Source organism: Trifolium pratense, linkage group LG1 (assembly GCF_020283565.1).
Source record: "Trifolium pratense cultivar HEN17-A07 linkage group LG1, ARS_RC_1.1, whole genome shotgun sequence".
NCBI lineage: Eukaryota > Viridiplantae > Streptophyta > Magnoliopsida > Fabales > Fabaceae > Trifolium > Trifolium pratense.
Window position 1 is genome coordinate 5,032,511 of NC_060059.1, and position 106,215 is coordinate 5,138,725.

Consider the following 106,215-nt stretch of genomic DNA (forward strand, 5'->3'; position numbering starts at 1 on the left):
TATTGTGATGTGAAGCTGACAGAACACTGCCCAATGTGAACTTATCTGGCTTTAAAGACGAACTCCTAAACATATTAGAAAATGTCTCTAGAGCTTTGATGGAATTCCACGAGACATCAATCATTTGATCAAAGAGGGCAAGAGCAACTTCAAGTCGACCAAACTACATATGCATTGAAATCATAATATTCCAAGTTGATTTATCTCTTAGCCTCATACGATCAAAAACAACCTTCGCCATTAAAGAATCACCAAACTTTGCATACATGTTAAACAATGAATTGGCAACAGGAACAACGCCAGATAACCCGAGTTTTACAATGAAGGAATGAACCTTCTTACCAATATCCAAATTCCCAGTTGCAACACAAGAGCCAAGGACATTAGTAAACGTGTACTGAGTCGGCAAAATTCCAAAAGAAATCATTTTTTGAAACGTATGAATGGCAGTATTAAAAAGACCCATTTGGTTGAGGAATTTCATCAAACAGACGGCGTGCAGTTTCTATGTTGCCCCCTTTAGCATAGGAACAGAGAAGGGTGTTCCAAGAGAATGTGGTTCTGTTAGGCATTTCAGCGAACAGACGGTGAGCATCGGTGGATGAAGTGGTTCTTGAATAGTAATTGAGAAGGTTGTTCATCTAGTAGACGCTGAGGTGAAGACCATGTTTGATGACTCGAGCGTGAATGAATCTTCCGGTAAAGGAGTCTCTGGATTTGATTGAGGATTGAAGAAGATAGACGTATGTGTCGGAATGAAAGTGGGGTTTTGGAGTCTCCATTAACACTGATACAATGTGTTGCATTGGTGGCAGTGATGTTGTATTCCTTTGAAGCTTTCAGTGACATTAAATGTTCTTTAGTATTGTCAGTTTGAAAGAAGAAGAGAAAACAAACATTTATGTTGTTGTTGTTGTTGCAATTTCAAATAAGTATCTGTTCCTTTCAACAACGAAGGAGCATATGATTTCATAGAGAAATGTTATTTTAACACACAAGTTGTCGACAAATATTCAACAAAGGGTATAATTGTCATTTCAACTGTAAATAGAGGGATACAAATTATATTTTCTCGTCTTCCCTATCCTTTATTTTTGGGGTTGTTCTGGGCCGAGCATCGAGCTCGAGCATCAGAAGGTGTCGAACATAAACGATCCGAGCAAGACTCCAACGGTCTGATACTCTTGCGTATTGTAACGGCCGTAAACCGGAATGATGAGCATTTACTGCACATCAAGGCCTCCAAGCCGTTTTCCGGCAGCCACTTGATGGCCATTAATGCCATCAAGGGCCTTAGCCCAGCGCTGGGGGCTATATATATGCATCTCCGCTTCATTTGCAAGGTACGCATTTTTATAGCTAAGAAAACCTCTAAAACACAAACTGACTTGAGCGTCGGAGTGCCTGCAGGTACACAACCCCCCTCCGCTTCAACAGGGGTCTCAACGCTTTCAACCACCGCAAACGCCGGCGAAGTCGCATCATTCTGGTCAACACGATCAGTGGCGCCGTCTGTGGGAACTATAGTTTCCCTGTTTAACCAAACCAAAAACTAAAAAACTTCCCTGAAAACACCTTCTTCACGACCAATGGCTGGCGTTAACAACCATCAAATCCCGGAGCTCGTGGCGGAGAACAACGTGCAACCAATGGACTACGCACCGTACCACCCGCTGGACGACCAGTTCGCCTCCGTAACGGAAGATGGCCAAGAGGGGCAAGACGCACATTACGAGCCCTACAACCCAGAAGAACCGCAGATCCCTGTGGCTACCCCGCCACAGGCGACTCCGGCAGTGGCTATCCCTCCGGGCGTTCCCATGCAAGAAATGATGGCTGCGTTGGTCAATGCAATCAACCGCCAGTCGGACTTACTGCTGCAGCAGAACCAGCGATACGAGCAGCAGAATCAAAGGCTCGAGCAACAAAGCCGTCGCATCGACGCAATTGCTGAGTCGAGGGTCACGGCGCAAGCTCGCCCAGCTCGCCGTTCACCCACACCTGTGAGGAGCAGAACCTACTCCAGGTCTCGCTCACCACCTCGCCACAGAAGCGAAAGGAGGTCGAGCCCAAGGAGAAACGAGGCTATATCTCGAAACTCCATCCCGCCGAGGAGACATTCCCCTAGAAGGGACAACCTTCCTCGTCGCCAAAGGAACCGATCCCCGGAAGAGAGGGACAGTCACCAAGGCCCCCTCTCCCGAAGGATCCGAGAACTTCCCCTACCGGTCGGACTCGAGAAACCACCGGCAATGGATACCTACGATGGCTCGACAGACCCGGACGAGCACATCGAAAATCTTGAAGCTCTCCTCGAGTACAGAAATGTACGAGGCTCTATCAAGTGTAAGCTCTTTCCCACAACCCTGAGGAAAGGCGCTATGGCTTGGTACAAGAGCTTGGCGCCAGGATCCGTAGACTCTTGGTCGGACCTGTGCGCCCGCTTCCGGGCTCACTTCACTTCCTCGAGGCGTCACCCAAAAACTGAAGCAACCCTCGAGGCCATTATCCAAGGCGAGAACGAGCCTCTAAGGGCCTACCTCGAACGGTTCAACAAAGCAGCCGTAGAAGTGAAGGTCGAGGAGGGCATGAAGCTGTATCTTCTCGATAGGGGATTACATCCGGACAGCGACTTTGCTAAAGCTGTCGGTATCGAAGAGCCGAAAACGCTGGACGCATTCTTCGAAAAGGCGAAGAATTACATTGCCTACGAGGAAAAACAGAGGGCCAAAGATCTAAGAAGGCCTAAAGGTCAAGAAAAAACCAGGAACCACGAAAAAGATGAAGCTGGAACCTCGCGAAGAGGTAACGAAAAGCAAAGGGAGGAAAGGATTAAAGATTCCAAACCTCCTCGGGGAAAATTCACAACATATACTCCACTGAATGCGTCAAGAGATCGCATTTTCGCCGAAGTCTCCGCTGCGGACTTCAAAAAGGCTGGGATACACTTCCCAAGACAGCAGCCCATGAAGGCAAATACTGATAGGACGAAATTCTGTCGCTATCATAAAAGCCATGGACACGTCACTGAGGACTGTGTCCACTTAAAGGATGCCATCGAGATTCTGATACAAAAGGGTTATGCCCGAAGATATGTTCAGAACGACGAACAAGCACAACAACAACAACAACCAAGGCGGGAGCCTCAAGAGGTCGCAATGGCCATTGATGTTCCCGAGCAGGAAAACAGAGGCATCGTCCCTCAGACACTGGCCATCTCGGCACCTGAAATTCCACTCCCATCCCCGGGGTCAGACGAGGGAGCACTCATGAGGCATTTCAACGCCCACCTGAATGGCTCATGGGAAAACTTCCCAAAAGCACTGGTGATAACAGGTGGAGGGCTAAACAAAATCACCCTCGGATCGGTAAAAAGAAAGTTCGAGGAGCTGGAGAACGTTTGCTCGGTGACTCCCATCACCGTCACCAAACCTGATGGAGACTCCGACCCGCTGGCCTTCTACAAATCAGAAGTTCCCGGAGGCTCACCAAACTATCAGATACCACTATTGGTAAGGGCTCGTATGGCGAACTTCGACGTCCACCGCATCCTCGTAGATCAGGGGAGCTCGTGCGACGTAATGTACTCGGGGCTATTCAAAACTCTACAGCTGTCGGAGAAGAACTTGGTTCCATATGTAGGACCCGACCTTCAGGGGTTCAACGGGTCGACTACCAAACCTTGGGGATACGTGGACCTCATCGTCACCTTCGGCGAGGAAAAGGCTATGAAATCCGTGAGGACGCAATTCATGGTCGTCGACTGTCCCTCGCTGTACAACTGCATCATCGGCAGAACTACTTTAGCGGAGCTGTTTGCTGTGTCGTCCACCGTTCACTTGAAGCTGAAATACTACACACCGGACGGCCAGGTCGCCACCATCAACGGCGACATAGCTGCTGCGAGGAGATGTTTCGAGGCCGCGGCAAAAAATCTGAGTACCGTGGCAACCCCCAAGAAAACTGAAAAGAAAAATCCGGGGGTAAACACTATTGGAGGATCCGTCGACATCGATGCTCGACTCACAAAAAAGGAGCATCAAGAAGAGAAACAGAAGGACCACACCGATGCTGAAAAGAAAATCTACCGCCCCATTCCGGACGGGGATTTCGAGCTGGTGCCCTTGGGCGAAGACCCCCTCAAAGGGATCAAGATTGGAACTGGGCTCCCCGACTTGGTCAAAAAGCAGCTGGTCGCCTGCCTTAAGGACAATGCTGAACTGTTCGCCTGGAGCGCTGCAGAGATGCCTGGTATCGACCCTGAGGTCGCTTGTCACCAGTTGACTTTAGATCCTAGGGCTAGTGCCGTTGTTCAGCGGCGTAGGAAGCAGTCTCCCGAAAAAGCGGAGGCTGCTGAAAAAGCTGTAAAAGACCTCCTCGAGGCAAATTTTATTTCGGAAGCTAGGTATACCACCTGGCTATCCAATGTTGTACTTGTTAAGAAATCGAATGGAAAATGGCGCATGTGTGTTGATTATACCGATCTTAATAGGGCTTGCCCTAAAGATGCTTACCCTTTACCTAACATAGACAAACTAGTAGATAATTCATCAGGATTTAAATTACTATCGTTTATGGACGCGTACTCGGGTTATAATCAAATAAAAATGGCTGAAATCGATAAAAAGAAAACAGCGTTTATGACCGAATCCGGTAATTATTATTACAACGTAATGCCTTTCGGGCTTAAAAACGCAGGCGCCACATACCAAAGGATGATGAACAAAGTCTTCAATAATGAAATCGGTGACATGCTCGAAGTATATATGGATGATATGATCGTCAAATCCGAAAAGGAAGTCGATCATACAGCACATCTAAAAAGAGTATTCGACCAAGCGAGAAAGTATAACATGAGATTCAATCCTGAAAAATGCACGTTCGGCGTAAAAGCTGGGAAATTCCTCGGGTTTTACTTAACCGAAAGAGGAATCGAAGCTAACCCCGATAAATGCAGAGCATTCTTTGAATTTCCCACGCCGGACTCAAAGAAATCAATACAATCATTAAATGGGATGCTCACAGCCTTATCTCGTTTTGTCGCAAAATCCGCTCAACACGCGCTGCCTTTATTCAAATTACTTAGAAAAGAATCCGCATTCGAATGGACAAAGGAATGCGAGGACGCGCTACAACACTTAAAACGAGCATTATCCGAACCCCCAGTACTAACGCGACCCAACGAAGGGGAAACCCTATACCTTTACCTCGCCGTAGCATCGGAGGCCATCAGCGCCGTTCTCATAAGAGAAACCGAGCAAGGGCAAAAACCCGTCTATTTCGTGAGTAAGGCTCTGCAAGGACCAGAACTCCGATACTTACAGATTGAAAAAACGGCCTTAGCAGTAGTCATGGCCGCGAGGAAGCTAAGACACTATTTCTTAGCTCACTCCATCGTGGTTCGAACTGATCAACCGATTAAGCAACTCCTTGCGAGGCCGGATATGACAGGACGAATGCTAAAATGGTCGCTCGAGTTGTCCGAATTCGAAATCTTTTTTGAAAGCAGAAAGGCTTTAAAAGCCCAAGTGCTAGCAGACTTCATAGCCGAGATGACCACACCATCTACCCCGGACAAAAACAAATGGACCATCTTCGTAGATGGATCCTCGAATCCACAAGGGAGTGGTGCTGGTATCATACTCGAAAGCGGTGAAGGAGCGCTCATAGAAGTTTCACTCGAGCTCGCCTTTCCAACCACAAACAACCAAGCCGAATACGAAGCTTTCTTGGCAGGATTAAGGTTGGCTCAGGATATGGAAGCCGAGGAAATTAAAATATTCACGGACTCACAGCTCGTCGCATCACAAATAACCGGGGAATACCAAACAAAAGACGAGCGACTCACGGAATATTTAAACTTGATCAAAGAAAAATTAACCAAATTCAGACAAACCGAAATCAAGCACGTTCCTCGCGAACACAATGCAAGAGCAGATATCTTATCAAAGCTCGCAAGCACTAAGAAAAAGAAAGGCGGAAATCAATCGCTTATTCAGGAAACGCTATCCAAACCAAGCATAGTGAAACCCACCGAGGTATTCCTGATATGCGAGATCGACGCCAACAGCTGGATGACACCCGTGTTCGAATTTCTGAACACTGGAAACCTCCCACTTGATAAGAAGGAGGCGGCAAAGGTAAAAAAGAGAGCCTGCGCATATGTAATCCTAAATGGAAAAATGTACCGCCGAGGATTTTCCATCCCTCTGCTAAGGTGTGTCGAGGAAAGCGAGGTAGCCTCGATCCTCGGCGAGATCCACGAAGGAATAAACGGTCAACACATCGGTGGACGCTCCTTGGCCAGAAAGGCCTTGCGAGCAGGATTCTATTGGCCTACCATGCAAGCAGACGCAAAAGAGCATGTCAAAAAATGCGACAAATGCCAACGCCACGGAGATATGCACTTGGCCCCTCCAAACGAGCTAAAGACGCTATCGTCCCCGTGGCCGTTTTCTTGGTGGGGGATGGACCTCTTAGGACCGTTTCCAACGGCAGCAGGACAAAATAAATACTTAATAGTAGCTGTCGACTACTTCACGAAATGGATCGAAGCCGAACCTCTCGCCCACATCACAACATTCAACGTGTTGCGATTCTTCAAACGCAATATACTTGCGAGGTTTGGGATCCCTCAAGTTGTCGTTACAGATAACGGGACTCAATTCACGGACAAGAAAGTACGAGAATTCATGGCAAAAATAGGTACAACCCAACATTTCACCTCTGTCGAACACCCTCAAACGAACGGCCAAGCCGAAGCTGCAAATAGGGTTATACTACGAGGACTCAAAAGAAGGTTGGATGAAGCAAAGGGAAAATGGACAGAAGAACTACACAGCGTACTCTGGTCTTACTGAACCACTCCACATTCTACAACGGGAGAAACGCCCTTCCGACTGACGTACGGAACAGAGGCCGTAATTCCAGTAGAAACCGGAGCATCCTCCTTCCAAACAGAAGTACCCCTCGAAGGGGAAGACAACCACGAAATGCTCAGAGAGGAGCTCGACCTCTTGGAAGAACTCCGAGACGGCGCAGCCCTCCGAGAAGCTACTTTGAAACAAAAAATAGCAAAACGGCATGACAAAAAGGTCATCAAGCGAGAATTTGACGTTGGGACACTAGTACTCCGACGCAACCAAAAAGATTCTCGCGAGGGTAAACTCGCGGCAAATTGGGAGGGACCTTATCGTGTCCAAGCCAAAACCGAAAACGACGCTTATTATTTGGAAGATCTTTACGGAAAAGAAATTCCACGACCTTGGAATGCCGAAAAGCTCAAACAATACTACAGTTGAGGGAAGCTCCAAGCCATCCCTCGACGAAGGCTGTGTCTTCGCCCATGAGAAACACGCCTATACAACAGAGGAGTGCTTAGGTACGGGCATGAATCTTAAAATATAAAACAAAGTCGAGACGTTTTGAGCTCGATGATGTTGGCGAGGAAAGCTCTAGACCACGGAGCACCATCGTCGTAGTACACGCTCGGTAGAACCCCAGCTCGCGATGGGATGTTCACACCCCGAGGAGGAAAGCTTAACAACAGCCCCTCTCCTCGTTGTTAGTTTGGATTAACATCTCCAAACACTTAGAGTGGTTCCCCGCACCTTCTAAGCTCGGCATCAATGATACCAGCTATCATAACGATGACCACCATCCAGACACACACTAGCGCGAAGAATTACATAGCTCGGCGCATAGAATGTTTGGAAATTTATCAAAGTTAAAAACCTCAAAGCTAGTCGAGCGCAAGCATACAGGTCATCGCAACGAAAAAATAATCAACGCACGAACCTAAAAACGTTGAAGCGTATAAACGGCCGATTCGACATTCTGAGGAAATTAAAAGCATCGCCATACAAACCCTAAATCTAGATGAGATAAAGGCCAAAAGGCAGGAGAATAAATTAAAGTACTGATATTTAAAGACCCCGAAGGGCCATAATTGTCGGTTACATCAGAAGGGCAAACGCCCGGATAAAAAGAAAGAAAAACAAATTTACACTTCATCATCATCAGGAGTAACAATAGCTCCATCCCGCACCTCCTTCTCCTCATCTAAACCCTCCTCGATCAAGCTAGGGTTGAGGATCCTGAGCTGAGCCACTGCGTTGTTGAAACTAAAAGCTGCAGCAGCCACCATGTTGGACTCGAGCTCCTGGATCTTGGCGATCAGATCAGCACGAGAGGAGGAGGCATATTCCCCTTGAGGATCGAGCTCCTTCTCCCGATCTTCGACAACCCCGGTGACTTGGAGCCTCTCCAACTTCCCTTCCAGCTCGCCAATCAAAACCTTCTGCTCATCAGCCTTCTGCACAGCACTATCCCTCTCCTCGGACACCGTCTTGAGCCTATCCTCCGCTTCCTTGAGATTGGCCGAGAGGGTCTTACGCTCCTCCCTGAACACCTCGCAGGAGGCCTCGGATTCTGCCAACCTCCGCTGCAGCAAAGGCAACTCCTTGCGAGCTTCGTCCCTTTCCTCCAGATACTTGCATTCCCGGCCATTCAAAAAAGTCGCCACCTCGACTAATTTGAGCAGAGCCATGGACTGGGCGGCTATTTCAGTCCGGAGACCCTCAGGACCCATATCCGAGAGGATGGCCTCATCAGCCGGATCAATCTTCACTTTGGTCTCTCCGGTCAGCAGTTTCTCATGAGCATAGAGTGGAGGAAGGACGAAATCATCGGCAGGAACACCAGCAGACAACCTGTGAGGACCAGGGCGAGGAGGATCATCCTGACCAGAAAGATCCACCACCTCACGCTCCTGTTGAGAAGAGGTTTCCTCCTCCAGTCGCGTCCTCTTCGAGCGGTCCACGTTGGAAGCTGTGGGCGACTGAGGGGCAGAAGAAGTTGTAGCAGCACTGCTCGCCTCCCTCTTGTTCTTGGCGGCACGAGCTTTGCGAAGAGCGGCAGATCCACTGGTCATTGTACCTACGCAAATCAGAGCAACGGTTAGCAAAACAGAAGGCGAGCAAGTAAAAGAAGCAAAAACAGTTAGTAAAAAAGTAAATAAAAGAAAGCTACGAGCATACTCCAAAAGGCAGTCAGTTTTTCCGAGGTATCGCAAGCGAGCAACTCTTTCGTAGCGATCACCTTCGGGCAGGTCAACCTTCGACCATCTTCCCCAAGCAAAGGCTCGCCATTCGAGTCACTCAGAAGAAAAGGAGGCAAGCCCTCCACAAACTCTAATAATTTTTTATAGTCAGCTCTCTCCTCAGCTGATAACGCTCCCAGCGTAAATACAAATTCTTTGGTCGACATGGAATAATGATCCCTGCGCCAATAAAAAGGAAATCTGGCAAAATCCTCCTCGATAGGGAGCCCCTGCTCGTCAAGCACTTCCTGTCCCAGCTCATCAATTCGATGCCCCCTACGAACGAAATTGTTCCAACCTTTCGTCGTTATTGGCCTAACTCCATAGAAAACGGACTTGAACCCCCGTACCGACTCGTCGAACATGTCAAAGAGGCGTTTCCGTTGCCTCAAAGAAACCCATCCGTGCTTGGTGTCCGGTACCGGGGCTCCCTTCGCGAGCTTCCCTTTCGCCTGTTCCCCCCGAGGACAGCTCCGTTGAAGGCCAAAATGGTAGAAAAATAAAGGCAAGGTGGGGCCCAAACCCAAATACTCGGCAGTTTTTTCAAAAGCCTTGATAAAGGCCAATGAGTTCGGGTGGAGTTGAGAAGGGGCTAACCGAAGATGACGAAAGATGGACACCTCCAGATCGGTGAAGGGCAGCCGAATTCCCAGATGCTTGAAGGCAATCTCGTACATGGGAATCGTCCCCCAAGCCCAATTGCTGCAGATCCTATGACGAGCAGTAGGAATCCGCACTTCAAAATCCTCGGTAGGAGGAGTCTGTATATCCGTACACATCGTCTCTGGGATGTCACTCTCGCAATTCTGATAAACCGACTCTGTCTCTCTAGGTTCATCCGCCACCCACGAAAGGTCGGCTCGGATACGAATTGACGAGGACGGCTGTTGATCTATAAACGAGACTTGACTTTGAGATCCCTCAGCCATCTAAAGAAAAACCTGAAAAAGCAGAGGAAGGAAAAGTGAATTCGACATTCAAATCCACCCTTCCACCGCCAAATCAAGTGAAAGGGCGAGGATCTCAACAAAAGCCTACGCGAAAACGGAAAGGGATAAAATAATCTCTCCGGGCGCTAAGTTCATACAAACGACCGAGCACGAAACGCATGTGGTGCTCGACACTGTTCTAAGCCAAAACCCAACCGTCAGTTGGTAAAAACAGCGATTTCTCGCCGGAAAACCGCGAAAAACCCCTCTTTTGGGGGGAAAAGGGTGCTAATCACCACCTACAACCTTCAAAAAGACTACCCAGGCCACACAGGAAACATACTACAGCCCTACACCGCGTGAACTATCTACAACAATCCAAAGTAAAATCCAAACAAAATCTTCAAAGATTAAAAGGATAAAACACTTACTTGTTGATTAAACGAAGATAGGAGTAAGGAGTTTGTAGTAGAAAACCACCAGAGGAAGCTTGAAACGGAAAGGCCAAACGATGTAGAAAGTGAGTAAGAAACTGTAAAGTTTCAAACGAAAAAACCTCCCTCCTATATATAGGCCAACGCGTCCGTACAGGAAAATCCGCGCCGCTTCCATTCGAACCACAGGATCGATCCAACGGTCCGGATCAATTACGATCAAGTGGCTCAGATTTCATCTCAGGAGAAACAAAAAGGCGCGAAAATCCAACGGTTCAGGACGACCTCGAGATTCAAATCTCAGTTAATAGCCACTCGAGTACTATTTAATAGTCTTTACACGTGGCGAGAGGAAACGAAGCGACTCGTCCTTTCAAGTCACATCCGTCTGCTCGCACAAATCTCGCAGAATCCAAGACACCACATCCCGAGAAAATCGCAACCGAAAAAGGAAATGCAAGATCCTCGGAGTCTATTCCCCGTATTTCTTTGCTAAAAATACGGGGAAGGCCACAGTAACCGAATAAGAATACCGCGCTCCTCGACAAATTCGCAAAGTCGAAAACATGCTCGAAAAAAGAGTCTGGTTTTCGATCGAAAAGTCCGCTCGGAATCGCTCGGAAAATCCGCGACATTATTAAATTAAGAGCATACATAAAGCATGAGTGCAAATAAATTATGCTCGGGAAAATCAAAGGCGAATTATTTTATTAATGATAATCCATTACAAAGGGAAGAGGATTACAAGGGAACCGAGCACCTAATCCTCGTGCTCGGAACCTGAGCTAATTGCGGAATCCGAATCAGTCCACAGCACCTCCTCTGGCCATATCTTAGCCTCCTTCCCAACCTGGGACCCTCCTTCACCAGAGGCAGGGCCCGGAGGATAGAGGTGGGGAGATTGACGAGCCCTCAGGAACTCCTCGATTGCCCCAATAAAATCCGCCGATTCGTCGGAACTTGAGGTATCAGAAGTATCCGAGGAAGGGAACACCACCTTAGCTTCTTTCCCCTTTTGAGAACGAGCCGGCGCAGGCTTAGGAACCTCCGCTCTCTTTTTTCCTCTTCGAGACTCAGAGCCATCAGCAACAACCTTCTTGGAATCCCTATTATCCATTGCTAGCCTTCAAACCCAGGACACGGGAAGCCAAAGGGTAAGCAAGTATTTATAGTAAAACTTGCCGCCCAAAGGACCAGTCACTACGCCTGACATCCCATAAATGCGAGAGGCGGCTGCAGAAACCTAGGATTGACCACTTGGAATAAACGATTTTCCCTTTCCAAAGCTTGACTTTGACCACAGGGACACTGCGAAAATTCAGCTGCCCAACTCGGATCTGTTATGTTCGGCAAATCGAGATGAATCGGTAAAGCTTCAAGTCATTACCCTCGCCTACGAGCATAACGACTTGGGGGGCTCCTGTTCTGGGCCGAGCATCGAGCTCGAGCATCAGAAGGTGTCGAACATAAACGATCCGAGCAAGACTCCAACGGTCTGATACTCTTGCGTATTGTAACGGCCGTAAACCGGAATGATGAGCATTTACTGCACATCAAGGCCTCCAAGCCGTTTTCCGGCAGCCACTTGATGGCCATTAATGCCATCAAGGGCCTTAGCATAGCGCTGGGGGCTATATATATGCATCTCCGCTTCATTTGCAAGGTACGCATTTTTATAGCTAAGAAAACCTCTAAAACACAAACTGACTTGAGCGTCGGAGTGTCTGCAAGTACACAACCCCCCTCCGCTTCAACAGGGGTCTCAACGCTTTCAACCACCGCAAACGCCGGCGAAGTCGCATCATTCTGGTCAACACGATCAGGGGTCAATTCTAGCATCAAGTGATTTCGGTCCTCCTAATCACTATTGCAGATAATCGAACCAGTATTATCTCTACCAAATCCAATGTCAAAACAACTGACGATTGGTTTTTCAAACATTTTTTATAAAATACATTCGTTTATCAAAATGAAGAGGGAGTAGAATATATACTACCTATTATTAAAAAAGACCAATAAAAGAAATTCACACCTCCTAACTCAAACGGCAAACATGCCGAAATTGCTATTGTCAGATGTTATGGTCGAAGTTCGAACCTCAATCACTCCATTTTATGTGTATAAATTTTCAATAATTTAATCATTTTGTCTATTAAAAAATATCCAATAAAATAAAGAAAAAAAAAGTGCAAATCAATCCATGAGACACGGATTATGATTCCTCGTGAGGCATGAGCATCGTCAGACACACAAACAACCCGTTGTTTCCATTCTATTCTATTCCCCCCCTCGGTTTTTCCGTTTTCTCAAACCCAGTACGGCCAAACTGTAGAAACACCCACCAACTTCACCTTACAACCCTCCAGATCACGCCACGTCAACAACACTACATCGTGGCACCATCACAACCGTATACATTACCAGTAACTAGTGAATTTGGAGGGAAAATAAATTCTAATGTACCGTATTTTAATTTTCCATTTTCCATCAATGCAAGACAAGATAAAAAGAAACGTACTGTATAAATAAAAATAAAAATAAAAATAAAAAACAAAAACAAAAGAGAAAGTGCACCATGTCCAATGTCCAAGGTTTGGTAATTGCCATTTTATAAAGAGATTAAAATTTCAATTTCCAAATCCCAAATCTCAATTTCATTTCTTTCTCTCTCTCTCTCTCACTTGCGTTCTTCTCCGATCACTTTCGGTTTCGCCGCCGAATTCACTCATCGGCGTTTCCGACCGAGGGTTTTAATTCTCGTTCAATTTTCCGGTGAGGTAAGATTCTCAATCAAACAATTTCCGAACTAGTTTTTTCTTCTTTTTTTTTAACCGTTTCTTCCGACGAGGAGAATAATTCGTGGCATTCCGGTTGGTTTTTTCTTCAGATCTGGGAGTATATGGTTGGAGATTTATGTTGACTTTGATTTAGGGTTTTCTGTGTTGAATTAGGTTTGGGATTTTATGCTGGTGATGATTTTTTGGGGGAATTAGGTTTTTGGGTCTTCTTTTTGGTTGGATGGAACCGGCTGCGAGAATAGCTAGCCCTTCTGGGGTTGTGGTTAAGAATAGAAGTTCTTCGGGGTGTTTGATTGTTAGGAAGAAAGGAGATGGTTTGGGTGGTGGAGTTGGTGGTGGTTCCAGTTCCCGGAAGCAGTTTGAATCGAAGAAGGTGAGGAAAAGGCCGAAGGTGGATTCTAGTGATTCGGAATCAAGCGGAGAGTTACTTATGCCGTCTGCTAGGAGGATTGGCCCTGAGACTATTCGAGTTTGTAATAGTTTGAGTGCTCTTGAGCAAGGTCGTAATGTCGGTAGTGGTGAAATTAGTAGGAAGAGGGAGAGAATGGAGCAAATTAGGCGTAATGGGGATGGTATGGTTGAGGGGAATGGGTTGGAGAGAAGGGATAAGAAAGTTAAGTTGGATGTGTTTGATTTTGATGAATATGATGGTTTGGGTGCAGAAAGGATGAGAAGGAGGCAATTTGATAAAGATGGGGTTGGTTTAGGAGGAGGAGGAGGAAGGTTTATGGGAACAATGCATTCTGGTAGAGGTAGCATTGATAAGGAATTTGAAACTGGTTCAAGCAAACGCATTGTGGATAAGAGAAAAAATTCCTATTATGACAAGGGAAGTGGTTTGCATCTTGGAGATAGTGCTGACCGTAGTCGGATAAAGATGAAAAAGGATGGAACTCAGCGTCCTCTGCCCTTGATGAAGGAGAAGTTTAACTCTGACGAGTCCATTAGGGTCCAGGGGAAAAATGGTGTCTTGAAGGTGATGGTTAATAAGAAGAAGGTGGGTGGGTCAGTAGAACACTACGATCATCGCAAACCAGTAGAAAGCAGACAAAGTTTAAGGGCTGTGGGCACCTCTAAGAGGAATGTTCCAATCCGTCCTTCATCACATTTAGAAACAAAATCTGCTGAGAAACAGGGTTTACTTGTTAGGCCAGAGAAGAAACAGATAACAACAAAAAAATCCCTGTCAAGTAAGGAGGACAGTAAGGGCGATGAACAGGATTCAGATAACAACGACACATCAATGAATCTGGAAGTAAAAAATATTAAAGCTCACACATCTTCAAAAAAGATAACCTCTGAAAATGAACAGACTCCCGTACATGACAAGCTCCCAACTACAAAATCGAGTGAAGGGAAAATCAGGCGAGGTAGTGGCACAGAAAAGCAGAAACTACGGGAACAAATACGTGAGATGCTTCTGAATAAAGGCTGGACCATAGACTATCGCCCACGAAGGAATAGAGACTATTTAGATGCAGTTTACATTAATCCTGCAGGAACAGCTTATTGGTCCATCATCAAGGCCTATGATGCACTTCAAAAGCAATTGATTGAGGATGATCAACAGGCCAAGGCCAAAGGGGAGAGTTCTTCTTTTGCTCCTATCGCTGATGATGTGCTCAGTCAATTGACAAGGAAAACTCGGAAGAAGATGGAGAAAGATTTGAAGATGAAGAAGAAGAAGCAAAGAGTTGATGACGGTGATAGTGGAAAAGAACGGCAGATTAAAAGAATTGCTGGCAAAAAGCATCTTATGAGTGGGATCGATAGTGACAGCAATGAAGATAAGTTAAGCTCCTTTGTCAAGCAAGGAAGTAAATCAATGAAAACAAAATTGACTGAAAATGCCGTTACTGGTGGTAGCTCTAAAAGCCAGAATGCTACAGTTGAAAAATCATTCTCTGAAAGTGATCCGCAGCTCCTACTTGGAAGGAAAAGTAGAAAACATGGACGGTGCACTTTATTAGTTCGTAGTTCTAACAAGGGATTGAATTCAGAACCTGATGACTTTGTTCCATATACAGGCAAACGAACAGTGCTTTCCTGGTTGGTTGACTCAGGGGTAGTACAAGTTAGTCAAAAGGTTCAATATCGCAGGAAGAAGCGAGTAATGCTGGAGGGATGGATCACAAGAGAAGGCATTCACTGCGGTTGCTGTAGTAAGATCCTCACGGTTTCAAAGTTTGAGCTTCATGCAGGAAGCAAATTGCCGCAGCCATATCAAAACATATATTTAGATTCTGGAGTTTCCCTTCTACAATGCCAAATAGATGCGTGGGAAAAACAAGAGAATTTTGGGAAAATCAGTTTCCATTCAGTAGATGTCGATGGTAATGATCCAAATGATGATACCTGTGGTATATGTGGAGATGGAGGGGATTTAATCTGCTGTGATGGATGTCCATCAACATTTCATCAGAGTTGCCTGGATATACAGGTATGTATTCATTGTATTTTACTTTTGGGTATACCGTATACATGTTATGGTTCTTCAAATTTTAATGTGCAAGTTATTGTACTCCATACGGTTTTGTATTGGCTCCTTTGTTTTTAATAAAGAACTTTGGGGGGTTGGGCTTTATTAGGACATTTCTTGTCAATACTTAATAATGGTTTTGGTTAAAGAGAGCTGGTCAAATTCATTTTTGTGAGCTTTGTTTCACAGACAGCTGGAGGATAGTGAAAAATCCAGCATTATTCTAATATTATACTTTTGCCATATATCTCAGACTCTCGGTGGATATGTTGAGAATTTTATTCCGGGGCACCTTTTGCCTATTGACATTATGAAATGGAATGTTCATTGTCAATAAAGTGCTGTAAATGAAGGAATCACCTCTTGAAATAGTTTTTATGCCTGGAATTGTATCATGGTTGATCAATAAGAGATTTGTCGCTGAAAATTATTTAATTTCTTATTTTTATTTCTGTCTTGTCATTTAGGAAGCTTCCAGTGTGCGAATGTACAACCTATAATAGTTTATCCATGACAATGATGGTATTGATACCTTGGTGTGGCAACATAATTAATTGGTGAGGATTATTTTCATTCTGAGGAATTCATTTATTCTGTTGCTTGCAGATGCTTCCCCCAGGGGAATGGCGTTGTCCAAATTGCACCTGTAAATTTTGTGGAATAGTCAATGGAACTATTGACAAAGAAGACGATGCCACTGTATATGCCCTACATACTTGTGACTTATGCGAGAAAAAATGTATGTAACTTCTCCTTGTTTAGATTTGAAGTTCTTTCAATATGCATTGTGCCCTGCTCCTTTTGTTTTGGTTTGATTTTGTCTAATCCACAACCTTCTGTTTTTATAGATCATGATTCCTGTACTAAGGATATAGGTGCCCTTCTTGCCGACTCCAATATGTCAGAGCATTCCTTTTGTGGAAAAAGCTGCAAAGAGGTACCCTTTGCATGTTCATGTGCCCTAGTTTATAGATTGTATACTTCAGAGTCGCAGAGATCTTCTTTCTACAAAATTATGTATTTAATATTTGTTTAACTGAGTTCACAAAAGAAGCAGCAAAACCAAAGAGAACTCTTGTAGCACCAAGGCCTGATTGCATTTTTTTTTATGTTTTTCAGCTTTTTGAACAATTGAAGAAGTACCTTGGTACCAAGCATGAACTTGATGCAGGCTTTACTTGGTGCCTTGTTCGTAGAACAGATGATGATTCTGAGGCAGCTAGCAGGGGAGTCACCCAGAGGGTGGAATGCAACTCCAAGTTGGCTGTCGCACTGACTGTGATGGACGAATGCTTTTTACCAGTTGTTGATAGGAGGAGTGGGATCAATATAATCCATAATAGTTTATATAATAGCGGGTAAGAAGTAGTAAGCACATTATGGTCTAACCATATACTGTTTGGTACATGAGATATCTATGTACATATTTATAACTATGATGGCTGAATGCTTTCCTTATTTCGGAATGTTTATATTCTTTAGCATTTGTAAAACTGCAAATAGTTGGGCGGTTTCCTTTTTATTGTTTCTCTTTCTGATATTTCTGTGACACTTTTGAAAATTTTACAAGAATTATACTACCAAGTACAACGATTGTTGCTAAAAAATTACAGCACTTAAATAATGGTTTGCCACGAGCTTTAGTATTGTGCTCGATGTTTCATTTCCATCAATTTCAAATTTCGAAATAGTTATCAAACAGTACATATTGCCTTGTTGCTTTCTATATTCTGTCTTCAATATAATGTAGCTTTTATGTCAGAAAATATATTTTTTAAGTAAAGGAGGAAAAGTACAACTAGCACGAGAGTATAATATACTGTCCATAACTGATAAATGAAAAGAACAAGGTAATACAGAAAGTTCTAGGATGCAGCCAAACTAACCAATATCTGCAAATCAGATATCCCTATCCAAGAACCACTGGGAAGCCCATAAACACAATCGTATTCCAGATAAAATCTTGGGTGACTTAGACTCTTAGGATGCAGGAAATGGGATGTAGTTTTAGCATAAAACCGTGAGATTTTGATAGGGTGTGTAGCCCATCATGATAGTCACTTATTTATGTCTGGAACCTAGATAGCTTATGACATGCACTATGTTGAACATATGTTAAATCCATCCTCTAGACAAGGATGGATGGAATATTTATATCATTGTCCTCTTCTCTACATTTCCACACTAGGATATCACATTTTATGTAATACTTGTTCTTTATATTCTTAGGCTTAGCCCATATTGCTTTTATTATTTAAATGACTTAATGTTACCTTGTTTCTCTTATTCTATTAAATATGTTTCACGGTGTTGATTTCATAATTTTGACCGCATGAATACTTCCTTGATATTGTTGTTTGCTGTAAGATGCATACTTTTTGACCTTTATGAGTTTTCTTTTTTAAATATTTTATAGGTCAAACTTCAGTCGGTTGAATTATACTGGCTTTTATACTGCTATTTTGGAGCGGGGTGATGAAATAATTTCTGCTGCATCTATCAGGTACTATGCGTCGGCCGTAGTCGTTTTATTCTATCTTTGTGCAAAAATTTATGGAGAGCCTCAATTAACTATTTCAGTGGATTATTTTCTCAATTAACTATTTCAGTGGATTATTTTCCCTTTATATATGGAGATTAGGGGAAATCATATGAACTATTTGTGCTTAACTTACTTACCAAGCAAAACGAGAGTAAACTTACTTCTAGGCTATTTATTATCCTGTCTCAGGTTCCATGGGACTAAGTTAGCAGAGATGCCATTCATTGGAACTCGCCATATATATAGGCATCAGGGAATGTGCCGCCGGCTTTTTACTGCCATTGAACTTGTAAACCTTCACAGCTATCCTTTTCTTTCCTCTTTTATCTGATATCTATATACAATTTTTGTTGGCATATTCCCTTTTACATACATTTTATTTGATGAAACTGACACGCTCTTATCTCAATCTCTACTTCTGTGTTGGAAGGCTCTTTGCTCTTTGAAGGTTGAGAAACTGGTTATTCCTGCAATTTCTGAACTTGTTCTTACGTGGACAACAGTATTTGGCTTCACACATCTTGAGGAATCACTCAGGCAAGAAATGCGGTCATTGAATATGTTGGTATTCCCGGGTATTGATATGTTACAGAAGCTTCTAGCGGAGCAAGGAAAACTTGAGGGTAATACAATTGGTGAAGGTGTTGATGCTTTGTGTACTTATATTTATCAAATGTCAGCAAATTATTTTTGACCTCTGTTTCACTTTTCTATTCCAACAGATGCCGAGCAATTTGAGAATGAAGATGTTTCAATCAAGCCCACTCTGGTCAAAAGGTTAGATATCAATTCATCAGCCTTGCAAGATCCTCATGGAAGTGAGGATGCTAGTTCCAATCCTGCCAATAAGATTAACAATGAAAGCAGTGATGCTTCTCAAGATACAAGCAATCAAGGTTTGACTGGTAGGACTGTGTGCTCCAAATCTCATTCTGAGGAAAAATCATCTGAGGATGCTAGTTCCATTCCAGCCAACAAGATTAAAAATGAAAGCAGTGATGCTTCTCCAGATACAAGCAATCAAGGTTTGGCTGAAAAGACTGTGTGCTCCAAATCTCATTCTGAGGAAAAATCATCTGAGGATGCTAGTTCCAATCCAGCCAACAAGATTAAAAATGAAAGCAGTGATGCTTCTCAAGATACAAGCAATCAAGGTTTGGCTGGGAGGACTGTGTGCTCCAAATCTCATTCTGAGGAAAAATTATCTGATTCTGTTTCAGAATATCGCACTTCTCCTAATTCTAGTCATGGGGTACTCTACTCTATCTACGAAACCTGCCATGCCTTTGTCGACAAGAAAAATAAAATATTGACGTCTTCTCCTGTCAATGATCCATCATCCAAATGCCAACTCATCTCACCAAATGACATTTCTACAAATGGTCTTCCATCGGATCGTTTGGATTGTCCTGAAATTCCAGCTTCAGGTCAAGCAACTGCATGTTCTGACCTAGGTACGGTAGAAAACCGGGTTGAACCTGTTTCTGATGGGAAACCTCATGCTTTCACTGATATGAATTGTGATTCACCAGAGCTTGACCGAAAACCTGTGTCGGATTCTCAAGTGGCGGATAATGCTTTGTCTTTTAAAGAGTTAGATATGAATGATGCCCATGTTGAGGTACTTGAAGCTGGTCCTTTAGTGAATTCATCTCAGGCGAACAATACCAAAGAGAATAATGAAAGTGAGGATGTCTCTGGTTCTGTTCTTAAACATGCTATCACTGATATGAATTGTGATCCACCAGGACTTGACCAAAATCCTGTGTTGGATTCTCAAGCGGTGGACAATGCTTCGTCTTTGAAAGAGTTTGATATTAATGATGCCCATGTTGAGGTTCTTGAAGCTGGCCCTGTAGTGAATTCATCTCAGGCGAACAATACCAAAGAGAATAATGAAAATGAGGATGTCTCTGGTTCTGTTCATAAGCTTGCTATCACTGATACAAATAGTGATTCACCAGGACTTGACCAAAATCCTGTGTTGGATTCTCGAGTGGTGAACAATGCTTCGTCTCTTAAAGACTTGGATATGAATGATGTCCATGTTGAGGTTCTTGAAGCTGGTCCTTTAGTGAATTCATCTCAAGGGAACAATACGAAAGAGAATAATGAAGATGTAGATGTCTCTGGTTCTGTTCTTAATCATGCTTTCACTGATATGAATAGTAAATCACCGGGGCTCGACCAAAATTCTGTTTTGGATTCTCAAGTGGTGGATAATGCTTTGTCTTTTAAAGTGAATGATATGAATGGTGCCCATGTTGAGGTTCTTGAAGCCGATCCTTCAGTGAATTCGTCTCAGGGGAACAATACCAAGGAGAGTAATGAAAATGATGTCTCTGGTTCTGTTCTTAATCATGCTGGTGAGAGTTCCTTGCAGGTAAGATCTGATTTGAATGGTGAAATTGCATATGAGGGGGAAAAGAATTCACATTTGGACACAGAAGCTGCTTCAAATGAAATGCATTTGGATGAAACTGGCCTAAATGCTTCTAGTGATACTGCTGAAACTGACACAGCATTGAATGGTTGAGTCTAACACCTGATGTCTTCAGTTCTACAGCTCATGCAACTCTTGCACACAATTTTTCATTCAAAGATTCAATGCCTTATATGCAATCATTTTTCAAGGCTTTGGAACTTATATGTCATGCTTTAATCTGGATAGTCTGAAAAGGTTATGTAGATTTCAAGGGAAATTGTAGTGGGTCCCTTGCTTTGTTGTTTAAGTATGAATTTCTTAAGGTTCTAAGTTGACTTCATTCCATGTGAATGTTTCTTCTGCCGAGATGCTTCAAGGTTGCTTTTGGTTCAAGTTCTGTGTCCATATAGGTCCATCGGGCGAAACTGTTTTCCTGTAATGGGCACCCATCCTTCATAGGTTCATGCTCCAAGCAGATCCTGAGTGTATTATATATATATATGATATATATGGTTCTCGTTGTTTGTATCCGAACATCTGGTGGAGTAGATTTGGCTTACTTTTCAAGCCTTGTGTGCCGTTGACTATTTTTTCCCCAGTAACTCATTACATGTCATCAGCAGTCACAGATACTAGGAACAATTTTTGTTTTATATGATATTTTTTGTTTACTTTGTCTACAACTTTTATTGAGTCATAGATGGTATCAAGAAACTGTATTTTTCCAATTCCTGTCCTAGCACATCTACTCATTGTTGTTATCTATGTCTGCCCAAGCTCTTCAATTGGTCGTGATGTTCCCATTTGGGTGACGCAGTTGCATCCACCAAAACTCAAAGGTTTGTCATATTAAAATTGAAAGTATATGAGTAGGGTTTTCGTGTATATCAAACTAATTTGTGGGTGCACTACAATAAATAATGACCATGCTTGTAGAATGTAAAGACCTTTCTTTGTGAAGGGTTTATTTGTGTTGATGTGGTGTTGCTTTTGTTTCTTCAACTTTTTTGTAATGACGAAAATATGTTTGATATCAAAACTGGCAATTGCTGCCGTCTTGAATAATCCTTGTACTTTTGTCATTGTTGTAATAACTATAACTATAGGCGTGTGTTTATTTTCGGAGTTTTTGGGTGTCATTTGTCTCCCAGGTCAGAGTCCTCATCTTGAACAGAAGAGGCATAATAGATGTTTAGATTTAGAGCCTGGTTCAACTGCCAGTTTGATGAATGCAAGATATTTATTTCCTAATCAATATGATTGTTAGAACCAAATTATTTTCTATTATAAGTAGCTTATAATTATTCCTAACCTAGTTAGAAGATATTTTGTTTTAAGTCTAGCAGCGCGATTTCTCTCGGTTCATAATCTTCATCATGATATAATATAAAGCCTAAACTACTTCTAAAACAACGAAAATAATAAACAAACATCAGCATATTAACACTCAATGCAGAGTATTTTATTTGTTTGTTTTATTCAAGCTCTTTGAGAAAAGAAAGCGAAAAATGAGATGGTATTTTGAATGATACAAGATAAAGAAAAATTTGAGTCATAGTATTATTATTTTTTTCTTCTTTTTGATAAATTATCAATAAAAATTGAGATGGTATTTTGAATGAGTAGTGGTGCATCAACTTCAAATGGTAATAAAAAAAGGTTTGTAGGCTACTTGTGCTGAAATTGATTTTCTATCTATCCTTAATCTCATTCATTTTTGGTTGCCAATCAAACCACCTTTGTGGTAATATGTTTGCAATTTAAACTGTATTCTTGAAGTTCATCCTTTTGTGAAGATCATACATATTTTGAGAGAATTTATTGGGATAGTGGTTGCTTTTGTGAAGACTGGTTTAAGCCAACCTAATTAGCAAAAACAAACAAATGAAAACCACACTTATTTAATATAAGAAGAAAGAAAAAACAATTTGGATAGATGATTTCAGTGTAATGGTTAGGGTTTAGAACTTAAAAGATGAGAGGAAAAAAGACGAGATCTTGTGAAAGGTGCTGTTTATTGGAAAGATGATCATGCATTATCTTGTCAGTTCAAAATAGCACGTACTTTTATTTAATTTATTTAATTAATTAGTAAAAATAACTCCACTCTTCTTATTTATTTTTACTTTTTTTTTTACTGTTTTTTAAATTGATAGAGTAAAAACAAAAAATTGATTACTCACTAACACCACAAACAAACAAACAAACAGCACATAGACAAGAGCTTCTACAAATTTGCATTTGTTCTGTTCCGGACAATTTCCTTATTTCTGCTTTTCATTTCACACTCACTGCCTCATCAATGGAGCTCACTCTACCACAACCTCAATTGCACCCAAAATCCCTTTCATTTCCGTCTCTGAAATCTAGGGTTTCTGTTTTTCAGACAAAACCGAACCCAACATGCCCACCTTTTCAAGCTTCAATCTTTTCAACTAATCCCCGCAAAATCACACCGTTGAATCCTTCCAGAAACATCTCCACCGCTGCTTTGGTGGATGGCAACAACACTTCAACTTTCCCACTTGACTCAGGTCTTTCTTCTTAAAAGGGTGATTTCAATGTATTGGGATTTTGGATTTTTCAATGAAATTTGAATACTTTATTGATCATTTTCAGGTTCTAGAATTGGTGAGGTGAAAAGGGTCACCAAGGAAACCAATGTATCAGTCAAAATAAACTTAGATGGAACTGGGGTTGCTGATTCTAGTTCTGGAATTCCCTTCCTTGATCATATGCTTGATGTTAGTATTTTCAACTCAATTGCTATGCTATTATGTTTATGGTACTTTTTATCTATGAAACACTAATAACACATACACCGGACACTGACAGGTAGTCACCGATACAAATTTAAGAAAATGGAAGTGATCAAATATAATCTCGTATATATTAGTGTGGTGTGTTCGGCGTGTGACACCAACATGTGTCTGGGACACACTTTCAATATAAAGTGTTGATGCTATTGCTATAGCTTTTTTGATATCCCATTCTTGCTATCCACGTGCTTTTTATAAGTAACATGAGATTTCAATCACTTCACACACACGCGCGCACACATACAATCTATTAACAAATGTTGCAAGGCCAGAATGTGTATTATTCCATGGTGAGTTTTTGTTATATAGTAGAATACTGAGCATGTGAATCATGTATTAGATATTAGATAAAGAGCTAGGTGCAATTGGGATGAATGGTGGACTTGTCTATACAAGAATCTTTCTAGTATTACTTGTAGAAATTTGAATTGTTAGAATCAGATAGTAATGATATGCCTTTTTTTTTTTTGCTTTTGTCTCCATTTTAACTTGAAAACTAGTTGTTAAGGATGTTAGTATTATGGATTTAAAGCATTTATGCTAACAAACTTGGTTTTGAATTTTCAGCAACTTGCTTCACATGGACTGTTCGATGTGCATGTAAAGGCTACAGGTGACACACATATTGATGACCATCACACAAATGAAGATGTCGCTCTTGCTATTGGAACGGTACTGCCAACAGCTAAGTGAGCTGTTTATTTATTTTCTTTTTGGCTCTACTTATTTCAGTCGTTCCTGGAACGTCGAACATGCTTCAATATCTTAGTTTCGGTTACTTTATCTCCAGGCTTTGCTGCAAGCCCTTGGTGATAGGAAGGGTATTAACCGGTTTGGTAACTTCTCTGCTCCACTCGATGAAGTATTAGTTCACGTTTCTCTGGTAATTTGCATACTGTTTGTAGCAATATTAATGAACTCTCTGTTAATGATTCAAGTTTTATGTGTATTGGGGGAATACATAGAGTTTGTGCTTGCTTACAAATATGTTAAATGGACAAAGAAACTTTCAAACAGTTTAATGGTTTTTGCACGTGTGACTCAACAATTGTACATTATCATGTTGATTATCCACATCAATAAATTTTGCAACTCAAAAAGCATAGTTATCAATGGGGCACCACTGAGCTTGTGGCCTTGTGTGAAGGCTTTTTTTATTCACTCTAGCAGTACTTTGAAATTTGGAATTTTAACAACCATTCTGATCACATTTATAAGCTTATTTTTCCACTTTAACTTTCTGTTCTGTGCTTCACCATAGCTTTCCTCCCTTACATTATCCAGGATTTATCTGGCCGACCACATCTAGGTTATGATTTAAAGCTACCCACTCAGAGGGTTGGGACATATGACACTCAGGTAGTACGTGTCTATTTAATTGCTTCATGGTTCAGTTTAGAATTTTGTTTATACAGTTTTTGACTATTGAGTTTAAAATTTACTCATGGATGAGTCCTCTGAATATCCTTGTATGTAGTTGGTGGAGCATTTTTTCCAGTCATTGGTGAACACATCTGGTATGACCCTTCACATTCGACAGGTACTAGGCATTTCATCATGAAATAAACATATTGAATGTTATAGATGTTTTACCAGGGCTAGGTGCTCTTTCTACATTATTATTATTATTCATGAATTGATTACATATTCCAGCCTCAATTTTTGAGGTCCATGCTTTATTTTAGATATATATCTCATTCCTACTTTGAATTCATCTGTGCACAGTTTGCTGGAACAAATTCCCATCATATTATTGAGGCAACCTTCAAAGCATTTGCCAGGGCTCTTCGACAAGCAACGGAGTATGATACACGTCGCCATGGAACAATACCAAGGTTTAATATCTCTCAAACCAATATTTATTTTATCTTGTAATTAGACTATATGCACTACTTTGCTGCTAGTGTTACTTAAAAATTATTTACATTTTTTCTCCTTGTCGCTTGATTACAAGTTGATCTCTCTGCTCCTGAATTGAACGTTTCAATTCCTTGTTTATATACTATGAGGATAGAATAATCGATTTTACTCATTCCAAGTTGTTGTGTTGCAATCGCGAATCGTGGAAAATAGCTGTTTGTTCAAATAAAATAACTGTTATGCTATAGCATATTGAGAACAGTAACTATTTGTCCCAATTTTGCTATACTATAGGCCTATAGCCTCTATTTGACAACACTGATTCAACTAGCAGAATACTCACGACAATATAAATTAAGGAATATCGATAATCATATTAAGTATTAACTAATGTTAGCTGATATTTGTAAGTTAGAATAATCAGGGTTTTGTTTGTGTATATGTTTTTGTATTCATATTTATAACTTTTCTATTGAACCGGATAAATTTCTTCAAATATGCAGTTCAAAAGGGGTCCTGTCACGTAGTTAATATCTTCAGCTGCTATCCATAATTCGGATCGAACTACTTATGCAAGGGGACCTCTGCAGTCATCAAACATATGCATCCAAATCATCCTCTGCAGTTCAACAAATAGATCTGTTACAAATTCCTAGTCTCTGCAAAAAACATTATTGTATTCATATTTATTCTAGAAGTTTAAGTTACCTCTCTTTGTTGTTATTACCTTTCTTTGTACATAAGGTGTTGTCAAGGAGAATGTTGTTTGTTTTCACATCACGGCAGTGGCGGACCCAGAAAATTAATAAATCCTGGGCAAAATCTCGGTTTTAAATAAAAATATCAGTTTTGTACTAAAAGTCTCAATTTTGAACAATAAAAATCTCAGTTTTGCCCAAATTAACCCATAAAAATCTCAGTTTTCCCCAAAACTAATCCCTAAAATACCAAAAAAAATTACCGGAGCCCGGACAAGTGCTCGGCTTCCTGGGCTATAGATCCGCCCCTGCATCACGGTGAATGATTTCAGAAGCATGGAGATAAGACAAAGTAGTAGCAGTCTCCAAGGCAACTTTCATTCAGATATGCCATGGCAAAAAGCCAGATTCACGATGCAGATGATTAGGGCTTGTTTGACCCAGCTTTTTTTCAGAGCTTATGCAATTTTTATATATTATTATAAGTTTGTCAATGTAGTTTATGATAAAATAACTTATAAAATTACAATTTTCACTATTGTGAACTTATAAAATAGCATAAAACTTAATTTATATTGCATAAGCCGTTTGGATAAGCTCTAAAAAAAGTTGGGCCAAACGAGCCCTTAGTTTATTTCTTAGCTTATGCAATATAAATTAGATTATATTTCTACTAGTGAAAATTGTATTTTTATAAATTATTTTACCATGGACTAATTTATAATAATACATAAAACCTAATTCAACTTTGCATAAGCCGACAAAATAATGAAACTGGCATCAGACAATGCCTTTATTTGGATCCCTTTCACATATTTGCTCAACCATATTGATTCCCATGTCACCACCATGCCAACCTTCAAGAACAAGTTTTCCACCAACTTCAATCATCCCAAAAACCATTTCATTCCCGTTTGTATTCATCAAATTCCCATTGGATTCCACTACAAAATTCCTTTCAACTTCTAGCTTTAAGTCATTAATTGTAGCACAACTTTTCAATATGATACATTCATAAGGTGGCATTGGAATTGCCATTGGCATATCCTTGTTCAAATAATACTCATGACCTCGTCCTACATTGTTAACATATCTCAACAAAATTGTACAATAAATATTGAATCTTCCTTCTGATCCTAATTCAACTTACAAAAGAACCTCTCTGTAGTAACAATTTGGGAAGAAAAATTGTTCTGCTTTATTAATTATAAGAGGGTTTACAGGTGAAGGAATAGGAATAAACTTCACACTGCCACAGGGCTACGCCCCTCCAGAGAGCGATGGCTCTCCATTATAACAAACTTAGGTGAATTTCAAGATACCTGGAAACTAACTCACTACCCTCTTTATTACCAAAATGAAATAACAGAAAGTATGTGCCCTCCCCTTTTAGGAATGCCAGCCGAACACATTCTCTTACTTCTCTGGTGATTTTTTTTTCTTTTTTCCCTTGCGTGTGTACACCCTCCATATATTTGGGCCTGGTGTTGTGAGCGACTTGGGTGCGCGAAAAGAAGAACTCAAACAGTGATTTTTTCACAAAAAGTATATTGCACCAAACTAGCCCAAAGTTTGGCTGAAATATGCATGGGAAATATTGCATGTGAATAAGCCACTATTTCAGGACCTGAACTGACCTCTTCCTTCTTTGGGTGGACTGCCTGCCTGCCCGTCCATACTTACACACTACACGCCTCAGAGATTATATTTTTGTTGTCATGAAGTTACAATTTTCTGATTAACTACTACTAGTTGATGTGTAGTTAGGGAAATAAAATCCTTAAATTATTCACATGCTCCTCTTTGTGCACATATACAGAATATTATTAAAAAAGACCAAGGTCACTGATGACATTATTCATTATGACTAGGAAGGCGGAGGATGCATTTGTGAGCTCAAATGGCATCACAAGTAACTCTAGCTATTGTCTATTGAGATGGCATTTCTTTTATGGGCAAAACTATTAGCACTCCTACTACTATTAAGGCCAAACACAAAGCACATTAATCATCAACCAAACGTAGGTTAATATATTTCACATGACAAAAGAATAGAAAAAACAGAAGTTTGATCAGTTTCTTTGTTACAAAAGAATTTGCTACTATCATGCTATCTGGTTTCAGGGGGTTTGAAGTTGCAGTACACATTCTGTAAGATTTTCTACAAAAATTCTTCAGCAGTATTCAGATAATCTAATATTTCAGACTTAACTTCCCCCGGCAGTGGGGCTGATGGCCCTGCCTTTGAGTAAAAGTTTGCCAAAGATCTTACTGCTTTTACCAAAGCAGCATATGATTCCTGCAAGGAATCAATCCAAAGCATGAATATTTGCAAAAAGAAAAGGCTAGTATACAACAAAATGCTAGTCAAAACACTGAATTTTCATTGATTAAGTTCAGTCAGAGCACATACTTCTTGAGCAATAGTTTGGTTTCCCCTCCAACTACCAAGATACTCCCGAATCGACTCCTTTGCTGCATCTGCAGTCCGTCTAAATTTGGCATTATCATCAGGGGCTTCATTTAAAGATTCGCGCAGTGTTTTCACTACCTCTCTTGCGGACTTTAAGTAAGCCTTTGGCAAAACTTTTCCTGACTTTGTCTTCTCATTCGGATCAAATAACGATTTGACGGCCCCAATAACCCCATTGTCATTTTCCTCTTTGTCATCTGACTTCTCTTCTGCCCATGCCATTAATGGTGATAAACCATAACAGCATGTTATTGTAACTAATGAAGTGCCAATACTGATTGAAAGGTGCCTACGACTAGAAGTTTCGAGAGGAAGCAGTGGAATATTAGACCTGGATTGCAGTTTATCTGTTATATTGCAGAAAAGCTGTCAATAAATGAAGGACCTACTGTTACTCAGTTTATCATGTTATAAGTAATGTATGACACCACCAACCAATACTCTATTTAGGTAAACAACACAATTAAGTGATTATAGCATATACACTTGTCATATAAGTGCTTATGTATAAGCTATTTTGATAACAAAATATAAAATAAAGACAAACCATTTTCATATAAATAAATTATAAACTATTATCATAAACTATTATCATAAACTATTCTCAAAAACAGTCTCACAATAAGCTCAAATAAGTTAATCCAAAAAGTCTGAAAACAATTTAAGAGGCACACTACCAATACTATAGTGCAAATATGTTGTCCACTCTCAAATGATCAAATTGAGTCATTATCTCAAAATATTCCATAAGAGAATAACAATTCACATGAATTATGTTATCATCCAGCACAAAACTTAGTGATACAAAAAAGTCAAAAACTTTAAGGAAGAATAAAAAGTGTTTCATAATATAGTTTGAGCATACCTTCAATGTCGACAAATCTTTTGATTCCTTCAGGCATCTTAGAACTACTTGTGATAGAACACATATTTGCTGCAAAGGTAACTGCCATTGTCCTTTATAAATTTCCACAATGCTAATCACATCCACTTAATACACAAAAGCAGCAATAGTCTCTTCTTCAACCTTGCAAGCATAGAATTTTACCTTTATGAATCATGCAATGCAATTATTCATACAACTTTATGCATTATCATCAGTTTTCTTCATTAAAGCATGAATTTTTGAACACCTAGACAGACTCATACATATATGCATATAACATATGGTTAAGTCAAAATGAACAGTGGGAAGTTTTCAAAATTTGAAGAATTGCTCATTTTTGTAAAATTTGAATGACTTCTTAGTACATTAGATCCTACTCTATCTGCTTGCTGAATTATTTTTTTTTAAAAGAATAAAATAAAAACAGAGGTCGAACCTGACAAGACCCTTTTTTCCTCTCCTGTGAGTGGCTATCTTGTTCCTCGGGTGGAGGTTGGTTGGCGGTGGGTGGTGGTCTTCCCCACGGATAACATGTATGTGATGAAGAACAAGAAGAAGGATGGATAGTCTGATGTGGTGTCTATGTCACTAGAGAAACACATAAAGATTCCAAACTTGTTACGCATATCATTAACTTTATCATTTGTTTTCTTTTTTTATATGATTAACTAGTGTCTGAGGCACTGTTTAGCATTACTCATAAATAAAAAGCTAAATTGAAAATGGTTAAATTGTAATTTTGACCCTCTAAATTTCAGAAACTTGCTATTTTTACTCTATTTATATACACACTGTCGGTATAAAATTATTATACATGTTTCCAATAATATATTAACGTATTATGTTTAAAAATACATAACGTGTCACATTAATTAAATTAATTAAGGGTGTGTTTGGTTTTGTGGAAGGAAAAAAATTAGGGAAACCGATCGATGAACTTGGACAAATTCAAGTTCGTTCATCCGTTTCCGTAATTTTCTTTCTTTTCACTTCCGTTCCTTCAAACCAAACAAAATGTAAATGTTGGGGTAGCACATCATTAAATTTAGTCTTAAATATCACATTGATCCCTATATGTAAGCGTTTTTTTGTTTTAATCTTTGTATCTTCATTTATTTAAAAACGTCCCTAAATGCGCAAATCTTGTTGATTTTTGTCTCTCCCGTTAAAAAACTAGCTACGAATTAGCTACAAACTCAACCTGAAGGGACGAAAATCAACAAAATTTACACATTCAAATACGTTTTTTTTTTTTAAATACAGGGACTAAAACTAAAAAAGCGCGTAGCCCAATGTGAGATTTAAATGTTAAATTTATGTGTTAAATCTAAACCTAAATATAAAAGATACAAAAAAAATTTGATGTCAATTTTTCATAATACCAACTCTACCCTTAATTTTATTTTTGAGGAATAAATATTTTTTATTAACAAATTGACATGTAAATTAATAAAAATTAAACTCAATTTTTAATAGATCTAAGTTTGATTTTTGATGGCAATGCAAACTGCAAGCTAACATATGATATACCCCAGCTCAGTTGTGAGGAATAAATAACTGCAAAAGTGAATTGGGGAAGAAAGAAGAAAGAAAAAAAGAGTTTATTTATATGTTAATTGCGGTGTGATAATTTAAAGCTATTCGGATCAGAGACCGACCCAATTCACGCCACTACGATGGCCGGCGGTAACAAATCTTCATCCTCCCACCGCAAAACCCGATGGGAGTCTAACTCCTCCGTCATCACCATCAACACCACCAAATCTCCTCCCGATCCCAAATCCAAATCCAAACCCAACACCAATATTCCTAAACCTAACCCTAATCCAAGCCCCAAACTCCCAAACGATCACCCTGCCCTAATCCCCTTTCAATTCCCGGAGCCCGGTCCACCTCCTCCACCGGCCTACGGCTTCCACATGCTCGAACGTCGAACTATTATCCTCGCCGATGGTAGCGTCCGATCCTACTTTGCTCTTCCCCCTGATTACAAAGATTTCGCACCCCTACCTCGCCCTCTCGACCGCTTTGGGTTCCCTCCCGGTCCAGGCCGCCATCCTGATTTCCAGAATCCAATGGAAGTCGCCTTGGGGAAGAGAAAGTACGGCGAGGATGGTAGGGATGAATTTGCCAAACAAAGGGAGCACCTTTTGCGTAATGCCAATGGGTTTGCTAATAGGGTTCCTGGTGGTGGTGAGTTTCCTCCGGGTCCTAGTGGTCCCATTAAGAGAGATATGATGGAACCTGTTGATTTGAGACCTTCTAAGCACTTAAGGGTTGATGGGGTTGGTAGTGCTAATAATTCTAATGCTAATGCTAGACATGTGCAGATTGATCAGAGTGCTGTCAAGAAAGCCTTTCTTCACCATGTTAGGTTAATCAATGATAATCCTTTTTTGAAGAAGAATTTGTTGGAGGATGGGAAGCAAGGACGGTTTCAGTGTGTTGCTTGCGGCAGTGGCAATAACAGGTTTCGTAGAATATATTTCACCTGATTATCATCGTTTCTTCTTTATTTGTCTGTTTTGAATTTATTCATATGATGTGACATTAAAGGCAATGCGGTCGTAGGCTTTAAGGGTATATAGTATGGTTATTTAGCAGTTGAGGGGAAAGGGGGGAAGATTAATGAATAGAGAACCTTCATTTGGTTCAGATGTTTAGAGGGGAGGGGAGGGGAAATGTGGGGCAAAAATTGATTGAAGTTTATGAACTCTAGTGTCTATTGTCTAAACTATCCTTTTTCTTTTCAATCTAAAATTTATCCTTGTAGTTGTATCTCTCTTAGCAACCGTCTAACATCAATGCTGCTTCGAGTTTTACCATGTTGTGCAAGCCATGGTTTTGAAACATATTAACATTACTAATTTACTAGTCAAGGTTCTTGATTCTATTAAAATATCTCGGCCCTCTCCTTTTCTTTGAAACAACCTGAATGGAGGCTTCTTGCTGTTAGAATGCTAACATCATATAGCTAGTTATTTTAAACATTTAGACAAGACGCTCTTACCCCATATTAAAGGATAGGACTCAACTAACTTTCAGTTAGTTGCTAACTGATCCTGTAACTGTCAAAACTGTATGAACACAAGTTTTGACAGCTCAGTGTTCTAAATGCTTAGCCTCTATATAAGGGCTAGTTCCCATTGGGCAGTATCATTTCTGTTTAGTTAATTGAAGTTACTCTCAATATCTGAAAGTAACAGTCGAATAGGCTCACAAACTTGGTCCTTGACAAAGGCTGCCAAATTTGGTTCCTTGTGTATATTTGTACTGCATTGGAGTTAGTTGGCAAACTTCCTATGTCATTATTTGCGGGTATTTAGAGTTATTACTCTAAAATTCACAATTGATTTGATCAGTTAAGAGTTTTACACTTATTGGAAACTAATTTTATTTTTGTGCATGTGATGTCGTCTAGGCTGGCCAGTAAATTTTGATACGGATATTATATGCTGTGAAATGTGAATACAATTGCGAAATAGCGAGTTAGTGAGCCCTTTAGGGCCCGTTTGGTGCACAGGATAAGAGATAGGATAGGATAACTGTATCATATCTTGTCTCAATCCAGTGTTTGGTGACACAGCAGGATATGATAAGTTAATCCTGAAGCTTATCCTATCCTGTTTCTCTAGTTATAATCCTTATCCTGAATTTGAGCTGGGTTACCAGCAGGATAGGATAAGAAAAAAAATCGTTGATTACTTATTTATATTTTTATTTATAAAATTCAAAGTATTACAATATAATTTTTAAAAAATAACAATTGTTTTACAAGGGTAATTTTGTCATTTAAATATGTTATGTATCTTATCATATTGGTATGAATAAGTATGTATTAAAAATATGATAATAGTTATCATGTTTGTTATCCTGTGTGCACCAAACACATGATATAATAGTTATCATGTTTGTTATCATGTGTGCACCAAACACAGGATATGATAACTGAGGATAACTGTTATCCTGCTGATATCTTATCCTATCACTATCCTGTTGTATATCCTATCCTGTCACTATCCTATCCTGCGCACCAAACGAGCCCTTAAGTTTATCTTACATTGTGGATTTATGTTGCTTATATCAAGTTGTTTACATAAGTATACATTCTTACTGAATGTGTATTTATTGAGGTTAAATATTTCTGCTGTTGATATGCTTGTTCTTTTCGAAACCATGGAAAGTGGTATTTGCAGACTACTTGTAGTTCAGATCAATTTAGTTTGTGGTTTGTAGGAATTGGTGTATTGGAAAACTTAGTTGTTCCATCAAATATACTTATAATCTCATGGTTGCTTGTCTCAGTTTTTATGTAACTTCTATGATCTACCGCTAATGTTTGTTTTGGTGACTGGCAAGCGGCAAGATTTTGTTAATATTGCTATAATTCTTCGGAGTTTTTTTTGTTTGTTTTTTGCTCTGTAACCTGGCCACAGCTCCTGTATTTTCTGACACACTTGTGCTTTAATTTTGAATGTTTGAAGTTATTGTGCCACATTGGAGCCCTTTGTGCCTCTTAACAGTTTGTAGATCTTTATGACTTGTAATATGTTAACGCTTATGTGTCATTTTGTATTTTTATACTAATGTTGATTTATGAAAATGTTGTTGCTGTCATCATTTTCCAACTTACACATTCCTGTCTAAGAAAGCTGTGTAAGCCTCCTGGTTCAATATATAGTTTTTTCAATCTTTTGTATAGGTTGGCCATGAGGTGTAGTGATGATTTGAGTATGTCTATTTGATTGTGGACTGACAATGTGTCGAAAAAATGAGTCTATTTGTCATGCATTTCAAAGGCGTGTATGTTACTTCGATAACTGTTATACATGCCTTTGAAAATATAGACATCCAAAACATTTTATTACCAAACTTGTAATGATGCTGATTTACGATTTGATGGGGGTTCCCTGCTTTTTCATGAGTAGCCCCTTGATGCGACTTGGGTTTTATGTTTTCATTTTGTACCTACGATGTACCTAAAATACATTCTTCAACGAGCTTCATATTTCCAAATTTCAGGGTTGCTAAAGATTTTTCAGATAGACATGCTCTCATTATGCACACTTATTACTCAGATAATGCTGATTTACGTGCTGATCATTTGGGATTACACAAAGCTCTGTGTGTCATAATGGGTTGGAATCATTCAAAGCCTCCCGATAACTCAAAGGCATATCAGTATCTATCTGCTGATGAAGCAGAAGCAAATCAGGATGATCTGATCATGTGGCCACCTTTGGTGATCATCCACAACACAAACACAGGAAAAAGTAGAGATGGCAAAATGGAGGGTTTGGGAAACAAATGGATGGATGGTAAAATTAGAGGTATAATGTGCCTCTCCATTCTTTATCATTTTCTGTTATGATGTCTATCTTTAAGGTCTGAATAATCAGGTTAAAATCTTACTTGCATGCATGCTGAGCAGCCCTTTATAGAAGTTTTGTCTGGTCTTTACCTTTCTTGATATTTCTTTGTTTGTCAACCTATGCTTTAGGCTACATTTTAATGGAATACTCTTATGACACTATCAATTATATAGGACTTGTCTTGAACATAAAATCAGGAACTGAAACTCTCGTGAGACTCAGCATTTTAAGTCGGTGCCGATGTACGCTTGTGGCAGGCTAAACTTGTCTGTGTTTTCTATGTTTGTTTAACATTGGTGTTTGAATTTATTTCGAACGTGTCTTTTCTTTTGTGCAAATACTGATATGTAGCATTTTATGGTAGTTATCCGATTGTAAATATGTTTGTCTTTTCTTTTGTTGAACATTGGTGTTTGAATTTATTTCGAACGTGTCTTTTCTTTTGTGCAAATACTGATATGTAGCATTTTATGGTAGTTATCCAATGGTAAATCTGTTTGTCTGTCCATCTGACTGGAATTATATCTATTGGGAAGTTAAAAGCGTCTGCCGCTTTGTCCTTCTTTCTGTTATTTGCTAATATTATGTTTACTTTTTGTTGGACTATTGAGTAGCATATTTATTCTTATCTGCATTTTAGTGTCCGTTTTAGTCATGGGTAAACCTTTGCGATTATTTGAGGAATTATTGACAGTAACAGCTTTTGTTTCCTTGAAATTTCTTGTAGTCAATCCTTTTGGCTTACTTTTATACGCACATAAAGTCACAAGTTATAATACAGACAAAGACATACCCACGCGCATGTATATATGTGTTTGTATACACACATAGATCTGTAGATTGATAGAAATAAATGCATGTGTATATCATTTACATTATACATGAGCCCCCTCATATATTTTTACAATAGGTTCTTTCTCTGGCTTGGCTATTGTATTGCGGAATTTCTTTTTATCAAACGCTAGGTTATCAATTCCTATTTTAGTTATTCTTTGAATCTCATTATAGTCTGTCCAGTTAAAAAATAGTTATTGAACTATACAGCGCTGGAGCAGCTGACCCCGAAACTGCTGTAGTAGAATAGCGTATAGAGCAATGGCTTTTGCATCAAAGATTAGACTCGGTATAAATAATTTTTTCCATATCCATATTAATTCTAAAAAATATAAAATTACCCAAATTAAAGAGTTACGACAGATGCACCAGAAAAAGAGTTATGACATCTTTCTATTTAATGTCATAGTCTAAGAAAAACTAGTGGGAGCTTTAGTAGCAGAAGAAAGGGTTAGGAAAAAAAGAGAACAGAGCTACAAATAGTTTACAGGAGTGTGAACAGAGGGTTAGTAGCTGTCTGGGAAAGTGCATGGCTGAGGTGTTTAGAAGGGGTTGCTGGTAATCCGTGGGTGTGCCAAGAATCCTATTCCTGATAATGTCTGGAAAGACTGCCAGCGACAGTGGATTTTAAGCTTGTGAGGGTTGGCAACACAAGCTTGCTTCAAATGCAAATTATGTATGGCAATGAACATTAAGGTTGGAGAAATAAAAATAGGGGCATAATGGGGATTTACTCCATGAAACAATGGATGTTCGAATGTATGCAACCAGATTTGATTTGGCCACGAATTGCATTTGCAGTTAGAGTGTATTCTGCTGAAAAGTTTAGTGTAACCAATTGCAATCAGATAGTGAAAACTGTATTGATGTCTAATGACATGCGTTTGTCTGAGTTGCATTACTTAAGTGGATTAGGGCCAGGCAGTTCCTTGAGATGATGCTTAAAATTTTGTTATAACTTATAGTAGATGTGAATGTTATTTATTTTGATTTCAAGACAGTTAAGTTGAAAATCTATTAAAAACTCTTCCTTTTCCCCCCAAATTTTTGTATAACCACTGTGATTGTACTCCATTCCTTTATACTCTCCTTCCTATCAAATTAGCTGTGTAACTTGGGTCCTTATTTGTAATTATATCGTGGTTAATTTCTTGTTATAAGAAGTTCCCCTCTACCCATGATTGTTTTTCTTTTAAGTAAAATCGTTATGTACTGTGGTGTGTAGGTAACGAGAACAGGAAAGCAATAATGAGTATCTTGAATAGTTTTGATACTATCACAAGCATTCAAATTATAGACTGTCGAAGTAATTTAAGGGGTATCTGATATGAGGGTTTCTCCTTTGGGTTTTGAGGAATTTCTTTGAACTTTTTCTTTCTGTGGTAGGTTTGTTAATTATGGATACGGTGTTTTCAGAAGCCTGATTTCTCGACCTTCCCTAAACATGTCCACTGTGTGGAATATATGTCCACTGTGTGGAATATGATTTAGACTATATTTGCTACCTACCTGAATTGAATCAGTTCTTACAGTTTTTTTCTTTTTAATTTAATAGTTTAGGTTCATTTTATTTTATTTTAAATTTCCCTTTGTTTATTGAGAGAGATGTTTTGCGTAGATCTTTCCACCCATGTTGCATAACCTCCTGGGGATGCAGATACTTGTATACTCCTTTGCATTTATACATATACATTGATGTCAGTATTGTTAAGAAGTGTTCATGACTTCATGACATGGTGGAAATCTAACAGAACACTGTCAGGAAGTCATGGTATTGCATATTTTACGAACCTTGATTTGCAACCTGCAAATTTGTGTCTTCTTCATCCTCAATTCCATGTTTCTTCTTCCCTGATTCTCTCGGGAATTACCTCGTCCTACTTCCAGTTTTTTTTTTTTTTTTTTTGTTTCTGTTTTTTGTTCTGTCTTGAATTTGATCTTGCTTTCAGTTCTCTGTCTTGAATTTGATCTTGCTTTCTGTTCTCTGTCCCTGATTCATGAACTATAATTTTTAACTGTATTGGATTGTTTTATGGTTTGCCTGTGTTGTGTTTTTTATGATTCTTCATACCTAACTACCTACACATTTATGTATGTAAATATGCATTTTTTTTCTATAGCCACTATAAGTCACAACCTGCTATATCATTATGGTTGATTTTGGACTTGCTGACATAAAACGTCATTCATCATTTATATCATTGATTTGTGTTGATACTTTTGGGCTAGATTCATAACTTGTATACTTATGAAAGTAGGGTTTGAATGTTGTGACTGGATTGCTCTTCATACTATGCATCATTTTATGATGTTCTAGCTGTTACTTAACTATGTCCTTATATGAATTGAGTGTGAAGTGCGCACAAATACACATTGTTCATTTCTGTACAGAACTACAAACACATGTAGCTGTGCATTTATACACATGCTGGTGCTGGTGTTGATATTTTCATGACAACAGATTAGATGGCCTGAAGAAAATAAATCTGGCAAATGTTATTGTGAACAACTCTTCAATATATGTAAACTGTTTCTGAAATATGTGAAATTATTTTGGTTTTCCATCGAGCACCCGGTTATTCACTGAGATTGAAAATGTTGAATTGTGCATGTGCACAATTGTTATTACCTGTCCATTATGCAAAGGAAGACGTGGCAGTACATTTATGCACATGCATGTGTTCATTTATTGACATCTGATGTTACAGTGAAGAGAGTAGGTGTGCATTAGTTTGTTAGTTCTTCATTTAGTGTAGATCAAATCTCTACATATGCTGCTTAACCCTTTTTTTTTTTTCTTTCTTTTCACGTAGCATTAAGGATGATATTTTGTGGTTTAGACATTTTCAACTAGACTTGGAGTTTGATTGCATTTTTTAACTTCACACCATTGCCTTGTTCTACAACAGGGAAAAGGGATTGATTTATTCTATGTGCTTTCTGGCCCAGTTTCTGTTTTAATTTGTACAAGTTATGTTGTGTGTTTTGTTACCTGAATTTGTCTATACTGGTGGGATAGAAATGTAGATAACTTAAATACTGTTTTTTAATTGTTAATCATCATCCTTATACTCTCCTTACTGTCTCTATTCTCATGATATAGATGGTCTGTCTTAAACCCTTTCTCCTTGTTATTGCTTGGTGGCAATTCACTTTGTGATGAGCCCTATTTAGTATTTATTCTTTTTGTAGGGCTTTACAAAATAGAAAATCATAGAGGCTTTTAAAGCAAGTAATGGATTACGAGAAAAGTTAGAGATATTAAGGTTACTCTAGTTAATATAACTAGAAAAATCTAGAGATATTAAGTTGCTTTAGTATTAAGGTTGCTCTAGTTCCCGTGTCTTCGTTTGTGTTCATATTATTCTCCATTTCTTATATATTCTGCAAGTATTTAACGAAATCTTGGGTCTTTTGAACCTTTTGCACTCAAATGTCTGATAGTAATAAACTTGTTTTGAAAAATATTTTTTCGATCTGATTTTCATACATTTTCCAGAGTTTGGAATTGTGGGTGGCAAATCAAAGGCAGTATATGGAAAAGAAGGCCATTTGGGCATAACACTTGTTAAATTTAATGGGGACAAATCAGGCTTGGAGGCAGCCATCCGGCTTTCTGAACACTTTAAGAAGGAAAATCATGGGCGCAAAGATTGGGCTCGTGTGCAGGCCCAAACATTAGGAAAGGACAATGAGAACAATCCAAACCTTGTGAAGGTTGATGAAAGAAAAGGAGAGAAAATGAGGATCTTGTATGGCTATCTAGGAACTGCTTTTGATCTCGACAAACTTGATTTGGACACAAGGAAGAAGGTAGTCTTAGAGAGCCGGAGAGAATACAAACCTTCCATGTAGTTTCTGGACTATACAACATGGAATGATTGGTGGGATTATTGTGGATGAAATCATTCCTGTTGCATTAATAGTCCTAATTTATGAAGATGGTGACTCTTTCTCATTATGTTGTGAGCGTTTCAATGTACAATAGGCTTAATGTACACTAGGAGGCAACTTTGCCAATAATAATTATTCTAATTTTCTTTATTCATCTTGATTTTTCCTGTTGTAGTTAACAGTAGAAATTAGGAAAACTTGTTTTCTTTACAGCCATCTCACAACCTGGAAAGCATTAATTTTCTTTTTTACTTTAAAAGTCTTGGCTGTGTCCTTGCTTTTCCCCTTGTAGAGTGTGGGATGTTTGTGTACAATTGATCTTTATTTTCCTTTTGTGTTGCAGTGGCAGAGAATGAAAATTTGTACTACTGTTTCCTGCAAACCGTATCAATCAATCTCTAGGCAGTTAATGAGCTTGTTCTTTGGTTGATTGTTTGAAGTTAGTTTAGTTTAATTTAATTGGTTGATGAAGCACTCTTCTTTTCACCTTTTCCTTGTTTATTAGCAGTCATTTACTCCTAATATTTCCTTTTATTGATACACCCTCTAGTCATTATTATAAACAAACTATTTTTTTTTAGATTTATTGAATAACTGATATATCTAAAAACTATTTTTTGTTTATAGCAGTGATCGGACGGTGTAATGGTTATGCATTGTTTTATTTTATGGTGATTGTTCATCTCCCCTAGAGATGGTCAAATTTGTCAAAATATACTATTGAAAGTTTAGGGGATACTTTAAGTGAGAGGAGTAGTTATTGTGAGAGATGAGAGGACTCATTGACAACTATTGGATTAAAATAAACCAACTTTGCTAAGATCAACGCGTGCACCGGATTCTTCTCCCTTTCATCCTTGTTTTCTTCTATTACTGTACATCGCAAATCGGCAATACACATCTCCATTTGCATAAACCCAATTCTGCAACCATGTGTTTCAATCAACATTGAATTTCTTTTTCTTTATTCATGAATTAGCCAAATAATGAAATATTGATCTTTAATTTGGTTCTATTTGCTTAGGTCACCCGTTCCCTTTTTGTTCTATTTTTTTTTTTTGTTATGCGATAGACAGAGAAAAGAAAAACTTCCAGTTCCCTATTTAGTTTCAAACACCGCTTCTGCAAACAATATTGTACTTTTGCCATATTCTCATAATTATTTGGTAGAAAAACACAGATTATTCTACTTTTAATTTGGAAAAAACTAAAATATAGATGGAGGTTTGACCAATTGGGATTATTTGATGTGCTATTGATTTAGAATTATTTCCAGTCCAATTTCGATTTGAAGCAAATTTAAGTCGTGGTAGTCTTAGACATGAGATAATCGGGAGAACTGAGAAGAGAAACGGAAGAAGAAGAAGAAGAAGAAGAAGAAGAAGAGACGTGGTTTTTTTAGAGTAATTGTGTGAACAGTGATCACATGCTTGCTTGGTTTAAAGATTTAATTTAATCTCAATCGTTGATTTTCATCTAACGGTTAATATTATATCCTCTCATCTCTCACAATAACTACTTTTCTCACTTGAAGTATCCCCGAAAGTTAAAATGCCACATTTTAGATCAGCAACCACCTTATTTTATTATATGCATGCTTGGCCAAGATTGTAATTGAATTTAACTAGAATTTGGTTATGTTATGGTGGAGTTGATGGTTATTGGATTTAGTCACCTGTGTTGTTTGGGTAAACGTGCCATTGGGACGGCTACTACTTAGTTATGGTGTGAGAATGACTCTTCTCAATTTTTTTCAATTTTCACATCTCAGTTATCGATCAATTTTTTTTTCATTTTTTTTAAATTTAAATATTATTCTATATTTATAATCTAATAGTCTAAAATGCTATATTATTTTCTCAATTTTTTTCCCACTTGAGAATCCTCTCCTGTTATGGTTTTGCTTTGCAGCTCGCAAAGTTGACACCACCACTGCATAATCTTTTTTTTCTTCAAAATATTAGATCTTTGCCCACAACTGCACATCAAATTGGTGCGCAAGTTATCTGTCATAGAAATGTGTGGACGCAATTGGAGTCGATCACAATTTTTTTATGTTTGAATCAAATTATCTTATCTATGATACTCAGCAACAATGATATTTAGACACTTCTAATTTTGTAACATCTATTCATCATTTTAATTCTGTTTTATATTTTCATTAGACTTATGATAATCTATGATTTTTTTTTTACACATATGATAATCTATGAATGAAACATGAACACTCCTATAATTATATGGGACATTATTATCTAGGAGTGTCATTCCTAGATAATTAGTTTTTAAATATTTTATTCGCCAGCCATATAAAAAAATTAATGGTTCATATTTCACTAGACAACATTTTCATGGGAGAGGATCCGTCCCAATTATATGTGTCTTGATGTTAGACAAATGTTAGTGTTGGACACCGACACAATACTGATACTTATGATTATATTAAATTATACTGGTATAACATTGAGAATCACACATCTTTGATCCACAATGTGAAAGAGTGAAGATGACGATTTTGTAAAATAATGAAAACAAGTATTAAGGTGTTTTTTAAAGAAACATAGATCCAAGTCCAACAAAGGCAATGGTGGTGAATTATAGTACCTTATCTCAATAGTACATTTGTACGCGTGCTTATGTCTTTCTGCTGTGGCAGGTACTGCACCCTCCACTCAAACCAAACACATTCTTCTGTTATGTTATGTGTATGGTTTTTTGTTTGTTTTTAACCCTTTCTTTCTTTACAGTTATTATATCTCCTTCGTCGTTCTTTTATGCTTGTTTCCCTTTTACATGCTTTATCTGACTCTTCCCATGTGGTGCTCAACATCTCTTTGTCAGTTGACCCACCACTCTCTCCTTGATCTAACTTCGATTTCTGGGAAAGTTCCATACTTGTTCTAATATAGTTATTAACATCACTACAAACAATTATACTCCTAACATTCTTGCATAAGCAGCAATGCACATATAATACTAATAAGATAATGGTGTTGCAAGCATTTGGTGACAAACTTGTTAAGAAATTTAAAGGTAGAAGTTTGGACCACCACTTTTTTTTTAATGATAAAATATTATTAATAATAACCGATTTCTGCACAAGACGAACAGAGACCGAGAAGAACAGAACTACAAAACAAAGATGTCGTATATAAGCGGAACACCAATGAAAAAGCTAAAAACAGACACCACCTAGTCCACAATCACCAGACCATCAACCCAACCCAAAAGATGCCTAAGACTCTAACTCCCGAACTATAATAAAAAGTGATCGGCCCATCAGAATGCAAAAAGCAGCTTCGCAAGCCAAAAATAAATGGGGCAACGGTAGAATGAAAAACTAGGCAGCTAAGTCCCCAGCTCGCAGTTCGCTCCAACCAAGTTAACACCGATGCGGAAAAGGTCGACCAGATACAAAAAAACCTGCAAATCTCAGCAAATTTAGAAATCAACAGAGACTCAAAAATGAATCCTGCAAATCTCAACAGATTTGTAAACGGTCTTTTTCGATTTAATTAATGGTTGTGAGTTCGAATTCAGCTTGAATAATACAACAATGTTAAATCTTTTTTTAAAAAAAATAGAGATTGAATTCATCATTTCTAAACTTAAAAAAAAAACTGTTAAATTTTTTGAAGAAGTTTTTTAAAAAGACAATTTTTAAATTTTTAAGAGATTTAAGAACAGATGTTAACATACTTTTGATAATAATGTTGCATGCACTACCAAACTATCTAGAGTGATGATGCTAGCATTTTCCTTATTTTAAGTTTACCAGTTTTGAATAAAACTTCAAAGTATTAAAGAATTTTTCATTTAGTTAAATTAAAATAGTTTAGTCTGCAGATATCCTTGAGCAGGTTGGAAAACGTCACATCAGTTTGGTCCTCATCATGTATAATATTTTATAGTATTGTGATTTGAACTATGAATAACAGGTTATAAGTCCTAATTTAATTGGCAAATATTGATATTGTTAGTGTTATGACTTGAACAAAATTGGTTGATTTTGATAGTGAGATTTGAGGTAGTTACAATAGTGATAGATCTTTAAAGTGATGGTTCAATGTATCCGTAAATAAGTTGAAATTTGACGCTCGAGTTAGTATGTGATTAAAATAGAATGAATATAAGAAGTAACTTAAACTCATAAGAAATTTTCATCTAAGATAAAAAGTAAACATAAACTAGAGTATACTAGTAAAAAGAAGGACACAAGTGCAATATATATACTATACAGTAGTAAAGAAATAAATAAGTTTCATCTCATCAAAAGAAGAAGAAAAAAAAATTCAACACTTAGATAAAGACAATTGTGAAAAACTAGAGGAATTACTCTCTACAGTTTTGCACAGATGATACTCAATTTAAATCGTATAAAAAAATGTTTCAGTGCAATTACAAGTTGTATGGAGTGCAATTGTGAAATTCACAATAGTTTAATTGCGATCGAATGACTCATGCTCTACTATTAAAATTTTATATTAAACAAAAATAAAATATGTCTTAAACTATACGGAGTAATTCATTCGATAAATATCAGATGGTTCTAATCTATTGACCGACCTCTTTACCTAGTGGTGAGTGACTACATATTTTCAAATGGAAAATGTTATGTAAATATATTTATTCGACAAAAATACAACAAATATACTTTTTTGATTTTTTTAATATTTTTTGCATACCTCATTTTACGTGCTTGTAAATAAAAAGAGAGTTGTGTTAATTTTGTGTCTCAAAATTTGTGTTTGAATAATACACCTCTTTCCAAATATGTCTAACGTGAAAAATCCAAATATCAAACACTGTTGTAATGTGATGTCAAACTAAAATCTAACAGTAGTAGGTTTTTTCTTTCTATTTTTAAATTAAATTAAATTACTATAAATCATCATCATCATAGTCTAATCCCAGTATAATAACGATTTTTAACTGTTTAGTTAGTACCATGATCTTATCCACCTGTACTACTCATACTCCTAAACACTCCCAGCGCATATTAGCGCCGCCCCTCAACTACCTTTATTCAGAACACATAACACGTGTCCACTCAATCCTCATTCCACGTCATCACCTTCGTTGTCCCTTCACACTCTCTATCTTTCTCTTTCTCTTTCCCATTTTGCCACCACCTTTACTCTTTCACTCTTCTTTCTTTCTCTTTCGTTCTTTCTTTTTCTTCCATCTCTCCCTCTGATTTCAATTTCTCAAATTAGGGTTTTCAATTTTCTACTCCCACCATGGGGTCTATCCCCGATCCCGGCGAGTTATCCGAGTTGACTCAACCCAGCTTCGACGATTTCCAACGCCAAACCTCTCTCATGACTAGCTGCACCCTTCTCTGGAAAGAACTCTCCGATCATTTCTCATCTCTCGAACAACACCTTCTCCACAAATCTGAAGCCCTAAATCGTAAAATTCGTTCACTCGATAATCAAACTAATGAATCACTTAACCTTCTCCGACACCGTGAGTCCACTCTCGACGATGCTCTTCAGATCGCTCTCCGTGACATCGATAATCGAACGGAGGCTGCTCTTGCTGCACTCTCCCGTGTACAAGCTGACGACGTTGCTGATGGTGATGGTGATGGTGAGGTTGATAATGGTGATGGATTGATGATGAAATTGAAGTCGTTTTGTTTGAATATGGATTCGTTAGGGTTTTGGGGGTTTGTGATAGGGAAGAAGAAGGAATTGGAAGGTTTAAGAGCTGAGATGCCGGATGCTTTAGGGGAATGTATAGATCCGGCGAAGTTTGTGCTTGAAGCTATATCGGAAGTTTTTCCGGTGGATAAGAGAGGTGATAAAGGTGGAAATGATCTTGGTTGGGCTTGTGTTCTTGTGTTGGAGTCTTTGGTTCCGGTGATGGTTGACCCGGTGTTGAAATCGAGGATGTTGGTGACTCCTTCTGTGAAGGAACTTGCTAAGGATGTTGCAGAGAAATGGAAGGTTAGTTTGGAAGAACGTGGTGGTGTTGAGAATGTGAAGACACCTGATGTTCATACGTTTTTGCAGCATCTTGTTACTTTTGGGATTGTTGATAGTGATGATTTGCAATTGTATCGGAAACTTGTTATTGCTTCTGCTTGGAGGAAACATATGCCTAAGCTTGCACTTTCCCTTGGTCTCTCTAATCAAATGCCTGGTAAATTCATTATAGTGATGATTTGTTACTATTTTAGGGTTTGTTAATTTGTTTTGTTTCTTTGTTTTGTTTGTGTATTAAATGCTAATGTGAATATGTTTGTGTTTGTATTTTCAGATATGATTGAAGAGTTGATCAGTAAGGGACAACAGCTTGATGCGGTTCACTTCACGTTTGAAGTAGGTCTTGTGGACAAGTTTCCACCTGTTCCACTTCTCAAATCTTTCTTGAAGGATGCTAAGAAAGTCGCTACGTCTATATTGGAAGATCCTAATAATGCAGGACGGGCTGCGGTAATTTTCTTTTTTATTTCATTTATTAAAAACTTTAATGTTGTGGTGAAGGCTAAACTAAACTGTCTTTTATATTTGTCAATGAGTAGCATGACTTTCGTTTCACTGCTGATTTCGTAGTTAGGTTGTGTGGCATTGGTACCTTGAAATAGGATCTTGGGTTCTGTTAGTGAATTTGTGGTTGATGCGAGTCCAGAAATTATGTATATTTGATTTACTTGTAGAGTATGCAGGCTAGGAAGATTGCACCTCAGAGTTGTGTTTGAGATAAGGGAATGTAGTGTTGAAATTATCCTTTAGAATACAATATACAATGTGTTCGTAGTTTGTAATACTAGTTTGGTTTCTGTTTTAACTCATCTATTTGTGCTGCTTTTTTGATTAGTTGGAAAGAAAAAAGTCTGCAATGGTAACTGTGCTCTATTATATTTTCTTGACTTATTAGTATTACAAGTGGGTTTACTATTTTGAACTGATTTTTTTTATGCTGAATGTAATTTCCCAGTATCTAGCTGCAAGAAAGGAGCAGTCTGCACTCAAGTCTGTGATTAAATGTATTGAAGAATACAACCTCGAGGCTGAATTCCCTCCTGAGAATCTGAAGAAGCGACTTGAACAATTGGAGAAGGTTAAGCCTGAGAAAAGGAAACAAATTGTTGTTCCTGCTAATAAAAGAACACGAGCAAGCAACAGCAATGGAGGTCCAATGCCACCTGCTAAAGCTGGACGTTTGACTAATGCATATGTATCATCTTTCCCTGCTGCTCCTACGTTTGTTAGATCTCCATCACACGGGCAATACCCAGCTGCTCTTCCACCATATCCTTCCCCACCCCACATGTATGGCAGCAGAAGTCCATCCTATGCTTATTCCCCAGAGCCAGCCCCAGCTATTGCAGCATCATACCCAGCACCACCCATGAATTATCCTGCATATGGTAGCTATGGAAATGTTATGGCACCCACTTATCAGCAGGCTTACTACCGATAGAAATGACTACACTTGGAAGATGGTAACGACTGATATGATGACCTTGATCCCATTTACTTTCGCAATGTTGTTTGTAATCACTAACCGTTTAACGGTAGCAGTTCTGTGTGTTAATTATAACTACTGTCTCACTTCCTGCTCTGCATGGGGGAGTTGTATTTCTAATGTTGATCCCATAGTACTAGCTGATTGTGGAAAGTAACTAGGACGGCCGAGAAACATCAGAAAAACTCTACTACCACTGTTCGGTTTAGTTGTAGAAAGACTTACTTTTTTACTCTGTTTACATTATATTATTATATGTTTATCCTGGGATCGAACTGAAGGGAAAAAAAAAAAAGGTAATCTGTTTCTTGGCAGCTGTTTACTATGGTATAAACTCTATTAAGGAAATAATCTTATATGTGATGATTGTATTTTGATTTTTTCTACACTACCGTTAAAAAATTGTGTAGTTTAACCAAAAACCAATAAAAATTAGTCATATAAGCAGATTTGTAAGTGAAGGAAAAGCTACTTTGTGGGTGCCGCATGCAAGTTTAATTATGTGGCTAATTCGCATTGGTTGTTGGATAAATTACTCACAATTTGTCAAAGAGTAATCTCTCCCTCACCTTGTATTTTTCTTTGACTACCTTTCCATTTCCTATAATAATAATAATAATCTTATAGGGTCAGTAATCTTCCGTTACATAAGCCCCTTTGTGGCATTCTTTCAAGTGAAAGATGATACACACCGGTGGGGGAGAATATTGCCAGCTAAATCCAGTTTCGTGGCTTTTGATAAAAATGATGTTGGCATGTGATCACAAATGTGTCCCTAGATAAAGGTATTTACGTACGCCACTTAGTAGCATACAGCCCACTAAAGGTAGGTAGCAAGAAAACATGCAGATCGTAGGGAGGTTTGGAAGAGAAACCATGATGGGGGCAAGGAATCTTTTCTCACATGTAAATCTAGTTTCATAAATAAACCCTTCCTTGAGTTGACAACACTACATGAAATAAACCCATCACATCACATTATTATAGATGGTGAGGATAGATAGATAGATATCAAAAGCCTCTGTTGACGTGGAGGGAAAATTGCAAGCTTGTAGTTGTAGGTGTGAGTCTGTGACACATTCCATTTGACGTAGCTTCTAAGGTTGTAGGTGCAGGGGCAATTCTGATCAGCGTGCATTAGCCAATGATATATATTATATCGTAATTTACAATCCAAGGAAAGGGGGAAAGATGGGAGCAGAAGCTTCACAATACATACTATTGTTTTCCATGTGAGTACAAAAGGGAGGTCACATTCAATACCAAAATGATTAGACTAGTCAAGTAGATCAGTTTCTGAGATAATCGTACCACACATTTGTTCACTTTGATCAACATAGCCACTTACAAAAGGAACCCTCCAAGATTGCAGCCAAACCAGAATCCAATGCCTTTGATGGTATGGTATGGTATCATGGCTGGACCACCCCACATACTCAACCAATTGAACCAAACAAGATACTATGATCTTACCTTTGATCTTATGCCTAGCTCTCTCGTCTTCAAAGATCAAGGGTCGTAGACCGGCTAACTTATACCGTATATCTGGACTGGATGACAACGACTAGAAACAATAATCTATGACATTTATCTGCAGTTTGATTACACCTTAAATAATATATCTTCCCCGTTCAATGTTTGCCTAAACTTAGCTCTTGAACCATGCCACCATTATTGACCAACAAGATCACGAATCATTTATCTATGACAAGCAAAACACATACTAGCTGAAATCGATCTCCTAGACTATGTCCCGACAATTCATAAAATATAGCAAGAGCGATCACTAGTTTGCTCATCCACAACCAATGTTCGAATGAAGAGCAACGAAAAGCTTGTTTGTAATGTAATGGTGGGGTACTTCTGTTTGAAGCTCACATAAGCTTATCTATTTCGTTAAACATCTTCAATATTGATTCATTCGTAGTGGCAAATTTCATAAATATGTATCCTCTCAAAACTTATTTCTTTAATCGTTCCTCTATAAAACCACAAATATTGCTTCATCATATCAAGAGTCAAGACTAAATCACTTAATCATTCCATGCTTACTCGTAGAGCCCCCAAAATGGGCTAGTTCACGAAAGCTCAATATAACTGAGTTTCTTTTCGTGCCCCCTACTTTTCTTGCGCGCCCTTTGGATTTTTAAAAGTATCCCTTCGCATAATAGCTAGCGAGCGTTGAAGGTGCACAAAATTTGGAAAAACAAATTTTGCTACTTAAAGTGTGAACTGACTTCGCGCTTTAACCAACAAACCTTATAATAATATTTTCATAGGGGTGAAGGAATGGTGAGGGGACGAAAATATTAGGTTTTTATAAGGTCCGCTAGTTTTCACTTTAAGTAGTGAACTATCTTTTTTCATATTTTGCGTCCACTTCAACGCTCGCTTATATCATGTGAGAGAATATTTTGGAAATCCAGGGGGTGCACGAGAAAGGTAGGAGGTGCAAAAAGAAACTTCCCGATATAACACTGAGATGATTTTTGGGCTTTTTTGCCCATTTTATTGTAGCCCATGTCACTGTAGAATGAAAAACTAAATGATGTTTTCTCTCCCGACCCCCCGTGATTCTTTATACCCCCAATATTCCAATTTTGCCCTTGTAGAAAATTCGGTTCGCATAAACCAAATTTTTTTAGTGCAAATTCAGAATAAATTTCGGTTTTTAGAAACCGAAATTTATTTTCATGGCAAAAAAAAACTTCAGTTTCTACAAATCGAAGTTTTTTCAAGGGCAAAATTGGAAATTCAGGGGGTATAAAAGAAACACGGGGGGTCGGGAGAGAAAACATCAAATTAAATTATGGGAGTTAGTTTTGCCGCCCTATCAGCTACTCAAACAATATCTGTTACTTAAGTAGCGGACGACATTTTTTCCTAAATTTTTAGATTTTATAACACCCGCTACTTAAATAGCGGATGAGTAAAAATATAGCGTGCGAGTAACCGGTTGGGTGACCCTTAAATTGTTATTTCACAAATTTAACACACTAGATTATCCACTCTTACAATTTGAATTTGAAAGAATCAAAATGCTTGATGCTTGCCGTCCTTGCATTGCATGGCATGGCGTGTTTGCTCTTAACCGTTTGTTGTGTTGTGCATTACTAGAAAAATGCCACAAATATTAAGTGCATAAAAAACAATTAATTGATGTATATAGTCAAAATTTTAAATCAAATACATTAATTTTTTGTAATTCATTTTTCTTATAATTATTAACGGAGTTATGAGTGTTGAATATTTCCCAAATCTATAATCCAATTGCATGCATCACAGCCACTCATCATATTTTGGTAAGACAGTTGAAGAGATATCTCTACAACTTATTAAGACGCAAAACAGTCTATATTCATAATCTTCATATTTATCAAAACTTCCAAAACTACAACTAATATGTCACATTATATAATATTGAATACAAAAAAAAATGTCACATTATATATCACACAATTTTCTTCTTGTTATTTTCAGAGTCCTAACGCTATTGTCATCATTTTTCATAAGGTGACAATTGGCTCTCTTCTTTCTTCACTCTAATATTTTATGCAATCGATTAATTCTGTTTAATTTCTAATTAGACTTCTAAACCAGGGTTTATCTTTATCCATCACTACTGAATAATTCTAATTCATCAAATGTAACCACTTGTCATGTCCTTTTTTTTGTGTGTTGTGTTGCATTGATTTTTAATTTTCATTGGAATTAGGATCTTCAATTTTGATAATCATAGATTATTTTTTGTATGTTTTAATTTCAAGGGTTTTGTTGTATCCAATTGGGTATTTATGATTCATGCCAAAGTTTGAAACTTTTTACTTTTCCCATAATTTAAGAAATGTGTCAGATATCATATTATAAGAAGAAAAAAAAAAATCACTTTTAGGCTCATTGAAAAGTTGTGTATCCGGTCTATAATGTAAATCAGATGCATCATTTTTTCAATGAACTTAAAAATTAGCTTTTTACTTATAATAGTGAAGTATATGTAGTATAATTAAGTGTCTTTGTTTTCCAGTGTTGTTGTAGTGAGCTGAAGTTGATAGCATGGCAGTTGAAAGGGCTGGAATTGCCAAAGATGTTACAGAAGTGAGTTTGTGTATTTTGATGACACTTTGTGTCATGTTTTAATGTTTTTTCCTCATATTTTAATGTTTCATACCGTGTAATTCATACTAATGTCAGTTCTTTATTTTGGTATTTTGTATAGTTGATTGGGAACACCCCTTTAGTATATCTGAATAGAATCGCGGATGGTTCTGTTGCTCGGGTTGCTGCCAAACTCGAATTGATGGAACCATGTTCTAGTGTAAAAGATAGGTAAATAATTTAGGTTTCTTCCTTGCTTTTGCTAGCAACATACTTTTGAATTGGCTTGTGATGTTTTCTCCCTGACTTATAAATGTAGGATTGGCTATAGTATGATTGCTGATGCGGAGGAGAAGGGGCTCATTACGCCTGGCCAGGTTAGTACTCGATAAAGATGAAATTTCATAGGATTGGTCATTGAAAACGATGAAATCATACATTGTTAATTTAGTTTCTGCTACAACTTTTATGTAGAATTAGAATATATGTAGAATACTAGGAAATGATAGGTGAGAAAAAAAAGACTTACAAGTCTAATTTGTGTACCTCCGAGCTCATTATCGATGGTATTTATTTTGATTATGTTGGCTATATCGTGTTATTGAAGAGCGTGCTCATTGAGCCAACAAGTGGTAATACGGGCATCGGATTGGCCTTCCTAGCAGCAGCCAAAGGCTACAAACTTATCATTACAATGCCGGCTTCAATGAGTCTTGAAAGAAGAACCATTCTTCTATCCTTTGGTGCCCAGTTGGTTCTGACAGATCCAGCAAAGGGAATGAAAGGGGCAGTTCAAAAAGCTGAAGAGATATTGGCCAAGACTCCAAATGCCTATATACTTCAGCAATTCGAAAACCCTGCCAATCCAAAGGTATCTCTATCTACTAATTTGTTCGACAACTTTGGCAGTTAATGCTTGACAACTTTAGGTGACACATTTGTTATTATCATTGTATTTTTAGGTGCATTATGAAACCACTGGTCCAGAGATATGGAAAGGCACAGGAGGAAAAGTTGACGCGTTTGTTAGTGGTATTGGTACCGGTGGTACCATAACAGGTGTTGGGAAATATCTTAAAGAGCAGAATCCCGATATCAAGGTTAGATTTTAATTTTTCCTTTCTTTGTAGAATAAGTGCATATGGTTTTTTTGCAAGAATATAGAAGATTTGTTCTGATTTATAGCTGTAGTTATTTCTTCATTTTGTTTCTATTTTTATTTTATGCAGCTGTATGGTGTGGAGCCAGTTGAAAGTCCTGTACTCTCTGGAGGAAAGCCTGGTAAGTTATAATACTGCTTTGCTCCGTAGAATTGTAAAAAGAACTTACTTTTGAAGCCGTTGCTGATGTCCAGTTTCCGCTGTAAATATCTAGGTCCGCACAAGATTCAAGGGATTGGAGCTGGTTTTGTTCCTGGTGTATTGGATGTTAGTCTTGTTGATGAAGTAGTTCAAGTAAGTTTTAATGTTTTTTTGAATAATTATAAATCCACATCATGTATTAAGTCTAAAGATAGAGCAATTTATATCTTCATATATCTTAATTTTCATTCTTATTTCAATTTTCCTCTATCTCTTACTATTGGCTTCCCAAAAGGTTAAAATCCCTTACTACCAAAAACCTTTCACTCAAATAATTTAACAGTTAAGATTTGTGAGGAATGTGCAAGTGGCCAATTATGGATTTCTTAAATGCCGGTTTACTTAATCTTAGATACTGACTAATGTGCCACAAGTGTTAAATTCAAATTTGTCACGTGAATGTAATTTTTCGAAGGATGATAATCATGTCGTCAATTTATAATTTGTTAAACCTGATATGTGTGATTTGGCAGATATCAAGTGATGAAGCAATAGAAACTGCAAAGCTTCTTGCCCTTAAAGAAGGCCTATTTGTAAGTTCTAAAGTTCTACAAGCACCAATGATTGAGGCTATTCTGCCTCTGAAAGCTCCCTATTTAGTCCTCTTTCGGGATTCATATTTGAATTGTAAAACAAATATGAAAATGATTGTATTATATTCTTGTTCTACTTGGATTCATTTGTTGAGTCTCTTCTCTAAATGTTGTTTTAGGTTGGGATATCATCTGGAGCTGCGGCTGCAGCTGCCATTAAGATAGCAAAAAGACCAGAAAATGCTGGAAAGCTTATTGTTGTAAGTTGATTGAATCCATACAAATTTTGATGAAAACATTTTGAATACCGGCACAGGCAATATGTTATAAGGAAAAAAGGTTTACACCATTGACATTTTCACTTTGATATGGTCCAGGTTGTTTTCCCTAGCTTTGGTGAGAGGTACCTGTCCTCTGTGCTGTTTGAGTCAGTGAGACGGGAAGCTGAAAGCCTGACTTTTGAACCATGAATTCAAAATTGGTCGGTACTGATTTGAGTGGATGGATTTCCACTGGCAAAGCCGGGTTGTGTCTGAATTAAAAATTACTTAAAGAAAAGAATAATTGTTAGTTTTGAAGCAGTTATCTATTCTCTATTCAATGTATTTATTCTCTATTCAACATATTTACAAGAATACTGATGAAAATTTAGAAGCCTTTTCTATAAACTAAATTTGATTTTATGGTCATCATCCTTTATATGGCACAAATTTAGTTGTAAAGTGAGTTTTTCTTTCATTATATGCCAATGCCATCTGATTGTATGTGGAAAAACTCGAGTTAAGTAAGAGTTTAGCATCTTAATTTTCTATTAAACACAAATTCATACTTGTTGGGATATAAAATAATGTGGATTTCAAAGAATAAAAGAAATACTTTGGTCAAGGCATTATTATTAAATACTAATATGCATAAAGAAAAAGCCTCACATAAGCACAAGATGTGCCAAATGTGGGCTAACAAAATTCTGATTACAAGTGAAAAAACACATTTGCTACCAAATTTGCTGTAAACCAACTCTGTACCAGCTAAGCATGACAGGATCGAATCATTGCTGCCTGAAAGACATAGGACCAGCAAAAAGAATGTTGTACAAAACTATAGGAATTAAAGTTTTGATGGTTAAATTCAAGATAATGTTTTCTTTTGAATGAAAAGTTTAAAAAATTTTCTCTAGAAAAACTAAATATAAGGCACGAGCAAGACTTCTTAATTTTAAATATTAAAAGAGGATTACTTGTCATTTATGATTACAATACAATAACATTTTCTACTGATAAAGTATACCATTTTTATTTATATATATCAACAGTGTTGTATTGTATGAACAAGTTTACAGCAGTAAAATTTTTCACAGGAATACAACTATTTTGACTGATCAATTCCTACACCTCATTGAAAACAAGGTAAGGAAGTAATAAAGAGATTAATAAATTTTATGAGGAAAATGAAAAAAGATTATCTAATGTATTACACATACAGATTGTTTGAAACTTTATTTGCTTATTCTTACGGGAACAACTCGAAGGGGTTGTGCCTTTTGCAAGGTAATGCCAAATTTATCATCCATATCCATATCTTCTGGTTTCATGTCACCTTCAAGCTTCCAATCAAAGGAGTTGACTAGTGACCCCAACATTAGTAGCAGCATCCTATTAGCCAATTGTAAGCCAGGGCATATTCGTCGTCCAGCACCGAATGGTGCAAGCTCAAAATTCCGGCCTTTGACATCAATCTCTGACCCCAAGAACCTTTCTGGTGAGAACATAGTTGGATTCACCCATATAGTGGGATCTCTGCCAATATTCCACACATTAATTAGCACGTGCGCGTCCTTCGGGATAGTGTAGCCGCCTATGTCAACATTCCTCTCAGCTTTTCGTGGTAGTAAAAATGGCACTGGCGGGTGCAACCGTAGTGTCTCTTTAATGATTGCTTGTAAGTATGGGAGCTTAGATATATCTGACTCCTCAAGTAAGACACCGCAACCAATCATTTGCTCTAACTCTCTTTTGGCCTTCTGCATAATTTCTGGGTTGCAGACAAGCTCTGTCATCGCCCATTCGAGAGTAGATGCTGTTGTATCTGTTCCCGCAACAAATAGATCCTGTAAATCATAATTCAAATGAGTTTAAGTCAGCTTTTGGATTATATCTAGCCTGATCACAGTTAACTTGGAATGGTTAAAAATAAACTAGAGAAAAAGAAGAGAATATATACATACATGTGCTAGATGTTGGATCATATTTTTGTCCATAAACTCATTATCCTTAGAAATGTTGAGCATAGCATCTAACATGTCTTTGTTGGTGTCTACACACGAGCCTTCCCTCGTCTTCAAACGTTGGTTAATCAAGTCTTCAAATATGTCCAACACTTTCCTTACATTCTTTGCCTGTTTTCTTTTGATGCCTTGCGGATCAACCATCTGCAATATAGGGAAAAAATCTGCCACATTTGGCGAGCCAACATGTTTTGTAATATCAGTTACCACGTCCTTGAACTCGCTGGCTTCACCATTAGACTGAATCAAATCCACTGAGAAAATAGTGTTTGATAACAGATTTATGGTAGTCTTGAACACCGCTGTTCCAATATCTATTGCTTCACCGATCTGACTGCTTTGATCGATATCAGTGAGGAGCTGCTGCATTTTGTTGTGCCTAACGCCTTGGCTGGCGTCAAGAGTCTTGTGAGAAAATAATTGAGTGTTGCATATTTTTCTCAATTCCTTCCAAAGAGGTGAAACTGGTAAGAATGCAAGACTAAAGTGCTCATGGTTGTGAACCGACACAGATTGAGGAATTGGTCTGTTTGACAAAAACTGATCATTGGTTAGAAGAACCTCTTTTGCCATATCTGCTGAAGAGATGGCAATAGTGGTTACTTGACCTAGCTTGAGACTCATTATAGGACCATGAATCTTTGCAAGTTTGGCCAATGATTTGTGTGGCTTTTCACCTAATTCAAGGAGGTTCCCTATGATGGGAAGAGGGGTAGGTCCTGGTGGAAGCTTATAGTTTGGTTTTTTGATTATTGCTAAGAATGACCGAAGAAAAACATAGATTGTGACACATGTTAAGACAATAATGAGTAACATATTGTTAATTTGTTGAATGAATGAATTAATGAATGTGATGTGATGTGAATGTGTATAGTTGATAAATGATGATGAGAAAAATTGAGTACAAGATAGGAAATGAATATTTTGTTGATGCATTTATGTTACTAAGAAGCTCTATTTATACATGCATGATTTGATCAAACACAGTTCATGATTTGTTAATATAAAAAAATAGGTTCTCATCAGGTCAATTAAGAGACCAAGTCTTAATCAAAACATTGCATTGTTAGTTTATTATTAATTAATTAATTAATTAAAAAGAACATGCAAATTGGTGTTATTATATGCAAGTTGCTAATCTGTACTTGGTGGAAGTGAAAATATATATGTAATAGGGAGACCAAGTCCTTTTTTATTTTATTATGATTATTTTTAAAATTTTAATACATTGCTTAATTAGTTTGTTGATTTTGCCTCAATATTACTATTTAGTGCGATGATTCCAATTTAGTGCGTTTTATTTTAGGTATACAAAATGCATTCATCACTATCTTATATTCAGCGGCCAGCTTATTTAGTACTAAAAAATGGGAGAACTTATACTGAAAGAGGACTTTGTAGGGTAATTTGGAGAGTTTATAAGATAAATTTTTTTTTTTTAAATTCATTTTATATTGTTATAGAGTCACATATAACATTATTGTATTTCTTATGTTTATAGATGTAGGTTTTAAGATGATTGATTTTGCCATCTAAAAAGGTCTAACAATGAATTTTGTTGTTCGTTTGTCTTACATAATTATCTCATGTGGGATCTGAATCATGTAACTTGAGATTTCAAGGTCAAATTCTTAAGTCTTAACACCGGTTTAAGTTATGAATTTATTTTTTCTTAAGAATACTTGGTACTATTTTTTTTTCCCATTACGCCCCATTCTTTTAATTAGTAAATTGTACTTTGTAAACATTTTGTAGGAAATTTAGTTTTTAGAGGAATGCTAAGCTACATTGAAATGCTAAAATAATTAAGGAAGGTATGTACAATTAAAATTGGCCATGACATGAGTCGGAACATACCATCCATTATCCACAGTTTTATTGGACAAATTTGGGTTGACATTTTAAATATAATTAATAATTGCATACTGCTATTATAAAAAAATAGAAATAATTGCATACTGTTTGAAATGAAAACAGTCAAAATAATCATGCAGAAAATCGAGAATGCTTCGCCTGGGTTTTCTTTTTTACGTGTTGCTTTGTAGTGTGAATAAACAGTCAAAACAACGCTTAAGTTTTTTTTTATAAATATTTTTTACGTGTTCCTGAAGGCACCTGTAGGCCAGGCTTATAATTAGTTTTTTTTTTTTATAAATATTTTGAAGAAAAATAAATATAAAAAGTTAGGAAAAAACAAATAAATACAAAAAAAATCGAATTTAAAAAATGGGAAAAATTAGATAATGAGATAATAAAATTAAATCCACATGCATCAGTTCTTAAATAATTGTGCACGTCATAAAAAATTAGTGAAAATATAATAGAGGGGACAAAATCTTGAAAAATGTAAAGCAGGAGTTAAAATTTTGGATTTTAAAATATAGGGCTAAAATTCAAATTCAGTTAAAATACAGTGTTAAAATTATATATTTAAGCTTACTGTTTAATAGATATCTATTATATTTATTATAATCTTAAAGAATATGTACTGTCAGAATAAAACTAGCATAAAATAATTTTACACCGAAAATTAATCACAACAAAAAATTATGCACCCGTGTTTTATGTAAAATCGATAGATCTAGTCTAAAAAATTAAAATTGTAATTGAATATGTCAATGTCAATATAAAATAATTTTACACTGTAATGAATATTCTTAATATCTTTAATTTTATGTAAAAATTATCATTAATTTATGGACCCGTCCTGAATGGAAGTAGTAATTGATATGTACCGACGATGTAAAATAGTTTTACACGATCGTCCAATAAATAATCATCATTTTGCCATGTCATGTCAAGAAAGTGGGGTGATGTTGCGGAAAACATGGTTGGTATTAGTTGACAATGTAAAATTATTTTACACCGTCAGTGCATTTCAATTAAATCCTAAAAAATATAGGGTACTCTACACCTTGGTAATTTGGAGGTATTTATCCAACATTCATCTAATGAGAACAAACCACATAAGTAGATTTGTATGTAGTGACCACAACTAATTTATAACAAACTTTTATTTTTATATGTATATAGCTTTTGTTCTTATTAGTTGATAAATAAAAACTCTCAAATTATCAATGATAAATTAGGAAAAAAAAATCAAAATATAGAAGAGATAGTGATAAGTATTTACGTAAGAAATCTATATTTTAACGTTAAATAACGTGAATTTATATCAGCCTTCTTTATAAAAAAAATAAAAATAACATGACTTTATATAAGCGAACCCATGCTTGTCAACAAAAAAACCCATGCAGGGTTATATTCAACGCATTTAAAAAACAATGTTCTCCATGGATATTTTGACTGTTTCCATGTAATTGTAAAACAGTTATACTCCCTTCGGTCGTGTGTGTGTCTATATATATATATATATATATATATATATATATATATATATATATATATATATATATATAGGGTTTTGCTAACGTACACCCGCTTTTTTTTAAGGTGTGTGTTAGCAAGTTATAACTAAAAAGTAGTTAAATACACCTTAGGGTGCATATTGCTAATGCACACCTTCTGAAAAATAAGTGGGTGTAAGTTAGCAACTCCTATATGCATTTGCTATAATACACCTACTTAATTTTTAGAAGGTGTGTATTAGCAAATGATAACTAAAAAGTAGTTAAATACACCTTAAGGTGTATGTTGCTAATGCACACCTTCATAAAAAATAGTGGGTGTGCATTAGCAAATCCCATATATATATATATATATATATATATATATATATATATATATATATATATATATATATATATATATATATATATATATATATATATATATAAGATAAAATTAACTTTTTAGATACATTAAGAGTCTAATGTATCTGGATCATATTATGAATTAGACACATTAGATTCTTAATGAATTAAAAAATAAATTTTCTTTTATATATAAAATCGGAGGGCTATGTAGCATGGGTACTCCTAAAATGGTGAAGTACCCGTACCGGGTACGTATCAGTACCGGATACTCCATGGTACTCGTATGGTACGCACCGATTCCGTACCCATTTTTATTTGGTTGATTTATGATGATGAATAGGGAAAAAACATATTGGCTGTTGAAAAATCTCTTAAACTATTATAATTTTTTATTATATTTCAATTATCTCTCATTTTTTATGAAAATAGTTGAGACGTAGAAAAAAAAAATTAAATCTTCAAAGCATGATGATAATAATTCACTTAAAAATAATTTTTCTAATATTTTATACTAACGTACCTGTACCTTAAATTTTCTAAAAATGTCGTACCGCGTACCAATACCGGATACCGATACCGTACCCATACCTAGGCAACATAGTCGGAGGGAGTAGTAATTACTAATTAACTAATTTCAAAAGTCAACTCAAATTTGGCCAAACAAATACAAACAAGAATATGACCACCACGCGTAACTACGACCAGTCGACCACTTATCTTTCAATTTAGATACGGTCATATTTCTTTCTTCAATTTCACAACAGGTGTATTTTTGAGATTTTTCGTATTTTTATTTTCTTTTGGTATTAACCTTTTGTGGCAACTCTCGGGTAAATTCAATATTACATTGCTTAAAAAAGTGGAGATTGAGTCACTTATAACTGAGATGACTTGTAAACCTAATGTTGTGAGGTGAATTAAATATCACATTGCTTAGAAAAGTGGAGGTTAAGTAATTTATAATTGAGATGACTCGTAAACCTAATGTCTTAATGTTTTGGATTAAATTGTGGTGTCCAACTGATCACTTCTATATATAGTTGCTCTAACTCCATTGTGGATGATCCCTCATATGTCTCCTCGTAACCTAACAGTGGTATCAGAGATAGTTCGATGAAGAGTTCGAATGACTCCTTGTATTGAAATTTTTCTTGACAAAGTTGGTTAGACGGCGTGTCTCGCTGAGTACAGCGGCAACGACAATGCAAGTGTATGAGATTGTTGTGACAAGTGTGAGGTGAATCAAGTCTCACATTGCATAGATTTTGGATAAAGATGTAGTGTTCAACTCGCTTGTATGCTTTGAGTTCATCCGACTGCCCTCTCGTGACATAACAATCCTCTGGTAAGAAAATGGACCGGTAATTCAGAGTTTGACGGCAAGATTAATAAAATGAATCTGTTTACAAAAAGGGTCATGTTAAACAATGTCACCGGAATTAAGCATACCAAAAAATAAAATTTATATTGAAAATACAACTTTTAATACTTTTGATGTATTGAATGCACACATTTCGAGACAAAGTTTCTATTTTAATATACTTAACCAGTGCCCGGAGCCCCGGGACACTGTTTAGCATTTTCCTTACAAAAATATTTTTGAGTTGTGAAGAATTTATCCATAGATAATTTCTCAACCATCAGAAGGAGTAATAAATTTTATTTTAATATCCCAAGGGATAAATAATTTGAGACGGCTAAAAGAAAAACTCAAAAGTAACACATACTACACGAGACAAAACAATTAAGTATTTTAAAGATATAAATGCATTTATCTTTTTCAACTCATTTAATAGTTTTGTACAGTGATGCCTACACTATTTTTGATATTTCGAGGGTATTTATTCAACGACTAATAAAAATAATTCATATAAATAAATTTGCATGCAGTAACCATAATTAATTTTTAATCGACTTTTTTATGTATTTATGACTTGTTCTCATTAATTTTTGAGTAAATATTCTCAATGAGTAGTATAAGAAAAAATTGTATGGGATTAGAAGAAAAAATACGACATTTCTTGTCTTAAACCATAATCATTTCTTTGTCAAAAAAATAAAACCATAATCATTTCTTTAACCATGTACTCCCTCCGTCCTAAAATATAAGCAATATGAGTCAAATGAACTTGATATATTTGGTTAAAGATTTGAACTAAATACATTCATTTTTGTTGACAAACTTTTATGGGACGGAGGGAGTACATGTACTGCATCAAAATTATATGCTAATTTTATAGTTACGGAATGGATGAATAAATTTTCAAGTTAATTGATTTAATTAAATAGACTATAGATAGGTCAGAAAAAATAGGCAGAATTACACTGATAGTCCTTATCTTATTTATTTGTAACACTTTAATCCTTTATCTTTTTTTCATAACATATAGGTCCTTTATCTATCAAAGTATGCACAAATTAGTCCTTTTGTCAGTTTTTTCTATTAAAAAACATTAAAATAATACGTTTATTAATAACTTTAATTTTTAAAATCTATTTTAATTAAATACCCAGAAATGCATAAAGCCATAAATATTATCAACATCTTCTTCCTGATGTTCATCATCTTCATCCTCATGTTCATCCTTATTCCTTAAATTAAAAAAGAAAATGCTCATCCAAATTGCTTGCATATCTTCTTCTAAAATCAAAATTTAAAATCCCCAAATTCAATTGAAAGAAATAGGGCTTAATAGTGAAAGGAAATTAGCAAATTTCCATCTATCCTTCAAAGTTCAAATTATTGTTTCCGAACAAAACCATTCTATGATTGTTAAGTTAGATATGCAACTGGAAACTACAATCATATATATTATTAACTTAGATCTTCAAGTGGAACCAAGTTTCCAGAATGTTTTTTTTCTTTTTCTTTTTTTGGGTTTATGTTAATTTTTGTGTGTGTTGGGATTATATGAAAATGAAGAAAAATTTCTGGGATTGTATGAAGTTGATGATGAAGATGAAGAGCTGATGACGAATTTCTGAGTTTTTAATTAAAATATATTTTAAAATTATTAATAAAAGTATTATTTTAGTGTTTTTTAATAGAAAAAATTGACAAAAGGACTAATTTGTACATATTTTGATAGATAAAGGACCTATATGTTACCAAAAAAAAGATAGAGGATTAAAGTGTTACAAATAAATAAGATAAAGGATTATCTGTGTAATTCTGCCGAAAAAATATAAACAATGGTACCTAAAGGTCCTTCAACATCGATTTCTAACTAATATTATTAAGCTAGGAGAGGTAAATTCGAGTGAAAATAAAAAAGTGGAAATTGGAGAGTATATAAGATGGATACTTAAATTTCAAATACATTATAGGCTAGATGAATATAAGATGATGAATGAATTTCATCGCATGCAAAAGATCAATGACCAAAGTATATATTGAAGCAAAATCAACAAACTCAGCATTAATATATTAAAAATAAAAATAAAAGAAAGAAAGAAAAAGGACTTGGTCTTACTGTTGCATTTCTCTTTGCCAAGTTGCATAGTAGCAACTTCCTTATTCATGTATAATAACACCAATTTGAGTGTTATTTTTTAAATTAATTAATAAACTAACACTGTAATGTTTTGATTAAGACTTGGTCTCTTAATTGACTAGAGAACCTATATTATATTAATTGTTATTTTAACAGATCATGGACTTTCACAATATTATATTAATTTATAATGTTTCATCAAATCACCTATAAATAGAGCTTCTTAGTAAAGTACATGCATCAATCAACCAACATTCATTTCCTCTTTTGTACTTCAATTCTCTCATCATTTTTCAACTATACACATTAACATCACATTCATAATTCATTCATTGATCTCACAAATTAAAAATATGTTTCTCATTGTCTTAACTTGTGCCACAATCTATGTTTTTCTTCGTTCATTCTTAGCAATAATAAAAAAACCAAACTATAAGCTTCCACCAGGACCTACCCCTCTTCCCATCATAGGGAACCTCCTTGAATTAGGTGAAAAGCCACACAAATCATTGGCCAAACTTGCAAAGATTCATGGTCCTATAATGAGTCTCAAGCTTGGTCAAGTAACCACTATTGCCATCTCTTCAGCAGATATGGCAAAAGAGGTTCTTCTAACCAATGATCAGTTTTTGTCAAACAGACCAATTCCTCAATCTGTGTCGGTTCACAACCATGAGCACTTTAGCCTTGCATTCTTACCAGTTTCACCTCTTTGGAAGGAATTGAGAAAAATATGCAACACTCAATTATTTTCTCACAAGACTCTTGATGCCAGCCAAGGCGTTAGGCACAACAAAATGCAGCAGCTCCTCACTGATATCGATCAAAGCAGTCAGATCGGTGAAGCAATAGATATTGGAACAGCGGTGTTCAAGACTACCATAAATCTGTTATCAAACACTATTTTCTCAGTGGATTTGATTCAGTCTAATGGTGAAGCCAGCGAGTTCAAGGACGTGGTAACTGATATTACAAAACATGTTGGCTCACCAAATGTGGCAGATTTTTTCCCTATATTGCAGATGGTTGATCCACAAGGTGTCAAAAGAAAACAGGCAAAGAATGTAAGGAAAGTGTTGGACATCTTTGAAGACTTGATTAACCAGCGTTTGAAGACGAGGGAAGGCTCGTGCGTAGACACCAACAAAGACATGTTAGATGCCATGCTCAACATTTCCAAGGATAATGAGTTTATGGACAAAAATATGATCCAACATCTTGCACATGTATGTATATATTCTCTTCTTTTTTTCTAGTTATTTTTAATCATTCCAAATTAATTTTGATCAGGCTAAACTTAAACTCATTTGAATTATGATTTACAGGATCTATTTGTTGCGGGAACAGATACAACAGCATCTACTCTCGAATGGGCGATGACAGAGCTTGTGTGCAACCCAGAAATTATGCTGAAGGCCAAAAGAGAGTTAGAGCAAATGATTGGTTGTGGTGTCCTGCTTGAGGAGTCAGATATTTCTAAGCTCCCATACTTACAAGCAATCATAAAAGAGACACTTCGGTTGCACCCACCAGTGCCATTATTACTACCACGAAAAGCTGAGAGGAACGTTGACATAGGAGGCTACACTATCCCGAAGGACGCGCACGTGCTAATTAATGTGTGGAATATTGGCAGAGATCCCACTATATGGGAGAATCCAACTTTGTTCTCACCAGAAAGGTTCTTGGGGTCCGAGATTGATGTCAAAGGCCGGAATTTTGAGCTTGCACCATTTGGTGCTGGACGACGAATATGCCCTGGCTTACAACTGGCTAATAGGATGCTGCTACTAATGTTGGGGTCACTAGTCAACTCCTTTGATTGGAAGCTTGAAGGTGACATGAAACCAGAAGATATGGACATGGATGATAAATTCGGCATTACCTTGCAAAAGGCACAACCCCTTCAAATTGTTCCTATCAGAATAAGCAAATAAGGTTTCAAAAATCTGTATGTGTAATACATTAGATAATCTTTTTTCATTTTCCTCACAAAATTTATTAATTTCTTTATTACTTCCTTACCTTGTTTTCAATGAGGTGTAGGAGTTGAGTCAAAATAATTGTATTCATGTGAAAAAATTTACTGCTGTAAACTTGTTCATATTATAATACAACCTTGTTGATAAATATAAATAAAAAGTGTATACTTTATCAGTAGAAAATGTTATTGTATTGTAAATTGTAATCATAAATAATAAGGATCAATGATTCATTCCTGTCATGCTTAGACATAAAATGTGGTAGCTAGTTTGTTTCACTTGTACTCAGAATTCTGTTTAGCCCACCTTTAACACATCTGTGGTTTCTCTTTATTCTCATAAATCACTTTGGGGATCAACCTGATGCTTTTCAGGTTTGATTCTCTGTAGTATCAAACGATATTGGTCAGCAACATATTTATAATCCTTATAAAAATCTGTGATACATATATTAATTCAATTTATATAGTAAAGAGTTTTACATGTCATTACCAAAAGCATTAGAATTTTATCATAATTATTTCTAAAGTCACACGTATAGATTTTTTTGATACGCTGACAATGTAAAAGTGTAAATTTTTTTGACATGAGATGAATTAAATATGAATTTTTAAGTTTTTGGCGTTTATAAATTCATATTTAATTCATCTTTTGTTAAAGAGAGATTCTTATAATATTATTTTTTTTATCAAAACCAAGCCAATATCTTATCAACATCAAGCCAATATTATTTCTGGCGAAAGATTGGATTGTTACCTTGCAGTTGCAGCATATTCTTCGTGAAGGGAACCAATGTGCAGATATTCTTGCAAGATTAGGAGCTAATGGAGATGAATCTTTGATCTTTGTTCGCGAACCACTCTCTTGCCTTTCTGCTGCTATATTTGTGGATGCTTGTGTCCTTTTTAAGGGACTAATTTCTTTTTTCTTATATTCTTTTACTTTTTTCTTTCTATTTTTCTCATTTAACCAAAAAAAAGGCCAACATTATTCCCAAAAAAAAAATCAAGGCAATATAACAATATACTCAATCAATATAATTCTGATTTTATTTTAAGTTTACAATAAAGAACGTGCAATGACTGTTGCCAAAAATAAATATGCAATGACCATTAACATAAAAAGTAAAGATGGCCTAAAAAAATATGACACTATACTCTTGCTAGTTACTTAATTTGAGAGGAACAATTCGAAGGGGTAGAGCCTTTTGGAGAGTAATCCCAAATTTATCATCCATGTCCATATCTTCTGGTTTCATGCCACCTTCAAGCTCCCAATCAAAGGAGTTAACCAATGAACCCAACATTAACAGTAACATCCTATTAGCCAATTGCAAACCAGGACAAATTCTCCTCCCACCACCAAATGGTACGAGCTCAAAATCTCTTCCTTTCACATCAATATCAGACCCCAAAAACCTTTCGGGAGAGAACAACGTTGGATTCTCCCACAAGGTTGGATCTCTACAAATAGTCCACACATTAACTAGCACTTGTGCATCTTTAGGAATAGTGTAGCCACCTATCTCAACATCGCTCGTTGCTTTTCGTGGCAGTAAAAATGGAACTGGCGGGTGCTTTCGAAGTGTTTCTTTTATTATTGCATGTAAGTATGGGATCTTCGAGATATTAGACTCTTCAAGTGGAACACCGAAACCAATTGTTTGTTCCAACTCTTTCTTGGCTTTTTGCATAACTTCTGGATTGCGGATAAGCTCTGTCATTGCCCATTCTAGCGTAGATGTTGTGGTATCTGTTCCCGCAACAAATATATCCTATAAAGAGAAAAACACAATTCACATTGGTTAAGTGAACCTTTGAACTAGATCATAAATTCAAAATTAAGATTTAAAAGTAATGATCAGAAAGAAACTAGGAAAAAGAGGAAGAATAAATATTATACATACATGTGATAGATGTTCGATCATATTTTTGTCCATAAACTCGTTCTCCTTGGAAATGTTGAGCATGGCATCTAACATGTCTTTGTTGGTGTCCACGCACGAGCCTTCCCTCATCTTCAAACGTTGGTTAATCAAATCTCCAAATATGTCTAATATTTTTCTTACATTCTTTGTTTGTCTTCTTTTTAAGCCTTGTGGGTCAAGCATCTTCAATGCAGAAAAAAAATCAGCCACATTTGGTGTTCCAGCAAGTTTGGTTATATTAGTCACCACATCTTTAAACTCTTCTGCTGCACCATTAGAGTGAATCAAATCCATAGAGAAAATGGTGTTTGATAATAAATTTATAGTAGTCTTAAACACTGTTGTTCCAATGTCTATTGCTTCACCAATTTGACTGCTTTGATGGATATCGTCAAGAAGCTGTTGAATTTTCTTACGCCTAACGTCTTGGCTAGAATCAAGACTCTTGTGAGAAAGTAATTGAGTGTTGCATATTTTCCTCAATTCCTTCCAAAGAGGTGAAATAGGCATGAATGCGAGACTATATTGCTCGTGGTTGACAACTGACACGGTTTGAGGTACGTTTCTGTTCGACAAGAACTTGTCATTGGTTAGGAGAACCTCTTTGGCCATTGTTGCTGAGGAGATTACAATAGTTGTTATTTGGCCAAACTTGAGACTCATTAAAGGGCCATGAATTTTGGCAAGTTTGGCTAATGAGTTGTGAGGCTTTTGTCCTAATTCAAGGAGGTTTCCTATGATAGGAAGAGGGGAAGGTCCTGGTGGAAGCTTATAGTTTGGTTTTGTTATCCTTGTAAGTAGTAAGCAAAAAGTATGAATGGATAAACATGTTAAAAGAAGGACAAGAGTACAACTTACAAAGTCCATTGTGTCTAGGATAATGATTTCAATGTTGAGTGAAATGTTAGATGACTAATGACAAATTATGGTAAGGGAAGGAGAGGAGAGACTCAAGACAGTGTTTGGTTGATGTATCTCCTTTTGCTAGCAACTCAATTTATACATAATGATTCCTTAAACATAAGTTGAATTAGTATCAATGTAGGTTTAAATCCAATTATATTGTTGACAATTTTCAAGAAAAAGACATACATATATGTCCATAGACTGAGTCTTCCAACATAGAACCGAAACCACTTCGCCAAATTAAGTCCTAGAATCATAAATTAAACTTAATATTGTGTTTAAAATTATAATAATCATCAAAATAAAGTACTTGGTTTTTCTCAAGAGTGGTCATGTGTATTTTTTTTTGTCAAAAAGAGTGGTCATGGTGTTAGACTTTAAGTTATAGTATATTTTATTTTATAGATTAAATTAAAGTTTACCGTTTAAATACATATCCCTTTTCCTTTTTATCATAAAATCAATTATTTGTCCACAAATTCATTCAACTCGTAAAAATAACAAAACTGTTAGGTTGGATGCAATGACCGGGGTTCACTGACTCCTCCACTTATATGAGTTTTCAACGACTATTGTCATTTCATTTATCTACAAAAAGAAAAAACAATTATTTAAAAACAAAATATTTGTATGATAAACATACACACATGCCGTTTAGTAGTGATTAATCTCCAACAGAGAACCTATGAAGCACACAATGCAAATTCTTTCCTACCAACCAATTTTTTTCCATACACAGGGGCCCATAACCCTCACCACTTGGACCAATTCATCGTTGAATGTCTGATATTTAATATAGTTATAGAAATTATATTTTTAAATAATTACTTTTATATGATATTTTTTCTTTAACATACTTATATTTGTGAATAAGTTCAACTTATGTACACTTTAACTTTTTTTTTTACTCAAATGTACAGAGATTAATTATTTTTTTGTAGATCATAGTTTAAACATTTTTGTGTAAGCTATTATTGACTAATAACGTGGGTTCCCCCCAAACCCCAAAGAATAAAAAAGTCTTTATTTTGGTCAAGAATTGGACAAAAACGAGGAAAGAAAGGAGAAGGATCTATGTAACATTGGTAACGCAGTTCGTGCACTGTGACATGGTCTTTCTCATCTTCTTGAACCCATTTTTTAATGGATTTAATTTATATACACCGACGGTGTAAAATAAATACCAACCATTTTTCTGCCACATCACTCCACTTCACTCCACTTTCTTGATGTGACATGACAAAATGGTGGTTGTTTATTGGACGATCGTGTAAAACTATTTTACACCGTCCGTGCATATCAATTAAACTCTTTTTTAATATGCATCATCGATGAGCTAGTATGACTGTGGTTATGGCCATTGACCTGCTCCACAAATATTCTCCATCCACGTTACACACACAAACATTTTCTTGAATCTTTGTGATTATTTTACAATCATGTATATCCATTAACTAATTTATAACCAAATCACAAATATTTATTCCTAGGTAGTATCAGTTTTTCTTTGGACTCTTCCTACCTTTCTCTTATGATGACTGAGCCAATGTCTGTGGTTAGTAATTTACTACAAAGAATGAGATTCTTGTTCCATATCAAAGACACATATGGCTATGATTGACCAGGTCGGTCTCTTATTATTTGGCCAAAAGACATATTCAAGACTCAGTCCCTAAATATATGGGTTTGGAAAGTTTACACTCAAGGTTTTTAAATGTAACCGGCCGTTTGTAGGTTGAAAATGCTTCTTCTCAGATGAATTGAACAGTTTAATTAGAAACAATATTATAATAACTATTAGTATTAGTAAGACTATGTTTAGTCATATCAATATAACCAGCGTTCAAATTCAGAGCGGAACAATTATTAACCAGACTCTGCTCATCTCTTTGCCGAACTTTAGATTATTAAACCTCATTTCCTTAAGAACTAAAGGGTTAGGACATAACGTGTATGGATAATTGCCCAGGTCATAGGATCTTGCACTTTCATGGAAATAATGAAAGTTCCAATATCTATTACATAAACTATATATGTTTTATCAGTAAGGCCCTCAATCAGTTCTACTGTTTTATTGTGAAGTTTGTAAGAATATTTGTTACACCAGTCAGCTACTATCGTCTTAATTAGTTTCATCAAGACAAATATGTGGAAAACTCATTTCACCGCCATTCCTCAAAAGTTAATTTGGTCTAAAATGGTAATGTATATAGAGTTGAGTTTTAGTAGGGATGGATAGAGAACATATTAATCGATGGAGAACAACCCCTATTGTTTTATCACATTTTACATAAATGACTCTACAGTAATTCAAAATGTCAGTTGAACCATACGTCGACTGACTATTGGGACATACCGATCGTTCTTTTTCTGAAACAATTCACACTCTCATTCTGCCATTAATAACAACAAAATAAATTATAAATCATAATTTAAAGATTTTCTCCACATGCCTCGAATGTGGTCAGAAAACTAGTACCAAAATAAGCTAAAAATTAAAAGTAAAAATATTGATATCCACATCAACCATCGTGCTTTATGAAATATACCTGCTAACACAGCCCTGATGATTACGTGTCCATTCTACTCCACAAAGATAGCAAAACTCACATAAGCACCTGCAAACAAACAATTCCATTCACCGATTCAAGTTTTAAAACAAAATTACCCTATTGATGAGAAACTCAACTATTGGATGATCATAATATGTTTAAAAAGCAGGCAATTTTTAGTTCATTAATTTAATTTTTGTTATGTTTCCAGAAAAACTGACTAACCTGCAGGTCATATGAAAACAACCATCATATATTTGAATATAGAACTTGCATTTGGGACACCTTTGCCATTTTTTTCTGACCAGCAAGCTCCCTAAGAAGAAGATCTGCATTCTCTCTTTCATCCACATTCAATTTCTGAAACTCCTCACAAGCAACCCCATGATGCCATGGAACATGACACCTTGCACAAAACAGTCTATGACAAAAAGGGAACTAAGATTCCCTAATAATATCTTTTGTTGTCCTACATTCTCATCAAGGAACATTGAAGAACAATACTTAAAGGGGCAGTAGAATTTAGGAACATTAATAAAAAGAGCTTCACACGAAGCATCATTCCACTTATCAATTAGCTCTTTGGGAAGCAATGCTCTGCAAGATTCAAGCTGTAACACGTCCTTGCAGTTCAAACCAGGACAAGACACAACAGTTATCTTGTCTTGGATTTTTATTGCCACTTGTTTGATTACACATTCAGAACAAAAGGAATGGTAGCATTGTTGATTCTTAAACATTTCCTCACTCCTTTTTGCTTCTACACAAATCTCTCAAATGATGATTGAAGACGATTCATCAACTTCTTCAGCTGTGAACTTTATCTGCTCTGTTTTTTATGAAGATGCTAGGCACGGCAATGTCTTGTAGGTAGAGGATGAGGGGTTTTGATGGGAAGTAGTGGTTACAGAGGCCATTAAGGTTTCTTGGAACTGTAATGCTTCAGCGTACTTGTGATCAGAGACATGGGCAAGGAGGTCATTTTCATCATCAGACAAGACAGAGAAGTAGAAGTCGTCTACAGTCTACAAGACCAAGAAATGAGGATGATGCTTGTTGCGCCATTGGTGTTTGTGACGAGTTTCCAACGTGAAAGCTTTGTGGAGAAGCTGCCGTCGTTAACAAAAAGGAGTATTACCAATAGTCTTTACAAGAGCAACAACCATCCTTAAAGCGATGAAAACGATGATTATCTCTCACAATAATTTCTCTTCCAACAATTCTTGAGATGAACTTAATGGCACTATGGCAATCTCCACAAATCCTAAGATTTTTTGTGATCCTTATAGGCACTCCTTGAGGAAGAGCTATGAGGCCAAAAGCAAGTGCGATCTTCTCACTGTGGTACCAAACTTCATAAGCTTTTTCTTCATCTTCTAAATCAAAGAGTGATAGATTCGTATCGGGAACATACCCTGCCTCCTTCATCTCCCCTCTGAGCTTACCCAGCATAGCCTGAATTTCAGAGTTCCTTTCGTGAGAGCTATCCTTTGCTTGAAAAACATGGATTCTGTTCTTTACAGCAATCCAACTATATCCAACATTTTTCTTAATACCAATGTCTTTCATTTCCTTCCTGACAACAGTGGCTTCTTCCCATCTGCATTTAACAATTAAAGGATGATCATAAGAGCTATAATAATGTTTGAGTAATAAGAAAGTGACAGCATCACTTTAGTTTTCTACTCATTGTGTTAGCAACTAAAGAAAAATTAAAAGCAAAAAAAGAAGAAGAAAACTACCAAATAAAATTATCAATCCATCCAACTCGTCAAGGCCATTAAAGAAGGAAAACTAGTTAGCATGGTTTAAAATTAATACCTGCCAGCAGATGCGAGCATATTAGAAAGTACTACATGGTTGCCAGAGTCAACATGATCAAGCTCAAATAACTTTTCGGCTGCAATTTTTCCCAATTTGGTTTTCCCATGCATCTTACAAGCCCCAAGTAGAGCCCCCCAAACTGAAATAGTGGGTCGAATTGGCATATTTTTAATAAATTCATATGCGCGATCTACCAAACCAGATCTCCCTAGAAGGTCGACAACACAAGCATAATGCTCAGCGCCTGGTTCAATTCCATAGTTCAATCTCATTGCTTCAAATATCTGCATGCCTCTCTCCACTGCCCCAGCTCTACTACATGCTGATAATACAGAAACCAGTGTCACATAACTCGGCGCAATACCACGGCTGCCCAATGTCATTTCCTCAAACAGACGCAAAGCCATGTCAACGTCACCTTGATGTGCATATCCACCTATCATTGCATTCCATGTGACAAGGTTCCTTTCAGGCATTTCGCCGAAAACTTGTTCAGCATTCTCTACACTTCCACACTTTCCATACAAGTCAACAAGTGCACTCCCAACAAATATATTCTCCTCAACACATGCTTTGACAGCAAGAGCATGAATTGACCTGCCCAATTCAAGGCCTCCAAGCTCAGCACAAGCACTGAGCACACTAGATATCATGAAATCCGTTGGCTCAACTTCTCTCCTTGCCTGCAAGAAAACCATACAAGCCCTCTCTTCCTCATGGTTTTGCACAAGAGCAGCAAGCATAGAACACCACGAAACAACATTCCTCCTCCGGCCAATTCTACTAAAAACCATTTCAGAAGATACAATATCCCCACATTTTCCATAGAAATCAATAAGCCCATTGGCAACAGAAACATCCTCTTTGTATCCACACCGAACTATAAACGAATGTAACTGACGCCCAAGATTCAATCTCAACATGTCAACACATGCATTCAAAAACGCACAAAACGTAATATAATTCGGCTCCCCATGAACACAAAGAAACTCCTTAAACGCCGAAATAGCATCCACAGACCGCCGATCTTGAACTGCATTAGAAATATAAGCATTCCAAGTAGCCAAGTTTCTGTGAGGCATTTCATCAAACATGTTACAAGCATCAACATGAAGCCCAGTTTTACTATACATATCAAAAGCACTACACCCAACAAACACATCATATATTAAACCATCCTTTAAAGCAAGAGAATGAAGCTGTTTACCAGTGATGGGTATTTGCAAAGAACCTGAAGCTTTGAAAACACAAGGGTAAGTGAAGTCATTAGGATGAACAGAGTGACGACGCATGTTAGTGAAATGAGTTATAGCGGCAATGAAACGGCGGTTATTAATGCAACCGGAGATGAGTGAGGTCCAAGTAACAACGGTGGGAAGATGAGTGAGTGAGAGAACGTGTTGAGCTGAGTTAAGAAGGTCGAGTTTAGAGTACATATTGACGAGGTGGTTGGAGAGGAAAGATGGGAATGGGGTTTGATGTGTGCGAATGATGTATGCATGGACAGTACGACCTAGGATGGAACAATGAGTTGAAACAGCTGATTCGAGTAAACTTGCTAGCAGATTTTGAGGATGTAAATACATTGTTTTTGTTTTTTTGATAATGTTAAGGTAAAATTGCGCATGCGATAATAAGTTTATTCGGCAAGAATTTAGATCATTGGTTTGCCAAGATCAGTCACTTGAGTGCAGAATGGCAGATATTATTCGGGTTTCTACGTACCAAGCTGATTCGTCCATAAAAAAATGTTTTAAATAAGTTTTTTTATGACCAAAAATATGCTTTAAGTGGAGTTTATTAACCACTTGATTACAATCACTTGGATCAATTTACTTTTGGTGTAACCATATTCATATGGTCGTAAATGCTTATATAATTTATTTATTTTTTTGTTTGATTTAAATTGGAGCTAACGAGGATCGAACATATGACATACTATATAATATATAAATTATTCACCACCACTAAATCAAACCTAATAGTTTATAAGTTTTTTTGTTGTTGGTATAAATCACTATCCTCTGCGTGCAAATAGGCTAATCGAGAAGATATGAGCTCGGTCTATGTCAGGTTGAGAGTAGGGGGTTTCCTATCTCCATGGCTCATCCTCCTTGGTCACCTAAGAAGAGAATGACTTCGTAAGAGACTCTCCAATCCAGAGTCTTGTTGCCCAAATCATATATCGAATTTAATACCTTGATTAAACTAGAAAGACTCACGTCATTTCATTTAAGTGTTTTTTGGTAGCTTTATAAGTTTTGTTTTGTACAGCTTATATAAGCCAATTTTTTTGGTAGCAATTATTGACAATAAATTGATCTGAATTGCTTGTTGGCAATTATTATGACTAAACTTTTGCCACATGATCATTGAAGAATATCTCTTCCAGAAAATAAATCTGAATTGGGTTGATTGAGATGAGCCAATTTGGCATGATTGACCTCATAATTGGGCCTGATTTTCCCCTGTCATCATCTTGGCATTTACTACTATTTTTTACTAGGAGGATGGATGGGTAGGTCACGATGTCAAATCAAATCCTGCCCAAACTTAAACTTATGTGCTTTTTATTTGGACATGCTTGTTTTATGATTGAATAAGTGATGATATGCCAGTGAAGAGGATATAGAATTCAAAATTATTTTCAATAAGATACTTTGTTTACTAGAGTTTTTTACTGCAGGGTGTTATGTTATGTACTAAGCTGTTAAAGTTAATTCTTTGTTCCATAAATGCACTTCAATTGGGAAATTATCGGTTACCAGGAACATTGATTTTTAGAAGACTGAGTTAAAATCTAAAATGGTCTACATTTTTTACATTTAAAAGTGTGAATTTAGTCATTAAATAATTTAATAGAAAAATTCATCAAAAAAGCGAACTCGGAGTAAGTAAAATTTATAGTTCGACCAGGAAGTAATTAAAATTTTGTCGAAAACTATTTCTCCCAAAAAATCGAACTTGGATTCCCTCAAACAAAGTCATCCTTGAACAATTCATTCTTAGTAAAAAAATAAAGTCATTAAACATTTAAACATAATCACTTGGTTGTATTGAAAATTACGTAAAATAAAACAGTTATTTTGGGACATATATGTTTGGGATATATATAACCACCATAGTCTTATATGTAGGCTTATCTAGAGCACTCCCTGTTATTTTTAATTATAAAAAAAATTCTTAATTAAGACTTGTTTCTAATACTATTAACTAAGTCACTAGCTGTTTTCACTCGTGTAGGGAGGGCGACCACCCTAAGTTTTTTTTTTGTGAGGTAACTTAGTGGCTTGAAATTCTACTTTTAAAGATGAATAAGTGAAGTGTCCGGATTCGAACTCCGGCTCATGCATATAAAATACTGATGTCTCTACCAATTGAGCTAAGTTAGTATGGCATATGATACAATATGTATGAGCTTATTGTTAAATAACATTGACACATATAATAATGGTGCATGCATATGCTTAAAGACAAATAGGATCTGGCTGGTAGTATGAACTTACCTAAACCAACTACCTATAATTTATAATTTAACTACTTTTGTATATAAAACGATAAGAGCGTCTATTCTTTTGTTATAGTAGTAGTTGAAATTCTCTCTTTGGATACTCTTGTTTTGTCCCCAAAGCTTCCCTACAAAACACATTAACAAATATTAAGCATAAATATCTATTTTAATGTCATCCTTTTTATGCAGAGCACAAATTTTGAGTTCTTCAACCATAGTTCCTGGCTCGGGCTAAGCATTTTATGGACCAACTGAAAATTTTGGACCTTATAGAAGCATTGGCCACTAGAGCTTTAGAATTTATCTTTTGTAGCTTTGAAGAGTCCTTTATCATCTTTCAATATTGGAAGGTGTTCTGGGCCGAGCATCACGCTCGAGCCTTAGAGGGTGTCGAACAAATACGATCCGAGCAAGGCTGCCACGAAGAGCCCGCAAGACGTGCTCGACTCTCCAACAGTTAGATACTCCTACGTATCGTAACGGCCGTAAACCGGAATGATGGGCATTTACTGCACATCAAGGCCTCCAAGCCGTTTTCCGGCAGCCACTTGATGGCCATTAATGCCATCAAGGGCCTTGGCCCTGCGCTGGGGGCTATATATATGTGACTCCACTTCATTCACAAGGTACGCATAATTTAGCACAGAAAACCTATTCACACACAAACTGACTTGAGCGTCGGAGTGCCTGCAGGTACACAACCCCCCTCCGCTTCAACAGGGGCTTCACCGTCATCAACGCCGGCGCGGTCGCACACTTCTGATCAGACACGATCAGAAGGTGAAATCACGACAATTTTGGGGGCAATTCATGAAGCTTTATCTAGAGGGTGATCTAATATCATCTTTGAAAGTGATTCCAAAATTATCATGGATGTCATACAAGCTAATCATTAGAATTGAGTTCTATTATTTTGTCAATCAATTTGTTGTGACAATGTAATCCGAACTTTAAGATAAAGTTCACAAAACGTCAAGCAAATATGACGACTCATATATTAGCTAGAGAAGCCATTTCATGGAACCTATTATTATTAATGAATTAAGTTGATATATTGTGTTTACTTAAAAAAAAAAAAAAGTGGAATGAGATAGAAGTATAGGCACTTTTGAGTCTTGGAAATTAAATTCACCAAACTTTTGTTTTTCTTTTTGGCCATCATTAATCACTAAACATTGGACATAGCTGGCTTATTGATTAACATTTGGCAAAGTGCTAAAAAACCTTTGTCATATTTTCCCTTTCCCTTGTCATTTATTGTTTTTTTGTACTTGTTTCTGCTTTTGATAGATGCATTATTTTCCATGGAGTAAAAAGCTATAATGAAAAAGGAAGTCCTGCCACCTGCAACATCAACTGCATGTTATATTCCTCTTCTTCTTTCCCATGAAATGGAAATCTTATACTCCTATGCCCTATAATTTCCCTTTGACCAACCCCCACTAAATTTGAGGTATATCATTGTCTCTATGTGCTAGCTGAATAAGATAGCATATAGAATTTGATTCTCTACCTCCATTGCATGATGCATCATTGATTTATAATTATAGACCAATATGAGGAAAATACTTGACCAAATATTATGTCCAAAATCTTGTAACCACACAAGTGTTTATTAATCTTGGAGTGTAAAACTTAAACAACAAACTAATTTTTTTATTAGGATCACATAAATTGAACGTGAGCAATTATCTTTCTTAACATGTGTAATTTGATCAAAATTTTCAAGATTGTATCGTAATGAATATTTGTTAGGCCTCATACTAGGTCTAAAAGACTTGTATCTCATGCTAGCCGAGTTATAACCATCAAATAGTGTTCGGCCTATGATCCATGTACTCGGATCATCATTCTATTGTTCGAGAAAAACATTATAGAAAGATGAGAGAGCAAGAAAAAGAAAAAGTTATTCGTTGGTTCGACCAAAACACCGGACCTCGAGCACAACCTCAACCATGATATCTTATTCCGCCCCATAACAATAATCATTCACCAAAGCTTGTTATGAGTTTGTTTGCTATTTGTACAAAGAACTCTCTCTCACTTCCCACAGTTACAGGACCACACAAACAAGACAGAGCAACAACAAACACAAGGACAATAAACGAACTCTGTTTGTCACCCACGATCTCCACCAAAAACGCATACAATAAATTCTAAGAAATTACTTACTACAAGGAAAAATAAAAAACCCAAGATTAATTAGTACTATAACTGAAAACAAATAGGACTAGTACTTTGCAATTTATAATAAAACAAAATTACAGCATTGAAACACCAAAACCTCCATCTCCCACACACACACACCCTATTGGTTTTGCCACCTTTGTCTTTTTTGTCATCAAAATACAAACCTTGTTCCCATTAGCTGAAACCCAGTGCCCAAAAAATGACTACTGAATACTATACAAAAAAAACTAATCTTAAATAGAATCCTTGTTGATTACATTTAAAGGGTTTTAAATTTAAATAAAAGTCTACAATTGAGACATAGTAATTGTTTAGTGTTTATTGTAGACGCCACAATTGAGACTGTATGAGCCACATTTGACTGTAATTCTCTACAATATCAAATATTGTGATACGACAATAACTATTACCGCGTCTGCTATTTAAAACCTTGACTTCTAAAATCTAATGCTTTTACGGTAACCTCCTTGAGAAACTACCGGGCCCGTGTTGGCTATTGAGCTTCCGAGAAGGTGGTGATGGCGGTTGCGAGGAAGAGGAGAATGATGAAGAGGAGGAGGAAGATAAAATATCAACAAGGAGGTGAGTGAAAGCCTGCACAATATATTTGTGAGTATGTGTAGGATTTAGAGCAAGATAGCATAAAAGAAGCTCATGAAGATAATCCCAATCATTAGTAACATCAAACACTTGTTGTTGAGATTGAATCATTTCCTGCATAGAACATAGGAAATCATCATAAGGGTTTATAGAGTATTTTGGTACTCTCTTCACACTACCTCCTTTTGGTATCAACGAGTTGCAGGGTTGAGTGTTGTTGAAGGGAGACTCTGTTTCTGTGATGGATTTGGAGCTGCCTGGGGAGGAGAAGAAGAATCTTTGGGATGCAAAGGCGGAGGCGAAGTCCGGTGGTGGAAGTTCCGTGGTGTCGTCGTAGAAGTAGTCTTCGGCTTCGTCGCGGTGGTGGCTGTAGGTGGTGTTGAAATGGTGGAAAGTGTAAGGTGGTGATTGTGATGGAGATGTAGTAATAGTAGTAGTAGTAGTAGTAGTGTGTTGTGGGTTAGGTTGGGAGAGAATTGTGGGGTATTTGAGCTTGAAGAAACAGAGGTGTAGTTGTTTAGAGAATAGACTTGGCATTTTTGCACAATGAGTGAGTGAGAGAAAACAGAGAGAGAGATTTAGTGCTTGTGTAAAGTGCTTATATTATATAGGCACCATGGGTTACATTATTAATGTAGTAGTTTTATAACTTTATTCCACAAACAAAGTTTGTAGTAGCTAGGTTTCAACTTTTTCTTAAGACAAAATTCTCATGAGGTGAATACTCCAGTACATATTACTTGGATATGTATCGGTATACGATTTAGGTGGATGATTGTGATTGGTTCATAAATAATATTTAATATAGAAAAATTAATAAATATTATTTGTAAATCGATCAGAATCATCCACCTCAACAAATGTATCAGTACATATCATCCACCTCAACAAATGTAGTTGTCATATTTACATAATATGTGTATTAAATAATTCATCTTCTCGTAAATTACTACCCATTCTTATGTTTTTATGAGAAAATGGATGATGTATGTACAATAACTTTTTGAACATTGGTGTGACGTGTTTGTGGATTGAGTTGGGTCGGTTTTAGTTAAACATTTTATTCGATCCGATTGAAGTTATTTATGTTATTAGGTTGAGTGTAAAACCTGTATATTTTATGACAAGTTCAAACTAACCTAACATGATGTGACCTAACAAGTGTCGCGGATGTATAAAAAAAGTGGGGGTTTGGAACGCCTGCCGTAAACAAAACACACGGTTTCATGCTGTTTCGAATCTCAGCCGTTAATTTATGATGAGACGTTCCATATTAAATACAAAAAAAAAGTAACACTGAAAAAATCTCATCTGTCATATCGTGATCGGACGGTTCAGATGCATTACTACGTCATTGAAAGAGTGCTTATAGCATTGGCTCAACTATCACTCTATTTTAAATATTACTCTATTTTAAATATTCTCTTCTTCTTCTTTTTTCTTTCTAGGTTTCATTTAGAGTAGGTAATTTTATTTGAAGTGAGTCAAATATTAAATGTGAATACCTTCCTCAGTTAGAATTGGAACATTAATTTTCTTCATTCTCATTGATCATTTGTTTAAGAAATTTAAAACGAATACCACTTAAACTAATTTATTGTTAGTTGTTAGTTAATCTAAAATGATTAAGTTGAGCTCTTTAGTTTTTTAGGAATTTGCTAGAGGTGAAGCATGCGTGATAACTGACAAAGATAAAAATCCATATAAATTGTACGATAGATGTTGATAGTAAAGTGTTAATCCATTAGTATGAGACAAAAGGAAGGGAGATGAGCTAGTGTTAAATTGTTAAATTTTCACATTTTTAATTTAACTTAAGTTGAATCCCAACAAAGAAATGTACCATCAAATCTTCAGTCACTTTGAACCATATACCTATACTATAGGGTATAGTTTTATTATTTTTGTGAAAGAAATATAGACTATTAGTAGTTAATAAAACTCTTATATACATAGTAACACACACACGCATATATTTGGAGGAAAATTGAAAATGATCTCTAGTCCCACACACAGGACTAATAATACATGTGGGTGGTCCTGTCCTGGTAGAGAAGTAAGGGACAAATTCCTGATTCAGGATCGGTTTCAATGGTTTTTCTTTTTTATAAGTATATTCATTTGCATTAAAGTTTTGGTGAAATAGGTAGTTTTAAATGAATTGATAAGGTTTTTTTTTTTTTTTGAAAGAATGAATTGATAAGGTTAAACAACTTATTTGTGTTTGATAATCTTTTTCAGAAGCAATTTTTTTTTATCAAATATATATAATGGTTAGGCCATTCAAAAAAAAAGTATACTAATGGTTGGTTTCACTCATATTTTAAGTGTAGAGAAAGAGAGAATTTGGATTTCAAAACTCAAGTTCTCCGATAATGTTTAAAAGTAACTTTTAATTAGAAAAAGATTAGAAAAATCTTATATGTTGAGGTTGTTTGTTACAATTTTTTTAGAAAAAAATAATCATTTTTTTTATCACTTTTTAAAGCATTGCATCTATTTAGTACAAATTTTAAATAAATAAAAAAAAAAACAGAATCGAAGAATAATAAAAAAAAAACAGCTTCAAATACAAAGTTACTGATAATTTTTTTTAGAGGAGAGAGAAAATAAGAATTAAAATGTGGTAATTTTTTTTTTGTTTTTCACCATCAGTTGAATCTAGTTCGGTGTCAGTTCTTGTATCAAATGGTTTCAGCCCCCTCCCGATCGCAAAAAAAAATATGGTAATTTTGTTATAAAATAATCACTTTTATATGTTGTTACTGTAAGTTTTAAGACAAATTAATTCAGTGTTTTTCAATTGTACCTTTAATTCCAATTATTATTCTCCATTATATATATGTATATATTGAAAAAAAAATAGTGTTTCAAGATTGTGTAAAACTAGTGGTGAACAGCATTGAAGAATGAACAGACATTCAATTTACCTGTTTGACTGAAAACACAGGTAGAAAATGGACTCGTATATTTTTCTGTGTTTACTGTTAATCAGTGGCTTAGTGCACACACAAAATTTCCTTTTCCTTTTTGGGTGCTTCCTTTTGAATGATGTTCCTATTTTGAAATGGAAATGTTTGGTCGCGTCCATCCATCGTATCAAATGTTAATCAATAGTGTGTGCACCGATCCTCTGACCATACAAGAGTTTCAGTGCAACATATATATATGAAGAAAATAATGCAACATTAGTTACCATTTATTTACTACAAAAACCAAATAACATAAGATACCGCATATAAACAAAATGTTACTAAGATATAGTACATGACATTTAAAAAAAAAAATTAGTTTGTAGACGAAGTTGTTGGGTCAAGAGGGGGCAGCTGAGGATCATTCACATTGAGTTTAAGAATAACTTCACAACACTTAAACCCAAAACCTCTTTTTTTTAAAGAGCCCCTTTCTTTCGGTTAGAAAACGCATTAGCTTTCAATCAAGTTCGATGATCCATTAAATAAAGCAAAAAATGCACGTTGAAAAGGAAAGGTAGATGTTTGCGAATAAAGAGAATGCAAGCTATGCAAAAACGGATTTCAATTATTTTCTTAGCCGGCCGGAATGTGCCCTCAATCTCTTTCTGACACAGGGTTGGGCACTCCTTAAGATTTTGGATGGTCCGACGAAGGGTTCAACCGATTCCTAGTATCGAAAGTCTTTCTGACAAAAGTGGTCAGGCGGCGGGTCCCGTTGAGCACAACAACGGCGGTACAAGTACAAGTGTATGGATGAAAAGAAAGCGCTTCCGTTTGAGGGGAAGCATAAAAAATTGAAGGACTCACATTTGAGAAGGAGATTGTTGTGGTAAGTGTGAGTTAAGTCACACATTACTTAGAAAAGTGAAGGATGAACTAGGGACGGATGCAGAACTTCTTCTTAATGGGGTCAAAGATTATATATGCTATAAAAAAAATTATACAAAATTACATTAATATATATATATATATATATATATATATGATTAAATTATGACCACATATTATCACTAGCATATATATCAAATAGTCACTCAACTATATTTCATCTTTTATACAATTGGATAATTGATTCTTTACACGATTTATTAAAGAGAAGATACTTTTAGTTAGTTGTCACACACAAAATTAAAGCTAAGTTCAAAAGTAAATACATTATATTTCATTTTGTTTCTATCAACTTCTTAAAATATTGATAATTTAGTGGGGGCAACACCTGATTTTTAGTAGATATCAAAATAAATTATCATTACTTTGCTAAACAAACAATTAGGTGTACCAAAAAAAATATACAATTAGCTATGTGGGGGCAGGTGCCCCCAATATGATACACATGTATCCTTCCCTGGGATTAACGTTTTATAAGTGAGAAAACTCATAAACCTAACACCTTAATATTTTGAGTTAAAGTGTGGTATCCAACTCACTTTGTGAAAATATGATTTATTGTTAGTTAAGTTAGGTTTATTGATTATGGAAAATTTTGTCATCTATTGTAATTGTAATCCACCATGATATCAATCATACACCACAAAGTATAACTTTTAAAAAACCACGATCGATCACAGTAATTATAACATATCCACCATAATATCAAACATAAACATAACCTCAGAGTGGGATTTTGGGCGACAAAATTTGTGTCTCCTTTAAAAATTTGTTAGGAAGTGATTCTCCCTTTGTGACCTGCAGGCTGCAGCTGTCCTATCCCATGTGAATGTGAGTGTCCTTCTTTCATCATGTGAATAGTGAATGCATCATAATCTCTGTCCTTTCCATTTTCTTCTTTTAACAAGCTACTATATATGATATAGTAACTCTTCAGCACAGGGTCCGCTTCTGAGCTGTTTGGCTCTGTTCATGATTCTCATTTTTGTGGCCTTGTTTTAATTTGAATGTCAGTTTCCAAAAATCATTGTACATCACAGCTTCTAATTATAATTAACTCACTCATATATGGCCTTGGATATATATGATTGTGAATCTGTGATTTGACCACCAATGATAATATGATTTCTATTTATCTTTTACTTTTTATTTTCTACAACACATACACTTTCAAAAATACACATAATTAAACTAAATGACCTCATATTTGATAACAATTTGTTTTTTTAGTATACTACTTGACATCAAGTACACTTGCAATTACAAGTTTTAAGTCTTTATCCTTCATGTCTTGCAAATTTTAAGTTTGGAAATAATTCCAGAAATATTCATGAAGCATTCCTTCTTTCTTGATATAGACATTTGTAATGCATGATAGGGGGACAGAATCAGAAGATGAAAGATATATCTAAGAGGGATTTGAAAATTGAATACTGCAAAGTAGGATCCAAGCTTGATGGTTCAAATAAAATTCCTGCTTGAAACTGATTCTGCATAAGTTTTCTTTTACACAATAGTCCCACATCGTTTGTTCAATAAAGCAGGTGAGTGGATGTGAGATATAAAAGTAGCAGCTAGCATGTCTTTCAACTCATACCTTTCTCGGCCTTTTGGCTAAGATCAAGTGTAGTATCTGTTCTTATCAGTTTAATATCTGATATGTGGCCCATTGGGTCACACGATATTAAATTACTTTTTTGAGGGGGAGTTGCCACCACAATAGCTTGCTATTGGGCTTCTCATGTGTCGCTAATGCGTTGCACTATTGCATTGGCTAGGCGCACCCCACCAATCCAAGTTTAAACTTTTTCTTTTGCCATTGGTTGTATTCTTGCTTTTCCCTTGGTCCTATCCAAACTACAGAAAGACCAGAATCATTCCACTCTCTTCCTCTATTCACTTTCTGTCCTTAAAAGTCTTATTGCAAACTAATAATGCTTCATTTTTTGCCTAGGTAAATAGTTTTATTGCAAACTAATAATGCTTCAATTTTTTGCCTAGGTAAATATTTAAGATTAGTGTAATTAAGGACCCTTTAAGGGTCAGATTGCCAGCAAATGAAAATGTATGTATCACTTGATTGTAATGATCAATATTTTAAGGTAAGTATGATCAAAACCCATTCAACAATGATATGATGGCCCTTTCAAATTAGTAGTGAAATAAGTGTTTGGTCGAGCATATAATTAATCCATTATAAACTATGTATATTCAATTACAAATGTTTTAGACCCTTAAAAAACTATAAATTGACTTGAATACAGTTTTAGTCCATTTACATTCTGATTATTTCCATGTGTTTCAAAATACTATAGCTTTCACTGTAAAAGGTGGATTCTAAACAATCGTAAATGCAGGATGAAAGAGTGCATGTATAAAGCCAGTGTTTGGAACAAGAGACCGTACATACAAAAACTAACTAGTGGGCGACGTATAAAATTTAGTGGTCACTTCACTTCAGTTTTACAGTGAGACAAGTGCTAACATCACATGTAATGAATTAATTAAATTGACTGTAGCTAACACCACAATTTACAACACAAATTAATCGTGTTCTCATTTTTTCCCTCAACAATAATTTCTTCCTAATGCATACTAATACCAGACGTGCGTATGCCTCACGTCTCAGCAAGTTTCATCTGCAGTGTAGACAGGTATCTGCCATTTTTTAGTATTCTTTTTTGGGTCATCGCAAAGGCTAAGATCTGTCTCATCTTCCTTGAACGTTCTAATGAATGTTTTAGCACCCATCATTATAAGCCTCTCGATCATGAATAATTGGTAGTTATTCTCAATCACTGGATCCAACATATGGCTATAGTTTGATGAATATGCCAATCTATACCTGCAAATTTGAATCAGCAAGAGAATAAAGTCAGCATTTGATGCCAGCCGAAAGTTTCTTTCAGAAACTAAAAAAAGCATACCAGTGTCACAATTACATAATTTCCAATAAGATTAAGATTATGGTTAGATATGATCAAGTGATCATCAGCCGCAAAATCTAAAATAGTAAATCATAAATAATCCAACACGAAATGGATAAAGAACATGATAAAACAAAACGAACAGAGGGAATAAGACTGTAACTTAAAAATGGAATGCGTTGGTTCGGCAAGGATACAGTGAAATGAAATATTAGCATACTACACAAATGTTTCAGTTACTGCCAAACTACTGAACATGCTTCGTGCTTTTAAAGAAAATCATTGTGTATATTTCTACTAGGAACCCCCTACTGCCCATCAATGCGAACATGATACCAGTTACCTGACAGAAAGCGGTGAAAAAAACCCTGGAGTCCTTTCATTTGAAGCAATAAACAGGGTTCTTCCAGGTGCGACCCACTTTGCTATTCTACAAAGAATAAACTCAGGGCGGGTATCCCTATCAAGGTGTGGATGCAGGGTCCTCGCCACACCAAATCTGTCCTTCCTGGTTTTTATTTTATCCCCACGACGAACATGGATGGCGTCATAATCACCAAGAAGTGCTTTAATCTGTGAGCATGTGTTTCATAAAAAATTAGTGTCACAAAGAGAGACTGTTCAACTGTAATGGCACAGTTTTAACATGTCAAGCATATTACAATAAGAATTTGAAGTTCTGAAATGTGCAGAATAATTAGAGCAGAGTCATCTATTGGATAAAAAGATAAGTTTCTTCAATTATTTTCCAAGTTTTTACCCTTTTGGTAATTGATTCTACCTCAACTACCAATTCAAGCTTACAGGACCACCATAAAATCCTATAAGGAAATTGAGAATGACTCTATTGCAAGATCACTGAAAGGAAATTGAGGAATTCAAGAGCCTTACATTTTTTAAAGATTTTATACAATAGGTTTAGTGATTTTTAATAATCCCGTTGATCATCAGTTTGGCTTGGACTGGATTTCATGAGTAAATGAATGTTGTAAAAACCAAACTGACTATTTTAAATTGGTTCGGATAATTTTTCTCTCAAAAAAAACAAAACCGACCCGTTACACCCCTTGATCTCTTGCTTTTTTCACCTAGTTCTTCTTACTTGCCTTGATTCTTTCCATTACCCATCCGAGCCTGGAAAAAAACAGGGGAAGGGGGCAAAGGGGTGAGAGTGGCGGCCCTTTGACCACAGCCCCAAAATTCTATAAAATCACTCCGTCCATCTATGATCCATGCATTAAGAGGTTCATAAAACATAGGTAGACGGACTTAAAAGCACAGCCTCAATTAATAAAATTCTATTGCAATTTTGGAATAAAAAGTACATAAGAAAAGTTAAGTAGTCAAGTCCATGACCAATTGCTGACATGCAACAAGCTAGCTTGCAAAAAGATGCATGTTTGAAGGTTAGGCTTAACAAATCCCCTAGTTGGCAGCCTTGCCCAACGTTTCCCATTGAAATAACTCATTTAGGTTCTTGTTGATATACTATTCCAAATCCAATATAGAACTAGAAGAGCAAAAAATGCTAACCTTATAACAATTCCATGATATGAGAAATATATTTAAAATCCAATATAAAATTATATTGATTCTACATGTGAATGTCAAGAACTTAAAGAGATTTATGAATGAAGCGGACCTTTTCGGCGGCGTCTCTTAGTTTTTTCGCAGCCATTGAGGGCAGAAACGAATATGGTAACATTATAGAACTACGGTTGTTTCGATCCTTGCATTCCATAAACCTGGAATGCCATCATTAGCACCTCGAAATTCAGAAGAATTTCTGCTTGTAGCATATAACAATTTATTATTTTATGAGCAATCATATTTATAGTAGCACAACAATGGCAGTTTGTAAGGCATAACTCACACCTCAACTTGGTTGTGAGTTATAATAGAAATAAAACATCAAAGTCAAGTACATCAGGCATATGTGGAACTAATAATTAGACATTAGTCATGACATGTCCATTAGTTTTAAAATTAATAGCTTATACAAATCTCTCCTTATCACAACCCAGCTTCTGAAATTCTGCAAGTTCAAATTGAATTCTTTTATTGAGAAAAATTTAGGTTAACTTGATAGTTAATACATGTTTCAACGTGGACTGAAGTTAAAAACACATTAGTACGTAGGAAAAATGTCAAAAAGCTTCACGAAGTTCATGGTAACAGATTTAGTGAAAATTCAATACCATAAAAAATTTCCTTGTAATGGCAAGGATGTGATCATATTTACAGCTTCTCAAGTATCACCAATTGCACATAGAAAATTTGCAACCCACGATTTACAACACCTCAATAACAATATACCCCCACTATATTCTAGACATCATCAGCCTTAATTTTCACTATAATCAAATTAAAAAGGTGCATCTAATCATACTTGAATGAAATATTTTGGAAAAAAAGAGAGGAAAAAATAACCTACCAAGAAAGAGGGCTAGCAGTTCTGTTTATGAGCAAAATATCAGAGTACCGATTGTTTTCTTTAAGCTCAACACGACTAACTCCTGCCACGTGAGCAACTCCTCTGGCTCCAAGCTTCATGCTGGTCGATAGAACCCTATACCACTCTTTTGAATCGTCAAAAATTACAGGGACAGTCCCCGACATGAGTTCTGCATCATATAAAGAGCCCATGGCACAAGAACTTGCCGCCCACCTGTAATGGGTAAACAAAGCCGGCTAAATGTGTGTTTTGTTGCACAGTGGAAACTGTTAAAATTGGTTTTTTACTATAAGTGATAAAATGTAGGTTAAAGGTTTTGCCTTCAAATATTGGTTTGAATAGCAGAAGTGATAAAAAGTAGTAGCTTCCAAGTATATTATAAAACTTATACTAAATTATCATCACACTTACTTTCATAGTAGAAAAATAATAATTTTAGAATGTCATCTAATTAGAACCCATCCTCTTACCAAGTAAGCCTGTTTTGTAACTGTATTTTAAAAATAACTACCGCATACTTTACTAAACTAGTTAACACTGACGGTTCATATCCTTATTTCTTTCAGTTTTTTTTTTTTACCCACTAGTGTACACTAACATTCAATGAAAATTTACTAGTCTGCCACATTACGGGTAGTTCAAAAAGGTGGTCTTTTGTCAGTGTAAAACTGTTTTACACTAACAATGTAAGTCCATTAAACTCAAAAACATAAAAGAAAGAAACTTACTGATCCTCGGAAGTAGAATTATTTGAACGATGAAGGATCCCTTTCTTATTATGTATAGGATTAATACACATCCTTGATGGCATAACAAAAGTTCTGCAATTACAAAAACCTTATGAACAAAATGAAAATAAGAGAAAAAATAAATAAATTTAAAAGGCATTATGATTATACCTACGAAGATAGATGGCTTCTTCGAGAGCACACCTAAGACTGGATTCTTGGTGACCTAAACCCTCACAAGATCCACAATGTTTTCCAGGGCAATCAATTCGTGTACCCCAATACAAGTATTTCTCGTTGTTGTTGTGATTGTAAAAGTGAGTGTTGAATTGGGGTTTTGAAGAACCATTTGTGAATAGAAATGAAGTGAGTAAGAATAGAAACGCTATTACACCTAGTGTTGCGGTTAAGAGTATAATTCTGGATCTTAGTGGTTTTGGTTTCCCTTTTGAGATTCTGTTGTTAAATGCCATTGGATTGTATATTATGAGTAGCCTTTACCGTTGCTCATTGTGCAACGAAGGAGTGAATTTCAGAGAGTGCGGTGAGGCACGGCGGCGATATACGAACGAGATTCAGAGAGTGTGTGTGTGTGTGTGTCAGTGATGTAAATGAGAGGAGCAGAAAGAAGAGTATTCAATTCAACTATGGAAGAAATCCAAGGGACAAATTCTATTTTATTTATACTACTGCTAAACTGTAATTAATTTATTTTTAGGCTAAATTAAGTACTGCTCCGTCTCATATAGGCAAAAAAAAATATTTTCACACTTATTAAGAAAAGTAAAATATGATAATTTCAAGGTTGACTTTTTGTGTGTTTGTTGAAATAAGTTTCATGGGAAGATGTAAAAACAGTTTTTATTGATTATTGATTACGGGGAAAAGAAGAGAGAGAGTAAATTAAGTAAAAGTTTATCTTTAAAATGATAAAAGTTAGTTTTTTTTTCTTATAATTTGGGACATGAAAAAGTGGTTTTTTTTTTCTTATAATATGGGACGGAGGGGGTATTTAGTTTTAGTCCCTTAAAACAAAAACAAAAAAAACAAAAAATTAGTCCCTTAACTTAACTTAACTTATATAAAAGTGTAGTTAATTTTTAAAGGAAAACCGCTTAGATTTCTTTGGTTTAAGAAGGAGTTCCTTATTAGACTATGTACAATGGGAAATGGAGAGGATCTCAACTCTGTACAATGGTGATATTTTTTACCATTTTTTTTTTTTCACTTTTTATACTCCACATCATCTTCTCTCTTTCATCTAATGATTCAACATATATTTAACTTTTACTCGTTACAATGGTTTTGTTTAATAAAATTCAACACCCTACCCACCATTTTTATTTCATATTCTTATTTTTCTTTTATGTTTTTGTTTGTGATTATACTCCCTCCGGACACAAATATAAGCAAAAAAACACGTAAAATTTTGGTCACTATTATAAGCAAAAGTTAACTGTTTTTAAACTAATTAATACTACTATTCCTAATATATTATTATTTAATTCTATTTTATTTTAGGCATTTATTTCACTTATACACTTTTCAAAATGGGTAATATAGTAAACTTAACTCATGTTTTACATTAAATCAAGAAAATTAACTACACTTAACTAAATTTCTTAAACACCGCATAAACAATTTTTTTTGCTTATATTTATGTCCGGAGGGAGTATATGTTAATAACAATTATCGATTTAAATTAAATTAAAATAATTAAGAGTTAAATAACTTTTTCTAATTTAATAATTTATCTGACTTTATTTTTTAATTGTATATGCTTAATTAATTTTTTTCATGCAAGTAATAAAGACGAGATATAGAGATAGTCATTATTAAAAGAAATAAAATTACAAAAATTTAAGGGTCATGCTAAACAGTGCCCCAGGGGCACTAGTTAAGCATACTAAAAAAGGAAACAAATGATAAAGTTAATAATGAGAGAGAATAACTTTTCACATCATTAAAACATTAAATGCACAATTTACGAGATAAAACTTCTATATTTGTATCCTTAACTAGTGCCCCGAGGGCACTGTTTAGCATTTTCCAAAATTTAAATGGGTAATTACAAGAATTTTAGGTGTTAAGAGAGTTATTGTTGAAATCAATGTCACTAAAAAAAGATGTTTAGAAGTACAAACAAGAGTCTAAATAGAAAAATTAGAAGGAAAATGTCATTTTTTTTCTGAGTCTAAATCAAATGAACCAAGTCTCTATTTGTAGACTAAAAAAAAATTATGAATTTTGGTGAAAAAATAAATTTACTATAAAATAATTGACCCCAAATAATTAAAATGAAATAAAAATCTAAAAATCATATCAACCAATAAGATTTTGCCAACTATTACATTGGTCCCCACTCCTTCTTCATTCAAGATGTTGAATCTTTTCAACCTCAAACAATCCACCTCACTTTCAAGGTTTCAACACTCCCTTCAACTCTCCACTACAACACTTTAAAAAGTCTATAAAAATAAAAAATAGAAAGTTAATACATTAGATTTTTAAAAAAAACACAATAAATTATCAAATAGAAATAGAAAGTTAGGATAAGAAAAATATTTTGTTCATCTTCTTCAAATTGCAAGTTCGAGTTTTTCTACTGTTTTTGTTCATCTTCCTCGATATCGTTTTCCTAATTTCGTGTACTATTTCATGCAGAAATCAACGATTGCGATTGAATCCACTCTTCGTGTACAATTTTGTGTAGAAATCGACGGCTGAAATTATTTCTTGAGTTCGGGGACTTACTTTGGTCTTCGTGTTATTTACATCATTTGTTAATATAACCAAACAAACAAAAAATCAACTAAAAATTAACATCAGTTTCACTAATTTCACTTTGTTCATCTCCTTCCCATAATTCTTTTTTTTTTGGTCAAGTTCTCCTTCCTAGGGGTGGGCATGATTCACATATTTAGTCTTCATTTTAGACTTTCTCTTCAATTCAATATCATTCACAATCCCTTCTACAATCTTTCAGGTAGAACATCACAAGATGAAAACTTACATTCCAGTTTCTCCAAAATAGTTTAGAACACAACATACAGAACAAAATATCTAAACTTAAGAAAAGTCATATGAGAAGACACAAAAACCACTTATAATATTATACACCATCACTTCACAACAAGACACAAAACCCAAACATCATTCATGAGGAGGATCACATATTTTACATTACATTGGTCACATTTTCATTGAGCCTAGCAGCTGCAGCAACAGAAGCAGCTACACCACCAGGAATAGCAGTAGCATCAGGATTGTTCCTCCTCTCTGCACTAGCCACCCCTGCAGCATCTTGTCTCGTCGCCGCCTTATCTGCCGGCAACTTCGCTGTTGCTCCGGACAGAACATCTCCCAGCTTAATCTTCTCCTCTTCACGAGGACAGTCAGCATTATAAGCCGCTGCTGATTGAGCCATTGAAGCCAACCCTCCCGGAGATATAACATTGCTCCCAGTAGCTCTCACCTCTGCAGCCTGTATAGCAGCAGCATCACTCTGTTCCACTGGTTTGTCACCCACCGTATGGGCTGTCGCCTCCAGTGCTTCACCTATGGTTAATGCACTCTCTCGAACCGCACCGGTTAACCCAGCCTGAACCGGAGTTGGTTCAACAAATTGTCCAACAACCTTAAAATTAAAATCATCAAAAAACATATTAATTTAGCAGAATACGAGGTTAAAATTCATAAAAAAAAAAATGAAAAAAACAAAAAAACAGAGTCAGATACAGAACCTGTCCACCAACGGATTCAGTGATTATGCGTCGTCCTGGGACTTGAGTTTCAGTGACGGAGACGCCACGGTCGGCGGTGACATCTGTGACGTCTCGGTGACCGACGATTCCAGCTTGTTCATTCCGAGTGGCAGCGGATTGCATGACAGAAGCTACTCCTCCTGGTTGAGTATGACCCAAGATTCGGCTCTCGGCGCTCTGCATCATGGCAGCATCTTCCGGCGTAACGGGCTTCTGTGCAAGGTCGCCGGAGACAGGTAAAACGTCGCCGTATTTGATTGGGTCTTGGGGACGTTTTGGTTGTTCTTGGCTCATTTTTTCTTTGATTAGATAATAGATAGATAGAATGAAAAATGGAAATTTTGTTGAAAAATTGTATCTAGCTTTGAGGATTTTGGATACTGAGTGCATTTAGGTGAAGAAGTATTAATAGTTGGCAATGGAGGTGGAAAAGGAAGAGTACGTGGTGAAATGTTACACGTGGCAGTAACAGAGTGATGGCAAGAGGGCGTGGCATGTTTGTTTGGAACCCACATAGCTCTCGTTTGCAAAATTAGATTTATAATATAGTATCAAGAAGAGTAAAGAATTATTTTGATTTTGATTTGATCCGTGTGAGTGATGACAAGGGGTGTTACATGTTTGTTTGTAGTTTTAAGGGTGTATAGCTGAGGTTGTTTACAGCAATTTTAGAATTGTTTTAATTTGAATCGTTTGATCTATTATATTAATGGCTGAGATCTAAAATTGTGAAAAAATTATGTAATTTTATACTATAGTAAATTGTAACATGGTGAGTGAATTGTGTTTCAATCGTTCGAGTCATATAACTCAAAATGTAAAATATTTTATTAGAGTTTTAAAACTTAAGCAAAGTATTTTTAAAAATTCAACGGGTATGAAAAAACCTAAGGAGTGTAAAAAGAAATTTCATTTTAAAAAAAAATCAAACTAAACTCGTTTAAGCCCAATAACAAAAAATCGTGTACCTATTTTATTTAAATTAGGTTTTTCGAGTTTCATATTCTTCTAAATCTCTCATATCTTAAGGTTCGGCGGCGGCAGATCGTACTGCCTACTTCATTGTCATTCATCACTGCATTCTTTTGAAACTTTGACGAAGACGGTGTAGATATTCAACAACAATGTATATATGGAAGAAGATTATCGAGATATGGTGTAAGTATATGAAATTAAATAGTCCACCAGGTACGAGACTTATCCTTTTGTGATGATTTATTTATTTTTTACACTTGAATTGTTATATTATTTAAGAACTGATATTGCGATCCATGTCGTGTAAGATCTTTTTGGCATTGAAGTAACCTAGTTATTATGTCTAAAATTTTAAAATCATTTGTTGCGATTGAATGCTTTTGAATTCTTAAAATCTTTTGATTTATTACATTGGAATATAATGTGATTGTATTATCATGTCAATATATCCAATTTTTCGAGATGATTGAGTCCAACTTAACTTGACCTTAGTTTATATAAGTAAGATGTCCATATATTTGCTATTGATAGGTGCATGAATGGATTTTGTGGTTTGAGTATTTTACTCTAACTTAAAATATTATAGCTCCTAATGTTTTTAATTAGATACTCACATGATGTTATACCCTACTTTCAAAAGACGATTTTTGTCATCGTTGAAGTTTTAAACATTTTCCAATATTGATCAACGACGGACCATGGTTTGACCCAACTTTGATAAATTAGAAGCTAGGTTAGAAGCTAAGCGAGAGCCTTGACAACAAAAAAAAACTAAGCGAGAGCTAATTCTTCATTCCCACTGAAATATGAGGCCAACAATACTTTGGTGTGCAGGATAAGAAACATGATAGGATAATTGTATCATATCCTGTCTTAATCCAGCGTTTGGTGCGACAGTAGGATACGATAAGTTAAGCCTGAAACTTATCATATCCTGTTTCTCAAGTTAAAATTCTTATCCTGAATTTGAGCTAAGTTACCAGCAGGATATGATAAGAAAATAATATATTGATAATTTTTTTTAAATAAAATATAAAATATAAATTAGTAAAATATAAAAATAATTAAATAATTAAATATTAAATATTAAATATTAAATAATAAAATAATTTGATATTAAATTTAAAATAAAATAATTAATTTTTAAATATATAAACAATTTTCTCGTAAGGGTAATTTTGTAATTTATATAATCTAAAAAAATCAAAATTCTACTAAAATTACAATATTTTAAAGTAAAATAATTATTAAAAAATTTCAAAAAAGTGATATTAATTTAAATTCTATAACAAATTAAATATAATTCTTTTGCAATGGTAGTTTTATTATTACATATGAGATATATCATATATTTATTTAGCTTATCTAAGATATATGATTGAGTTATTTATTTGATAATGATTCATATAAAAAATTTAAGTTGTTTATTTTCTCAAGATGTTTATTTAAAATCATATAAAGTTATTTGATTACTAAAATTTAAAGTATTACAAAATAATTTATAAAAATAATAATTTTTTTACAAGGATAATTTTATCATTTAAGTATGTTATATATTTTATCATATTATTATGAGAGAATATGTATTAAAATCATGATATGATAGTTATCATGTTTGTTATCCTGTGTGCACCAAACGCATGATAGGATAACTCGGGATAACTGCTATCCTGCTTATAACCTATCCTATTTTTATCCTGCTTTATATCATATCCTGTCATTATTCTTTCATGCGCACCAAACATGCCTAATTATTTTTTGTCAAATAGTCTAGTGACTAGAAATTCCACCCTTAAGGTGGATAGGTGGGATGACCGGGTTCGAACCCCGACCTCCTACATATATAATGCAATGTCCATGTCAACTGAGCTAAGCTCACGTGACAACAATACTATTTAATTAAAAACACAAAATTAACGGCATCAAGAACAACAAAAAATGAATCAGACTATGAACGGAGCAAAGGACAAATACCTGGAAGACCAGAAGAAATTCTCCAGCTGAATGAAGCGAATAAATCAGAAATATCAACTTTAGGGAACTTTTCTCTGACGCAGCGTTCAAAGGCAAGCTTACTAGCAAATCCGCCACGAAAAGAGGTCTGATTAGCAGGAGCAGAAAGACGACGATGAAGATATAAATAACGACCACGAAAATTAGCTTAACTCGAAATCATCTTACCAACTTTTGACCGCCAAATGTCACCTGGATTTGGATTTTTGTATTTGATTGTATTAAAAAAAATTCTCCATTAATTTGAAAACTTAGATCTTATACAACAAATGAGAACACATTTTATTTTCAGAATCACAAATTAACAACATCAAGAAATACAAAAAACGAAACAGATTAAGAACAGAGCAAAGAAATTTACCTGGAAGACCAGAAGGAATTCTCCAGCTGAATGAAGCGAAGAAATCCGAAATATTAGCTTCCAGGAACCTTTCCCTGACGTAGCGTTCCACGGCGAGCTTGCTAGCAAATCCGCCGCGGAAAGAGGTTCGATTGGCAGGTGCAGAAAGACGAGGAGGAAGGTATAAATAACGGTCACGAAAATTACCGTTATTTGAGATCCTCTTACCAGCTTTCCACCGCCAAATATCACCGGGATTCAGAAAATTTTCCGGCGCATACGGCAAACCTACACCAGATTCTTCCGGCGGCACCGGCGTAAGATTTGAAAACTTTTTGCTTCCACCACCATTGTCGGAGTTTCCGTCAGACTCCATGATTGCTAGGGTTTGAAGGTTTTGCAGCGAAACGATGGATGTGAGAATTTGTTTGGTTGATGGATTTGAGATTTTAGTTGTGATATATATAGGAGAGTGTGGAGAAAGAAGATAAAGTTGAAAATGGAGGGAAAGGGAAAGTGAAAAACAATTTGAGATTGAAACAGAGAGAATGAAGAGAGAGTGAGATAGCAACTGTTTAGGACAGAGGTCAGAGATGATCGATCTCGTGTCTCATGTTTATTTGATATTTTTTTCCATTTTTTTTTTCAATTTTGATATAATTTTTTTTAAAAAAATAATTTATTAATTCATTGAGTTTAGTTTTTAGATTCGTTAAATTCAATAAATATAAAAATTAATTGTTTGCTTATATTTAAAATTGGAGAAAATTAATTTTTTACTTATATTTTTTTTAATTTCTCTAATTTTAAATATAAGCAAACAATTAATTTTTAGATTAATTGAATCTAACAAATCTAAAAACTAAATTCAATGAATCAATAAATTATTTTTATAAAAAAATTTATATCAAAATTTGAAAAAAAAAATTGGAAAAAAATATCAAATAAACATGAGACAGGAGATCGATCATCTCTGACCTCTGTCCTAAACAGTTGCTATCTCACTCTTTCTTCATTCTCTCTGTTTCAATCTCAAATTGTTTTTCACTTTCCCTTTCCCTCCATTTTCAACTTTATCTTCTTTCTCCACACTCTCCTATATATATCACAACTAAAATCTCAAATCCATCAACCAAACAAATTCTCACATCCATCGTTTCGCTGCAAAACCTTCAAACCCTAGCAATCATGGAGTCTGACGGAAACTCCGACAATGGCGGTGGAAGCAAACAGTTTTCAAATCTTACGCCGGTGCCGCCGGAAGAATCTGGTGTAGGTTTGCCGTATGCGCCGGAAAATTTTCCGAATCCCGGTGATATTTGGCGGTGGAAAGCTGGTAAGAGGATCTCAAATAACGGTAATTTTCGTGACCGTTATTTATACCTTCCTCCTCGTCTTTCTGCACCTGCCAATCGGACCTCTTTCCGCGGCGGATTTGCTAGCAAGCTCGCCGTTGAACGCTACGTAAGGGAAAGGTTCCCCAAAGCAAATATTTCGGATTTCTTCGCTTCATTCAGCTGGAGAATTCCTTCTGGTCTTCCAGGTAAATTTCTTTGCTCTGTTCTTAATCTGTTTCGTTTTTTGTATTTCTTGATGTTGTTAATTTGTGATTCTGAAAATAAAATGTGTTCTCATTTGTTGTATAAGATCTAAGTTTTCAAATCAATGGAGATTTTTTTTTTAATACAATCAAATAAAAAAATTGAACACCCACACTAATTGTATAATTTGTATTGTTTTATTTTTTCTGAAGAAAAAAATCTGTTCAATGAACTAAAAAAAATGTATTTCTGAGTTGTGTTTTGTGCAAGGGGTGCCCTTCAAAATTTAGGTCTGCTTTTGTTGTTGGTTTTTTTTTTTGCTTTGTCCAGAGTTGTTTCAGAGCCTTAATTTTGATCAAGGTGTTTGTTAGTAGTGGCCATTGGTTAGGGAAATTGAGTTGTATGCTACTCTTTGGAATTTTATTGAAATCGGTATACATCTGCGTGTGTTAATGTATACCTTGGGGCTGATTGTGCTGTCTTCTGGTTTATCCTACTGTATGAGATTTTATGTCTAGATGTGCTGATGCAAATTGTTTCTGTGGTTGCGTTATTGGTGCTTTGCAATTGTAGGTGTGTCACCTTTAAGTGGCAGACTTGGTTTTGTGCTGTGTAGGAGTAGCTTTTGTATCATTTGGTGTTGTATTGGTGTTCCTAGGTAAAGCTCATACTGCCCGGTGTTTGGCCATAGAGTCAAGGCCTTTTGGCTTGCTTTTGTACCGATTGTTTGTATTGGTTATAGTCCAGCTAGGGCGGAGTCTCTGCAACATTTCATAGAGGGTGTGTAGAGTATCTCTCACTGTGTTGTTGGGCTGGAACATTTAAAAAAAAATTAACTTATCGAAGAAAAAATGGAATTAAAATGAGCCATAGATTGCACAGTTGCTTGCTAAACAAAATGATACATGTCAACTTGCTCACAATTCTTTCTTGTTTTGTTTTGTATATGCCATCCTATTTGTTGTAATGATATTCTGAACTTATAGATGATTATAGTTCCATTAACAGACAAGGTTGTTCTGCATTGTAGGCAATATGAATCCTGCAGTTGATGAACTTAAACAGTTTGAATTAGAAGAACAGGAAGAATCCAATGTCCCCTGTGACATCGATGGATGCAAAGCTGGGAATCATAAGTGCAGCAGCTTGATTTTGGAAAAAGAATCTCCACCTGTCATGCCGTGTGATTTCTGCTGTGCTGAGCCTAAATTTTGCCGTGAATGTTGCTGCATTCTCTGTTACAAAGCCGTTGATTCAACTCATGGCGGCTGTAGCTATATCATGTGCAAAGTAAAACATGATGATACTATTTGTGGGCATGTCGCTCATCTGGAATGTGCTTTTCGAGCTTACATGGCTGGCACCTTGGGGGGAATGATAGGATTGGATGCTGAGTATTTTTGCCGGCGCTGTAATGGGAGGACCGAACTGATTCCCCATGTTTATAAGCTTCTGCTGACATGCGAATCTATTGATTCAGATGATGTGAAGGAAACTTTTTTAAATCTTGGCATTAATCTCTTACATGGTTCAGAGAAAGCCGCAGCAAAGGAGCTTATGAGTCGAATTGCATTGGCCGTGTCAAAGGTATTGTTAAATTAATTTCAAGTGATAGAAAAAATGGATTTTCTTATATTTCCTCTATTAAATCTTAAAAGGCAGCAGTATGACGAATTTGTCGTTTTCTTCAGCTTAAATGTGGGACTAATATTGAAGATATCTTGAATGTTGGTGACAAAGTTACAGCTCATTCTTCAGGTAAATATTATGTTAATAATAGTCAAATCACTTACTATAGCAACGATTGTGTTCTTATGAAGGTGTAAGTAAAACTCCCCCCCTCTCCCGCTCTAATGTAAAAATGTTGAAAAGAATACGGCAAGTATTGAACATTTTGTTTATCAACAGGTTCCTCTAATAATGGCGAGGCTGCTACAGAAGATGAAAGCCCTTTAAACCCTTCAAATGTTGTAAATGGGACAAATTATTTTCGGTATCGATCCGAGGTGTTAAAAATTGAGGCTGACATTGATCAGGGTCTGGAGGCTCTTAGAAAGTCACAGAAGCATGAATATAAGTTAGCAGAAGAAAACCTTAGGGCACATACAAAATATTTACAAAATCTTCTTCAGCAACTGAACAAAGAGAAGTCTGAATTAGCATGTCAACCGAACACATCTCATTCAAGTGTCTTGTTTCAAACTGTCGAGAAACGAGAGGAACAGCTAAGGCAGGCAATGATTAAATTCGAAGAAATGAAGAAGGTAGTAAATGGTTTTGGCGGCACACCCAAAACTATTTTAGAGAAACACTTTGGTCTATAAATTGCATACTGAAGTGACAGGTTATAGAGATTACAGACAAGGGTTATTTGTGATTATGAATCCCGTGTTTCACATCTCCCAACTTAAGAAGGCTATTGGTGATTATGCAGCAGAATGCAGAACCTCGACTACCAGCAGGATTCGAGTTGGATATAGAGTGTGGAGGAACCTGAAGAGATCTTAGCATCCAGAGAAGTTTCTGAAGCTGGTCAAAGTGTTCGTCAGTGGCTAGTTCGTTGGAAAGGTCGTTGCAAATTCGTGTATTTTATACAAGCTGATTTTGACACCTCTGGTACATTAGGACTTGTCATGTTCCTCATGTGTGCCAAATTGGGTGTCGTTGCCTTTGATTGCCTTCAATACTACGTGGGCTTGGGCTACAGCTCCATTTCTTTGACATTGTTGGCACACCCCCCTCTCAGGATAGACATCCAAATATCAAATATGTTTGTAGTTCCTGTGATGTCAACCCCGTTTTTAAGGTTCCTTCCTTGTGATGATTATGGATGTTTTTGCTATCAATTGTATGCTTCAAATTTTTTGAGATATCCATTTGCATGTTTTCCCTGAGAATGACAATTTTAAACAGATTTGAGATATACATACCACCACAAGTGTGATTACTTCTTTTCTTACGATGAATTCAGGGCCTTGGACTTGTTTTAACCTGTGCATTTTGGTTTGGAACTGAGCAACAAATTATCTATCCAGTTGTACACACGTGCAATGAATTTGCTGCAGGAAACGTTTTGTCATCCTTATTTAAAGGTAAATGCAATCCAAATAGTTGCCCTTGTTCAGTTGTTCATAATTATAAACTATTAGGCGGTGCTCAACCTATTGCCACTGCTGAAAATTGGTTGCTACTTATTTATAGATAATTTCCTTTCCACCCAAGATGTTTATTCTATCATGTCTATTATACCAATTTTTTTGTACAAGAGACTTGTCAATGGCTTAGCATACAGAGAGCCAGACTTTGACCACATTGTCAATGGTTGCTACTGAATTCAGGTTGTTTTGGTGAACCTCCAACATTATACAAAAAAGCATTAGATGCAATAAGAAATGTTTGGTTAGTCAAAATAAGTCCCATTAGAGATGTTGCGGGAGTTTTTGTTTTGATGAGATCAGTACCACTTTCACATTTACATAGCAAATAGGGCTCATTCTATTGTCTGTGCTGGTAAGAACTGCTCACTAGCGAAGGGTGAATGTGTTGTTTGCTAGATTTAGGTGTGTTGTGTAAGACTTATAAAAGCGTTGTCTAAGGTCTTTTTTTAGCATAACAGGATCAAAAAATTGGGTATCGTTAAATGGCTCATTAACCAAATTAATCCAGTTTTAAAAATCCAGACATTTTCTTAAAAACAAAACTGGACTCATCCAAGTCCAAAAACACAATCGGGTACCATTTTTAGATTAAGTTTTGTTAATCGATTAATATTCTTCTCATCTTCACCTACCTCAAGGTTCAGCGGCATTCAGTCACAGTGTCATATACAGAAGAAGATTCTTAAGATTTGGTGAAAGTATAGAAAATTAAATTGTGTGATAATCATCGACTCTCATGCATCTTCAATTGTATTTAAGATGCGTCGTAATCTGTTTTAAAAGATGCGTCATAATCAACTTTCCATTACAAGTAGTGATGATTGAAGAACTTGGTACAAAGTTTATATATTTTGAAATTAAATCGTTGAAAATCCATTAAGATTCTCAAAGTTTATATATTTGTTTTGATCAAAGGCCTAACTGAGTGTTTATATCTTTTTGAGCAATAGGTTCTCAAATTTTTGTGCGGATGCTCTTGTGAATATATGGTGTGATCACGAGTCCGGTTTAAAAATTTATGATCGTTACCTTCTTTTTTTTTATGCAATTATGATCGTTATCCTGCTAATTTAATTTCTTTGTTTTTATATTTTGAGAATTGTTACTCCTAGATTGATCTCTCCATTTAGTTTTCATTTTTGTGGACATGCACTCTTACAATCTCTTTTCTCCTTACCAAAGATTAATTGATAATCTCTTCTTAGCTTACAAAGTCATCAAAGGTTGAAAAAGTGTTTTAACTCCCGAAAATATAGGGTTTTATTTTTTGAGATGCTATATATTAAACATAGGTTGATAAATTACTCGTCTCTGACCTCTGTCCGAATTGAACCAGCTGCGCTCACAGTCACCACCATAAAATTCATGGACTACAAAGGAAACTCTCATAATCACAATGTCACCAATGGTGAAGGCAACAACATCTTCAACAATCTTCCACCGGTTTTGGCGGGACAATCCGGCGAAGGCTTACCTTATGCGCCAGAAAATTTTCCAAATCCCGGTGACATATGGCGGTGGAAAGCTGGTAAGAGGATTTCAAATAATGGTAACTATCGCGACCGTTATTTGTATCTTCCTTGTCATCTTTCCGCCCCTGCAAATCGGACCTCTTACCGGGGCGGATTCACTAGCAAGCTAGCGGTTGAACGCTACATTAAAGAAAAATTCCCTCATATTAATATTCCTGAATTCTTTTCTTCATTCAGTTGGACAATTCCTTCTGGTCTTCCAGGTTTTTTCTTTGCTCTGGTCTTTTAACACATCTTTATTTTATTGTTTTTCTTGATTATGTTGATTTGATCTGCCGATTATGAAAATCAAACGTGTCATCTGATTGTATAATTTGTATTATGTTTTTGTCAGTCTACCTTTCGTTCATGTGTAATTATCTTGAATATATATACTTGTTGTACCTTTAGATGATTATAGTGCCATATAACATGTAAGTTTGTTCTATATTGCAGCTGATGATTTGTTTCTATGGATGGGATTTGAAGCACGGAAAGAAACCGTAATCCCCTCTGACATTGGTGGATGCAAAGCTGGGAATAAGAATTGCAGCAGCTTGATTTTGGAAAGAGAATGTCCACCTGTCATGCCGTGTGAATTCTGTTGTGCTGAGTCTAAGTTTTGTCGCGAATGTTGCTGCATTCTTTGTAAGAAAGTCATTGATTCAGCTCATGGTGGCTATAGCTTTATCCTGTGTGAAGAAAAACATGGCGATAATATTTGTGGGCATCTCTGTCATCTAGAATGTGCATTTCGAACTTACAAGGCTGGCGCATTGGGGGGAGTTTTTGATTTGGATGCTGAGTATTTTTGTTGGCGCTGTAATGCGAAGACTGAATTGATTTCTCATGTGAATAAGCTTCTACTGGTGTGCGAAGCTATTGATTCAGATGATGATGTCAGGGAAAAAATGTTAAATCTTGGCATTAATCTCTTACGCGGTTCAGAAAAAGTGGCTGCAAAGGAGCTTATGAGTCGAATTGCATTGGCCATGTCTAAGGTATTGTTAAATTAATTTCAAGTGATAGAAAAAATGGCTTTTTTTTTTCCCTCTATTAAATACCAAAAGGCAGCAGTATGACGATTTTGGTGGTTTTCTTCAGCTCAAACCTGGGACTAATACTGAAGATATCTTGAATGTTGCTGATGAAGTTAGAGCTCATTTTTAAGGTACATGTTATGTTGATAATAGTCAAATCACTTACTACTTTAGCATTGATTGTGTGCTTATGATGGTGAAAAAGTCACCCCTCTCCCGCTCTAATTAATGTAAAAATGTTGAAAAGAATAGGGAAAGTATTGAACATTTTGTTTATCAACAGGTTGCTGTAATAATGGCAAGGCTGCTATAGAAGATGAAAGCACTTTAAACCATTCAAATGTTGGAAATGAGACAAAACTTTTCGGTGTCAATCTGAGATATTAAAACTTGAGTCTGATATTGATCGGTCTAAGGATATTAGAAAGTCGCAGAAGCAGCAATATCAGTTGGCAGAAGAAAAGCTTAGGGCACATGTGAAATATTTACAAAATCTATCGCAGCAACTGAACAAAGAGAAGTCTCAATTAGCAAGTCAGCCGAACACATGTCGTTCAAGTGAATTGTTTCAAACTGTCGAGAAACGAAAGGAAGAGCTAAAGCAGGGAATGATTAAATTCCAAGAAATGAAGGAGATTGCAAATGGTTTTGCACTTTTGCCAGCACATCCAAAACTATTTTAGAGAAACACTTTGGCTTATAAATTTCATACTAAAGTGAATTAGTTATAAATTGCATACTAAGGTGATATATTGGCCAAGACATATATATGTGGTGTTGAATATATTGCCTATGGCAAAAGTTTTACTGCCAAAGACTTGTTCTTAGACACAGATAAGTAGGAGCTAAATCCTACAAAAACAGCCTGAATTCTTTTTTTGTTTGTTTGGTTTCTAAATAGCCTGAATAATATTATGGCCCAGATGGATGTAATTTTCTGGCATGAAAAATGAATCCTTAGTTTAATTTATCTCTATTGATACAGATGCTTTCACCTCGCCACAATTCGCTTTGACCTTGAAACTCCCTGATTTGGCTCGCTTGACCTCGCTTTGACTCCGCTTAGCGAGCCAGTTAATACTTTGATTCTAACTTTCTTGGTCAAAATTCATTCATCTATTGTACAAATACCTACACAAAAGCTTGGAATTAGGAAAAATAAGCACAAATTGATCAAAAAAAATAAATTTACATTATATTGGGGTATTTTATATGAATAACTTGCAAAAACAAGTTAACAAATGCCTTAATATATATAATGTCCAATAGTACTATATTGTTTTCGGTTTTCACCACCAGTTTAATCTGGTTCGGGGGTCATATCTAGCATCAAGTGGTTCCAGCCCCCTCCCGATTGCAGTTGCAGGGATCCAATAGTACTATATTTTTTTGGATGTGTAGATCAAAAGTAATTTTGGGGGTAGGAAAAGTTCCTCCTTTTGTTTTTATGTAAATCTTTTGTCACTCTACTCATTTTCTTGCGTGCCTTACAAATTTACAAAAATATCTTTGTCCGCTACTTAGGTCAGCGGACGACATTTTTCAAAAATTTCTCATTTTTATAACGTCTACTACTTAAATAACGGAAGGGTATAAATGGAAATGCGTAGGGCGCGAGAGAAAAAGGTAGAGAAGAATATCTCGATTTTTATGTCCAAGCCAAATATTTAGTTGTTGACACAAGATGGCCCATTTGTATTTTCCCTTTTTTAACTTTTATTTCAAGTTGTTGAGATCTATATTTTTTATGTTATTTTCTCTCTTCAAAGATTATCGTCTGTTTTCTGGAATCGTTCTCGAATATCGGATCTCATTCTTTGTGAAGTGGCAATCATTCTTGACCACTACCTACTTCGTGAAATTTTCCAAAGCACAAGGTACACGTTTATTTTGATGTCTTCCTTCAAGTGTTTGATTGTGTAATTTAGATTAGATTTTGTAAATTTATCGATTCATTTCATACAACAAAATTTTATTAGGGTTTTTATGATTGAAAACTAATTAAGTTTGGAAATCATTTATTGATGATTTCATAGGCAAATTAATTGAGTATTTCGAAGCATTTCTTTTAAGCTCTATTAAAAACTTTTGTTTTTCTAGTTGGCGAGATCTATATTTTTTATGTTATTTTCTTTCTTGAAAGATTATTGTCCGTTTTATGGAATCTTTCTCGAATATTAGATCTCGTTCTTTGTGAAGTGGCAATCATTCTTAACTACTACCTAATTCATGCAATTTTCCTAAGCACAAGGTACGCGTTTATGTAGATAATGGTCCCCCCTCTAGCTCAGTCCCCGACTGCTGTAGAATATGGAAGCCCTTTTAACCATTCAAATGTTGTAAATGAGACAAAAGCTTTTCTGCTTCAATATCGTTATGAGATATTAAAAGTTGAGTCTGAGATTGACCAGTGTCTGAAGGATTTTAGAAAGTCACAGAAGTGGGAATATCAGTTGGCAGAAGAAAAGCTTAGGGCACATGTGAAATATTTACAAAATCTATCGCAGCAACTGAACCGAGAGAAGTCTGAATTAGCAAGCCAACCGGACGCATCTCATGCAAGTGAATTGTTTCAAACTGTCAAGAAACGAGAGGAAGAGCTAAGACAGGGAATGATTAAATTCCAAGAAATGAAGGAGATTGCAAATGGTTTTGGCAGAACATCCAAAACTATTTTAGAGAAACACTTTGGCTTATAAATTGCATACTAAAGTGATATGCTATTGAGATTACAGACAAGGGCTATATTGCCCAAGACATCTGTGGTGTTGAAAGTTTTACTGCCAAAGACATGTTCTTAGATACAAAAATAAGTAGGAGCTAAATACTATACAGAATCAGTGAATTCTTTTTTTGTTTGTTTAGTTTCTAAACAGCTTGAATTATATGGTCCAGATGGATGTAATTTTCGGGTATGAAAAATGACTCCTCGATAGTTTAATTTCTCTGTTGATCCATATGTTTTCTTCTGTCTTCTGTTCCTTCTCTACTGCATCTGTGATCATGACCTTAATTTTGAAATCACGAATGTGTAGTAGGACAGAGACAATGGAGACAAGCATGCATGTGTTTGTTTGAACCAACAAGGATATGAACTATTTGTGAGCGATAATGGCATTCCTTGTTTTATGGATAGTAATTGTTTTGTTCAAAGGATCCGTTTTGCTCTTCAGTACTGCAAGTGTCATTTCATATGAATCTAATTAATTTAAAGTATCTATCAAGTGGTTTATGGTGGACCATGAATAATAACCATCATATCATATGAATCTCTTATCCTTTTAGATTCATTGTACCTTATCTTGGATCCACTGCATCAAATCTTTCTCATTCCTCCTCCACCACCTCCTCCTCGCCTTGACCGTAAATTAACCGGACTGCTATGGAATAACTTCAAATTGGAATCCCAAGCAAGTCTCCCCATCCCAAAACAAATTAAAATAAATAAATAAATATGATTTTCGTTCTTCATCTTCAACTCATTTTTCTTCTTCTTTGGTTTGAACAATGTTTGAGTTTCCAATTTTTGCTTTGGGGCTTGTGTTTTGGGAGCTCACTACCATGCTTGGTTCTCCATCATTCTTATAAATGCGCCATAGCCATTTCCAGCAGAGAGATATAGTAGCTTCGGGAGGAATAATGTGTGTGGATGGTGTATGTAATAATGTTAAGGATTAGAGGAGTCCCAAGGCTAAACTATGTGGTCCACCACAGACCACATGTTGTATTGATCTTTATTTCTTTCTTTACTTCCTCTAACTCTAACTATAAATGGTATGCAAAATAACAGTCACTGATTAATTTTTCTATGAGAGAAAAATCAGATCAGTTTAAGCAGACACTTTTTTGGCTACCATTATAGTTATTTCATGTTTCCCTCTAGTTAATGAAGTTCAAGATACAAAA

General features: G+C 36.1%; 15 protein-coding genes and 1 non-coding gene across 21 annotated transcripts; 9 read left to right on the top strand and 7 right to left on the bottom strand.

Moving 5' to 3' along the window:
- The first annotated feature begins 12,706 nt into the window (after nucleotides 1–12,706).
- LOC123883235 lies at nucleotides 12,707–21,832 on the top strand. 3 transcript variants are annotated; one of them, XM_045931984.1, is made up of 9 exons: nucleotides 12,948–13,240; nucleotides 13,415–15,701; nucleotides 16,347–16,479; nucleotides 16,589–16,677; nucleotides 16,860–17,098; nucleotides 18,157–18,243; nucleotides 18,472–18,571; nucleotides 18,713–18,905; nucleotides 19,005–21,832. In XM_045931984.1, the coding sequence occupies exons 2-9, from the start codon at nucleotides 13,482–13,484 to the stop codon at nucleotides 20,816–20,818; spliced, it is 4,875 nt and encodes a 1,624-aa protein (XP_045787940.1). In that variant the 5' UTR covers nucleotides 12,948–13,240; nucleotides 13,415–13,481; the 3' UTR covers nucleotides 20,819–21,832. The 3 variants fall into 3 exon arrangements, with proteins under 3 accessions (XP_045787947.1, XP_045787940.1, XP_045787933.1); XM_045931977.1 differs by having other exon boundaries at nucleotides 13,000–13,240; nucleotides 13,351–15,701; XM_045931991.1 differs by having other exon boundaries at nucleotides 12,707–15,701.
- A 1,079-nt stretch (nucleotides 21,833–22,911) lies between these two features.
- LOC123883254 (imidazoleglycerol-phosphate dehydratase, chloroplastic-like) lies at nucleotides 22,912–26,290 on the top strand. Its single transcript, XM_045932004.1, has 8 exons — nucleotides 22,912–23,241; nucleotides 23,327–23,451; nucleotides 24,094–24,198; nucleotides 24,317–24,409; nucleotides 24,811–24,885; nucleotides 25,004–25,066; nucleotides 25,252–25,361; nucleotides 25,890–26,290. Exons 1-8 carry the CDS (start codon nucleotides 23,010–23,012, stop codon nucleotides 25,915–25,917), a joined length of 831 nt encoding a protein of 276 aa, XP_045787960.1. The 5' UTR covers nucleotides 22,912–23,009; the 3' UTR covers nucleotides 25,918–26,290.
- A 1,798-nt stretch (nucleotides 26,291–28,088) lies between these two features.
- LOC123883264 (photosystem II D1 precursor processing protein PSB27-H2, chloroplastic) lies at nucleotides 28,089–30,053 on the bottom strand. 2 transcript variants are annotated; one of them, XM_045932008.1, is made up of 4 exons: nucleotides 29,880–30,053; nucleotides 29,423–29,584; nucleotides 28,498–28,904; nucleotides 28,089–28,383 (listed from the first exon to the last, which is right to left on the bottom strand). In XM_045932008.1, the coding sequence occupies exons 2-4, from the start codon at nucleotides 29,508–29,510 to the stop codon at nucleotides 28,246–28,248; spliced, it is 633 nt and encodes a 210-aa protein (XP_045787964.1). In that variant the 5' UTR covers nucleotides 29,511–29,584; nucleotides 29,880–30,053; the 3' UTR covers nucleotides 28,089–28,245. The 2 variants fall into 2 exon arrangements, with proteins under 2 accessions (XP_045787964.1, XP_045787968.1); XM_045932012.1 differs by having other exon boundaries at nucleotides 29,423–29,605; nucleotides 29,880–30,046.
- Nucleotides 30,054–30,907: 854 nt separating this feature from the next.
- Nucleotides 30,908–39,956, top strand: LOC123883275. Its single transcript, XM_045932023.1, has 3 exons — nucleotides 30,908–31,913; nucleotides 34,466–34,773; nucleotides 39,149–39,956. The coding sequence occupies exons 1-3, from the start codon at nucleotides 31,120–31,122 to the stop codon at nucleotides 39,502–39,504; spliced, it is 1,458 nt and encodes a 485-aa protein (XP_045787979.1). The 5' UTR covers nucleotides 30,908–31,119; the 3' UTR covers nucleotides 39,505–39,956.
- A 4,532-nt stretch (nucleotides 39,957–44,488) lies between these two features.
- On the top strand, nucleotides 44,489–47,396 carry LOC123883285 (FRIGIDA-like protein 4a). The gene is made up of 3 exons (XM_045932035.1): nucleotides 44,489–45,690; nucleotides 45,808–45,983; nucleotides 46,489–47,396. The coding sequence occupies exons 1-3, from the start codon at nucleotides 44,784–44,786 to the stop codon at nucleotides 46,972–46,974; spliced, it is 1,569 nt and encodes a 522-aa protein (XP_045787991.1). The 5' UTR covers nucleotides 44,489–44,783; the 3' UTR covers nucleotides 46,975–47,396.
- Nucleotides 47,397–50,401: 3,005 nt separating this feature from the next.
- Nucleotides 50,402–53,697, top strand: LOC123883295 (cysteine synthase-like). Of its 2 annotated transcripts, none has more exons than XM_045932047.1 (11): nucleotides 50,402–50,532; nucleotides 51,044–51,114; nucleotides 51,236–51,345; nucleotides 51,434–51,491; nucleotides 51,722–51,985; nucleotides 52,077–52,214; nucleotides 52,344–52,395; nucleotides 52,489–52,568; nucleotides 52,949–53,008; nucleotides 53,188–53,268; nucleotides 53,386–53,697. In XM_045932047.1, the coding sequence occupies exons 2-11, from the start codon at nucleotides 51,073–51,075 to the stop codon at nucleotides 53,476–53,478; spliced, it is 978 nt and encodes a 325-aa protein (XP_045788003.1). In that variant the 5' UTR covers nucleotides 50,402–50,532; nucleotides 51,044–51,072; the 3' UTR covers nucleotides 53,479–53,697. The 2 variants fall into 2 exon arrangements, with proteins under 2 accessions (XP_045788003.1, XP_045788012.1); XM_045932056.1 differs by lacking the exon at nucleotides 50,402–50,532 and adding an exon at nucleotides 50,543–50,665.
- Nucleotides 53,698–54,221: 524 nt separating this feature from the next.
- Nucleotides 54,222–56,218, bottom strand: LOC123883307 (geraniol 8-hydroxylase-like). The gene is made up of 2 exons (XM_045932068.1): nucleotides 55,233–56,218; nucleotides 54,222–55,115 (listed from the first exon to the last, which is right to left on the bottom strand). The coding sequence occupies exons 1-2, from the start codon at nucleotides 56,106–56,108 to the stop codon at nucleotides 54,504–54,506; spliced, it is 1,488 nt and encodes a 495-aa protein (XP_045788024.1). The 5' UTR covers nucleotides 56,109–56,218; the 3' UTR covers nucleotides 54,222–54,503.
- Nucleotides 56,219–62,747: 6,529 nt separating this feature from the next.
- On the top strand, nucleotides 62,748–64,741 carry LOC123883785 (geraniol 8-hydroxylase-like). The gene is made up of 2 exons (XM_045932703.1): nucleotides 62,748–63,728; nucleotides 63,828–64,741. The coding sequence occupies exons 1-2, from the start codon at nucleotides 62,856–62,858 to the stop codon at nucleotides 64,437–64,439; spliced, it is 1,485 nt and encodes a 494-aa protein (XP_045788659.1). The 5' UTR covers nucleotides 62,748–62,855; the 3' UTR covers nucleotides 64,440–64,741.
- An 835-nt stretch (nucleotides 64,742–65,576) lies between these two features.
- On the bottom strand, nucleotides 65,577–67,697 carry LOC123902351 (geraniol 8-hydroxylase-like). The gene is made up of 2 exons (XM_045952047.1): nucleotides 66,391–67,697; nucleotides 65,577–66,258 (listed from the first exon to the last, which is right to left on the bottom strand). The coding sequence occupies exons 1-2, from the start codon at nucleotides 67,276–67,278 to the stop codon at nucleotides 65,647–65,649; spliced, it is 1,500 nt and encodes a 499-aa protein (XP_045808003.1). The 5' UTR covers nucleotides 67,279–67,697; the 3' UTR covers nucleotides 65,577–65,646.
- Nucleotides 67,698–68,176: 479 nt separating this feature from the next.
- Nucleotides 68,177–73,435, bottom strand: LOC123902350 (pentatricopeptide repeat-containing protein At4g14850). Of its 2 annotated transcripts, none has more exons than XM_045952044.1 (3): nucleotides 71,691–73,435; nucleotides 70,095–71,469; nucleotides 68,177–69,935 (listed from the first exon to the last, which is right to left on the bottom strand). In XM_045952044.1, exons 1-2 carry the CDS (start codon nucleotides 73,277–73,279, stop codon nucleotides 71,004–71,006), a joined length of 2,055 nt encoding a protein of 684 aa, XP_045808000.1. In that variant the 5' UTR covers nucleotides 73,280–73,435; the 3' UTR covers nucleotides 68,177–69,935; nucleotides 70,095–71,003. The 2 variants fall into 2 exon arrangements, with proteins under 2 accessions (XP_045808000.1, XP_045808001.1); XM_045952045.1 differs by having other exon boundaries at nucleotides 69,536–69,935; nucleotides 70,155–71,469; nucleotides 71,691–73,408.
- Nucleotides 73,436–77,834: 4,399 nt separating this feature from the next.
- LOC123881408 (transcription repressor OFP12-like) lies at nucleotides 77,835–78,616 on the bottom strand. Its single transcript, XM_045930094.1, has 2 exons — nucleotides 78,174–78,616; nucleotides 77,835–77,988 (listed from the first exon to the last, which is right to left on the bottom strand). The coding sequence occupies exons 1-2, from the start codon at nucleotides 78,529–78,531 to the stop codon at nucleotides 77,966–77,968; spliced, it is 381 nt and encodes a 126-aa protein (XP_045786050.1). The 5' UTR covers nucleotides 78,532–78,616; the 3' UTR covers nucleotides 77,835–77,965.
- Nucleotides 78,617–83,450: 4,834 nt separating this feature from the next.
- Nucleotides 83,451–83,646, top strand: LOC123903320. Its single transcript, XR_006807904.1, has one exon. It is a non-coding gene; the product is annotated as a U2 spliceosomal RNA (small nuclear RNA).
- A 597-nt stretch (nucleotides 83,647–84,243) lies between these two features.
- Nucleotides 84,244–88,646, bottom strand: LOC123899093. Its single transcript, XM_045950153.1, has 6 exons — nucleotides 88,139–88,646; nucleotides 87,968–88,060; nucleotides 87,219–87,452; nucleotides 86,427–86,529; nucleotides 85,128–85,357; nucleotides 84,244–84,702 (listed from the first exon to the last, which is right to left on the bottom strand). Exons 1-6 carry the CDS (start codon nucleotides 88,438–88,440, stop codon nucleotides 84,483–84,485), a joined length of 1,182 nt encoding a protein of 393 aa, XP_045806109.1. The 5' UTR covers nucleotides 88,441–88,646; the 3' UTR covers nucleotides 84,244–84,482.
- Nucleotides 88,647–91,016: 2,370 nt separating this feature from the next.
- LOC123898947 (late embryogenesis abundant protein D-34-like) lies at nucleotides 91,017–92,032 on the bottom strand. Its single transcript, XM_045949995.1, has 2 exons — nucleotides 91,711–92,032; nucleotides 91,017–91,604 (listed from the first exon to the last, which is right to left on the bottom strand). Exons 1-2 carry the CDS (start codon nucleotides 92,023–92,025, stop codon nucleotides 91,146–91,148), a joined length of 774 nt encoding a protein of 257 aa, XP_045805951.1. The 5' UTR covers nucleotides 92,026–92,032; the 3' UTR covers nucleotides 91,017–91,145.
- A 3,973-nt stretch (nucleotides 92,033–96,005) lies between these two features.
- LOC123898359 (protein OBERON 1-like) lies at nucleotides 96,006–99,559 on the top strand. The gene is made up of 4 exons (XM_045949299.1): nucleotides 96,006–96,602; nucleotides 97,631–98,187; nucleotides 98,292–98,358; nucleotides 98,509–99,559. The coding sequence occupies exons 1-4, from the start codon at nucleotides 96,248–96,250 to the stop codon at nucleotides 98,922–98,924; spliced, it is 1,395 nt and encodes a 464-aa protein (XP_045805255.1). The 5' UTR covers nucleotides 96,006–96,247; the 3' UTR covers nucleotides 98,925–99,559.
- Nucleotides 99,560–99,566: 7 nt separating this feature from the next.
- LOC123898368 lies at nucleotides 99,567–103,377 on the top strand. Its single transcript, XM_045949309.1, has 5 exons — nucleotides 99,567–99,692; nucleotides 101,095–101,493; nucleotides 101,726–102,270; nucleotides 102,374–102,440; nucleotides 102,593–103,377. The coding sequence occupies exons 2-4, from the start codon at nucleotides 101,124–101,126 to the stop codon at nucleotides 102,437–102,439; spliced, it is 981 nt and encodes a 326-aa protein (XP_045805265.1). The 5' UTR covers nucleotides 99,567–99,692; nucleotides 101,095–101,123; the 3' UTR covers nucleotide 102,440; nucleotides 102,593–103,377.
- Nucleotides 103,378–106,215: the final 2,838 nt, after the last annotated feature.

Excerpts from the sequence above, each read along its gene's own strand:
- LOC123899093 (XM_045950153.1), bottom strand. The coding sequence starts at position 88,440 with ATGGCATTTAACAACAGAATCTCAAAAGGGAAACCAAAACCACTAAGA. Across the intron at positions 88,061-88,138 it reads GAAGCCATCTATCTTCGTAG|AACTTTTGTTATGCCATCAA; the intron begins GTATAATCATAA and ends TTGTAATTGCAG. Across the intron at positions 87,453-87,967 it reads AATTCTACTTCCGAGGATCA|GTGGGCGGCAAGTTCTTGTG; the intron begins GTAAGTTTCTTT and ends TACCCATTACAG.
- LOC123881408 (XM_045930094.1), bottom strand. The coding sequence starts at position 78,531 with ATGCCAAGTCTATTCTCTAAACAACTACACCTCTGTTTCTTCAAGCTC. Across the intron at positions 77,989-78,173 it reads CTCGTTGATACCAAAAGGAG|GCTTTCACTCACCTCCTTGT; the intron begins GTAGTGTGAAGA and ends TATATTGTGCAG.
- LOC123883285 (XM_045932035.1), top strand. The coding sequence starts at position 44,784 with ATGGGGTCTATCCCCGATCCCGGCGAGTTATCCGAGTTGACTCAACCC. Across the intron at positions 45,691-45,807 it reads TCTCTCTAATCAAATGCCTG|ATATGATTGAAGAGTTGATC; the intron begins GTAAATTCATTA and ends TTGTATTTTCAG. Across the intron at positions 45,984-46,488 it reads ATAATGCAGGACGGGCTGCG|TATCTAGCTGCAAGAAAGGA; the intron begins GTAATTTTCTTT and ends GTAATTTCCCAG.
- LOC123902351 (XM_045952047.1), bottom strand. The coding sequence starts at position 67,278 with ATGGACTTTGTAAGTTGTACTCTTGTCCTTCTTTTAACATGTTTATCC. Across the intron at positions 66,259-66,390 it reads TGATCGAACATCTATCACAT|GATATATTTGTTGCGGGAAC; the intron begins GTATGTATAATA and ends TTCTCTTTATAG.
- LOC123883254 (XM_045932004.1), top strand. The coding sequence starts at position 23,010 with ATGGAGCTCACTCTACCACAACCTCAATTGCACCCAAAATCCCTTTCA. Across the intron at positions 23,452-24,093 it reads TCCTTGATCATATGCTTGAT|CAACTTGCTTCACATGGACT; the intron begins GTTAGTATTTTC and ends TTGAATTTTCAG. Across the intron at positions 24,886-25,003 it reads TTGGGACATATGACACTCAG|TTGGTGGAGCATTTTTTCCA; the intron begins GTAGTACGTGTC and ends CCTTGTATGTAG.
- LOC123898359 (XM_045949299.1), top strand. The coding sequence starts at position 96,248 with ATGGAGTCTGACGGAAACTCCGACAATGGCGGTGGAAGCAAACAGTTT. Across the intron at positions 96,603-97,630 it reads AATTCCTTCTGGTCTTCCAG|GCAATATGAATCCTGCAGTT; the intron begins GTAAATTTCTTT and ends TCTGCATTGTAG. Across the intron at positions 98,359-98,508 it reads AGTTACAGCTCATTCTTCAG|GTTCCTCTAATAATGGCGAG; the intron begins GTAAATATTATG and ends GTTTATCAACAG.
- LOC123883785 (XM_045932703.1), top strand. The coding sequence starts at position 62,856 with ATGTTTCTCATTGTCTTAACTTGTGCCACAATCTATGTTTTTCTTCGT. Across the intron at positions 63,729-63,827 it reads TGATCCAACATCTTGCACAT|GATCTATTTGTTGCGGGAAC; the intron begins GTATGTATATAT and ends TATGATTTACAG.
- LOC123883307 (XM_045932068.1), bottom strand. The coding sequence starts at position 56,108 with ATGTTACTCATTATTGTCTTAACATGTGTCACAATCTATGTTTTTCTT. Across the intron at positions 55,116-55,232 it reads TGATCCAACATCTAGCACAT|GATCTATTTGTTGCGGGAAC; the intron begins GTATGTATATAT and ends TATGATTTACAG.
- LOC123898368 (XM_045949309.1), top strand. The coding sequence starts at position 101,124 with ATGGACTACAAAGGAAACTCTCATAATCACAATGTCACCAATGGTGAA. Across the intron at positions 101,494-101,725 it reads AATTCCTTCTGGTCTTCCAG|CTGATGATTTGTTTCTATGG; the intron begins GTTTTTTCTTTG and ends TCTATATTGCAG. Across the intron at positions 102,271-102,373 it reads TTGCATTGGCCATGTCTAAG|CTCAAACCTGGGACTAATAC; the intron begins GTATTGTTAAAT and ends GGTTTTCTTCAG.
- LOC123883264 (XM_045932008.1), bottom strand. The coding sequence starts at position 29,510 with ATGGCAGTTACCTTTGCAGCAAATATGTGTTCTATCACAAGTAGTTCT. Across the intron at positions 28,905-29,422 it reads AAGATTTGTCGACATTGAAG|ATAAACTGCAATCCAGGTCT; the intron begins GTATGCTCAAAC and ends GCAATATAACAG. Across the intron at positions 28,384-28,497 it reads ACCAAACTATTGCTCAAGAA|GAATCATATGCTGCTTTGGT; the intron begins GTATGTGCTCTG and ends GATTCCTTGCAG.
- LOC123898947 (XM_045949995.1), bottom strand. The coding sequence starts at position 92,025 with ATGAGCCAAGAACAACCAAAACGTCCCCAAGACCCAATCAAATACGGC. Across the intron at positions 91,605-91,710 it reads CTGAATCCGTTGGTGGACAG|GTTGTTGGACAATTTGTTGA; the intron begins GTTCTGTATCTG and ends TTTAATTTTAAG.
- LOC123883275 (XM_045932023.1), top strand. The coding sequence starts at position 31,120 with ATGGCCGGCGGTAACAAATCTTCATCCTCCCACCGCAAAACCCGATGG. Across the intron at positions 31,914-34,465 it reads TGCGGCAGTGGCAATAACAG|GGTTGCTAAAGATTTTTCAG; the intron begins GTTTCGTAGAAT and ends TCCAAATTTCAG. Across the intron at positions 34,774-39,148 it reads GATGGATGGTAAAATTAGAG|AGTTTGGAATTGTGGGTGGC; the intron begins GTATAATGTGCC and ends TACATTTTCCAG.
- LOC123883235 (XM_045931991.1), top strand. The coding sequence starts at position 13,482 with ATGGAACCGGCTGCGAGAATAGCTAGCCCTTCTGGGGTTGTGGTTAAG. Across the intron at positions 15,702-16,346 it reads AGAGTTGCCTGGATATACAG|ATGCTTCCCCCAGGGGAATG; the intron begins GTATGTATTCAT and ends TGTTGCTTGCAG. Across the intron at positions 16,480-16,588 it reads TGACTTATGCGAGAAAAAAT|ATCATGATTCCTGTACTAAG; the intron begins GTATGTAACTTC and ends CTGTTTTTATAG.
- LOC123883295 (XM_045932047.1), top strand. The coding sequence starts at position 51,073 with ATGGCAGTTGAAAGGGCTGGAATTGCCAAAGATGTTACAGAA. Across the intron at positions 51,492-51,721 it reads GGCTCATTACGCCTGGCCAG|AGCGTGCTCATTGAGCCAAC; the intron begins GTTAGTACTCGA and ends GTGTTATTGAAG. Across the intron at positions 52,396-52,488 it reads ACTCTCTGGAGGAAAGCCTG|GTCCGCACAAGATTCAAGGG; the intron begins GTAAGTTATAAT and ends GTAAATATCTAG.
- LOC123902350 (XM_045952044.1), bottom strand. The coding sequence starts at position 73,279 with ATGTATTTACATCCTCAAAATCTGCTAGCAAGTTTACTCGAATCAGCT. Across the intron at positions 71,470-71,690 it reads ATGCTCGCATCTGCTGGCAG|ATGGGAAGAAGCCACTGTTG; the intron begins GTATTAATTTTA and ends TGTTAAATGCAG.